A 116,539-nucleotide genomic window follows, 5' to 3' on the forward strand; every position below is an offset into this window, starting at 1 on the left:
ACCCGTTAGACTTGGGGCGAGTCAAGGGGGTAGAACATCGCATCCCCACGGGAGATCATCCTCCCATAAAAGAGAGGTATCGACCCGTACCCCCTGTACATTACCAACACGCCAAGGGGATGCTTAGAGATATGAAGGAGGCTGGGGTAATCCGGGATAGTTGTAGCCCCTGGGCAGCCCCATTAGTTTTAGTCAAAAAGAAAGACAACACCATGAGGATGTGTGTAGATTACCGGAAAATCAACCGTATCACACACAAGGATGCGTACCCCTTACCAAGGATAGAGGAGTCATTGGCTGCTTTAAGATCTGCTAACTTCTTCTCTACCTTGGATCTCACTAGCGGGTACTGGCAGGTTCCTGTAGCAGAGGCGGACCGGGAGAAGACCGCATTCACCACCCCGATGGGACTTAGCGAGTTCACCTGCATGCCGTTCGGACTCTGCAACGCACCAGGAACCTTCCAACGCCTAATGGAGTGTTGTCTGGGCCACAGAAACTTCGAGACGGTCCTGTTGTACCTGGACGATGTCATCGTATATTCCAAGACGTATGAGGACCACCTGAAACACCTGGCGGAAGTGTTCGAGGCTCTGGCGAGTTACGGCCTAAAGGTGAAACCCTCCAAGTGTCACCTCCTGAAACCAAAGGTGCAGTACCTGGGACACGTGGTGAGCGCTGACGGAGTGGCTCCCGACCCCGATAAGATCACCGCAATTAAGGGATGGCCAAGCCCCTCCAGCGTAAAAGAAGTGCGGCAGTTCCTCGGGTTGGTAGGCTACTACCGAAGGTTTATTCCCGGTTTCACCAAAAAGGCAGCACCTATGCAGGACCTCCTGATAGGCCAGTCCCGGAAGGCCAAGAACCAGAAGCCGCCCTTCAAATGGGAAGAGCTGGAAGAAGAGTCCTTCCGCCAGCTGAAGATGGCCCTCACGGGGGACGAAATCCTGGCGTACCCGGATTATAGCCAGCCCTTTATCCTCTACACCGACGCCAGTAACATCGGGCTAGGAGCCGTACTGTCCCAGATCCAGCAGGGGAAGGAACGAGTAATCGCCTACGCCAGCCGAAAACTGCGACCCACCGAAAGGAACCCCGAGAATTACAGCTCATTTAAGTTAGAGTTCCTGGCCGTAGTATGGGCAATCACTGAGCGCTTTAAGCATTACCTCGCTTCTTCCCGGTTCACCGTGTACACGGATAACAACCCGCTGACACACCTGGACACGGCAAGACTCGGTGCCCTGGAGCAGAGGTGGATGGCCCGTCTGTCCAACTACGAGTTCACAATTAAATACCGGGCAGGACGCTCCAATACCAACGCGGACGCCCTGTCCAGGATGCCCAACCTGCCGGACGGAGGAGAAGATCCGGAGGGACTGGAAGAAGTTGAACTCCCTGCGTTCCACCGTCATGGGACTATTCAGTATTCCCACCGGGTAAGGAGTAAGCAGGCTGCTACGTTGAACCCCTTACCCCACTACAACTGGGCGGAAACGCAAGACAGCGACCCTGCCGTCCGACTGGTGAAGGAGATGCTGACTCGGCCGGAGGCTCGCCTTGAACCAGACGCTCCGGAGGAAGCCAAACAACTATGGGCAGAGAAGAGTCGACTGTTCCTTTACAAAGGGAAGTTGTGCCGCAGAATGGTTAACTCCCGGACGCATGAATTACTCTGGCAAGTAGTGGTGCCACGAAGAGACGCAGCCATGGTGATGGAGGCATACCACGACGGAGCTGGACACTTTGGGTGGAAAAAGCTGGAGTTCCTGCTGCGCGAGCGGTTCCACTGGGTAGGCATGAGGGGAACCATCGAGAAGTGGTGCAGAGATTGTGGCCCGTGCAACCTGAGAAGGAAGGACCGAGCCAGCCAGAAGACTCCCCTGCAGTCCATCGTCACCCGGCAACCGTTGGAACTGGTAGCCTTGGATCATGTAAAACTGACCCCAAGCAGAAGTGGCTACGTCTACGCGTTAACCATCGTGGATCATTACTCCCGGTTCTTGGTTGTCGTCCCCGTCAAGGACTTAACGGCTCAAACAGCAGCTAGAGCCTTCCAGCAGCACTTCTGCCGTCCACACGGGTACCCGGACCAAGTGCTGACGGACCAGGGACCTGCCTTTGAAGCGGAGGTCTTTCAGGAATTCTGCAATCTGTATGGCTGCCGGAAGATAAGGACGACACCCTACCATCCGCAGACTAATGGACTTTGTGAAAAAATGAACCAGGTGGTAATGGATCTTCTAAAAACGTTGCCCCTGGAAGAACGCAGTCTATGGCCTGAAAAGTTGCCCGATTTGGTGGACCTATACAACCACATCCCGGTAGGTTCCACCAACTGTACCCCGGCTTACCTAATGAGGGCAAGACCTGGTAAGTTACCTGTTGACCTGGAAATGGGAGTCCTGACCCCCGAGGACACTTCACCAGAAACAGACTGGGACACAGAGAGGCAGCAGCAGTACCGGAGAGTACAGGAGAGCGTGGAGCGAAGTCTCTGTCAGGCTAGGGAAAGACAAGAGAAAATTTACAACCAGTATGCTCCCGCTGTTCCCCTGGTACCCGGAGAGCAGGTCTTGAAGAGGAAGAGACGGCTCCACAAGTTGGACGACCAGTGGGAGAAGGACCCGTACACCGTACTGCCCTCAAGCCACGAGAACCCGAAGGTCTGTACCATCAGTAAAGACGGAGGGGAAACCACAGCCATTGTATCCCGGGACCACCTGAAGAAGTGTCCCGAACAACTGAGGAACCCTGAAGAGGAACAAGAAGACCATCGACCCGTGGAAGAAAGGGGAGATATGGTTAGTACCGTGCTCGGGGACTTTCCTCAGTCTTGGACTCAAGTCAATGGTGCAGTTGTGGTACCCGTACTCACCTTCCTCCAACCATCATCCCAAGAACCTACGGAGCAACGGGTAGAGCTGGAAGAACAGCCGGTCCAGGAGGCAGAAGACTCCACACAAGCAGAACAGGAGAATCAACCCTCTGCTTATAGTGAGCCTGCCGTACCCCTAGTGAGACAAAGAGCCGGTAGACAGCTGCCCAGTTTACCCTTGACAGCTCCTACACCCTGTAGTTCAGGGCCAGACAGTCAGCTCCGTAGGTCCACTCGGGCCACTAGAGGCCAGTTACCCGCACGCTGGAGAATTTAAAGTGTATAAATTGTTTTATTTATGTTTTTTCTGTATCTTGTTGCTTGTGTATAATTTTGTGTTTCTAGTTATTTTTAGGAAACCTTGGTGGATTTACCGGGAATCCTTGTATATAGTTGGAGCGTAACCCAGGATGGACTAGAGACTGTTAAGGACTCGGGGTAGGACAGACCCCTACCTGGTTACGTCTCCCTGTGTTGGTGAAATGGACACCTTTGCTTTTCTTCAAAGACTGCATCCGGTTGCGGACACGCCGTAACCATCTTATGTGTTTTTCTTATAGTATTGTTATTGTTATACTTTGTTATGTTTTTCTAAATGTGTTTAGTCCCGGAGTACTAAATTTCACTAGGGGGGAATGTGACACCCCAGGGGTCTGGTTGCCACAGTGATAGAGATATTATGTCTGAGAGCAGGTGGGAGGTCCTTTGGTCAGGGATCCTGTGCATGCCATACCTCCTGCCCAGTCTTGGGAGGGGAAGAACTTCCCCTGTAAAAACCCGGGGCTGAGGCAGGGGGAGTCAGACAAGGAGAGTGGAGAAGAGAAGCAGCATAGGAAACAGCAGAGTTACAAGGAGTCAGGGGCTGGCAGCTACAGAGCTCGCCCTGACTAAGAAGATTCTTTACCGGACCCGGAGTCCGAGGCTGTGGGGACTAACTCCTACCCAGCAGCAGAATCCGTCGGGCAGGGGATTTCAGGTCCTCTGGCCCAGAAGCCTGAAGGCACGGTCACACGCGTGGGACCAGCACCGCCATCGTGGAGCGGAAGCCATTAGAAGGCCCCGAGTCACCGGCCATACGGGTGAGCACCACACGGTACACTCAGGGACGTGGGCTACTTACATCAGCTTCTAGCAAGGTAGCCAGAAGAGTACAGTCAGTTTGGGAGGCCTACAACTACGCCTGGCCAGGGGAGATCCCATCTGCTCAAAGACTGACCAGGCCCCGTTTGCTAGCAAGTACTCCGGGAGGGTCTGTCGTTTTTACCAGTAAAGACCCTGAACTACACCGTACCGTCTCTGAGTGGTTCCTGCTACCCCCATCATCCACGTCGGCTGCCCTGAGGCCATACCCCTCCCGTTGGGGGTTATACTATCACGCTGCACAATCCTACCACCGGCCTCAGCGGTCTGCCCTGCAGCAGCAGCTTCCTGGCTGCACTCAACGGGTGGCGTAGTCATCAACTATTTACTACTAATAGACTGCCGTCTAGTTTGACTCCCTGGGCACGGACCGGGTCACCGCCACGAGATTACAACCCTCCACGGATCCGGCTCCGGGTAAGCTCCCGCGTGCGCACCGCAGCGCGACACAGGCCCAGGGGCGCGTCACATGTGACATCATTGGGCGGTTTGAGTCAATCTGTGATGTCACATCCTGACTTCTGTCTATAGCAGGTGCTACGTGCAATATTGCTTAATCCATAGTAGATCCTTCTCTATAATCTCCCAGGCTCTTAAAGAAGACTTTTCCTTAGATTTTTTTTTAATTTAAACTCAGCACCTCCTACAATTGTCACTGATCCACTGATTCTGGAACCATTTTTCTTTTAATTCTGTGCCCCTCCATTCCAAAGTTTTGCCTCTCTGTAAAAATGGTCCAAATGTTCCTTTCAAGTAACTGGGCATGTACCTGTAAGGGGCGCAGGGTGGTATTAGTGTCGAGTATTTGCTGTGGTATTATATTCTCACCCTGACCGCCTACAAGTACAAGATAATGTCCGTGTTGTATTGTGCTTTGCATGTTATGTAAAACACTTACAGTTTTCGGTTGCTCCTCCATCTTTTTTAGGAATCCAGCCGTTGGAGGCAAGCAATCATTGTCACACACAGTCTCTCTTTTATATAACATAACTTTACTAAACTCCTTTTGTTGCTCAATTCTGGTCACAGATACCGTTCCTTTGCATATCACAATTACATTAGCCATCCTCTCTTCTTTCCCTTTCGGTCCTATCTTCAGAGTTAGTTTCCCTGGTGTAACAGGCCAGATTAACCCCCCCGCCTAGAATATACCTGGGGTTAAAGTTGCCTAGGCCAGATTATACCCCAGGTATATTCTGGCCGAGGTCAAACTATACCCCAGGGTATAAATTGGCCTAGGCCAGATTATACCCCTCTGGGCCAGAATATACCCCTGGTATATTATGGCCTAGGCCAAACTATACCCCGGGGTATAAATTGGCCTAGGCCAGATTATACCCCTCTAGGTCAGAATATACCCCAGCTGCTGTAGATCATATTTTTCACGCTTTTGTGAACCATTGAGTGATATACTTAATAACGGGGCCCCAGGCAGTGCACAGGGGCCCCAGGCAGCGCAAGGGGGGGAAGAGCCAGTGCACAAGGGGGGACCCCCTGTGCGATGTCTGGGGCCCCATTCTTGAGTATATCACTCAATCCTGTGCGATGTCTGGGGCCCCTGTGCAACATCTGGGGCCCCGTTCTTGAGTATATCACTCAATGGTTCTCATAAGCGTGAAAAATCTGATCTACAGCAGCTGGGGTATATTCTGGCCTGGAGGAGTATAATCTGGCCTAGGCCAATTTATACCCCGGGGTATAGTTTGGCCTAGGCTATAATATACCCATGGTCTATACTCCTCTAGGGCAGAATATTAGTGTGTTTTTGCTGCTGTAGTGCTACAGTATATATAGATGCGCATACACAAACCATAAACCATTTCATGCGGCTTTTGTCAGATTTTGATGAAGATTTCCCTCTTCCGTGTGACAAGGAGAAATCTGCTGTGATTCTGCACAAAAAATCCACATCATTGGGATGCGGATTTTGATGCAGATTGGCTGCTGATTTTTTCCCTGTGGAAAATCAGCAGCAAATCTAGTGCATGGGAACGGGTGGACTAGACTTACAGCATGTGTTGGAGGCGTTACATTGAACTGACAGTAGATGGTGCAGTTCCATCAGTGCATAGTTAATGTTATGTGTTGTAACTTGTTATGTATGTTCCTCCCTGCTCTCTATGATATGCACTTTAAGTTCTCTAGTGTGAGTTCCTATTCTATCCTGATAAGGTATATAAAGTGAACTTGGAACACCTCCAACAAAAAAATAAGTTTTCCAATTTTGACAACAATGGAAGACCAACTGTATGATCAGCTTTTGAGATTCTACACTGCAACAGAACAAAAGTACCCCCAGTGGAGCTACGATCCACCTCCAGAGAAATGTTCAAATGCCAAGTCCCAGTTTAGACAAACATCTAAGCCATATCGAGCAGAGAAAGGGATTATTTGCGATGGAAAAAAGGAGGTTCTCACTAAAAGCCGACTGCCAAATATCCTGAAGGCCTGTCACGACAACCCAACTTCTGGTGGCCATTTTGGCAGAGATAAAACATTTGCCAAAATTTCTAACCGTTATTACTGAAAGGGAATGAAGAACGATGTTCACCAACATGTCAAAGCCTGTCAAAAATTTTTTATCACAAGTCCCAAAATCAGCAAAGAAGCTCCACCACTCAACAGTATACCAGTGCCTGGAAAAGTATAGAGCTTAGTTGGGATTGATATGATCGGTCCTCTTCAGGAAACCTCAAATGGCAACAAATATATAGTTGCTGTCACTGATCATTTCTCCAAGTGGACTGAAGCAACAGCTGTTCCAGACAAGAGTGCCATGTCAGGAGCAAAATTTTTGTACACCATTTTTTGCTGCTTAGGCTGTATGGACACTTTGATTAGCAACCAGGGAAGAGAGTTTGTGAACTCGATCATCGACAACCTGATGGATCATTTTCAAACAGATCACCGCATTTCATCTGCCTACCACCCACAAACAAATGGCCAGTGGGAACGTGACAATCGAACACTCAAAGAATCTCTTAGCAAGCTTGTCAATGACCAAGGAACCAACTGGGACCAGTTCACCCCTGGTGTTTTGTTTTCCTATCACACATCTGTGCATGCTTCAACCAAGTGCACTCCACTTAAGGTCATGTATGGACAAAAGGCTAAGCTTCCTATTGACCTCAATCCATCAGCAAATGACACTGTGGATGTCATGTCTCTTTCAGATGATGCCAACCCTGATGTGCTAAATACACTCACAACCATTCATAACAGCATCCACTCAAATGTAAGTACCAACATCCATTCTGCTCAGGAACACCAAAAGTGTGGCTTTGATCGCAGACACAACAGCAACAAAGAAATCACTGCTGGCACCATTGTTTATATAAAAAATCAATGTCGTATTCATCACATGGGTTCAAAGATGGAACCACGCTGGGTTGGGCCCTACTTAGTTGTGGAATCCTTAACCAAGGGACGAGTAAAACTAGAACAATAAGACCGGCAAGATACTAAGCAACACCTACCATGCCTGCAACCTTAAGATTTACCAGGATGAAGAGACTTCTCTACCACCCCAGTCCCCTGATGACTGTCCCAGTGACTCTGTCACACAGAAACACAAGCAAAGCAAGACTTTCAACCCACTACCAAGTTCAGGAAGGAAGTATCTTACCACCACTCTTGACCTTACGTTTAGTAGGGTTGTGTACTTTGGATGCACAAGTGATCTTGGACAATCACGGCGTACATATAAAACCAAAGGTGATGGGAACTGCTACTTTCCGGCCATCAGCTATATCCTGACAGGAACAGAGGACAACTACTCCCTTCTCAGAGCTAAAGCCATCCACTACATGTAAACTGACTTGTGCAAAAAACTACAGGGCTACTTTAATCAAGATGTGAATGAATATGTGAACACCTCTGGCATCTCTCGTGATGGAGTCTGGGCAACTGATGCACAAATCATGGCCACGGCAAATCTGTTCAGTTGTGACATCGTCATCCACACAAAAGTCGGTGACACCATGGATTGGTTGACCTATCCTGCAAGCTTCAATCTGCAGTCAACAACAGAACATGCACTTTATCTTGAAAACAAGCATGATCATTTTAATGTTGTTATTGTGAAGGTTTCACCAATTTAAGATACATTAGGTAACTGCTCTCCTCCAAATTAAAGATGTCTGAGTGCATGCAGAGAAGCTAATTAACCAAATCTGCTAATCTGGTTGAAAAACTTCACTCAGAAACTGAACCACGCAAAATGGCATACTTTATTGCGTAGACATGGGGTTATATAGTATTCTCCTTCTAGGTGGGATTAGTAAAATTTATTGCTCTTTTCTGATAACTCGGCACGCTGTAATTTGTCCATCTATGTATCTCTTGGTTTGAGTAACGCCTTAAGAATTCCGATGGAGGGGGTGAGTTCGCCCCTCAGCGCCATCTTTGCCAACTCGACATGAATCTCTCTGTTATCAGCCGTGCACGTGCATACGTCATTCCCAGGAAATCATTTAGTTGTTTGTGTCTACAAATTAGAACAGAAGCTGTTAGTTATATATTCATTAACTATTAACATAATCCATGTGCATATACACATTTGCATACATACATACACATAGATTATTCCATCATCGCTATATTGATTCACACTGATTAGGTAATCTATTAAAAGACACTAATTGATTTTCTATAATATATATTTTACCTTGACATTATCAGTGTTTACTAATCATTTTAATGTTGTTATCAGTGTTTACCTTTGAACATTTATATTGTAGTGTCCTGTCACCAGCCATGTGTACGATTATCGGCTGAAAGCCTCTCTGGAACCAATAATCGCCCCATGTAAAGGTACCTTTATAAGTTGAAGTTTCAGAATGTTATGACTTTTATTACATCCTGAACAGTCAAGTTTTTTATGAACCATCAATGTTTTCTGGTTGAAGTAAAAAAAAGTCTGTGTGTTTAGAGTTTTAAACAATAAAATGTTGAAAAATTATGTAATTCTTGAGTATATCACTCAATGGTGCTCATAAACGTGAAAAATCTGATCTTTAATATACTTTTAATCTTTAAATATACTCAAGAACGGTCCCACACAACGCACAGGGGCCCCAGACATCACGCAGGGGCCCCAGACATCACACAGGGGCCCCAGACATCGCGCAGGGACCCCAGACATCGCACAGGATTGAGTGATATACCCAAGAAAGGGGCCCCAGACATCGCACAGAGGGTCCCAAACAGCGTACAGGGGCCCCAGATATGACACATGGGCCCCAGACATCACACAGGGGCCCCAGACATCACACATTGCACAGGGGCCCCAGACATCGCACAGGATTGAGTGATATACCCAAGAAAGGGGCCCCAGACATCGCACAGAGGGTCCCAAACAGCGCACAGGGGCCCCAGATATCACACAGGGGCCCCAGACATCACACAGGGGCCCCAGACATCACACAGGGGCCCCAGACATCACACATCACACAGGGGCCCCAGACATCGCGCAGGGACCCCAGACATCGCACAGGATTGAGTGATATACCCAAGAAAGGGGCCCCAGACATCGCACAGAGGGTCCCAAACAGCGTACACGGGCCCCAAATATCACACAGGGGCCCCAGACATCACACATTGCACAGGGGCCCCAGACATCGCGCAGGGACCCCAGACATCGCACAGGATTGAGTGATATACCCAAGAAAGGGACCCCAGACATCGCACAGAGGGTCCCAAACAGCGCACAGGGGCCCCAGATATCACACAGGGGCCCCAGACATCACACAGGGGCCCCAGACATCACACATTGCACAGGGGCCCCAGACATCGCACAGGATTGAGTGATATACTCAAGAACGGGGCCCCAGACATCGCACAGGGGTCCCAGACAGTGCACAGGGGGGCAGAGACAGCGTCTCTCCCCCCCTTGCGCGCTGTCTCTGCCCCCCGTGCGCTGTCTCTGCCCCCCGTGCGCTGTCAGGGGCCCCGTGCGATACCTGGGGTCCCGTTATTGAGTATATCACTCAATGGTTCTCAAAAGCCTGAAAAATCTGATCTACAGCAGCTGGGGTACATTCTGACCCGGAGGGGTATAATCTAGCCTAGGCCAGTTTATACCCCGGGGTATAGTTTGACCTAGGCCATAATATACCCAGGGTATATTCTGGCCCAGAGGGGTATAATCTGGCCTAGGCCAATTTATACCCCGGGTATATTCTGGGCGGGGGGTTAATCTGGCCTGTTACACCGGTACCACAGCTTTCCAGAACACGGTCCTAATCTCTTCAGGTATGTCCCCGTCCGCTCTCCCCTCTTTGGGAGTAGTGAAGACTGGCTCCATCAGTCCTTCTACAGGCCTCGGACGTTTAGGGAATTTTCCTCAGAGTTTACCACTTCAACGTTCCCCAAGCTGCCTAACTCTTTCTATCATCGATAGGGATGAGCGAGTAGTGAAATAATCGGACTCGCTATACTCGTAACGAGTAGGTCCCAATACTCGGGTACTTGTTACGAGTAGCGAGTCCAATGTAAGTCAATGGGAAAAGCGAGTAAGCCGAGTAAGTGTCTGCTGGAGCCTACAAAGCGGTCTGGGGACTGAGGAAAAGGCTGAAATTGGTGCATGATTGTTTAAAAGCCGGCAGTAAAAAGCCGCCGGCTTTTAAACAATCACTCAGCCTCATACTCGCTTCCCCGCAGCCTCCCATCCCGATCCTCCGCTCCTCCCGCCGCCTCCCATCCCGATCCTAAGTTAGGACCGGGCGGGGAGTGCAGCACCAGGGAACGAGGAGCGAAGGACCCGGGCGGGGAAGCAGGCAGTGAAAAGACTACACCGTCGGCTTTCCCGTTCGGTGCTGCGCTACCCGCTCCCCGATGTATGCTCCCTGATGTATGCTCCCCATTCCCTGGTGAAAAAATTGCCCAAATCGATGGGAACAGTGCTCAATTAAACGTCAGGCAGGCAGAATAAATAGGCAGGCAGGCAGGGTATATAGGAGGGTGCATGAAAAACATAGCAGGGCACTTGGAACACACTAGTGCCCTCCGATTTTCATGCACCCGTCTCTTTAAAAAGCCAGCCGGCAATTCATCAGCGGCATACACCGGTACCCGACAATATAGAACAGAAAGAATAGAGCATCACACATAGATTAGATAAATATAAACATGTCAGTCACATATATAATAAGTACAGTGACAGTGTTGGTTACTGTACTTGTCATTTAGTGTTAAAATAAAGGATTTATTAAAAAAATATTTGGCATGGGATCCCCCGTAATTTTAGTCTCTAGCGGAGGTTAAGCAGATGGCTGGGGCAGATGTTTGAAGCCTGGGAAGGGGGTAATACCCATACAGCTTCCCAGGCTACTAATAGCATCCCCCAGCTGAATACCTAGCCTTTTATAGCTATTAAAATGGGGCATTGCGCTCCACAGTGTCTCTGAAGGATGGCAAACTGGATGGCAGGGTTCTGCTACCATCCAGCCTGCCATCTCAATGCCATCCCAGCGTGGGAGAATTCTCCTGCTCAAGCGGTGACGTCATTTGCCGGCACCACATGCGCAGGAGAATTCTCCCACGCTGTCAGTGACGTGCATGAGGTGAGCTGAGTTCATTGGACATGAACTCGGTTCATCTTGACGATGTCACAAAGAGACACTGAGGAGCTTCACTGAGGAGCTTCTCAGTGTCTGCAGCATGGCAAGCGGGATGGCAGCGTTCTGCTGTGATCCAGCCTGTCATGTCAATGTAGCAGAGCTGAAGCCGTCCTGAGAACCATGGAAAGGTAAGGATGAGGTTGGTTTATTATTTTACTTTTATTGCAGAAGACATTGGCTTCAGCTGGAATAAGCGATACGGTAAGTAGAGTTTAATTTAGAACATTAAAGGAATGTGTGTTTATTTCAATTAAAGGATTTTATTCTGGGTGTTTGTGTTTTTATATTACAGTTGCCTTACACTATGGGGTTAGTAATGGGGGTGTCTTATAGACGCCTCTCCATTACTAACTTGGGCTTGATGTCAGCTGGCATTATAAGCTAACATCAACCCCAGCCCTATTACCCCACTGCCACCGCTACAGGGCAGTGGGAAGAGCGAGGCTAAGTGCCAGAATTGCCACATCCTATGGATGCGCCATTTCTAGGGCGGCTGAGCGCTGGTGTTTCTAGCCTGGGAGGGGGCCAATATTCATGGCACCCTTCCTGGGCTATTAATATCAGCCCCCAGCTGTCTGCCTAGCCTTTGCTAGCTATTAAAATAGGGGGACCCCACGTCATTTTTTTTGGGGTCCCCCATTTTAATAGCTAGTAAAGGCTAGGTATTCAGCTGGGGGCTGATATTAGTAGCCTGAGAAGCTCCGTGGGTAGTACCCCCTTCCCAGCCTTCAAGCATCTGCCCCAGCCGTCTGCTTAACCTCCGCTAGAGACTAAAATTACGGGGGATCCCACGTCAATTTTTTCTTAATAAATCCTTTATTTTAACACTAAATGACAAGTACAGTAACCAACACTGTCAATGTACTTATTATATATGTGACTGACATGTTTCTATCTATCTAATCTATGTGTGATGCTCTATTCTTTCTGTTCTATATTGTCGGGTACCGGTGTATGCCGCTGATGATGAATTGCCGGCCGGCTTTTTTAAATAGACGGGTGCATGAAAATCGGAGGGCACTAGTGTGTTCCATGTGCCCTGCTATGTTTTTCATGCACCCTCCTATATAACCTGCCTGCCTGTCTGTCTATATATTCTGCCTGCCTGAAGTTTAATTGAGCACTGTTCCCATCGATTTGGGCAATTTTTTACACTCCCCGCCGCCTCCCATCCCAATCCTAAGTTAGGACCGGGCGGGGAGCAAAGCACCAGGGAGTGGGGAGCAAAGCATCAGGGAGCGGGGAGCGCAGCACCGAACGGGAAAGCCGGCGGTGAAGTCTTTTCACTGCCGGCTTCCCCGTCCGGGTCCTTCACTCCCCGCTCCCTGGTGCTGCGCTCTCCGCCCGGTCCTAACTTAGGATCGGGATGGGAGGCGGCGGGGGGTGGAGAATCGGGATGGGAGGCGGCGGGGGGTGGAGAATCGGGATGGGAGGCTGCGGGGAAGCGAGTATGGGGCTGAGTGATTGTTTAAAAGCCGGTGGCTTTGAACCGCCGGCTTTTAAACAATCATGCACCCATTTCAGCCTTTTCCTCAGCCCCCAGACCGCTTTATAGGCTCTAGCAGACACTTACTCGGCTTACTCGCTTTTCCCATTGACTTACATTGGACTCGTTACTCCTAGCGAGTAATCAAAAGGAAACTCGGGGAGTAACGAATAGCCAGAGTACCGTACTATTCGACGAGTACCGAATAGTAACGAGTATACTCGCTCATCCCTAATCATCGACCGTCGGTATCCTTATTGACCTTCAGCCCCAAGGGCCCCGAGCTTCTCCTCAGTCTTCCTCCAGCACATACCCTAACGTCACCAACAGCAACAACTGCTCTGACTGAACTGATTCCTGACAGGAATAACCGTTGCTCTCTCTGGCCCAAACTCCTCCCCCTTTTCAACTGGACCAATCATCAACCGTCTCTGTCGGTTGCTGGGCAAACTACTCCGTTACTACCCCGGCTCCTTCTACACTGGAGTTATTACTAAATATATTAACTATTTCTATCCTAAACTCTTGCGCCCCCCACTGCACCGTACCCAATGCCTAATCTAATATACCATCCACTCCTAACATATACTGTCCCTGTAACTAACATTAGACAATAGACATTTACTATATAAACACAGAATAGAACAATACATTCACAAAAGGGAAAGAGGCGAATGAGCGTCCCGGCCACCCTCTTACATACCACAGAAGTCCTCTGTGGGCGATGGCTTTTTCAACTCTGACGCCGGCCAATCAAAACACGGCCTCGCCCACAGAGGAGTTCTGTGGAATACGCCCAGTTCGTTGATGGAAAAATTTGCATCTTTATTTCCGGGGGTCATAACTTTGTAACAGAGGGGCACAGAATATAAAGAAAAACTGTTCCAGAACAAGTGGAGAAGTAGCAGTTAGAGGAAGTACTCAGTTTAAATTAAAAATTAAATCAAAAGACCCCCTTTAAGTGACATGACCCATCATAAGTAAAGTTTACTAGGCACTAGACATCTGTCACCCCCTCTAGTTGTTAAGTAAAGAAGGTATTAAAGTTAGGTAAAGACTGACTAAAGTGGTTGTCCAGTACTAGAGAGACATGGTTGTTTTCTTTCAGGAACAGCGCCACCCCTGACCATTGGGTTGTGCACAACATTGCAGCTCAGATTCATTTTCAACAGGATTTAGTTGCAATACTAGGCACAACCTATGGTCAGGGGTGGTGCTGTTTCTGAAAGAAAACAACCATGTCTCTCTAATACTGGACAACAATAAGCAGACATGTTTCTCTAATCACAGACAATCCCTTTAACAGTACAGTTACCGCCTTTCTTGGTACTGTAATTAATCTTTTAATTTGATGCAATAACACCCAGCAGATTTATTCCGATCTATAGCATTTATTGTTTTAATCACGGGTTCCTCTTCCAGTTCTGCTCAAAAATGAAAAAAATTACAATTTCATTTTCAATTCACAAATATCACCAGAAACCACAAAGGTTATTGCTAAATTTTATGGAATTATTAACCATGTCTTAATTAACAGTTAGGGTCTAAAGAGACATTAATGTTAAAGAGGATCTTTCCCTTGTGATAAATAAGCAATTTTTTTTACCTGGAGTAAATACTGCTGCTCTCCTAAATCTGGTGGCCTCCTCTTACCTGTATATAAATCTAGTCTTTTAAACAAGTGGGTGTGGTCATCAACTCTTCTCTGTTGACATCTTCTTCAGGACCACACCCAGATGGCTAAAATACTAGATTTATATGCAGAGGAGAGGAGTAGGAACAAAGCAAAAATAAAAACTTAGAGGTTGCAAGAGCTGCTCTGAAGCTAGCCGAACCCCTGGACAGTGCACCACCAATGCTGCAGAATCAAAGCTCCCCCTGCTGGCAGCGGAGGTCAGTCGATCAGCCATACTGCTGGCCCAAACTGTCAGTCATCAGGAGCACATGTCCCCAGCAAGAAGGAAACCGGGAGGCAGAGGAGCGGTGCGCTCCTGAAGAACAAACATCAGGCAACCCCTTTAATGCCAGCAATCATCACCTATTCAGACCTTCCAAGACCGAAGACGTTGAATTTTTGAGGGCAGGTATAATATTCCCACCATATCTCACAATTAGTGAGTTATAATGGAACAAAGCTAACAATTGTGTCAAATATGGGACAAGTTATTGATGGCTGGGGGTCTGACAGTAAAGACCCCATTGATCCTGTGGGTGGGGGCCCTCACATTGACTGTGGGATCTGTTTTGGACATCATATTGCATGTTGGGATCCCTCATACTGTGTGTGGGGGCAGTGGGGCCTCCATGCTATATATAGGAGAGCTGTGGGGCCATCATACTGTGTGTGGGGTCAGTGGGGCCTCCATGCTATATATAGGAGAGCTGTGGGGCCATCATACTGTGTGTGGGGGCAGTGTGGCCTCCATGATATATATAGGAGAGCTGTGGGGTCATCATACTGTGTGTGGGGTCAGTGGGGCCCTCATGATATATATATAGGAGAGCTGTGGGGCCATCATACTGTGTGAGGACACTTTAGGGGCATAATGTTGGGGGAGGAATTTTACTGTGTTGGGGTTACTGTGGTGGCATCATTATGTGCGTGAGGGGGCACTGTGGGGGGAATTCTCTGTGGGGGTATCATGCAGTATGGGGCATTTTGTTAGGGCATTATACTTTAAGAACCATAGTAGTGAGAACACTAGGGGGCTTCAGTATTGGCGTGACTACTGTGTACCTTTTAGGGCTTTTGCTATGGGGCCCCATTATTTCTATGTACGTCACTGGTCGGACCTCCAGCAATCAATGGGTTATGCCTTATTCTATCAGTAGGGGATAACTTACATACTTGCACTCATGAACACATCTCCTTTCATTCCACATTTACGGTGGTTTCCTTATCGTCACTTGGCCTGGTGCGGGCTCGTGGGGATTACAATAACTGACCTATTTAACACCATTGAAAGCAGAACTGAAAATGTATAAATTGCATTTATTTATAATCAGGAAGAGGAAACACTACACACAAATGAAGATTAGATCCAAAACAAAGATTATAGAACAACACAATTGTACTATTGGACGGAGGAGGCTCGCTGCAAAACCGAGCAGTGCAAACTAGATACACAGCCTCATTCACACAAACCATCTCCTTATTTACAGGCAACCTACAATAAATCCTTAAAGGGAAGCGGTCAGTATATTATTTACTTGTATAGGCGCTTGTTTCCTAATGAAAACAATATCTTGTTTGTAGAGATACGATGTGCCAGTCATAAGAAATCCAATGTAGAAGTCATATGTAAATCATCCTGAAAGTGCACTGGGTGTGTGATAATGCACTTAAAATTCATTGACACACCCCCAGTGCACTTCCAGTCTGATTTGCATAACGTTTATATGATCGATTTCTCATGACTGGCACATCAGATCTAAAAAAAAAAAAATAGGGATGATCTTTATCTGCAAAACAAGCGCCTATGCAGCCATATTATTACTTTCCTAAGAACGGTGCTGACAAGTTCCCTTCAAAGGGGTATCCAAACAAGACAATGGAGCAGATTTATCAAATCTGTCTAAAAGTAGCCACTCTTTAAGCCTGGACCCGGACGGATCAGCAGTTTGCCGTGTCAGCTTTCTTTTAAAGAGTAAAAAGGACTCATCCTTAAAAGGGGCTGTCCAAGACTGAGCTATTGTTGACCTATACACAACCAGCACCATCGATCAGCTGAAAACTGCTCTAGAAGCAGCAGCAGATAAGAAATATAAGAGGTGGAACACCGCAGCCTCGTACATTGATGAGAGGTCACAGCCAAGTACTGCACTTCATCTCCAATTTAGGAGATCCTCACCAACCTGATTTTGATACCCTATGCTACTCTTAGCTCTTGAATTGTTCAGTCCTAGACAATCCCTTTAACTTTAGATGTATTGGATTCAGGTACTTTGGGGTCCGACCGGAAGAAAAAAATTCAAAAGGGGCAAACGTAGAACTATAGAGAAAATATATGCATGGTGCACTTTTGCAAATGATGTCATTTTAAAAGATGGGACAACACATGTGACATTAGTAAGTCGGGGGTGTGATGTCATAGCCAGAGTGGTATTGAGCCACCAAGCTGGGGCCCTGGGCCACAATTTAAGCACCAACTAATCATTTTTAGCCAGTTTTTCTCATCTTTTCAAAAGAAGTCTATATGAAATAATACAGCCATCAAATATCCAGATACTACTAACACATACTATATTATAATACTTCCATATAATACTCACACAATACATCATTTTCATGTCCAAATAAGATTTTCTTGGAAAGACCAAAAATATTGCCATACAGTGGCTAAAGAATATCCATAAAGTGACCACATAATATCGCCATACATATTAGTGAAAAGCAGGAGAGTGGATTGTGCAGCTGTCCTTGAAAACCCGTACAGTTCTCTCCATTGTCAGACCAAAGCTACACAGTTCTTTCCATCGTCAGGCCAAAGCTACACAGTTCTTTCCATCGTCAGGCCAAAGCTGCACAGTTCTTTCCATCGTCAGGCCAAAGCTGCACAGTTCTCTCCATCGTCAGGCCAAAGCTGCACAGTTCTCTCCATGGTCAGGCCAAAGCTGCACAGTTCTCTCCATGGTCAGGCCAAAGCTGCACAGTTCTCTCCATCGTCAGGCCAAAGCTGCACAGTTCTCTCCATCGTCAGGCCAAAGCTGCACAGTTCTCTCCATCGTCAGGCCAAAGCTGCACAGTTCTCTCCATCGTCAGGCCAAAGCTGTACAGTTCTCTCCATCGTCAGGCCAAAGCTGCACAGTTCTCTCCATCAGCAGGCCAAAGCTGCACAGTTCTCTCCATAGTAAGGCCAGAGCTACACAGTTCTCTTCATCATCGAACCAAAGCAGCACAGTTCTCTCCATCGTCAGGCCAAAGCTGCACAGTTCTCTCCAAAGTTGGGCCAAAGCCGCACAGTTCTCTCCATCGTCAGGCCAAAGCTGCACAGTTCTCGCCATTGTCAGGTCAAAGCTGGACAGCTCTCTCTATCATCAGCCAAAGCTGCACAGTTCTCTCCATCGTCAGGCCAAAGCTGTACAGTTCTCTCCATCGTCAGGCCAAAGCTGTACAGTTCTCTCCATTGTCAGGCCAAAGCTGTACAGTTCTCTCCATCGTCAGGCCAAAGCTGTACAGTTCTCTCCAGCATCAGGCCAAAGCTGTACAGTTCTCTCCATCGTCAGGCCAAAGCTGTACAGTTCTCTCCATCGTCAGGCCAAAGCTGTACAGTTCTCTCCATCGTTGGGCCAAATCTGCACAGTTCTGTCTATCATCATCGAACCAAAGCTGCACAGTTCTCTCCAATGTTGGGCCAAAGCTGCACAGTTCTCTCCAAAGTTGGGCCAAAGCCGCACAGTTCTCTCCATCGTCGGGCCAAAGCCGCACAGTTCTCTCCATCGTCAGGCCAAAGCTGCACAGTTCTCGCCATTGTCAGGTCAAAGCTGGACAGCTCTCTCTATCATCAGCCAAAGCTGCACAGTTCTCTCCATCGTCAGGCCAAAGCTGTACAGTTCTCTCCATCGTCAGGCCAAAGCTGTACAGTTCTCTCCAGCGTCAGGCCAAAGCTGTACAGTTCTCTCCAGCGTCAGGCCAAAGCTGTACAGTTCTCTCCAGCGTCAGGCCAAAGCTGTACAGTTCTCTCCATCGTCAGGCCAAAGCTGTACAGTTCTCTCCATCGTCAGGCCAAAGCTGTACAGTTCTCTCCATCGTTGGGCCAAATCTGCACAGTTCTCTTCATTGTCAGGACAAAGCTGCACAGTTCTCTCTATCCTCAGCCAAAGCTGCACAATTCTCTCTGTCGTAAGGCCAAAGCTGCACAATTCTCTCTGTCGTAAGGCTAAAGCTGCACAATTCTCTCTGTCGTAAGGCCAAAGCTGCACAGCTCTCTCTATCGTCAAGCTACACCGTTCTCTGTCGTCAGGCCAAAGCTGCACAGTTCTCTCTATCGTCAGCCAAAGCTGCACAATTCTCTCTATGGTCAGGACAAAGCTGCACAATTCTCTCTATGGTCAGGACAAAGCTGCACAGTTCTCTCTATGGTCAGGACAAAGCTGCACAGTTCTCTCTATGGTCAGGACAAAGCTGCACAGTTCTCTCTATGGCCAAGACAAAGCTGCACAGATCTCTTTATGGTAAGGACAAAGCTGCACAGTTCTCTCCATCGTCAGGCCAAAGCTGCACAGTTCTCTCTATGGTCAGGACAAAGCTGCACAGTTCTCTCTATGGTCAGGACAAAGCTGCACAGTTCTCGCTATCAAGCCAAGTCACGATAAGGGGCTGTCATCTCACTATATCAGTAGGTATATTTGTCTTAGCATATTCTAACAGGTAGCGGCACAAGGCAAAAGACTAATAAGTGTCAGGCCAAAAAAAAAAATCATACTTATTTGTGAAAGTGCTTCTTTTAAAACATTGCGACTTTTTGACACTAGTGTAAAGGGAATGATAAATCCCCATTCACCTACCTCCTTCCCTCCATATGCCCAGATCAGCGCTGGTACCAAATTTGGGAGCAAAAAAAAACTAATTACTATAATCAATCCTTATGGACTTGTTCACACTTTGTATTCTTGATGAGGTTTTTTTTTTGTTTTTGTTTTTTAAACATGGGAAAAAAAACAGCATTTTACAGTAATGGAAAAACAAATTAGATTTCTAAAATCTCATTCACATGGAGCACTTTTTACTTGCATTTTTTTTATTGCGATCGTTAAGAAAAACAGCATGTCCACTCTTTCAGCGTTTTTACTGAAGTTTTTCCCAATGAGATCAACATGGGTTAGAACAAAAAATATTTGCTTCGAAAACAAGCTAGAAAAAAAAAACTAAAAAGAACCTACTCAAAAATCTCACTTGTCCTCCAGAGATTAAATTGTCTAGCCACCACTAGGGGGCATAGGTTGGCCTTTTATGTGCAGTTTATGTTGTGTTAAAGTTTACTGGTTTTATCTTTTCGTATATTGTCTTGTTTAGTGTGAACGTGATTGATTTTTTGTTAGATTTTTTTTTACAGTAGGTGATTTACATGTATATATGGTAAACTTACAGATAAAATGTACTTGTAAGACATTCCAGGAAGAAAACCTCAAAAAATTATATATTGTGGTTTTGTCTTGATACACAGACGGCAACAAACACCGCAACCTAAATGTACAAAAGAAGAAATGTAAAATTAACCAAAATAAAGTTAAAGGGGATTTTCCAAATAAGTGATAGCATACTACTAGAATATGTTATCATTTACTGATGGATGGGGTTCTGACTGGTTAAACCCTCACCTATCCTTAAAATAAAGTGACTGTAGGGCAAGTTCAGCCCCATGAGTGGACCCTCATTCTACTGACTGGTGAGGGTCCGGGGATCTATCGACCATCATAGACACAAAAATTGTAAGAAAAAAAAATATCTGTCTGTCCTCATCTTTTACAACAAGGTAACTTCCTTCAATCTTTGTTTCTATGATAGTCGATAGATCCCTGGACCCTCAATGATGGAAAGGAAGTTTCAGCAGCTATAATGCTGGCAGAATGGTAAAGGAGAGGAACCGCCCACTCAGAAACAGTGGATAGCAAGTTACCAAGCATGAGAATTGGGGCAATTCCTGAGCATGATCTTTTGGTGCACATACCAGTACAATATGTTCAGGAACTGTCACAATTGTCATGCTCTGTAACTTGTCATCCACTGTTTCTGAGTGGCCGATTCATCTTCTTCAGCATTACTGGTGTTGGTGTAGGGGGCTGGCGGGAGAAGGAGATGTCGAGGCAAGAAGGGGTTGTTGATTTGCGTTGTATTTATATAATGTTATTTATTTTAATAAAAGTTTTTGCTGTGTGAATTCTCTATGGCCGATTATTGTATGCCTGTTCTCCTACAGGCTTTGCCTAAGGCCGTCCCTGGGATGCGGGAGGTCTGCCCAGAAGGGGGAACCATTCAATAGATAGGGATTCAGTACACTACATTGCTTAGACACTAGTGAGTTAATCCAGGGGTTACATCATTAACTGGGAGGGGTAAATCAATTCCGGGTTGCAGACAGTGGGGGAGAGCGAGTAGTAAAAAGTAGTAGTCAGAGAGTGACTTAGGCAGTGAGGCTGCCGTTAGGGGAGGCCTGTGTCAGGCCACCCCAGTCCTGGGTTCAAGACCTGAATGTACAGGCCCGTTGTAGGGTCTGTTCCATATCCAGAGAGAGAGACAGAGTGTGGAAGAAAACTGAGCAGACAGCAAAGCAGACTCCATTAGCAGTGACAGCAGTGAAGAAGTGTTTTAATAGTGCAAGTTGTCAGAACAGAATGAGGACACATTTGAGACGGAATCTGGACGCCGGCACAGTCCTAGGCTCACAGCCTGTCAGAGGTGCTCAAGGCGAGGCCTCTATATCCCTAGAGGGAAGATTCATAGCTGGTTCGCAGAAGAAGTGGATGATGTTGGGTCTCAGAAAAGGAAGAGAACGAACACTGGAAAGGCACATAACCAAGGGTACATCACTAACCAAAGAACTTGTCTTGATCTGTATGCTGCAGCCATGTATGGAAGAATTGCACAGTAAATGTGAGTCTGTTAACCCGGATCTACGATCTCTTGCCTTGCTTGAAGTCAGTGTCGGTCCCAGGGACGGTGTAACAGTGAGTACAGAGATTCCTCCAATGCAGCACACAGTCCGGTTCAGTCCTTAATAGTAGAGGGGGCATTGGGTGAAGAGAATAGAGTTACGGCACACAGCGTGATGGTAACGGCCCTGGGTGCTCCCCTCTACAAGTGGCGCTGCGAGCAGGGTACGAGGCCCTGGAAAGTAAAGAAACGGAAGAAAATGAAGAAAACAAAGAAAGCGGGGGAACCAAGAAAAAAGAAAGGAACAAGTACCGTGCAGGTGAAGAAAAAGATGAAAAGTGCCAGAATGGTGGATGGCGAGAAGTTAAGTTACAGAAAAGAAGTCAGTACCTTAAAAGTGAATAGTGACGTAAGTGCCAAAATGGTGGATGACAAGATGTTTCCCAAGATGGCGGACAGCAATATAGGTCCCAAGATGGCGATTCCTGCGGGTCCAAGGAGGGATGAGGCGAATCTTGGGCGTGGTAAGAGACCAAGAGCACAAAAACTGTGTGCACGGCCCACCAGACGACCATTCTTCACGGGGTTTTCCAGAATCAAGATCCAGCCCAGGAGAGGTGGAGCCGCACACAAGAAGGTGCGTACCAGGAGGAGAGAGGCCTCACCTGGTAAGAGACGACGAGATCAGTGGGCGCGGCAAGAGGCGGAGTCGAGAGGAGTGACTGCAGAGATGTTGTCTGCGTCACTGGTGCGACTGCCGGAAAGGCGGAGCTTATCGAGCGGGAGACGCACCGAAAGGGACTTGCCGACGCCATTCTGCTTTCAGCACAGCACACGAGGAGACGTGGATCCAGAACTGCTACTGAGAAAAATGAGCCGCACCATGAGCTTCACCAGAGAGTCTGAAGATATAGACTGCATCTTGAATGAGGGGGAGATCTACTTGACTACCTCGGGGGCCGCAGCCAGGAAAGTTTTACCGGAGGAGGAGGAAGAGGTCCTCATGTTGGCAACCGCGCGCTCGGAGGCCATACCATGTCCGGTGCTGGGCCTAGTACAACATGAAATCTGTGTGACCTACTGGACTCAAATGGACGGGGAAAGCAAAATGCCTCCGTTGGAGTGGATCAGCGAGACAGGTCGGTGCACTCCCCCTGGGCCGTCTGAATCCCCTCAGGTGGCCGAAGAGGAAGAAGAGCTTCCCATTCCCGCCCTGCTTCCCCTAAGAGCTCCGATCACGTGGCCGGTTCCCGCTCTGTGGCCTGCCCCTGCCCCTCAGCCTGCTCATATACCCCTGCCGGCACCCGAGTCTCCACCACAGTTCACACCCGATGAATTTGACTGGGACAACGGGCACTGGGACCCCCCTATCTTCCAGGGGTCGTCCTCCCTTGGCTTTCGCTGGCCACAGGAACTGCCAGACGTGGTGGAGGAGCGCATGCAGGCTGGTGCGCTTGCAAGGGAATGGTTGTCGGGCACGAGGCGGACTCAGTTCGAGGAGCAGTGCACTGAGGGGAGGGTGGTGGACTTTAATATAGTGAGAGGCTTTGGATTCATCAAAGAACAGGGCACAGGCGATGACGTGTAGATCAACCGAGCGATGGTGAAGAAGGACACTTTGCCATACAGAATGCACAGTCTGTACATTGGCGAGAAGGTGATATTTATGAAAGTCTGGTGTCGGAAGGGCTGGTACACGTGGGTGTCACGCGCCCCTGATTGGCTGAGGAGACTGCACACTGGGAAGAGGAGCCAGCGTCTGAGCGGGCGCAACGGCAACAGTGACGACACTCCACCGTACCCACTCAGCCCAGAGGCCAGCCTTCCGATACCCAGAAACCGTCCAGGACCATGGAGGAGGAAACACAGACCCAGAGTTCTGATTGCTACACTCCGGCTTCTACTCAACCCCATGAGGTCGGAGCCTCAGCACCTGCAGCACCCCCAGCGGCCGCCCCGAGCGTTTACATAAATAACGCCACCAATGTGGTCATGGCCAGGACTGCCGTCCAGGAAGTGGGCAAGGGGAGACAAAAATACCCCGATGCCCCATGAAGGTGGGATCGCCCTCCCTCTCCAAACACCTGTGTCTGGATGCTCCAGGAGGACTATTTTAGGAAACTGATGAAGTGAATCTTGCGGTTTTTTTGTTCTCATGAAGCCGTCCCATGTTGCTGAGGTTGAGGCCAGCCTGAGCCACAAGGCTCTACTTTTACTATCCAGGAGAGTGTTTTCCCTGAGTGGCCGTTGCCACTTGCAGCATTTTTTTACCATCTGAGGGCCTGTTGCCCTGCTGCCAAGGACACTGTTCAGTGGACACTCTGTCGGGCTATTTTGCAATGGCCGACTATGCTTAAGAGACCGGGACATCGTACACGGGAGAAGAAAGGTTAGGTTTAAGTTGATGAGTAAAGATTATTGGTAATATCATATGTATAGAATAGTCGAGGATGACCAAGTTATGAAATGGGGGCATGTAGGGGGCTGGTGGGTGAAGAAGACGTCAAGGCAAGAAGGGGTTGTTGAGTTGTGTTGTATGTATATAATGTTATTTATTTTGCTAAAAGTGTTTGCTGTGTGAATTCTCTATGGCTGATTATTATATGCCGATTCTCCTGCAGGCTTTGCCTAAGGCTGTCCCTGGGATGCAGAAGGTCTGCCCAGAAGGGGGAACCATACAATAGATAGGGATTCAGTACAGTACACCACTGAGACACTAGTTAGTTAATCCAGGGGTTACATCATTAACTGGGAGGGGTAAATCAATTCCGGGTTGCAGACAGTGGGGGAGAGTGAGTAGTAAAAAGTAGTAGTCAGAGAGTGACTTAGGCAGTGAGGCTGCCGTTAGGGGAGGCCTGTGTCAGGCCACCCCAGTCCTGGGTTCAAGACCTGAATGTACAGGCCCGTTGTAGGGTCTGTTCCATATCCAGAGAGAGAGACAGAGTGTGGAGGAAAACTGAGCAGACAGCAAAGCAGACTCCATTAGCAGTGACAGCAGTGAAGAAGTGTTTTAATAGTGCAAGTTGTCAGAACAGAATGAGGACACATTTGAGACGGAATCTGGACGCCGGCACAGTCCTAGGCTCACAGCCTGTCAGAGGTGCTCAAGGCGAGGCCTCTATATCCCTAGAGGGAAGATTTTTAGCTGGGTTGCAGAAGAAGTGGATGATGTTGGGTCTCAGGACAGGAAGAGAACAAACACTGGAAAGGCACATAACCAAGGGTACTTCACTAACCAAAGAACTTGTCTTGATCTGTATACTGCAGCCGTGCATGGAAGAATTGCACAGTAAATGTAAGTCTGTTAACCTGGATCTACGATCTCCTGCCTTGCTTGAAGTCGGTGTCAGTCCCGGGGACGGTGTAACAGTGAGTACAGAGATTCTTCCAATGCAGCACACACTCCGGTCTCAGTCCTTAATAGTAGAGGGGGTGTTGCGCGAATAGAATAGAGTTCCGGCACACAGCGTGATGGTAACGGCCCTGGGTGCTCCCCTCTACACTGTTACTTCCTTTCCCTCATTTTCCATGCCTTTCTGTTTTGCCTGTATGAAGTGTGAAAGACAAGAGATCAGCACGAGAAACAAGGCAGGAGATCAGCACGAGAAACAAGGCAGGAAAGTGGCATCGGAAACAGAGAGGAGAGGAGAATCTGAAAAAGACAGGAGAGCAGCATCAGAAACAGAAGAGAGGAGGATAAGAAACAGACAGGAGAACAGGATCAGAAACACAAAGGAGAGCAGAAACACCAATCTATCCCCAATTCTTGCAATCCTTTTGGATTTTTGGATTGTCTATGTATCACATTATCTATCAAATCATGGTATCAACTAGACTGAGGGACTAGAAAGCTCCTTTACAATTTGACATGCCATAATAATACTTTGTTTTGATCAATTGAATTCTGGATATTGAGACCTCCACTTTCACTGGAATGAAGGGACAGTAGTGCACTGTGCCTCTTCAGCTCCCCGTATTTGGTGCGGGGTTAGTGATATAAGTAAATTGGGCCATATACTTTCCACGAGTCTGTAAACAACTCAGCTCATCAATTCAGTCACTGCAAGTTTTTATAAACTGCGTGTAAAGAAAACAGACATAGAAGGAATTCATAGACAGGCATGTCAGTTCAGCCAACTAGCTGTCTGCTCCCAGTGCGGAGGCGGCAGCTGACCTTTAACACCATGAAAGCACTGGGAGGAAGGACTGGTTTAATCCACTTCATGTCCCCTGATATACACCATTCAAGCATTTCTACTTCTCAATACATTCTCTGTTGTAGTCATGTATCAATCAGAATGGGGAGCAGCAAAAAAGCGCATTTCTCACTATGGAGGACCCAACACGTACATTGAATTTAATGAAATGTATGAGTAATACTTCATTTCTCCTGTGGTGGTGCTGTCACAGATTGCTGGCTCTGGCTCTTATGTTCCCATGTACAGTATGAGAGCAACTGATGCAAAGCTTTTATTGTTATTAATAAGAGCCTGGGCAGGGCTGGTTTTAAACAAAGTGGGGCCCTGGGCAAAATTTTAAAGTGGGGCCCCAAATGCTCACATATTGAATCATTGCACAGAAACATTTACGATGCATGTACATGGGCTGAGTTCAGGCCGTTAAACGAGCGAGATCAACAATACTGAAGTCCTTCAGTGCTTATTTCAAGGGCCTCTTTACGGCTGAGGAAGAATGATGGGGACATGTGACATGCAGAAGTAGAGCTGTTGCTTCAAAAACATCCAGCAACTATTAGAAGTAACACAAGCACAGGAGACAGGAAGTGTTGTGCTCCAGAAGCATCCAGCAACTAGAGGGGTTAACACAGTCACAGGAGACAGGGAGTGTTTTAGCAGAGTCCCAGGGGGATTGTGGGGAAGCTGTTTACTGCCTGACTGGAACAGAAAAGAAAGGTGGTGTGTGATCTGTATCTCACAGAAGGCAAGGGAACAGAATTCAGGTCAGGAGGGAAGTTAAACACAGGTCAGATAAACTCCCTGAGCTAACAGTGTGGAGTATTATCGGGCAGAAAGATAAGAACTGGAAGGAATTATCTCCCTCATCAAACCCTCCCCCCCTCCATCTCCATGCAGGATAAAGAATGCTGTGCACTATTGTGTCCTTGTGAAGGAAAAGCCAGTGGTTGTGTATGCATAGAAGTGTGCTGCTAAGAAATCTAATCTGTGCTGAATTATGCTACTGGAGAGACTGACGTTACTGTGTCTGCTTCATTAAACTGTACTGTAATGAAGATTGCTGCTGAAATATCCCTGAATGGCCATGCTTCAGATTAAATTTCACTGTTAAACTGTTGAAAAAGACTCTTGTCAGATGTGTCTGGTCAGCAACTGAATCTATCGTGTGCCTGAGAGAAGCTGCAGGATATGGTCACCCTGAGTAATGGTTCCCCCAGGATTCCAACGAATTCATGAAACCCGTCTCGCCCTATCTGAACCTAGCGGCGTGCATGTAACAAACAGAACAATCACTAATAGATCAATCTGTCCCCATACAGTATAATGTTATCAGCAGCTCATCCGCAGTTGCACATACATACCGACATATGCATGGACAGAACACATACATACAGAGACGTAGTAAAATGGACCCCATACAACCCTTTAAACAGTATAATTGACCTCTACACAGCCCTAAAAACAGTATAATGGCCCCTACACAGTATGATGGACACCATACAAACCTTCACACTGTATAATTGCTTAAATATAGTATAATGGCCTCCACATAGCCCTCCATAAAGTATAAAGGCTTTCACATAGCCCTCCATATAGTATAATGGGCCCCACATAGCCCTCCAAATATTATAATGTTCCCCACACAGCACTCCAAATAGTATAATGGGCCCCACATTGCCTCCTATATAGTATAATGCACTCCCCATAGTCCTCCATACAGTATAATGCACTCCCCATAGTCCTCCATACAGTATAATGCACTCCGCATAGTCCTCCATACAGTATAATGCACTCCCCGCAGTCCTCCATACAGTATAATGCACTCCCCATAGTCCTCCATACAGTATAATACACATCCCATAGTCCTGCATATTGTATAATGCACTCCTCATAGTCCTTCATATAGTATAATGCACCGCCCCATAGTCGTCCATACAGTATAATGCACCCCATAGTCCTCCATATAGTATAATTCACACTCCATACAGTATAGTACACTCCCCATAGTCCTCCATACAGTATAATGCACCCCATAGTCCTCCATATAGTATAATTCACACTCCATAGTCCTCCATACAGTATAATGCACTCCCTGCAGTCCTCCATACAGTATAATGCACACCCCATAGCCCTCCATACAGTATAATGCACACCCCATAGTCCTGCATATTGTATAATGCACTCCTCATAGTCCTTCATATAGTATAATGCACCGCCCCATAGTCGTCCATACAGTATAATGCACCCCATAGTCCTCCATATAGTATAATTCACACTCCATACAGTATAGTACACTCCCCATAGTCCTCCATACAGTATAATGCACCCCATAGTCCTCCATATAGTATAATTCACACTCCATAGTCCTCCATACAGTATAATGCACTCCCTGCAGTCCTCCATACAGTATAATGCACTCCCCATAGTCCTCCATACAGTATAATGCACTCCGCATAGTCCTCCATACAGTATAATGCACTCCCCGCAGTCCTCCATACAGTATAATGCACTCCCCATAGTCCTCCATACAGTATAATACACATCCCATAGTCCTGCATATTGTATAATGCACTCCTCATAGTCCTTCATATAGTATAATGCACCGCCCCATAGTCATCCATACAGTATAATGCACCCCATAGTCCTCCATATAGTATAATTCACACTCCATACAGTATAGTACACTCCCCATAGTCCTCCATACAGTATAATGCACCCCATAGTCCTCCATATAGTATAATTCACACTCCATAGTCCTCCATACAGTATAATGCACTCCCTGCAGTCCTCCATACAGTATAATGCACACCCCATAGCCCTCCATATTGTATAATGCACTCCCCATAGTCCTTCATATAGTATAATGCACTCCCCATAGTCCTCCATACAGTATAATGCACACACCATAGTCCTCCATACAGTATAATGCACACCCCATAGTCCTCCATACAGTATAATGTACACCCTATAGCCTTCCATATTGTATAATGCACTCCCCATAGTCCTTCATATAGTATAATGCACCTCCCCATAGTCCTCCACACAGTATAATGCACACCCCATAGTCCTCCATACAGTATAATGCACACCCCATAGTCCTCCATACAGTATAATGCACACCCCATAGCATTCCATATTGTATAATGCACTCCCCATAGTCCTTCATATAGTATAATGCACCCCCCCATAGTCCTCCATACAGTATAATGCACACCCCACAGTCCTCCATACAGTATAATGCACACCCCATAGTCCTCCATATAACTTCCCTCCTCCTTCATTGCTGGATACCGATACAGTTGAATGTGCGATGTCGGGTCCCCCCGAATCACGGGCCCCATAGCGGCCGCGTGGTCTGCCGCTACTCCCTACGGGGAGTGGTGGCTCTGGGCAACTACCCAGTTTGCCTCCCCATAACGCTGGCCCTGAGCCTGAGAGACAGATTCTCTCCACAATATACAGAAGTTCCTTACAGAGGACCTGTCATTCCATATAAATACAGTTAGGTCCATATATATTTGGACAGAGACAACATTTTTCTAATTTTGGTTCTAGACATTACCACAATGAATTTTAAACAAAACAATTCAGATGCAGTTGAAGTTCAGACTTTCAGCTTTCATTTGAGGGTATCCACATTAAAATTGGATGAAGGATTTAGGAGTTTCAGCTCCTTAACATGTGCCACCCTGTTTTTAAAGGGACCAAAAGTAATTGGACAAATGACTCCAAGGCTATTTCATGGACAGGTGTGGGCAATCCCTTCGTTATGTCATTCTCAATTAAGCAGATAAGAGGCCTGGAGTTGATTTGAGGTGTGGTGCTTGCATTTGGAAGGTTTTGCTGTGAAGTAAACACGCGGTCAAAGGAGCTCTCCATGCAGGTGAAACAAGCCATCCTTAAGCTGCAAAAACAGAAAAAAACCATCCGAGAAATTGCTACAATATTAGGAGTGGCAAAATCTACAGTTTGATACATCCTGAGAAAGAAAGAAAGCACTGGTGAACTCATCAATGCAAGAAGACCTGGGCGCCCACGGAAGACAACAGTGGTGGATGATCGCAGAATAATCTCCATGGTGAAGAGAAACCCCTTCACAACAGCCAACCAAGTGAAGAACACTCTCCAGGAGGTAGGCGTATCAATATCCAAATCTACCATAAAGAGAAGACTGCATGAAAGTAAATACAGAGGGCTCACTGCACGATGCAAGCCACTCATAAGCATCAAGAAGTAAAAGGCTAGTCTGGACTTTGCTAAAAAAAACATCTAAAAAAGCCAGCACAGTTCTGGAAGAACATTCTTTGGACAGATGAAACCAAGATCAACCTCTACCAGAATGATGGAAAGAGAAAAGTATAGCGAAAGCATGGTACAGCTCATGATCCAAAGCATGCCACATCATCTGTAAAACACGGCGGAGGCAGTGTGATGGCTTGGGCATGCATGGCTGCCAGTGGCACTGGGTCAATAGTGTTTATTGATGATGTGACACAGGACAGACGCAGCCAAATGAATTCTGATGTATTCAGAGCCATACTGTGTGCTCAGATCCAGCCAAATGCAGCCAATCTGATTGGTCGTCGTTTCATACTACAGATGGACAATGACCCAAAACATAAAGCCAAAGAAACCCAGGAGTTTATTAAAGCAAAGAAGTGGAATATTCTTGATTGGCCAAGTCAGTCACCTGATCTCAACCCAATTGAGCATGCATTTCACTTGTTAAAGACTAAACTTCAGACAGAAAGGCCCACAAACAAACAGCAACTGAAAACCACCGCAGTGAAGGCCTGGCAGAGCATCAAAAAGGAGGAAACACAGCGTCTGGTGATGTCCATGAGTTCAAGACTTCAGGCAGTCATTGCCAACAAAGGGTTTCCAACCAAGTACTAGAAATTAACATTTTATTTACAATTATTTAATCTGTCCAATTACTTTTGGTCCCTTTAAAAACAGGGTGGCACATGTTAAGGAGCTTAAACTCCTAAACCCTTCATCCAATTTTAATGTGGATACCCTCAAATGAAAGCTGAAAGTCTGAACTTCAACTGCATCTGAATTGTTTTGTTTAAAATTCATTGTGATAATGTCTAGAACCAAAATTACAAAAATGTTGTCTCTGTCCAAATATATATGGACCTCACTGTATGTATTTTTTTCACTGAATCTGGTGATGTTTTCATTTTGTTCCTGCGCCTCTCCGTTCCTGAGATATGGCCTCCTCTTCCCTGTATATAAATGTACTCATTAGCCAAGTGGGCATGGTCATCAACTCTTCTCTGTGGGATTGGTCTTGAGGACCATGCCCACTTGGCTACAAAATTAAATTTATGTACAGGAAAGAGAGGGCCATATCTCAGGAACGGAGAGGCGCAGGAACAAAAGAAAAACATCACCGGATTCAGGAGAACAGCAGCATTTAAAATGGTGTAAGAAAATTACATATTTATGGCAAGTGACAGGTCCTCTTTAAAGGGTTTATCACGGAGAAATGAAGAATTACACAGCAGACAATGAAGTCAATGAGCTAAGCAGGAAATTAATATATAGCATACACATAAAGGTCCAGTCTAAACCACAAAACATAAAAAGACCACTTGAAAATGGGTCTTATCTCCAGAACCCCTGCAATATGCAGCACACAGTGGCATAACTTGAAACTCGTGGGCCCCAATGCAAAATCTCTATCGGGGTCCCAACTTTCATAGGTCTTTAATAGTAATAGTCTTTTCATGTGGGCCAAAGGGACATTTTGGGCACTCATACAGCAATTGTAGCCCCAGCACCTACTATACTTACGCCCCTGGCAGCACATCTGTTGATGTCCAGTGCCTATAGATAGACCTCAGCTGCTGTTTTCGGGTCATGCTGCTCAGCTATGTCGTGAGTAATGAGACACCTAGTTTACAGACTGTAGCTATGTACCAGCCCCAACCACAGAGAGGTCTGGAGATTCCCATGTGTTGACCCATATTATTAAGCATTCTAGGCTGGGTTATTTAAAGGGAACGGTCACCACAAGAAATGCTATTTACCTGCAGATATAGTGGCAAATGATGAATGGCCGGGTTAATGGAGCAGCAGCTACAGGGAGGAAATGAAGTTATATCCTCCCTGCCGCTGCTCTTTCAGAGATAGGGGCGGTGTAGGGAGTTGTAACTGTCACCACCTATTACACAGTGAGTGCGGCTGTAGTCACTACTCGGGACTTTGATTGACAGCCTGATCCGGCATGCGTGTGTATGCAAAGCAGGCTGTCAATCAAAGTGCTGGGGAGTGATTACAGTGAGCTCACTGTATAGTGAGTGGTGGCTCCTGGTACAACTCCAATAATTGGAAGTGAGCGGCTGCAGGGAGAATATAACTTCAGTTTCTCCCTGTAGCCGCTGCTACATTAAGCCAGCCATGTATGATATAAACAGTATCTGCAGATTAACTCTATATCTGCACGTGAATAACATTTCTGAAGATTTTCTATAAGAGAAACTCCCAGAAGATTGATACAATATTAATCAGCAAAAATCAATATAAAATCTTGAGTAACTTTAAAGTTTAATTAATTATTTTGGGTACGTTCACGTATTTCTCATATACAAGTGCTTCTCACTAAATTAGAATATCATCAAAAAGTTCATTTATTTCAGTTCTTCAACACAAAAAGTGAAACTCCTATATCATATAGAGTCATTACAAACAGAGTGATCTATTTCAAGTGTTTATTTCTGTTAATGTTGATGATTATGGCTTACAGCCAATGAAAACACAAAAGTCATTATCTCAGTAAATTAGAATACTTTATAACAACAGCTTGAAAAATGTTTTTAAAATCCGAAATGTTGGCCTACTGAAATGTATGTTCAGTAAATGCACTCAATACTTGGTCGGGATCCTTCTGCATCAATTACTGCATCAATGCGGCAATGTGGCATGGAGGCGATCAGCCTGTGGCACTGCTGAGGTGTTATGGAAGCCCAGGTTGCTTTAATAGCAGCCTTCAGCTCGTTTGCATTGTTGGGTCTGGTGTCTCTCATCTTCCTCTTGACAATACCCCATAGATTCTCTATAATAGATTCTCTATGGGGTTAAGGTCAGGCGAGTTTGCTGCCACTCAAGCACAGTGATACCGTTGTTTGTAAACCAGGTATTGGTACTTTTGGCCATGTGGACAGGGGCCAAGTCCTGCTGGAGAATGAAATTTCCATCTCCTAAAAGCTTGTCGGCAGAGGGAAGCATGAAGTGCTCTAAAATGTCCTGTTAGACGGCTGCGCTGACTTTGGTCTTGATAAAACACAGTGGACCTACACCAGCAGATGACATGGCTCCCCAAACCATCACTGATTGTGGAAACTTCACACTAGACCTCAAGCAGCTTGGATTGTGGCCTCTTCACTCTTCCTCCAGACTCTGGGACCTTGTGGAGTGTGTCAATGACTGCCTTCTGGACATCTGTCAAGTCAGCAGTCTTCCCAATGATTGTGGAGCCTACTGAAACAGACTAAGGGACCTTTTTCAACGCGTAGGAAGCCTTTGCAGGTGTTTTTTGTTAATTATTTTATTTTACTGAGATAAGGACTTGTGTTTTCATTGGCTGCAAGCCATAATCATCAACATTAACAGAAATAAACACTTGAAATAGATCATTCTGTTTGTAATGACTCTATATAATATATGAGTTTCACTTTTTGTATTGAAGAACTGAAAAAAATTTACTTTTTGATGATATTCTAATTTAGTGAGATGCACCTGTATTCTGTATGAAAACTGCCCACACAACACCCATCATTGTTTGCGCAGACCCGTGGCGGTGTAGTGTTAATGCATAAAGTGAATAAAGTACAGGATAAGTTTAGCAATAACATATGAGATAGGAAATGGTTAATGATAAGACTAGTCCAGTGGGTGGGCACTGGTGGTTATAAAAAGAGGGACATTTCCTGATAAGGTGAGTTCAGAGAGAGTCAGTGAAGTGCTTAGTGAAGGTCAAGTTCAGGTGCGGTGGGCTGCTAGGGACAGCATATGTTGCGTGTTTCAGGCAGTGGAAGGCATTACTGGGATCCCAAGCGGTCGCTCCTGTCATGTCCGGAGCCCTAAATCTGGCATAGCGACTGCCAGACACATCGTGTTCTCTGTCGTACAGTGGAAGATGGTCAAGAACTCGCATAGACGGAAGGTGATGGCCTGTCATGGGTGCATTGCTGAGGTGGAAGAGAAATCCCTGAGACTGACAGAATCAGTGGGCTTGGGGGTAGTCTAGGACGAGCTAGCGACAGGACTGAAGAGGAGTTGTGCTGAGGAAGAAGAAAATGTGAATTGCTGTGCCCTATCCCACGTGTCACCACCTAATGAACTTGGACTGTTTAGTAAAAGTTTACTTGTTGAAAAGAACTTGGTGTCCCATGCATTGTGTGTTGCAGCTCCTGAGGACAGAGGCCTGGAGGCCTGTGGCCTACAAGTGACTGTGATGCACCCCACACCCTACAGCACAGTGGGACTAAGCCAACCTTTGTCTATAAAGTACCAGAGCGAATCCGGACAGCAGCTCGGTCATGACTACTGCTCTGCAGCACTTTACAGTGGTTCAGATGCATGCTATATATTTTCCACAAGAACAATTCCACCAATAGAATGTACTTTTAAAAAGGACCTATCACTTGCTCAAAAAAAATTGAGTTAAATCCCTTGTAAAACTCCCTTAGCTCCCCTGATTATGCCGCTTTTTTCCCATTTTGTGCTGCATCGCTCCATTGCTGAGATATTCACAATTATTGCTTTTGGAGCGCAATATGTGAAATTTCTGCTTGCAGACCAACTGGGTGTTTACTCAGATACTTCTCTGGGGGCGTGAGCTTTTACCTCATTTTGGCAGCTGATCTATCAGTCGATCAGTCTCAGACAATACCTAGCTGTGATTAGCAGCGTCTCGGAGGGAGGTTTGAAAACACATGCCCACAGAGAAGACTGCAGACACGCTGCCAGTTGCACTACAAACATAGATTTCACATACTGCGCACCAAAAGCAACAAATGTGAATATCTCTACAATGGAACGATGCAGGGTAAAACGGAAAAAAGTGGCAGAATCAGCGGAGCTCAGAGATTCTTACAAGATATTTAACTTATTTCCTCTTTAATATTTCAATATCTGTATCAAGAGACCAGTATATTGTAGGAGGTCAGATGTCGTATTTTCTTATCCATATTCCTTCCATAAATACTTATGATGCTGCTCAGATCACAAAACCCAAAGACAGGCCGGGCCGGAAATTGGGGTTGTAGTATGGAGAGAATACATGTGCTATATGGTCCTGTGAATTAGAATTTTATGGCAATAAAAAAGCTGCTTTCCTAAGGCTTCTGTGGGAGATTTGCCAATTCTTAAAAGAGGTCTCCCTTTTATTCTGTATGACAGTGTGCCATGAAGGGGATAGAAAGGGTTTCCAAGAGTTAAGCTGGCCATAGACACGAGTTAGTTGCCTGATAAATGATCAACTGACAGCTATCTCTTCCAACTCCCCCTCCTGTGGCAGCCAATCTATCCTGAAAATGAAAGGATCGGGCAATAAATTTCCAAACTTTTTCATCCTGCACTGGTATCATCTGTCGGGGAAGAGTCAGGAGTTCCCAATATACATCAGATGGTTTGAACACTTTTTTAATCTAATGTGTATGTTGGTCATGAGATTTTCATGACCTACCCCGAGGATAGGTCATCATATCAGATCGGTTGGAGTCTGACACCCTACACCCCCTCCAATTTAATATTGATGACCTATCCTAAGTCCTATCAATGTCTAAGTCCTAAAAGCCCCTTTACACCAAGATGCTTATTATGTTGCGGTGTTTTGCCATTAAGGCCAGAAGGGATGGAGGTTTTTGCCCTTCGATGCTCCAACGGTCAATTCCGCTTGTTTGCCAACAGTACAGCTCCTCTGCTGAGGATTAGGGGTCACCATACACATTAGACTAAGGTTGGAAAGCGTCAATAGGAGTCAACAGTCTAATGTGTTTGCGAGAGAAGGATCCAGACTGTTGGATTTCCAACAGCCGATCTTTTCGCTCTCCAGGAGATAAGCAGTTGATAAAGGAGTCCGGCAGTGGCTCTCTTATGGAGAACACAAGAGCGCTCAGCTGAGCAAGGCGCCCATTTCTATGAGGGACATACTTGTGTATGGGGGGCTTCACTCCTCAATTTATTGCAAAGGACAGAACCAACTAGAGATGGGCTTCCTTAATCTAAAGGGCCTCAAATCAACCACATGGATGGCTTCTATGGCCTTTGGTTTGCTTACGAAGAAGGGATTCATAACGTGCCGCAAATTTTTGGTGCCAACCACTGCCGCTCCCACGGGTGCAGATTGCCTCCGTAAAAAACACAGGACTGCTCGTGATATTTTTATGAGAAGCAAAAACCTAGCCCTGTGACTACAGGAAAATCAACTTAAGGCGGCTTTATAGCAGCGAATTAGTAATTAGATTACCCTAAGCCTTTTATTACATTTACTTTTTATTGGTTAATTACCTTTCAGCCCAGTCTCTGCTATCGCGTGTCTAATCCCAGTCTCCTGTGTGCATTATCCTATCACCTGCTCATACATTAGAGAATCGATTATACAACCGTTCCTAAAGCACTAAGAATAGAAATACTCCCTTAAAGGGGTTGTGCAGGATTAGTGAAACATGGTTGCTATTTTAAAGCAACAGCGCCACACCTCTCCATGGGTTATGTCTGGTACTGCAGCTTAGCTCCATAAATCAGTTTTTTTTCTGTTGGTAAAGCTTTATGTACCAACGATATAAATGGTCTGCATAGAAAATAAAGATGATCTTCCTATAGTCATACAGACCAATATTTGGGTAATTCATTAGGTTTGGTGGTGGTGGCCACTAAACAAGTCTGCATTTCTGGATCCTGAATTTTGCAATGTTATTCTTGGTAAATTTGTACATAATTTATAGCAAGATACAGGGACATAGTACTATCTGTCTCTGCATCATTTACAGGGAAAGAGAAGGACACAGTAGTATCTGTGCTTACATAATCTAGAAATATACGTTATGGTGGGTGTCAAATAACGGTGTTTAAAAAAAAAAAGAAAATTCAGTGGCAGAATTGCTGTTTTTTTGCTCTCCCTGCCTTATAAAAAAACAAAAACAAATAAAAAAGTGATTAATAAGTGAGCGGTAGAGACTCAGCACTGGACCCGGGGAGGGGGAATAAACAACAGTTTTGTATTGTTTTTGTAAAAGAAACTGCAACTGGTGGAGAGGGATTTCCAAATTTGGAAAACACATTAAAATATCCTAAATGATGAGATTTTCAAGCATAAAAAAATGACTTTTTTCCATAAAGCATCTTTTGCGTGTAGTTTTTTGGGTCGAACATTTTTCCCACTTTTTGTTTGAGGGTTTCCCCATGAATTTTTGTGATGTTTTTTTTATTGTTGTTTTTTGGTTGTTGTTTTTTTACTCCATTTAATAATGAAAAAAAAATGCTAGCGGGACAGTGTTAAAATGCTCCAAAAGATGCCCAGGCATCTTTTTAGCTTTCACATTGACTTCTATTGTAAAATGTAAGGGTTTAATCACAGTTTACTGTATTATTGGAGATTTGTGATGTAATATAGGATCTGGTCAGTAGAAGGCAGCGGAGAGGCCAGAGTCGCAGCGCAGGGGAGTTCAAGGACAACGAAGCTACGTCAGGCGTCGTTGGAAAAAGGTCTGGATAAAGCGGTGCGACCCTGGATCTGTTTTTTGTGACTCTGGGACGTGTTGTTCTGCTTTACATGAGCCAACTTGGTGAGGACAACCAAGGACACGGCGTCTTGGGCTAGGCCACGTGAGGCTTTATTTCTAAGGACTTAGAGAAGCCCTACGTTTGAGAGATCAGCATTCTCTAAGAGATTCCAGTCAAGGTTTCTGATTATTCACGACTCAAACCAGCAAGGACACTTCAGTCTCAGGATGTACCACTACCATTTACAACTGAAATATATGTATGTATATATATATATATATATTATATATATATATATATATATATATATATAATATATACAGTCATATGAAAAAGTTTGGGCACCCCTATTAATCTTAAGCTTAATGTTTTATAAAAATTGGTGTTTTTGCAACAGCTGTTTCAGTTTGATATATGTAATAACTGTTGGATACAGTAATGTTTCTGCCTTGAAATGAGGTTTATTGTACTAACAGAAAATGTGCAGTCTGCATTCAAACAAAATTTGACAGGTGCATAAGTATGGGCACCTCACCAGAAAAGTGACATTAATATTTAGTAGATCCTCCTTTTGCAAAAATAACAGCCTCTAGTCACTTCCTGTAGCTTTTAATGAGTTCCTGGATCCTGGATGAAGGTATTTTTGACCATTCCTCTTTACAAAACAATTCCAGTTCAGTTAAGTTTGATGGTCGCCGAGCATGGACAGCCTCTTCAAATGATCCCACAGATGTTCAATGATATTCAGGTCTGGGGACTGGGATGGCCATTCCAGAACATTGTAATTGTTCCTCTGCATGAATGCCTGAGTAGATTTGGAGCAGTGTTTTGGATCATTGTCTTGCTGAAAGATCCATCCACTGCGTAACTTCAACTTTATCACTGATTCTTGAACACTATTGCCAAGAATCTGCTGATACTGAGTGGAATCCATGCGTCTCTCAACTTTAACAAGATTCCCAGTGCCGGCATTGACCACACAGCCCCAAAGCATGATGGAACCTCCACCAAATTTTACTGTGGGTAGCAAGTGTTTTTCTTGGAATGCTGTGTTTTTTTGCCACCATGCATAACGCCTTTTTGTATGACCAAACAACTCAATCTTGGTTTCATCAGTCCACAGGACCTTCTTCCAAAAAGAAATAGGCTTCTTCAAATGTGCTTTTGCATACCTCAGCCGACTCTGTTTGTGCGTACTTGCAGAAACGGCTTCTTTCGCATCACTCTCCCATACAGCTTCTCCTTGTGCAAAGTGCGTTGTATAGTTGACCGATGCACAGTGACACCATCTGCAGAAAGTTGATGCTGCAGCTCTCTGGAGGTGGTCTGAGGATTGTCCTTGACTGATCTCACCATTCTTCTTCTCTGCCTTTCTGATGTTTTTCTTGTCCTGAAACTTCTGGCCTTAACAAGAACTGTCCCTATGTTCTTCCATTTCCTTACTATGTTCCTCACAGTGGAAACTGACAGGTTAAATCTCTGAGACAGCTTTTTGTATCCTTCCCCTGAACAACTATGTTGAATAATCTTTGTTTTCAGATCATTTGACAGTTGTTTTGAGGAGCCCATGATGCCACTCTTCAGAGGAGATTCAAACAGGAGAACAACTTGCAAGTGGCCACTTTAAGTAGCTTTTCTCATGATTGCATACACCTGGCTATAAAGTTCAAAGCTCAATGAGGTTACAAAACCAAAAAAAGTGCTTTAGTAAGTCAGTAAAAAGTAGGCAGGAGTATTTAAAACAAGAAAATGATAAGGGTGCCCATACTTATGCACCGGTCAAATTTTGTTTGAATGCAGATTGCACATTTTCTGTTAGCACAATAAACCTCATTTCAAGGCAGAAACATTACTGTGTCCAACAGTTATTACATATATCAAACTGAAATAGCTGTTGCAAAAACACCAATTTTTATAAAACATTAAGCTTAAGATTAATAGGGGTGCCCAAACTTTTTCATATGACTGTATATACAGTACAGACCAGAAGTTTGGACACACCTTCTCATTTAAAGATTTTTCTGTATTTTCAAGACTATGAAAATTGTACATTCATACTGAAGGCATCAAAACTATGAATTAACACATGTGGAATTATATACTTAAAAAAAAAGTGTGAAACAACTGAAAATATGCCTTATACTCTAGGTTCTTCAAAGTAGCAACCTTTTGCTTTGATGGCTGCTTTGCACACTCTTGGCATTCTCTTGAAGAGCTTCAAGAGGTAGTCACCGGAAATGGTTTTCACTTTACAGATGTGCCCTGTCAGGTTTAATAAGTGGGATTTCTTGCCTTATAAATGGGTTTGGGACCATCAGTTGTGTTGTGCAGAAGTCTGGTGGATACACAGCTGATAGTCCTACTGAATAGACTGTTAGCTGCTTTTTTCTTGCCATAATACAAATTCTAAGTAAAGAAAAACGAGTGGCCATCATTACTTTAAGAAATGAAGGTCAGTCAGTCCGAAAAATTGGGCAAACTTTGAAAGTGTCCCCAAGTGCAGTTGCAAAAACCATCAAGCGCTACAAAGAAACTGGCTCACATGAGGACCACCCCAGGAAAGGAAGACCAAAAGTCACCTCTGCTTCTGAGGATAAGTTTATCCGAGTCACCAGCCTCAGAAATCACAGGTTAACAGCAGCTCAAATTAGAGACCAGGTCAATGCCACACAGAGTTCTAGCAGCAGACACTTCTCTACAACAACTGTTAAGAGGAGACTTTGTGCAGCAGGCCTTCATGGTAAAATAGCTGCTAGGAAACCACTGCTAAGGACAGGCAACAAGCAGAAGAGACTTGTTTGGGCTAAAGAACACAAGGAATGGACATTAGACCAGTGGAAATCTGTGCTTAGGTCTGATGAGTCCAAATTTGAGATCTTTGGTTCCAACCACCGTGTCTTTGTGCGACGCAGAAAAGGTGAACGGATGGACTCTACATGCCTGGTTCCCACCGTGAAGCATGGAGGAGGAGGTGTGATGGTGTGGGGGTGCTTTTCTGTTGACACTGTGGGGGATTTATTCAAAATTGAAGGCATACTGAACCGGCATGGCTACCACATCATCTTGCAGCGGAATGCTATTCCATCCGGTTTGTGTTTAGTTGGACCATCATTTATTTTTCAACAGGACAATGACCCCAAACACACCTCCAGGCTGTGTAAGGGCTATTTGACCAAGATGGAGAGTGATGAGGTGCTACTCCAGATGACCTGGCCTCCACAGTCACCAGACCTGAACCCAATCAAGATGGTTTGGGATGAGCTGGACCGCAGAGTGAAAGCAAAAGGGCCAACAAGTGCTAAGCATCTCTGGGAACTCCTTCAAGATTGTTGGAAGACCATTTCCGGTGACTACCTCTTGAAGCTCCTCAAGAGAATGCCAAGAGTGTGCAAAGCAGTCATCAAAGCAAAAGGGGCCTGCTTTGAAGAACCTAGAATATAAGACATATTTTCAGTTGTTTCACACTTTTTTGTTAAGTATATAATTCCACATGTGTTAATTCATAGTTTTGATCCCTTCAGTGTGAATGTACAATTTTCATAGTCATGAAAATACAGAAAAATCTTTAAATGAGAAGGTGTGTCCAAACTTTTGGTCTGCACTGTATATATATATGCGCATATATATATAACTTTATGGAGGTCTATTTAGTTAGGAGAAAAGGCCTCTTCTGTTACAGACACTTCAAAAAAACTGCTCTGAGTATGCGATTACTAAAGTGCTGGCACAACACAGTAGTTTTATGGATATATGCATAGAAAGGGTTAATAGCATGTATTTTTGCTTGCATATAACTGTTAACTGTACCTGTTTATACTTAGTTGGTGTTATTTAGAGTAATTGCTGTCACTGTATTATTTATATATATATATACAGTATATATATATATATATATATATATATATATATATATATATATATATATATATATATATATATATATATATATATATATATATTCGCTGTTTACCTATCATCCTTTCCTTTGTTTTATAAACTAATCTTTGTGTGTGTGTGCTGATTGCTGCTGTACCTTTCGTCCTGTGGCTGTCTCTCATCCATGTTTCACACCCTTAAGGCTATGTGCCCACGTAGCGTTTTTGCGGCGTTTTTACAGCCACGAAAACGCTTGTAAAACCGTCTGCCATGCAAAGCAATGTGAATACGGATGTGCTGTGCACATGGTGCACCGAATTCGCATTGCGTTGCAAAATGCAGCATGACCATTTCTACTGCGATTACGCCGCAAATTCGAGGCCATTGAGGAACATTGAAACGCAGCAAACCCGCAGGTATATGTGGATTTGCTGCATTTCAAAAAAGAAATAAAAAAGTTAAAAATAAAAAAGCCTGTATACTCACGTCTCCGGTCTGCTCCCGGCTGCGTCCTCTCTCCTCGGCGTCCCGTGGTGTACTTGCAGGGCATATGATGAGAACATTGTTCTTCCTCTGTATAAAGCGCTGGTAAGGCCGCACTTAGAATATTGTGCACAGTTCTGGGCTCCGGTGCTCAGGAAAGACATATTGGAGCTAGAGAGGGTACAAAGGAGGGCGACTAAGGTAATAAAGGGAATGGAGGGACTAGAATACCCAGAGAGGTTGTCCAAATTAGGCCTATTTACGTTGGAAAAGAGAAGGCTTAGGGGAGACCTCATAAACGTATAAATACATCAGGGGGCAGTACAGAGATCTCTCCCATGACCTGTTTATACCAAGGATGGTGACAAAGACGAGGGGGCACACTATGCGTCTGGAGGAAAGGAGGTTCCTGCACCAGCATAGAAGGGGATTCTTTACGGTCAGAGCCGTGAGACTCTGGAACTCTCTGGGAGAGGAAGTGGTGATGTCCAACTCACTTAATGAGTTCAAGAGAGGCCTGGACGCCTTTCTTGAGAACAATAAAATTACATCTTATGCTTAGTTAATTAATCCAGGGATTTAATCTGACTGCCAGATTGGTGTCGGGAAGTGAATTTTTCCTCAATGATGTAAATTGGCCTATACCGCATGGTATAGGAATAGCGGAATAGCTGCAGTGCACAAGAAATAGGCTGAACTGGATGGACGCTTGTCTTTTTTCAGCCTTATAAACTATGTAACTATGTAACTATGATCTGCGGTGACGTCATTTAGTCAGCTGATGGTCACGCGACCGCTGACATCAACTGACTAAATGATGTCACCGCAGGTCCTGCAAGTACACAGCGGGACGCCGAGGAGAGAGGACACCGCCGGGAGGAGACTGGAGAGGTGAGTATACAGGTTTTTTTTATTTTTAACTTTTTCATTTTTTTTTTTTTTTTTTACTATAGATGCAGCATTTAAAGCATCTAAGTGTCACGCTGTCTCTGTATACTGGAGGTAGGGGGCCTAAGCTGACCCTAAGCTGGGGCCCTGACTAATCCCTCAACCTGGAGGTACTGTTAAAGGTACAGAGGTCCAGGCCGCCAGCGTAACCCCTACCTCCTGAGGATCCCTGCACCTAAGTAATCTAGTCCTGAGAAGGACCCCGATCACAACAAAAGAGGACAAGTAATAATATGCCCACACACAGTACTTAGACGAACGAGACAGTACAAGGGAAAAACCAAAACCACCTTGCATACAAAAACTACACAACTACAACAGAGGGAACACGAACGGGAAAGGAGATAAATGATAAAGCGAGGAAGGGAAAATACACTCCAAATACACTTATCTCAGAAACTCCAAATACCACGATCCGCTCTGTAAGTCTGTATGAAATGCTTTCACCGACACTTCCCAAACAGACCAGCAGGCATTTGAAGGAGACTCACTACAGCAGCATTGATTGCAGCTGGGCGAGGCTGGACCTCGTCTAGCACAGAGAGAGAGAGAATTAACTCCCTCACTGCCGAAAACACAAAGCACCAAAAAGTCAGCTGCGAGAAGTCAGGCTGTGTAATCGTGACGATCTTCGTGGCGACACAGCCGTGACACTAAGTTGGTCACACAATATAAATCCATGCCAGTTGCATGGATTTATATTGTGTGACCAACTTGTCAAGCACTTTTCCAAGTGATGCTCAAAATCACTTGGAAAAGTGCTTGAAAATATGCATGCGAAAACGCATGTAAAGACGCTGAAAAAACGCATGTAAATCTGCGTGCGTTTTTTTCTGCCAGAGAGGCGCAAAAACGCACTGCATCAAATCTGCTATGTGAGCACATAGCCTAAAGGGAAACCTGCTAGCAATCCTATCGGCCAACACTGATCTTGTATTTGTACAACCGGCCACACTATGGTTTATAAATGATACACAGTTCAGAAATACCTGCTGATTCATAGAAAGTGATGACTGACTTAGCTACGTAGACGTCAACAAGAAAAACAAGATAGGATCAAGTCCTGTGAAGGCCAAAGACAGTTCACGTATCCTGGAAAAACTTTTTCCAATTCGGTGTATAAACATAACGGCATATACGAGGGGTGATGATAACCACTGCCCAGAACATGAACGCAGAAGAAGACTCCATTGATCTCCAGAAGCAACAGGGACAATAAAGAAACAAGACAGAAGAATTGACACCTTCGAAATGTGGTGCTGGAGAAGGATGTTGTCAATACCATGGATGGCAAGAAGAACAAACAAATCAATATTGGAACGAATCAAGCCAAATAGGTCACTGAAAGCAAGGATCACCAAGCTAAAACTTGCCTACTTTGAACACGTCGACGAAAAGAGCAATCACTGGAGAAGGACATCATGGTCAGAAAATTAGAAGAAACAAGGCGAAGTGGAAGACCAGCAACCCAATGGTTTGATACAATCAAGGTAACAGCAGAGAAGACCCCGGTGGACCTAATTAGTCGTTCATCCATCAAGTCGTCATGGCTTGAGATAATATATAATATTTAGGTTATTGATTGCCATCTCACTGGAAAGATTAGGCTTCCATTTTTTATGCTAGTTCCTTATAGAAAGATAGTTTCTCATTAAATCGTGGTACTTTTAGTACAATGGTATTTGATACTATTTTTACAATGAATATTGGAATTAGATGTTCTTCAATCTATACCCTTTAATTCCTTACTTACCATTTCAAAACATTAAGTCCAATTTTTCTTAAAAAGATCAAAAGGTAAATATAAATATAAACCACCAAGGAAAAGATTGGAAAGAACCAATATGAGACCAACAAAAGAAATAAGATAAATTAATGAAGTTTATTAATTAATATTTAAAATACAACAATTGATGGGGAGACAGAGGCCTAAAGACATATACAGTATAGGAAACAAGAGTAGCTAAGTCCACAGTGGGACTCCCTATACAGAGAGACAAAAAGAGGGGGTCCCCTAGATCCATTATCCTAACCAGCAAAAATAATCATATAAACCATGAGTTCAAGGTAACTATGAAAAGTGCATAAAAGTAATCATTAGTAGCATAATATGCACCAGTAATAGTGTAATGGCACACAATGCATGTATGTACAAAATGGTACACAATTACAGAGGTAGTATAATTAAGAATAAAAAAAATTCCTGAATTTAATGCAGCATGATACATGATTGCAGTAGTATAATCATAGATAGAAAGACTCTCAAGTTCAATAATGGTAAATACACATAAAAAGGACATGTACCAAGAGAGAATAGAATGCAATAATTTAAATGCAGTATATACCTTGAGATATGTTGGATAAATAAGTCAGGAAGGAGAGCAGGAGGGGGTGCACATGCACCTCGACGCGCGTTTTGCCGCACTGGGCTTCGTCAGGAGGCGTTGGTGGAGAACTTTGTAGATAATTATTTACCATTTCCTTCTCTGTTGTATGTACTGTTGAAACCAGAAGTTTACATACTGTTACGCTCGCGCCCGGACAGACTGGCATGAGCTTGGTTAGTGATCCCACTGGACCATGAGCCGAGGAGTGCCTGGAGGGGTGTGACTAAGTATCAACTCGGTCCGACCAAGGTCGCACGGCAGCTCAGTCGACTCCATGAACCAGGGAGGAACCGAGCAGAGGGACCAGGTGCTACTCCAGGTCAGACCCCGGTCACAGCTGTTGACCCACACCGGGGGGATGCAGGAACGGGCAGGCACAGCTGGTATGCAGACAGGCGGGTACTGGCAGGCACAGCTGGTATGCAGACAGGCGGGTACTGGCAGGCATGAATGCAGGCTGGATATGGACCAGTACAGACTGGGATTCAGGAACAGAGCGGTGGATTAGCAGAGCAGAACCGCAGGCGCGGAGGACAAGTGGGGCAGAGAAGAGCGAAACCGCAGGTGCGGTGGACAGCAGAGCAGAGCGAAACCGCAGATGCGGTGAACAAGCAGAGCGAAACCGCCAATGCGGTGAACAAGCAGAGCAGAGCGAAACCGCCGGTGCGGTGAACAAGCAGAGCAGAGTGAAACCGCTGGTGCGGTGAACAAGCAGAGCAGAGCGAAACCGCAGGTGTGGTGAACTAGCAGCGCGGAGCAAAACCGCAGGTGCGGTGAACTAGCAGCACGGAGCAAAACCGCAGGTGCGGTGAACTAGCAGCGCGGAGCAAAACCGCAGGTGCGGTGAACTAGCAGCGTGGAGCAAAACCGCAGGTGCGGTGAACAAGCAGAGCGGAGCAAAACCGCAGGTGCGGTGAACAAGCAGAGCAGAGCGAAACCGCAGGTGCGGTGAACAAGCAGAGCAGAGCGAAACCGCAGGTGCGGTGAACAAGCAGAGCAGAGCGAAACCGCAGGTGCGGTGAACAAGCAGAGCAGAGCGAAACCGCAGGTGCGGTGAACAAGCAGAGCAGAGCGAAACCGCAGGTGCGGTGAACAAGCAGAGCAGAGCGAAACCGCAGGTGCGGTGAACAAGCAGAGCAGAGCGAAACCGCAGGTGCGGTGAACAAGCAGAGCAGAGCGAAACCGCAGGTGCGGTGAACAAGCAGAGCAGAGCGAAACCGCAGGTGCGGTGAACAAGCAGAGCAGAGCGAAACCGCAGGTGCGGTGAACAAGAAGAGCAGAGAGAAACCGCAGGTGCAGTGAACAAGCAGAGCAGAGCAGAACCACAGGTGCGGTGAACAAGCAGAGCAGAGCGGAACCGCAGGTGCAGTGAACAAGCAGAGCAGAGCGGAACCGCAGGTGCAGTGAACAAGCAGAGCAGAGCGGAACCGCAGGTGCAGTGAACAAGCAGAGCAGAGCGGAACCGCAGGTGCAGTGAACAAGCAGAGCAGAGCGGAACCTCAGGTGCGGTGAACTAGCAGAGCAGATACACACAAGGTACTTACAATGAAGTAGCGAGTGGACACTAAACTCACAAACAGAAGTACAGAGACAACGAGTTGGAGTTAGGTGCAGGTTCAGACACTGCAGGAATAGGGAAGATAAGAACATAGAGACAAACAAGTAACGGGCTAAGACACTGTTCAGACAGGAACTGAACCAGGAACAAGGTACGGGAACGAGCCTGGGAACACAGCCCCCAGGGTGGCGGAAACAGACAAGATACAGGACAGGACCTGGCAACTCAGTTGCACAGAACACACTGTAAGAAAGTGTTCCTCAGGCACCTCCTACTGGGTGGAGGGGGTTTAAGTATCCAGTGACTCACAGCAATAGGCTGGGGAGGCATTAGGACTGTGCACACAGTAACTATAAGAATCAGGCAGTAACCACGCCGTCGCCCTAAGCAATCAGACAAGAGACAGCAGGTACTGGAGCCAAGTGTGCAGCCTGGACTGATAGGTAAGATGGCGGTCTTGCATGGTGGGAGGTGGTAAGCCATGCCAGCACGCTGCCAGGGATGTTACACATACACTATATAAAAAGACACATCTGCATGTTTTTCTCCATATCTGACATGAAATCAGAATAAACCTTTCCGTTTTAGGTCAATTAGTATTACCATAATTTTTAATATTAACCAAATGCCAGAATAATGAGAATGTATTAAGGCATTTTGTGAAGATGATGACGGAAGCTAGTAAGATTGTGTCAATATCCAAAGTGGAACAAGTACCGTATTTTTCGGACTATAAGACGCACTTTTTTCCTCCAAAATTTGGGAGGAAAATGGGGGGTGAGTCTAGTCCGAATGTTGCTGGGGGGGGTGTATAATATATATAGGAGAGGGGCACATGAGGCAGCAGCCGCCAACTGTAGCCTACACTGTCCCCGCTGCTAAAGAAAATGAATATTCACTGCTCCCGACGCCCATAGGCGTGGGGAGCACTGAATGTTCATGCTCCTTAATAACGGCACACAGTGTATCAGCAGCGTGGCTCCTGCTGCTGCTGGGCGATTGCGTGTGCCTGCTGGGCGTGGGGAGGGGGTGAATATTCATGCCCTTTAACAGCGGGCACACGTGATCGCCCGGCAGCAGCAGGAGCCGCATTGCGGCTACGCTGTGTGCCGACTATTAAGGAGCATGAAGTCACTGCTCCCCGCGCACACAGTCCTGGCATGGGGAGCAGTGACTTCCGGCAGCTGATCTCTCCTTGTGAGCTGCGCATGGCAGTGACGTCATGCGCTGCTCACATGTAGAGATCAGTGTGGGCAGACAGGACGCAGCGCTGGAGGAGAGAGAAGAAAGGTGAGTAGGAGTGTTTATTTTTTTTATGTGCAGACTGATGGGGATTAGGGGGACCATGCATACTAGGATAAGGATGAGGGGGCCATACATACCAGGATAAGGATGAGGGGGCCATGCATACCAGGATAAGGATAAGGGATGCCATGCATACCAGGATAAGGATAAGGGATGCCATGCATACCAGGATAAGGATGAGGGGTGCCATGCATACCAGGATAAGGATGAGGGGTGCCATGCATACCAGGATAAGGATGAGGGGTGCCATGCATACCAGGATAAGGATGAGGGGTGCCATGCATACCAGGATAAGGATGAGGGGTGCCATGCATACCAGGATAAGGATGAGGGGGCCATGCATACCAGGATAAGGATGAAGGGTGCCATGCATACCAGGATAAGGATGAAGGGTGCCATGCATACCAGGCTAGGGATGAGGGGTGCCAAGCATACCAGGCTAGGGATGAGGGGTGCCATGCATACCAGGCTAGGGATGAGGGGTGCCATGCATACCAGGCTAGGGATGAGGGGTGCCATGCATACCAGGCTAGGGATGAGGGGTGCCATGCATACCAGGCTAGGGATGAGGGGTGCCATGCATACCAGGATAAGGATGAAGGGTGCTATGCATACCAGGATAAAGATGAAGGGTGCCATGCATACCAGGGATAGGGATGAGGGGTGCCATGCATACCAGGATAGGAATGAGGAGTGCCATGCATACCAGGATAAGGATGAGGGGTGCCATGCATACCAGGATAAGGATGAGGGGTGCCATGCATACCAGGATAAGGATGAGGGGTGCCATGCATACCAGGATAAGGATGAGGGGTGCCATGCATACCAGGATAAGGATGAGGGGGCCATGCATACCAGGATAAGGATGAGGGGGCCATGCATACCAGGATAAGGATGAAGGGTGCCATGCATACCAGGATAAGGATGAAGGGTGCCATGCATACCAGGCTAGGGATGAGGGGTGCCAAGCATACCAGGCTAGGGATGAGGGGTGCCATGCATACCAGGCTAGGGATGAGGGGTGCCATGCATACCAGGCTAGGGATGAGGGGTGCCATGCATACCAGGCTAGGGATGAGGGGTGCCATGCATACCAGGCTAGGGATGAGGGGTGCCATGCATACCAGGCTAGGGATGAGGGGTGCCATGCATACCAGGATAAGGATGAAGGGTGCTATGCATACCCGGATAAAGATGAAGGGTGCCATGCATACCAGGATAAGATGAGGGATGCCATGCATACCAGGGATAGGGATGAGGGGTGCCATGCATACCAGGATAGGGATGAGGGGTGCCATGCATACCAGGATAGGGATGAGGAGTGCCATGCATACCAGGATAGGGATGAGGGGTGCCATGCATACCAGGATAGGGATGAGGGGTGCCATGCATACCAGGATAGGGATGAGGGGTGCCATGCATACCAGGATAGGGATGAGGGGTGCCAGGCATACTAGGATAAGGATAAGGGGTGCCATGCATACTAGGATAAGGATGAGGGGATGCCATGCATACTAGGATAAGGATGAAGGGATGCCATGCATACCAGGATAAGGATGAGGGGTGCCATGCATACCAGGATAAGGATGAGGGGTGCCATGCATACCAGGATGGAGGGGTGCCATGCATATCAGGATGGGGATGGGAGCCACGTATAATAGGAAGGGGGGGCATATCTACCAGGATGGGGGATATTATCAGAATTGGGGGACATTACCCCTATTCCAGTGTCAGCAACAGACCCGCTCCCCCTTAACAGTGCATCGTGACCACATTTTTTGCTTACATTTTTTTTCTATTTTCCTCCTCTAAAACCTAGATGGTCTTATGGTCCGGTGCGTCTTATAGTCCGAAAAATACGGTACTGTATCAACATGAGCTGAAAGGCCACTCTGCCAGGATGAAGCCATTACTCCAAAAGAAACATAAAAAAGTCAGATTTATTTTTGCAAATGCACACAGGAGCAAAGACTTTAATTTTTGGAGACATGTCATGTGGTCTGATGAAATTAAATTGAACTTTTTGGGCATAATGACCATCATTATGTTTGGAGAAAAAGGGAGAAGCTTGGGAGCCTAAAAACATCATCCCAACTGTAAAACACGGGGGTTGCAGCATCATGTTGAGGGGTTGTTTTGCTGCACGAGGGACTGGTAAACTTCACAAAATAGATGGCATCATGAGAAAAGAAGATTATGTGGCAATACTGAAGCAATATCTCAAGACATCCAGGAAGTTAAAGCTTGGGTGGAAATGGGTCTTCCAAATGGACAATGACCCGAAGCATACTGCCAAAATGGTAACAAAGTGGCTTCAGGATAACAAAGTCAATGTTTTGGAGTGGCCATCACAAAGCCCTGATCTCAATCCTATTGAAAATTTATGGGCAAAGCTGAAAAGACCGGTGTGAGCAAGGCGACCTACAAACCTGGATCAGTTACACCAGTTTTATCAGGAGGAATGGGCCTAAATTCCAACCAACTATTGTGAGAAGCTTGTGGAAGGATATCCCAAACGATTCACCCAAGTCATTCAGTTTAAGGGCAATGGCACCAAATACTAATGAAATGTATGGAAACTTTTGACTTTGCAGTAAGTAATAAAAATTCCTTAAAACATTCTCTCTCTCTCATTATTCTGGCATTTGGCAAATATTAAAAATTATGGTAATCCTAATGGACCTAAAACAGGAAAGGTTTATTCTGATTTCATGTCAGATATTGAGAAAAACATGCAGATGTGTCTTTTTATATAGTGTATGGAAACTTCTGGTTTCAACAGTATAAACCATGATGGACGGCCTATATATATATATATATATATATATATATATATATATATATATATATATATATATATATAGTTGTTTTTTTTTTATTCCTTATTAGAAAAAGTTGGTTCCATGAAAGTTCCTATTGGATTTTACAGTTATTTCTCTAATTCCTTATCAGGAGTCAGTTCTAGTAATATATACGGTATATACATATATTTTATTTGCTATTAGGCCATTTTTCTGACTGCAATTTATTTGCCTTTATTCTCTCTAGTTCACAGCTATTTCTGTTGCACACACGTCATATTTAGGCATCAATCTACTAACCGATATGATATTTTTTGTGCTCCGATGCCTCCATCTTTTTATGTATTTTTAATGTGTTTTGTGTATGTAAATTATTTTACTTTTAACCAGTTCCTGACCAGGCACATTTTTGAGTTTTTTTCTTTCGTGGATATGGTTTTAAGAGCTATGAAATGTTTTCTTGTTCGGATAGTAATTTTTGCATCTTTTTTATGTCACTGTCACATTCCCTCTTTTTTTCTTGCTGATATTAGGTTATATCGGTAGAAAAATAGGGTAAATAAGTTTCTTTTTTTCCCATATTATTATGACCACACAGGACCAACAAAATAGATTTAAAAATTTGTTCCATTTTCTGGAACAAATATTTGTATATATTGGACACGTTAGTTTTATGGGGATGGGGCTAGTAACTGATTTGAATTGACAGTTGCATTTATTTATTTTGTACCTGTTATTTTTTATTTATTTATTTTTCACATTGTGCCTCTCATTACGTCATGAAAGACCTTTTGGGGCGAATTAGATGTTGCTTGTTTTTTAGTTTGTTTGTTTTTCTTTCATTTTATTTCCCTTTGTAACTGGGGCGGGTATATTAACCCCAGTTACAGGGGAAATGCAGCCTCCTGACTACATAATAGCAGAGCTATCTGGATTTCCTATGACCTAGCAGCTCCTGCTCCCTCCCTATACACAGCGTTCACATGACGGCTGTGTATGGAGGAGCAAAGGCCGTCAGTGCTTCTTTAGCACTGTATATTCAGCGATGGAGAAGGCACATATGGTAAAAACCATCTCTGCCTTCTGTATCGGAACTCCGACTGCCTCTGATCATGTAGCTGAGCCCCTGTGCAGTGATGCAGAGCAGGAGCGGGACCACCTGGATGTTTATGACCTATGGGTGGTCTGGAAGTGGTTAACATGTTGGTGTTGTCATTTGTGTATAAATATTTTTTAATCCAATTTTGTGGTTTATTCATTTGAATACTGATTTTATGGTATTGGTATGTCATTGATTTAAGTTTCTGCATTCAGTTATTAGTGCAACATTGCACGCCAAAAAACAAAGCAACTTTCTCTAGTTTTTAAAGTTGGTTATTTCTTTCGTTTGTGGGTCATTAAACTTGAATTTTCACTTTTTAAAACACAATAGGGTGTAGCTCAATAAAATATGATGATCCTGAAATCTTATCACCAGGATACATTTTCCAAGGGATACTGTCTCTAGAATATGGATTCACTAATTGCACAGGGGGGCACTGCACTCAGCAGAGAGAGGGGGCACTGCACTCAGCAGAGAGAGGGGGCACTGCACTCAGCAGAGAGAGGGGGCACTGCACTCAGCAGAGAGAGGGGGTGTGGCACCCCAGGGGTCTGGTTTCCACAGTAATAGCAATATTATGTCTGAGAGCAGGTGGGAGGTCTCCTGGTCAGGAATCCTATGCATGCCACACCTCCTGCCCAGTCCTGGGAGGGGAAGAACTTCCCCTATATAAAACTGGGGCTGAGGCAGGGTTAGGAGAAAGAGCAGAGAACACAGACAGAGACACAGTCTGGTCTGTAGTGGAGCAGCTTTAGGAACAAGAAAGATCAGGAGCTCTGGGGAAGTCGTGCTAAAAGGAATCAGGGGCTGGCAGCTGTAGAGCTCGCCCTGATTGAAGAGTTATCACCGGACCCAGAGTCCGAGGCTGTGGGGACTAATCCTTACCCAGCAGCAGAAACCGACCGGCAGGGGATTTCAGGTCCTCTGGCCAAGAAACCCGAAGGCACGGTCACACGCGTGGGACCAGCACCGCCATCGTGGAGCGGAAGCCACTAGAAGGCCCCGAGTCACCGGCCATACGGGTGAGCACCACACGGTACACTCAGGGACGTGGGCTACTTTTACCCGCCTCTAGCAAGGTAGCCAGAAGAGTACAATTAGTTGGGGAGGCCTACAACTCCGCCTGGCCAGGGGAAATCCCATCTGCTCAAAGACTGACCAGGCCCCGATCGCTAGCCAGTACTCCGGGAGGGTCTATCTTTATCACCAGTAAAGACCCTGAACTACACCGCATCGTCTCTGAGTGGTTCCTGCTACCCCCATCATCCACGTCGGCTGCCCTGAGGCCATACCCCTCCCGTTGGGGGTTATACCATCTACGCTGCACAATCGTACCACCAGCCTCAGCGGTCTGCCCTGCAGCAGCAGCTCCATAGCTGCATTCAACGGGTGGCGTAGTCGTCCAACATCTACTGCTACTACTCAGCCACACAGTTTGACTCCCTGGGCATGGACCGGGTCACCGCCACGAGACTACTACCCCCAACAGGCCCGGCTCCGGGTAGTCCCCGCGTGCGCAACGCTACACCAAGTAGGCCCAGGGGCGCGTCAACTTTTGGCGTAGTCGGCAGGATTTCGTGCCCGCAACCACCGGGTACTGCGTGCCTGAAAAAGACTGTTCAAACTTACCAGTGGTGAAGATTCCCGCCATCCGGCGCCATCTTCTACCTTCTTCCCGCCATCCGCGAAGTTTTCCCGCCATCCGGCGCCATCTTCTGCCTTCTTCCCGCCATCCGTGGAGTTTTCCCGCCGTTGGACGCCATCTTGAAGACGCCGCGCGGGAAGAAGAGGGGCGTGGACTCCGAAAGCGCGCGAGAACTGAAGCCCCGCCTCACGTCCGGACGTTGCGTAAGGTCCTGGAAGGAGCCCAGCAGACGCCGACGTCACAGGAGCGCGACGGAAGGTCCTCAACCCTGACGATCCACTGCGGAGCCGCGGCCTACGAAAGAGGATCATCGCAAGGTAGGCCACGGTCCACTAGGGGGGGAGAAAGATGTCGGATACGGAGGAGAGCTTCACTGCCTCAACCCCCGCCAGCGCCACCGCTGCTGCAGTCATGCCTTTCACCATGCCCTATATCCCGGGAGCAGCCTGGCTACCCCAGTACTCAGGGGAGTCACATACCCTGAATGACTTTAAAGAAAAGCTGGATAGCCTCTTCCAGGTGTACCCCCTCACAGAAGAGCAAAAAGTGAGCATCCTGGTGGCCCAACTAACCGGGGCAGCCCAAAGGGAGGTAAAGTCCTGGCCACCTGGGAGGAGGACTGTCGCAAGGATACTAACCCGGCTGAGGGACACCTTTGATACCCGCACCTCAGCCGAGATTAAGCTTAGATTCTACGGGTGCAAACAGCGAGCACATGAGAATATAAGGGACTATGCACTAAACCTACAAGAGGCCCTGAGAGCCATTAAGCAGACCGACCCTGACGGCGTGGGAAACGAGGACAGGCTGTTGACCGAACAATTTATAGAGGGACTATATTGCAATGCCCACCGAACCCAGTTGAGGGCAATGGCCTTACAGGATCCTCATCTGGACTTTGCACAGTTCAAGGACAGAGCCATCCGGGTGCTCCGAGAACCGGCACCGGGTGGCGTGGTGACCCACAGGCGCCCTACTACCGCTTACCACCAGGAGGCGGCGCCCTTGTCGGTAGGGCCTGTGGGAGCTGATGCGCAGGCTTTGAACAATGACCCGGCTCCAGACCTGCACCATCAGGTCCAAGAGCTAGCTAAAAGCGTTGCTGCGCTAACCCGAACTGTGCAGTCTTTACAGGTTTCCACTCCAGGGAAGATCCAGCTGGCATCCGGACCGGAGGACATCCCGTGGCGTCGACCAAGGAGGACCCCACCGGCCAGAGGAAGACCCAGCGACCGGTACAACGAGGACGGACAACCTATCTGCCGCCGCTGCAATCAACCCGGACATATGGCAAGGTACTGTCCTTTAAACTGGCACAACCTGGGGTAGAGGGCCAACCCCCAGGAAAAAGATCACCAGGCCCATCGAACTGGCGCGACAAATATGTGGGAGGACGTCCAGTCTTGCCTGTGGTACTGGATGGCATCCCTATGAGTGCCCTACTGGACACCGGGTCACAGGTCACCACCATCCCGTACGTGCTCTTCAAGCAGTACTGGAATGACTCGGATATAACCCGCTATCCAGACGACGACTTGAGTATCATCGCCAGTAATGGTCAGCCCGTGCCACAGATCGGATTTAAAGAAATGACCATTAAAATCGGTAGAGTCGAACTGGCAGCACAGGGACTGATCATTGTAGACATTGACAAGCGCGAGAGTCACCCAAAGATAACTCTAGGAACTAATGTGATTGAAAATTGTCTTGCAGAGGTGATTTTCCTTTTACAGCAGGTTGCCAAGAACGCCAGCTCCGGCCAGCAGCGAGTGCTCCAGAAAGAGATCCGGGCACTGATGCGACGGCAACAGGTGGAACTCTCCGGTGGTGAGATTGGTAGCGTAAGAATGTGTGACCCTTTCCCTATTGCCATGCCCCCGAAAAGTGAAATGATGATTTGGTGCCGGGCAGCTATTGGTCTGAGAGGTAGAGATTACCAGGCCATGGTAGAACCAGTCTACTCAGACAGTAGGCCCACCATTTTGACAGCACGGGGGGTAGTTGATGTATGCCATGGGAGGGTGCCCGTTCGTATAATAAATATCGGGAAAAGGGAAGTATACCTGCCCCGGTATGCTACGCTAGCCAAATTATATACTATCAACCAAAATTCTATACAGTCTGTGGAACCCTTGCCTCCATCTCACCCGGAGGAAGGTAACGGCTCTACGAAAATAATGGAGGATTGGTGTCAGCAACTACATTTGGGTACTGACTCCACTCCCTCCCACCAGAAACAGGGAGTCTACCGGGTGGTTCGAGAGTACGAGAGAGTGTTTAGTAAACACCAGTTAGACTTCGGGCGAGTCAAGGGGGTAGAACACCACATCCCCACGGGAGACCATCCTCCCATAAAAGAGAGGTATCGACCCGTACCCCCTGCACACTACCAACACGCCAAGGGGATGCTTAGAGACATGAAGGAGGCTGGGGTAATCAGGGATAGCTGTAGCCCCTGGGCAGCTCCACTAGTCTTGGTCAAAAAGAAAGACAACACCATGAGAATGTGTGTAGATTACCGGAAAATTAACCGTATCACACACAAAGATGCGTACCCCTTACCAAGAATAGAGGAGTCTTTGGCTGCTTTAAAATCTGCTAACTTCTTCTCCACCTTGGATCTCACTAGCGGGTACTGGCAGGTTCCTGTAGCAGAGGCGGACCGGGAGAAGACCGCATTCACCACCCCGATGGGACTTAGCGAGTTTACCTGCATGCCGTTCGGACTCTGCAACGCACCAGGAACCTTCCAGCGATTGATGGAATGCTGTCTGGGAAACCGAAATTTTGAGACGGTCCTGTTATACCTGGACGATGTCATCGTCTATTCCAAGACCTACGAGGACCACCTGAAACACCTGGCGGAAGTGTTCGAAGCTCTGGCAAGTTACGGCCTAAAGGTGAAACCCTCCAAGTGTCACCTCCTGAAGCCAAAGGTGCAGTACCTGGGACACGTGGTGAGTGCTGACGGAGTGGCCCCCGACCCTGATAAGATCACCGCAATTAAGGAATGGCCAAGCCCCTCCAGCGTAAAGGAAGTGAGGCAGTTCCTCGGGTTGGTAGGCTACTACCGAAGGTTCATTCCCGGTTTCACCAAAAAGGCAGCTCCTATGCAGGACCTCCTGATAGGCCAGTCCAGGAAGGCCAAGAACCAGAAGCCACCCTTCAGATGGGAGAAGCTGGAAGAAGAGTCCTTCCGCCAGCTGAAGATGGCCCTCACGGGGGATGAAATCCTGGCGTACCCTGATTATAGCCAGCCCTTTATCCTCTACACCGACGCCAGTAACATCGGGCTAGGAGCCGTACTGTCCCAGATCCAGCAGGGGAAGGAACGGGTAATTGCTTACGCCAGCCGGAAACTGCGACCCACCGAAAGAAACCCTGAGAATTACAGCTCATTTAAGCTAGAGTTCCTGGCAGTGGTGTGGGCAGTCACCGAACGCTTTAAGCACTACCTCGCTGCTTCCCGGTTCACCGTGTACACGGATAACAACCCGTTGACACACCTGGACACTGCAAGACTCGGTGCCCTAGAGCAGAGATGGATGGCCCGCTTGTCCAACTATGAGTTTACAATCAAATACCGGGCAGGACGCTCCAATACCAACGCGGACGCCCTGTCCAGGATGCTGAACCTACCGGACGTAGGGGAAGATTCAGAGGAACTGGAAGAAGTTGAACTCCCCGCGTTCCACCGTCATGGGACTATCCAGTATTCCCACCGTGTAAGGAGTAAGCAATCCGCTACGTTCAACCCATTACCTCATTACAACTGGGCGGAGACGCAAGACAGTGACCCTGCCGTCCGACTGGTAAAGGAGATGCTGACTCGGCCAGATGCACGCCTTGACCCGGACGCTCCGGAGGAAGCCAAGCAACTGTGGGCTGAGAAGAGTCGACTGTTCCTTTACAAGGGGAAGTTGTGCCGCAGAATGGTTAACTCCCGGACGCATGAACTAATCTGGCAAGTAGTGGTGCCAAGAAGAGACGCAGCTATGGTGATGGAGGCATACCACGACGGAGCTGGGCACTTCGGATGGAAGAAGCTGGAGTTCCTGCTGCGCGGGCGGTTCCATTGGGTAGGCATGAGAGGAACCATCGAGAGGTGGTGCAGAGACTGTGGCCCATGCAACCTAAGAAGGAGGGACCGTGCCAGCCAGAAGACTCCCCTGCAGTCCATCATCACCAGACAGCCGTTGGAACTGGTAGCCTTGGATCATGTAAAACTGACCCCAAGCAGAAGTGGCTACGTCTACGCGTTAACCATCGTGGATCACTACTCCCGGTTCTTGGTTGTCGTCCCCGTCAAGGACTTAACGGCTCAAACAGCAGCTAGAGCCTTCCAGCAGCACTTCTGCCGTCCGCACGGATACCCGGAGCAGGTGCTGACGGACCAGGGGCCTGCCTTTGAAGCGGAAGTCTTCCAGGAGTTCTGCACCCTGTATGGCTGCCGGAAGATTAGAACAACACCCTATCACCCGCAAACTAATGGACTTTGTGAGAAAATGAACCAGGTGGTGATAGATCTTCTGAAAACATTGCCCCTGGAAGAACGTAGTCTGTGGCCTGAAAAGCTGCCCGACCTGGTGGACCTATACAACCACATCCCTGTAGGTTCCACCAACTGTACCCCGGCTTACCTAATGAGGGCAAGACCTGGTAAGCTTCCTGTTGATCTGGAGATGGGAGTCCTGACACCCGAGGACACTTCACCAGAAGCAGACTGGGACACAGAGAGGCAGCAGCAGTACCGGAAAGTACAGGAGAGCGTGGAGCGAAGTCTCTGTCAAGCTAGGGAAAGACAAGAGAAAACTTACAACCAGTATGCTCCCGCTGTTCCCCTGGTGCCCGGAGAGCAGGTCTTGAAGAGGAAAAGACGGCTCCACAAGTTGGACGACCAGTGGGAGAAGGACCCGTACACTGTACTGCCCTCAAGCCACGACAACCCAAAGATCTGTACAATCAGTAAAGACGGAGGGGAAACCACAGCCGTTGTATCCCGGGATCACCTGAAGAAGTGTCCTGAACAGCTACGGAACCCTGAAGAGGAACAAGAAGACCCTCGACCCGTAGAGGAAAGGGAAGATATGGTTAGTACTGTGCTCGGAGACTTCCCTCGGTCTTGGACTCAAGTCAATGGTGCTGTTGTGGTACCCGTCCTCACGTTCCTCCAACCAGCATCCCAAGTGCCTACGGAGACACAGGTAGAGCTGGAAGAACAGCCGGTCCAGGAGGCAGAAGACCCCACACAAGCAGACCAGGAGAATCAACCCTCTGCTTATAGTGAGCCTGCCATACCCCTAGTGAGCCAAAGAGTCCGTAGACGGCTGCCCAGTTTACCCTTGACAGCTCCTATACCCTGTAGCTCAGGACCAGTCAGCCAGCTCCGTAGGTCCACTAGGGTCACTAGAGGCCAGTTGCCCATACGGTGGAGGATCTAAATGTTCAAGCTATTCTATTAATGTTTACCTGTTTATTGTTGCTTGTGTATAATTATGTGTTTCTAGTTATTTGTAGGAGTCTTTGGTGGATTTACCGGGAATCCTTTGTGCATATAGTTGGAGCGTAACCCAGGACGGACTAAGACTGATAAGGACTCGGGGCAGGACAGACCCCTACCTGGTTACGTCTCCCTGTTTTTGGTGAAATGGACACCCTTGTTTTCTCAAAAACTGCACCCGGTTGCGGACACGCCGTGACCATCCTAATGTTTTACTTTATTGCGTTGTTTCTGTTTGTAATTTGTTATGTTACAAAAATATGTTTAGTCCCGGAGTACTAAATTTCACTAGGGGGGAATGTGGCACCCCAGGGGTCTGGTTTCCACAGTAATAGCAATATTATGTCTGAGAGCAGGTGGGAGGTCTCCTGGTCAGGAATCCTATGCATGCCACACCTCCTGCCCAGTCCTGGGAGGGGAAGAACTTCCCCTATATAAAACTGGGGCTGAGGCAGGGTTAGGAGAAAGAGCAGAGAACACAGACAGAGACACAGTCTGGTCTGTAGTGGAGCAGCTTTAGGAACAAGAAAGATCAGGAGCTCTGGGGAAGTCGTGCTAAAAGGAATCAGGGGCTGGCAGCTGTAGAGCTCGCCCTGATTGAAGAGTTATCACCGGACCCGGAGTCCGAGGCTGTGGGGACTAATCCTTACCCAGCAGCAGAAACCGACCGGCAGGGGATTTCAGGTCCTCTGGCCAAGAAACCCGAAGGCACGGTCACACGCGTGGGACCAGCACCGCCATCGTGGAGCGGAAGCCACTAGAAGGCCCCGAGTCACCGGCCATACGGGTGAGCACCACACGGTACACTCAGGGACGTGGGCTACTTTTACCCGCCTCTAGCAAGGTAGCCAGAAGAGTACAATTAGTTTGGGAGGCCTACAACTCCGCCTGGCCAGGGGAAATCCCATCTGCTCAAAGACTGACCAGGCCCCAATCGCTAGCCAGTACTCCGGGAGGGTCTATCTTTATCACCAGTAAAGACCCTGAACTACACCGCATCGTCTCTGAGTGGTTCCTGCTACCCCCATCATCCACGTCGGCTGCCCTGAGGCCATACCCCTCCCGTTGGGGGTTATACCATCTACGCTGCACAATCGTACCACCGGCCTCAGCGGTCTGCCCTGCAGCAGCAGCTCCATAGCTGCATTCAACGGGTGGCGTAGTCGTCCAACATCTACTGCTACTACTCAGCCACACAGTTTGACTCCCTGGGCACGGACTGGGTCACCGCCACGAGACTACTACCCCCAACAGGCCCGGCTCCGGGTAGTCCCCGCGTGCGCAACGCTACACCAAGTAGGCCCAGGGGCGCGTCAGGGGCACTGCACTCAGCAGAGAGAGGGGGCACTGCACATGACTGTTTGGGGCTGTGCAGTGTCAGCAGTGACAGTCAGAGCTGTTTCTGTGCAGCTCCAGCTTGATGATGATGATGATCACTCGGGATCAGCAGGAGTCAGCTGAGGCTGTGCGCTCATACAGGGACACACCTTGGGAGGAGGCTCAGCAACAAGCTGGCACAGCCTACCAATCCCTTGCCAGCCCACCGTTAAGGGAAGCCCCATCGCTTACCAGGGGAAGCCCACCCATTGGAATAAGTCGACAGGGATTTATTTTTGCCAACTCCTGCACATTGCACTCAGCTGATGACTGCACGTCTCCTGCCCAGGGCTCAGTGCTGGATAATCCTGTTTCCTGTTTCCTAGGGTGACTCAAGAGTCATCAACAACAACAAGACTGCAGCTGCAAGTCCCATCCACTGCCGCCCAGCACACACTGCTCCTCCTGATCACACCCAGTGCAGCTCCCTGCACAGCCCACACCGGGAGGAGTCCCCACCACCTGCACACATCCATTCTGTGCTGCACTCACCTGCGCTGCTGACCACTGAGCCAGGAAGGAGGGGGAAGGACCTGCTGCATGGAGGCTCCGGGCTTTACTTGGGCTTCAAGGAGATTCCACTACTTGAAGTGGGCTGCAAGAAATTAATCAACTCTACTTGGGCTAATAGAAAGTGCCCCTTCTCTACCTTAGCTGCCAGGAGCTCCTCTCCTCTTCTACCCTACCTGAGCCACCAGGAGCTCCTCTCCTCCTCTACCCTACCTGAGCCGCCAGGAGCTCCTCTCCTCCTCTACCCCACCTGAACCGCCAGGAGCTCCTCTCCTCTTCTACCCCACCTGAGCCGCCAGGAGCTCCTCTCCTCCTCTACCCCACCTGAGCCGCCAGGAGCTCCTCTCCTCCTCTACCCCACCTGAGCCGCCAGGAGCTCCTCTCCTCCTCTACCCCACCTGAGCCGCCAGGAGCTCCTCTCCTCCTCTACCCCACCTGAGCCGCCAGGAGCTCTTCTCCTCCTCTACCCCACCTGAGCCGCCAGGAGCTCTTCTCCTCCTCTACCCCACCTGAGCCGCCAGGAGCTCTTCTCCTCCTCTACCCCACCTGAGCCGCCAGGAGCTCTTCTCCTCCTCTACCCCACCTGAGCCGCCAGGAGCTTTTCTCCTCCTCTACCCCACCTGAGCCGCCAGGAGCTCTTCTCCTCCTCTACCCCACCTGAGCCGCCAGGAGCTCCTCTCCTCTACCCCACCTGAGCTGCAAGGAGCTCCTCTCCTCTACATTGCCTACTAAAAAGTTCTGCACATGGTCTACAAGGAAGGTTCTTCACCTGAGCTACAAAGTGCCACCTGGGCGACAGGGTCCCATACATCTGGAGTGGACGAAGACCCCTGACCTGTGCTCATGGCTAATGAAGAAGTTCGTTACTGCTCCAGATTCCCGTACCTGTGCCTGAAGTTCACCCTGATTGCATATTGTACTATATTCTGGGTAAGTGGCATTTCTCTGGATGAACTGTATGGGGCGGGTGTAATGACTGATGTGACAGCAGTCTGCACTATGCGTGCACTTACCCATCCAGTGTATAATGTAAGCTGCACACCTATCTGTTGTTTTCTGTTATCAGCCATTCCAGGCCCGGTAGATTGTTAGGTGACAACCCGTTGTAATCTCTGCCAGTGACATATCAAACATTTCCATATCTAGTGGTACTTTAATGGGCAAATTGTAGGAATGCTGGGAGTCTCCAGTACATGGAATATCTCAGATCGTTGTTTTTGCAGCCCGGTCCTTGTCCTGTTCCCTATCCTATTTGTGTGTATATATGGCTGACTATAGGGAGGTATCTTATAGTTTCAGGCGGTTACATATTTCCTCACTGAATAAAGGTAAAAAAGATCAATGAAACTAGCCGGACCAGTTGGAGGGGATCCAATAGCTAAGCAGTTACCTAACAACTAGTTACCTGACTTTCTTAGTCAAGGTGTGTTTCGCCTTGCAAAACTACAGACTAGTACTGAATCTGGACTTGTCTGCTCTCTTCTAGAAACAGCACCACACCTGTCTATGGGTTGTATCTGGTACTGTTATCTCAGCTTCAATTAAGTAAATGCAGTACCAGACACAACCTGTGGACATGGGTAGGTAGCACTGTTTTTGGAACAAAGCAGCCAAATTTTCCAGTTTGGAAAACCCCTTTAATTACCCCTCTGTGCAAGTCTTTCTGAACCTTGTATTCCACCACCTGGGGCAGACACAGATAGGGAACATGAGCAAGAACAGAACATGGGCCCTCTGCAGTCTAATAGCTCATAATGATGCACAATTCCAGCTGCTTTGGTGGTGGAAGTGGCCCTCTTACCTCTAGGGTCAATATGCGACTGCACAGGTTGCAGGTCCTTACCACCACCAATCCACTAAGCATATATCCACCTTTGATCATCAGCTTATTGGTTCCTACTGTCTAAATACACAAAAACTGGACCCCTATGGTTTGGCAGAACTGAGATCTCTGTAGGGTCCGTACACCATACTCAATGGGACCCCCCTTTTTTTTTTTTTTTTTTCCTCGTTGATCCCGTAAAATTGGTGGACTATGGAGGTGCAGAATGGGCCAAGTTGATTTCTATAGCAGCCGCATAACAGATCGGTCAATCACAGAATAGTACATATTATTTCTGTACTTCTGTCTGTAGCTCGAGAAGCAGTTGCATTCACAATTTGACAGGCTACAGAGCTGAAACTTCCCAGCATTCCTTGCTGACACAATGCTTATATATCGCTTTGGCCCTGGTGATTTCTGGAAAGTATGGTTATTTGATAAACAAACTAAGGTTGGCCGTATGCTATTGACTTTGGGCAGCCGTGCGCTGAACCACTCCCTTTAACTCTGTTCCCGTTGACACAGTAGTTCAAGAAAAGGGTGACGTAAATCAATTCTTGTGATATGTGCCATGCCAGAAATCACTTGGTGGTGCCAAAGGGGTTTTGATAATACACAGAATCCATTCATTCTTTGAATTGATGATTGTCCAAGGCCAGAGATTTCACCTGCCGTATACATCAGAGGATCATTGTGACCGAATTGAGATGAATGTTCCCACGCGTTTTATCACCTCAAGCTTCCCTTTACAGCCTGGCGGGCGCCAATCTTGGGATCTTCCACCTAGTTCCAACCATTGCCTTCCTCTTTAGAGAAGTGCAGAATTTAAAGAAGTAGTCACGTGAAAAGAAGCTGTCGCCAGAAAGGTGATATTCTTTAGATTGGTTGGGACCCCAACCGATCTACAGGACAAGGCACCCACATCCCCGTTCAACTGGAGTGGCAGTGAGTATGCCTGACCGCCACTTTATTAATTATCTATGGAAACTGATAGAAAAAGCCAAGCTTGGCCGTCACATTGTGTGATAGGTACTCCTTACATTCCCAAAGTGCCTTGTTCTGGAGATCAGTGTGAGTCCCAGTGATCAGACCCCCATTGATCCATAAGTTAAAGCATATACTGGATAGTGTTATATGCTTTGCAGAGGGACCCAGCAAGACTGGTGCCGAACCAGCAAAGGCACAGCCACAGACGCACTTGGCACAAGCTGCCCAGCTAGGCGAGCCTTTGAGGGCCAGGAGTACTCATCACCCTGCTCCAAGTAAACGGAAGGGGAACTTTGGCAGAGCCCTTCCCAGGCCCACTGTCGCTGGACAGCTGGTGTCTGGTGACGCGGCTGGTGCCTAGTCAAAACCAGGTGAGTACCTCTGCGAGAACCCCAGGAAATGAAACCAGAAGAGAAAAAGAAAACCCCTGAAAATTATAACCTAATGCTAGCACCACTCACCACCAAGCACACAAAACTGCAATAAACAGCAAGGCACTGAGCAGGGAGCAGGATTATATAGCCCGCCTAATGATCAGGTGTTAAATACCTCCTAATCATCCCCAGACAGCCACTCTTTGCTAGCTTCAACAGCAGAATGAACATAATTCCACCATTGCTCAGTACCAGACAAAACAACGTCCTGTGTTGCCTGGAAACTGGGGAAATCGGTGACAGACACGGTGTCCCGTGTCCTCACACATCCTACAACACCAGTAATGCGATGCTCGACAAGATTTGGACAGTGTCCATGCGCGGTGTAGTAGCACTGCCTCCATGGTTGGACAATGGTGGCGCTTGCGACCAGAGTAGTGCAGCACCTTTCCTGCTCTATTCCCAGGTGGGAGCACAGAAAGACGATTCCTAACAGATAGGTGTTGATTTCTTTTCACTGAACAACCCCTTTAACCCTCCGTCACATACAATATCGGTTCTAAAGAGTTCACATACAATGTGACTGTCAGGCGCAGGCTAGAAAAATACCTATAATATCTAATGTTTGCAATTTTCAGTGCTCTAAAAGTGATCAGTGACCTTCATAGGGATGTAATAAAAGAGACTACACATAATCAGGTGCAAAAAAACCCATTTACTTAACATAAAACTAAATAACTCTGAAATACAAACATTTCAAAACTCCCGCCAAATAGTCCCCAGTTCGACTCTGTCAAAAAACTCTACAAAGAAAATTTATGGAAACAAACTTAATTTAAAGGTACCTTAAGTACTATTAAACACATATTCAATCAGAATTAGATCCTGAAGTTTCCCCAGAAAAATTACACTTGCAGAGCAAAGAGCAAGCATTACACATCATTTTTGCATGTGTCAGGCAGATTGCATTATGACATTTGTGACATTCATAATTAGAAAGCCTTCTGATTCCGCTTTCCGTGGTGCAGGTGGTGCCTCTCCTTTTGGGAGGTGGTGCAGGTGGTGCATCTCCTTCTTTTGGGAGGTGGTGCAGGTGGTGAATTTTCACTATCATCTTCTGGGCGGAATCTTTTGAGCTGAACTTGAAGGCGAGAGGGGATACCGATTGTTTTCATACTTCTCCTGCGTAGCTCTCCAAGCACTAGTTCATGGGCCAATTTTTTCAGATAGAATCGTCTACGGAGTGGTTCAAGCTTGTTTTCAAGGTAAATGACTTGTGAATTTATACCACCCAAATTCAACATAGCAAAAAATATGACCATTGGCCAGCGTTTGGTGTTTCTGCTGACGTTGAAAGTTGAGCACATCTGATCAGCTGTATCAACACCCCCTTTGGTTGCATTATAAAATGTAATTATCTCCTTTTTTTTTTTTTTTGTGCCTCAGTCCCAGGATCGATGGCATCATCATCATTAAGTGTTGATAGAAGAAGTACAATTTTTTTTGCTTGTGGTACATAGGAAACCAAAACCTTTCCATTATGGAATGCAAACATACTTCTGTACTGTTGTCTCCCTTTCACACTTACAAACTGTGTAGGCAATTCTTTTTTATTTTTTCTTACAGTTTCGACATATGAAAGCTTCTACATTTTCAGATAATCAATCAGATCACAATTTGAAAACCAATTGTCAGCTGTTATATTGCGACCCGATCCAAATAAGGGCTCAGCCAGTCCTTTTACAACATCACTGGGTTTGTTGCTGACTCAGTAAGGACCTTCTGGTTGTTTTCCTGCATAAACTTCCAGGTTGTAAGTGTAGGTCTTACTGGCATCAACAAGGGCATACATTTTTATTCCATATTTGTTAGGCTTTGATGGAATATATTGACGAAAGGCACATCTACCACGAAAACCAGGGAGCATTTCGTCAATAGTGAGATTCTCCCCAGGGCAATAGCTTTTTTTTCAGTTTTCAACAAATTTTTGGAATATATCACGAATTGGAGCAAGTCGGTCATGTGTTTTACGTTCGGTTCGGGTAGTTCTGTCGTCAAACCGAAGGCAACGAATTAGAAGCTTGAATCTGTTTATGGACATAACAAGGCCAAATTTTTCAACTCCATCCCCATCTTTACTCCAAAGTTCCTCCAAACTTTGTCTGTTTGCCCTATAAGCTCCTGCAAGGTATAATAATCCAAAAAAAGCACGCAGTTCTATTTCATCTGTGGCCTTGATGGTTCTGTTGCAGATGAACTTGTCCTTTATAATGTCTATATATTGGTTGGTATATGTGACAATAGAGTCCAGAATGTCATCTGTGAATAAACTATTCCAGCATTCAACTGCAGTTTTTGCATTACTTGCAGTTCCTATAACTGCAGGAAGGTGAGTAATAATGTTTTGAGGTTCCCTACGTTTTTTCTGGAGTGGCTTCTTGTTCCATTGTTTTTTTTTATCTTTTCCCATATAATAAGATTCTACATCTTCATCCTCATCACTGTCACCATCTTGCTCTGTTTCAGAATCCACTTCACATACTTCCACCTCATCATGAGAATCAATCTCACTTTCCTCTCCTAAATCCTCATTCAGTGTGGGGTCTGCATCATCTAACAGCATGTTTGTTACTTCCTCAACATCAAGGTTTTTTGATAAATTGTACATTTTGCTCTCCATTTCAGCAGATAATCTAAAGCAAGAGAATGAATATGTGTTAGGGAACTAATGTATATGCCTAAGCAGCACACTTTCTTTTTTAATCTGCCTTATTTCTATAAAATATCCTCACACTTTGTGCTATACATTCATAAAACAAGCTAAATAAACAATTGTGATGAATAAAAACATAAAATACCAACCTTATTGAGTGTGACATGTTCACATGCAATGAGCCTGAGAGATTAGCGCAGTTATATCTGTCCTCCTGAAGCTCTGCAATCCAACTGTGGTATGAGGTTTCACAGAGCTGTTAGAGACAGGAGACTACCTGGAGGGAGGGGATTTCCTCACAATCTGGTGAGGAAGGGGAAATGAAAGTAAAAGAGATGTGCCTGTCAGGCCTATTGTATGTGACGGAGGGTTAAGAGAATATGGTGGAGGAATTCTGGCTGCGCTCCTGCACTTAACTAAACGTGTATGACGGGAAAAGCTACTAGCTTATTCTTTAATGTTTCCGCGGGCCACTATTCACCAGACAGAAGCCAAAAGCATGTCCTTCAAGCCTCTCTCTGGCTGTTATGGGTCTGAATACCGCTGATTTGCCTGCATAGGTAAGAAATACAGCTTGCGCTTTCATATATACAAGACCACAAAAAAGTCTGTATACCGTGCAGCATACGTCTTTTTGTAGGCGGATGCCACGTATCCATCCAGACTGTCGGAGCTGTACCTCCATGAACCATTTGTGGACATATAAAGAAAAAGGTCCCTGTGCAAGAAAAGTATCCAATAGCTCATTATAATGCATGCCTTTATGTGTCTGTGACCGAAACTGCTTGCAGCTTTGGAGGTGGAAGTGTGCCCCCTTATCTGGAGGTGGAAGTGTGCCCCCTGTGTCGTTAACGAAAGTGCCCACAGACAAGGTGTGCACTAGGTCTAATGTTTATGGAGTCGAAAGGCTAACATCAGCTGATCCCCCGCCAATATCAGCCGACAGATTGTGTGGCGGACCCCAACAGTTTATGTCCAGAGAAATAAGGATCCTGCATGCCCGACTTTGGACTGCTGATTTCTTTTATTCCTTGTGAGATAAGCCACCTCCAGAAAGGTCTGTCAGCGGCTCACTCATAGAGAACACAGGCACGCACGGACAAGCGCATGCTCCTGTCTTTTGGTGAGTTGGGCGAAATAATTGCCGGTTCACCCATCAGATTAAACCGTTGTTCGGCCAGCAGCTTTCTAAAGGGTCTTTAGGGTCTACCCAAAGATTAGACTGGATAGAGTTGGGTTTACCCTTGCTGCCGTTCGGCATTAAATGACTGCTAATCAGCTATATGGCTTCAGTCATAGCCTGCTCTAGAAAGGTCAACCGCACTTCCATTGCACATAAAACAATTTGTACTAGATGGTTCAGTGTCTATACGCTGTCATTGTTCTTGGTAGCACATTTACAAAGGATCGTGTGCTGCCGAGAACTATGATGTTTAGGGAAGAGTCAGACGGCCGTAGATCGGAATGCAAGGCTCGGACTGGCCAGCGGCTCTCCCGACCAGAGCGTGACAGCTTTATGTATTTTTATGTAGCTGTCACGCTCTAGTCGGGAGAGTCGGTGGCCAGTCCGAGCCTTGCATTCCGATCTATGGCCGATTTATACAGCTGTATGACTGTGATCTTAAGCCAGCTCATTCATTCATTGGGTGAATGTTCATTATAATTGACCACTATAAATACTCCCTTAAGGGAATCTGTCAGCAGTATTTCACCCCCAAACTATTTATATGTGCGTGTAGCTCTTTCAAAGACAAGTCCAGCAATACTGTTTACTTAGACTGTCCGTTCCTCTGTTACGGAAAAATCAGCATTTTAATTGCTGTAGAGAGATTTGTAGATCTGAAGCCTCAGTCACTCCAGCTCTATTCCCCGCCCAGCGCAGTCTCCACCTGCTTTACCGATTGGCAGTCGTTTAGAGCTGCCGGTTGGTCTGCATAAATGCGCCCTTATACTTTAACAATATACATTAGAAGTATCAGGCTGTGTGCCCACTATGCGTTTTTCAAGCGTTTTTGCCCCGGAATTTCCGCAGCAAAAACGCTTGGTAATACGTGCCCCATGGTCCCCAATGATAATCTGCATGTGCTGCGCACATGCTGCGGATTATCATTGCGGAAAAATACGCAGCATGTCCATTAATTTTGCGGACACGCAGCGTAATTGCTGCCATTGACTTGCATTGAATCGCTTAATATCCGCATCACTACATGTGCACTCGCGGATATGAAGCGATTCAATGTGCGGATGGTACCCGGGTCTGGAGAAGAGGAGACTCTCATCCAGACCTGGGTACCATAGAAACTGTAAAAAAAAAAAAAAAAGATATACTTGCCTATCGATGTCCCCCGGTCTCCTCAGCGATGCGTGTGGTGTGAGGACCTGACATGACGTCACTGAGTCACGTGACCGCTGATGTCGGCGGTCGCATGACCTGTCACATGACTCAATGACGTCATCGCAGGTCCTTCACACCACCGCGAGACACCGGGGAGACTGGACGGAGCGGAGAAGGAGACCGGGAGCCATCAGAAGGTGAGTATAATCTTTATTTTTTATTTTTCACCATTCTTATTCTTTTTTTTTAACTATTACTTGGTCACACTATATAAATCCATGCCGGTTGCATGGATTTATATAGTGTGACAAAGTTGTCAAGCACTTTCCAAGTGATGCTAAAATCGCTTGGAAAAGTGCTTGATAACCCGCATGCAGAAATGCTGCAAAAAAGCTTGACAAACGCTTCTACCTGGCGGGAAAAACACATGTAAAATCCGCATGCGTTTTTCCTGCCAGGGAGAAGCGGAAAAAATATGCAGCATTTCTGCATTGTGGGCACTTAGCCTGAGGCTGCGTGCCCACTATGTGTTTTTCAAGCGTTTTTGCCGCAGAATTTCCGCAGCAAAAAACACTTAAAAAACGCTTGGTAATACCTGCCCCATGGTCTCCAATGATAATCCGCATTTGCTGTGCACATGCTGCGGAAATTTCCGCTGCGGATTATCATTGGGGAAAAATGCGCAGCATGTCCATTAATTTTGTGGACACGCAGCGTAATCGCAACCATTGACTTGCATTGGACCGCGTGACATCCGCATCACTACATCGGCACATGCGGATATCACACGGTTCAATGTGCGGATGGTACCCAGGTCTGGAGAAGAGGAGACTCTCAACCAGACCCGGGTACCATAGAACCTGTTAAAAAAAGAATTTAAAATAAAAAATAAAGATTATACTCCCCTTCTGATGACCTCCCGGTGTTTTCTCCCCTCCGTCTGGTCTGCTGTATGGGTCGCGGTGTTGTGAAGGACCTGCCATGACGCCATTGAGTCATGTGACCTGTCACATGACTCAATGACATCACTGCAGGTTCTTCACACCACTGCGAGCCGTCCAAGACACTGGACGCAGCAGAGAAAACACCGGGAGGTCATCAGAAGGGGAGTATAATCTCTTTTTTTTATTTTTTACCATTCTTATTCTTTTTTTTTTTTAACTAACTTGGTCACACTACTATAAATCCATGCCGGTTGCATGGATTTATATAGTGTGACCAAGTTGTCAAGCACTTTTCCAAGTGATGCTAAAATCGCTTGGAAAAGCGCTTGATAACCCGCATGCAGAAATGCTGCAAAAACGCTTCTACCTGGCAGGAAAAACGCATGTAAAATCCGCATGCGTTTTTCCTGCCAGGGAGAAGTGGAAAAAATATGCGGCATTTCTGCATCGTGGGCACATAGCCTCAGGTGAGGATATTGCCAAATTGATAACTGCTTGTCACCTTGTTTTCGTGGGCATGTGCCTTTAATTGCGGTTTATTGTTCTATTTTCTTGTAAGCTCCTTATCAGTTCCTGCTCTGGCAGGGAGTGCCGTGTTATCAGCGACGGCATGTCTAATGGAAAATGGTCAAGAACAGAAAACTTGTGGCGCTGTATGGTACTGTCATACTTATTAAATGTCTGTATATTATAGCAGCATTTTTTATACCTGCCTTATATTGTGGCATATGGTAAATGCTCTCTATAGGAGGATTTATCAAGTGGTACAAATTAAATCTTCAGCAGAGGCCTATAGCAAGGGCTTATGTGCGTAACAGATGAGGGGTAACGCACATTGATGGCAACCACAGAAGCTGCCACTTGGCTTTCTACTGATCCACCTACCTAAATATTGTGTCCTGTGATATCGGCACCAAAACGTTATCAGCAGATCCTATACATCCTCTTTGTTGATCTGTGCGGCTTCCATGGATTGGACTTGAGTTTCCAGCACATTCCACGGATGATCGATCGGACTTGCATCTGGGGAATATGGAGACAAGTCATCTGCTTTATCTCTCTCATGTTCCTCAGATCAACCCTGACCAACCATTCTCTTGCTAAACCATGCATTGTTATTAGGGAATACCTCCACCATGATGGGGGAACTTGGTCTGTACAGTGTCGGGTAGGTGACACATGTCACATTTCCATGATGTCAGGATCTGAGGTTTCCAGCAGAACGTTGCCCCAACACACTGCCCACACCAGCTAATGTTCTTCTCACTCTGGTGCCATATTACTCCCAGCCATCCACATGATGGAAAAGAAAATGTTATTCATCAGAAAAGGCCTCCTGCCTCCATGGTCGAGTTCTGATGTCCACATGCCTATTATAGGCATTTTTGCCAGTGGCCCAGGGTCAGTAGCAGAACAAGTCCTATTTTGCTCCATCTACAAGTCACCGGTGATCCATGAAACATGGCTTCAAATCAATGGGAATCCATGAAACATGGATTCAGACCAGAATGCTTCCATGTCTTACGGATCCACTGCTTAGTGATAAATTTGAATATAATAGGAATGAAATAAAAACAGAAAAACGCTTCAAGGGGTCTTTTTCTTGGCTTGAGAACAAGCATTTCTTCAGTGAACGGGGAAACAAAGGGGTACAACTAGGATGACGCCTTTTTAGAAAAAATATTCTCAGTTTCTCACAAATTGTTAAATTAACATGAATGTGTGAATGTGACCTTAGTGGTAACGTCTTCAGCAATTTGTGCTACAGTCGCTCTTCAGTGAGATGGGACCAGATGCATCAATGGTCCTTGGACACCCATTAGCTTTTTGTAGGTTTACCAGTTGTTCTTCCTTGGATACTAACCACTGTATATCGGGAGCGCCCCACCATACACACCATATTGGGGATGCTTTGTCGTCTAGGCATCATTGTCACTCTCGATCACATCTGTACTCTTGATGATGTTGATTTGTTGGAAGCAGAAAAAAGGTCAACATTTCAGTCTTCATTTGCTGCCCTATATGTCCCAGCCCCAAGAGGAGCCATTCTCACCAAATAAACAGTTCTTCCTCTTCCTCCTCGTGGCCTCGCTCCATACACTTGTATGGAGTGAGGCCGTGCCACGACCCGTGTATTTCCTCCAGGATTGACCAGTATTTAGCTCCATACATCTTCCCATCAACTCTTACCAGCTTCCCTGTCTCTGATGAAGAAAATCCTCCCCACAGCATGATGCTGCCACCACCATGTGTGACGTTGGGGATGGTGTTTTCAGGGTGATGTACAGTGTTTTAGTTTTCCACCACACATAGCGTTTTGCATTTAGCACAAAAAGTTCTTGTTCAGTCTCATCTGACCAGAGCCCCTTTTTCCACATGCTAGCTGTGTTCCCTATATGGCTTTTTGCAAACTGAAAATGGGGCTTTTTATGGCCTCCTTTTGAAAAAATGGCTTACTTCTTGCCACTCTCACCTAAAGGCCAGATTTGTGGCATATATGACTAATAGTTTTCCTGTGTACAAATTCTCCCACCTGAGCTCAGGTGGGAGAATTTGTACACAGGAAAACTATTAGTCATACAGTGGTGGCCAAAAGTATTGGCACCCCTGCAAATCTGTCAGATAATACTCAGTTTCTTCCTGAAAATGATTGCAATCGCAAATTCTTTGGTATTATTATCTTCATTTCATTTGCTTGCAAGGAAAAAACAAAAGAGAATGAAGCAAAAATCAAATCATGGATCATTTCACACAAAACTCCAAAAATGGGCCAGACAAAAGTATTGGCACCCTCAGCCTAATACTTGGTTGCACAAGCTTTAGCCAAAATAACTGCGAACAACTGCTTCCGGTAACCATCAATGAGTTTCTTACAATGCTCTGCTGGAATTGTAGACCATTCTTCTTTGGCAAACTGCTCCAGGTCCCTGATATTTGAAGGGTGCCTTCTCCAAACTGCCATTTTGAGATCTCTCCACAGGTGTTCTATGGGATTCAGGTCTGGACTCATTGCTGGCCACCTTAGAAGTCTCCAGTGCTTTCTCTCAAACCATTTTATAGTGCTTTTGGAAGTGTGTTTTGAGTCATTGTGCTGCTGGAAGACCCATGACTTCTGAGGGAGACCCAGCTTTCTCACACTGGGCCCTACATTATGCTGCAAAATTTGTTGGTAGTCTTCAGACTTCATAATGCCATGCACACGGTCAAGCAGTCCAGTGCCAGAGGCAGCAAAGCAACCCCAAAACATCAGGGAACCTCCACCATGTTTGACTGTAGGGACCGTGTTCTTTTCTTTGAATGCCTCTTTTTTTTTCCTGTACACTCTATGTTGATGCTTTTTCCCAAAAAGCTCTACTTTTGTCTCATCTGACCAGAGAACATTCTTCCAAAACATTTTAGGCTTTCTCAGGTAAGTTTTGGCAAACTCCAGCCTGGCTTTTTTATGTCTCGGGGTAAGTGGGGTCTTCCTGGGTATCCTACCATACAGTCCCTTTTCATTCAGATGCCGACGGATAGTACGGGTTGACACTGTTGTACCCTCGGACTGCAGGGCAGCTTGAACTTGTTTGGATGTTAGTCGAGGTTCTTTATCCACCATCCGCACAATCTTGCGTTGAAATCTCTCGTCAATTTTTCTTTCCCGTCCACATCTAGGGAGGTTAGCCACAGTGCCATGGGCTTTAAACTTGATGACACTGCGCACGGAAGACACAGGAACATTCAGGTCTTTGGAGATGGACTTGTAGCCTTGAGATTGCTCATGCTTCCTCACAATTTGGTTTCTCAAGTCCTCAGACAGTTCTTTGGTCTTCTCTCTTTTCTCCATGCTCAATGTGGTACACACAAGGACACAGGACAGAGGTTGAGTCAACTTTAATCCATGTCAACTGGCTGCAAGTGTGATTTAGTTATTGCCAACACCTGTTAGGGGCCACAGGTAAGTAACAGGTGCTGTTAATTACACCAATTAGAGAAGCATCACATGATTTTTCAAACAGTGCCAATACTTTTGTCCACCCCCTTTTTTAGGTTTGGTGTGGAATTGTATCCAATTTGGCTTTAGGACAATTATTTTTGTGTTTTTTTTCATTGAAGACAAATTAAATGAAGATAATAATACCAAAGAATTTGTGATTGCAATCATTTTCAGGAAGAAACTGAGTATTATCTGACAGAATTGCAGTGGTGCCAATACTTTTGGCCACCACTGTATATGCAGCTCCTTCAGAGTGACCATGAGCCTCTTTGCTGCTTCTCTAATTAGTACTTTCCTTTCTTGAAATGTCAGTTTAGGTGGTCGGCCATATCTTGGTAGGTTTGCAGTTGTGCCATACTCCCATTTTTGGATGATGGATTGAACAGTGCTGTGTCAGATGTTGAGAGCTTGGACTATTATTTTATAACCTAACCTGGCTTTACTCCTCTCCACAACTTTATCTCTGACCTGTCTGATGTGTTCCTTGGTTTTCATGATGCTGTTTGATTCCTAATGTTCTCAGACAAATCTCTGAGGCCTTCACAGAACAGCTGTAGTTATACTGAGAATAAATTACACACAGGTGGACTTGGATTACTAATTATGTGACTTCTGGATGCAATTGGTCACTCAGGATTCTATTTAGGGGTCTCGGACTACAGGGGGCTGAATACAAATGCACGTCACGATTTTCAGACTTATATTTTTAAAATATTTAGAAAACCATGCATTTCCTTTACACTTCACAAATACATGCTACTATGTGTTCATAAATCACATAAAATCCCAATAAACTACATTTATGTTCGTGACTGTAACGTGGAAAAGTTCACGGTGTATAAATACTTTTTCAAGGCTCTGTATAATAAATAATACTTATGGCTCATCTAAATGGACCTTTTACACATTAATTTTATAATTTCTAGTCCTGAAATACATAGACGGGAAGATAATAGTTGGGATGGAGCCCTCCATGGATTCCTAGGGAAGGTGGGTGACAAAAAAAAAAAATGTCCATCTGTGACATGTAGACACTGGATTTCTTACCTATCCGCCTTCCTTCTCTGGCTGTTGATTTCCTTCCCCCTCCTCCTCCAGTTTTCGGAGCAGCTTTGTTGTGATACTATCTGAAGATAATTATGAGAATCTTCTCCTTTTATCAGTTATGGGACATTTTTTTGTTCTTTACGTCAGGTCCAGACATGTGAGGGTATTGGTGACATTCCTACACATAAAGCATGCAGCGTAAGGTAAACTGCGTCTACTCGAGAAATGTGTGTCACGGAGGATAAAGAATCACTGGAAACGTTTCATCTTGCCCCCATTTCTTTTACAGCCTTTGCAACTTCCAGATATTTTGTTTTTTTTTTTTCTTTGCGCTTTTCAGTGCACTTTCTGCATCCATGTGGCACAGCTCTGATTACTGTTCTGGGAAGAGCCATGCTTTCATTGCATGCAGTGTTTGGCTTTTAAGGCTGCAGATTGAGTTACCTGAGAGTCTGTCAGTGAGTTCATTATCACGGGAGTTTAACTGCCTCCCCCCTCCCCACCCCACCAGAGCTTCTCTCTGATTTATGACCACGTAAGGAGAGCTAAACTTTTCATGTGATTGTAAATCAGCTGAAAGAAACTCAGTACAATACAGATAATAGTTGGAAACTCTATTAGACTGAGCTCACATGCAGATTCTCAGTTAACTCGTTCTGCAGGCAGGCGGCAATAGACAGTGTAATATAGAAGGCAAATGGTGGAAAATTTTAAATGAGACCCAATTGCAAAAATGATTTTTTTTAGTCCAAAATAATGCAAAACTGCCTCCTGAAGCTGTCCATATCCTTTTTGTGGCAGCCACCTTTCGCAAGAATAGAGTTAAAGAAACACTCCTCCCATCAAAGTTTTTATTCTCTTAATATATTGCAGTCATCATATTATACAGCACTGTGTACTTACAATTGCTCATTTTGTCTTTCTGTCCAGCTAATTCTCCTCTTTTCTCTGCTCTATGTAGAAATAGGAAGTCTCTTGTCCCTGCATTTACCATTCCCCCAGCCAGGGACTTTTGCAGTGACTCAGGACTCATGCAGGGAAAATTAATCTCCTGTTTCTACATAGAGCTTAGAAGGATTCAGCTAGTCTGTTTTTATTCACGTGATGTCATAGATCTAATGGAAAAGAGAAGCATTATCTGGGTAGAAGGGAAAAATGAGCAATTGTAAGTACACAGTGCTGTATAATATGATGACTGCAATATATTGAGAGGATAAAAACTTTGATGGGAGGAGGAGGAGGAGTGCTTCTTTAACGCTATTCGACTCCATACCTTTTATATTCACTGGTGATTTTGGAATCCTTTTTGTATTCGATGCCTTACCTATTCTTAAATTCTCTCTTCCTCCCCAGCTGATAGGCGCATTCGTCCTGGCTGTTGGGATCTACGCTGAGGTGGAGAGGCAGAAATATAAGACTTTACAAGGCACCTTCCTTGCTCCTGCCATCCTCCTCATCCTCCTGGGAGTGGTCATGTTTGTTGTCTCCTTCATCGGTGTCTTGGCCTCGCTGCGAGATAACCTGTGCCTTCTCCAAGTGGTGCGTATCCTCTGCGCTCAGGCCGGTCTCCATGACCGCGTTGTATCTGTATGTTTTTAACTTTTTACTTTTTTTTCCTTTTGTAGTTCATGTACACTCTGGGGGTCTGCCTCCTGTTGGAGTTGACTGGGGGGATCATGGGCTTAATCTTTAGAAATCAGGTGTGTATTATTTTTCTCCATTGTGCCTTCCTATTCTCTTACTATTGCTGCCTGTAATCCAATCCTCAGATCAGTTAATGATGTCCTTCTTTTACACCAGACCATGGATTTCCTGAATAAAAACATTCGGAAGGGAATCCAGAATTACTACGATGACCTTGACTTCAAAAATATCTTGGACTTTGTGCAAAAACAGGTGACTGTTCCTGAATTCTGTTCCTTCATGAAATACATAAGTATAAAAATATATATATGTATGTATGTATTAGTGGAGTATAAAGGATTAGACAATCTGCTGCTATCCTCCAAAAAACAGTGCCACATATCTTCTCAGGTTGAGTTTGGTATTGCAGCTTTTCATGGGGCAAAAACTCCAAAGTCACATCCAGATAAATACAAGAACTTTTTTTTTTTTTAATATAAACACAAACTATGCAGCGTTTTGTTTTTTTTTTTCCCCCAGAAACGCTGAACATCACAGCGGCATTAACATTTAAGCATGTGTCATCATAGATCCGTGTGCTTGTTAGCGGGAATTAAGATCTTACCTACAAAATATGATATGGAACCTTATTACAATATATACATACTTAGTTCTATGTTCTTTCTTTGTTTTGTGTTTGTGTATTCTATTCCAAGGTTTTTTTTTTGTTTTTTTTTATGTCTTAACTTATTTTTGCTTACATCTCTAAAAGTTGTATATAAGACAGTCTGGGCTTCCAATAAATTACCCCCTGAAGGGGCGATACGATTTGCTGCACTGGGTTCAAATCCCACCAAGGACAACATCTGAAAGGAGTTTGTATGTTCTCCCTGTGTTTGTGTGGGTTTCCCCCGGGTAACTGATAGGGAACTGACGTACTGATAGGGAATGTAGAGTGTGAGCCCCAATGGGGACAGCGACGATAATGTCTGTAATGCGCTGTGGAATTAATGGCGCTATACAAGTGAGTAAAAAAATAAATAAATTGAATAAAATAATAAAAAAATAAATAGATGGATCATATATCTTTCTTAGCCAGCTTAACTCTTACTTTGACTTGGGGAGGGCAGTCCCCAATGTCCATCGCTAATTAACACATTTGTGTAATTTTTTTTTTTTTCTTATTTGTTACGTGGTTTAATGAGATGGCCGGTTCTAGTTTGTGGGGTTTTTTTTTAATAAAGATTTTTCTTCTATTCATCTGGCTGTGCAGTCTTTCAGTCTTTTTCCCATGCATAAAACCCAATAAAAAAAACAAAAACAAAATGAGCAATATACCCTGTAGTAAGTAAATAGTAATTAGCTTTTATGCTTTTTTTTTTTTAAATCAAAATCATGTTAACTATTTACTACAGGGTATAGGCTCATTTTCTTTTTTTTTCTTGGATTTTGTCTGTGACATGGCCGCAGTGTGAACATGCTCTTACACGTTGCACATATGCCAGCCCATGCTCCGGCTCATTGTTTTGGTTTTCCCATGCATGCAGCTTTCAGTTGTTTCATGTGTGGTACTTGTGTTGTACATGCTCTACTAGCGCTCCAGTATTTTAGGCTGTGCCTGCCCCTCTGAGAGTATTGCAGCTTAACTCCATTGAATTGAATAGGCCTGAGCTGTAATACCTGTGGGTAGGTATAGCACTGCTTTTGAAAGAGGGATGAAAAAAGAGAGGGTAGGGGTGGGGTGTATGAATATTTTAGTGACACAAAATCTTTGATTTCTAGTTCAAGTGTTGTGGTGGAGCGGAGTTTACAGACTGGGAAAAGAATGAGTATCACTCTTGCTCAGCTCCCGGGCCTCTTGCATGCGGAGTGCCTTATACATGTTGTATCACCAACAAGGTAATGATATAATAACTGTGACCAGACGTTCCTGGTATGACTGACTAATCTGCGGGGGGGGGTGAATCTGCATGCAAGGTCTCATACCAGTATTTCTCATTTTGGGCTCTTGTGTGTCTCATAATGGCTCTTGCTCAAACAAAGGCTAGTGTGATTGTATGAGATCAGAAAAGCTTGCCTACTCGCTTCCAGAAAAAGCGCCACTCTCGGACCATGGGCTATGACTGGTATTGCACATTTTTATTTTGTACGACTTAATGGTTTTCTCTGTCTGGATTTTTTTTCAATTTACACAAAACAAAAACCTCAAACTGTGCAATCCCGTCTAACAGCATTTCATACTGCAACCAGTTTAACAGCGGTGCATCCCAGTCACTACTTTATTCTTTCTTGCAGACAATAGTAATGAATACATTGTGCGGATACAAGGCCATGGATCTAAACGTATGTACCTGATGAGAGCATTGCTTTACTTGTATGTACTATTGTCTTGCATTTTAAGGGCCTTTTTTTTTTTTTTTTTTACTTTAAATTGGGGTTTAAAATAACTTTTTCCCAATTTTCCAGTTGGGTTTCGTTAAACATTTTGCACCATTTGTCTTCTATAGCCTCTATATTTCGATGGCTGCAGGATGAGTTAACTGAGAATCCGTCATGCAGCCCGGTATAATGGAGAATTTGTAACTCTTTCTACCAGTCTTTTTCTGAGCTCCTCTCTGTTTATTTATGAACATAGACCACATCAAAGATTAATGTGCAGAGAAACAATGAGCCTGGGAAAACCAAATGGTGCAAATTTTTTAATGAAACCCAAATGCATGCATTTACTGTATTTTTCTGACTATAAGATGCACCGGACCATAAGATGCACCTAGGTTTTAGAGGAAGAAAATAGAAAAAAAATTTAAGCAAAAAAATGTGGTCATGATCCCCTGTTAAGGGGGAGGGGGTCTGCTGCTGACACAGTTATAGGGGTAATGTCCCCCAATTCTGTTAATATCCCCCATCCTGGTATGTATGGCACCTTCATCCCTCTTCCTGGTATGTATGGCCCCCTCACGCCTCATCCCTCTATGCATGGCCCCCTTCATCCTGGTATGCTTGGCACCCCCTGATCCCCGTCACTCTGCACAGAAAAAAAAAAAAACTTTCATACTCACCTCCTTTCTCCTCCAGCGCTGTGTTTCGCTCTGTGCCGGAATAGTCACTGCTCCCCACACCGGGACTGCGTGCTTGGGGAGCAGTGACCATTCATTCTCCCTAATAGCGCGCACGCTGTAGCCGCTGTGCGGCTCCTGCTGCGCTTGGCTGTCAGCGTGCCCGCTATTAAAGGCCATGGATATTCACCACACCCATGGGAGTGGTGAATATTCATGGCCTTTAATAGTGGGCATGCTGACAGCCGAGAGCAGCAGGAGCCACACTGCGGCTACAGCGTGTGCACTATTAGGGAGAATGAATGGTCACTGCTCCCCACGCCAGGACTATTCTGGCACAGAGCGGAACACAGCGCTGGAGGAGAGAGGAGGTGAGTATGAAAGTTTTTTTTTTTCTGTGTAGCGTGACCAGGATGAGGGTGCCATACATACCAGGAGCTGCGCTGCAGGCACAGTGTGCCGGTTATTAAGGAAAATCAATATTCACTGCTCCCCACGCCCAGTCCGAAAAATACGGTAAATGAAAAGAAGAATATTGTCCCTGAAGGGTGGGCTTTGCTTTCATCCTCAATATTGATGAAAGATGTGTTTTACCTCTTTAATGCTAACTAGGAACTGGTCTTGCATACTCTGTCCATGCAGGATCAATGTCAGCCATATGGGCCCCACTTATTTCATTTGCGACTTTCTTTTTTTTTTCACTTAATTTTCTGTCTGGGTGTTGTTGTTTTTTGGGGAGGGGGGGGGGGGAGGCAAATGTTTTTGGTATAATAAAAAATGTTTCTTAGATCACGTTGTCAATCTCATGTCTTTACCTCCGGCCTAATGTTTGTTCTTTTTACTATTACTGCTGTCATGTATGTTCCTTTTGACACCATGTCGTCCCTCTCCTGTTCAGAGACAGGCGGCTCAGGAGTTTATCCACGTCAGAGGCTGCACGAATGCTGTCATTATCTGGTTCTTGGATAATTACACAATCATGGCCGGAGCATTACTGGGTATCCTACTCCCACAGGTCAGTGTGCACAGGAGCATGAACAGCTAAGTAGCTGTCTAGTCTTATTTATAGACGGCGGGTCCCAATAGGAGACCCTTCTCTGACATACGCTGAAATAGGGCATATGGTCTGCAATTCTTGTGGCGACATCCATTTATTAATGCTCTTAGGTTAAATGCCTTAACACCAAATCTATATTAAGGACGGTTTTACGCTTAAGGGGGTTCTCTATTACTCTAAGATTGGGTTCACGGTGTTGAGTATTTCGTATGGATATTCCGCACGTAAAATCTGAATCATTTCACAGTGCCAGTATAGAGGATGGGTTTTAACTCTCATCCCAATACTACTGTATTTTGTTGGGTTTTTTGGGGGGATGGGCGGCAAAATCAATCCTGAAACTGGCTTTTGTTGCGGTTTGTTTTTCTTTTAATTTGCAGCATGTTATTTTATTTATTTTACTCACTTTTATATAGCGCCATTATTTCCACAGCGCTTCACAGACATTCTCAGCACTGTCCCCATTTTACCCATTAATTTCATTGGGGATTCTACATCTGTAGGTTAAACTCGCTGACTTGGCATTATTTTGCTGCGTTCTTTTTGTTTGTTTGTGTGTTTCCACAACAACAACAAAAATGCACATAAAAGTGCATGAATAAATGCAGAAAATATGCACAAATTTTGCTGCAGAAATGCTGGGGATCTCAGATTAGAAACCAGGGAATAAAATTTTCACCAAATACACAATTTATCGACCTGGCATAGAAATGAACTTAAATGGGCCCAGGGTAATGTAAGAAATGGAAAAAACCCTACACTTTTACCGGACCAGCGCTGCCTCTCCACACTCGGTACTGTATCGCGGCACTGGTGCAGTAGCTGAATATAGTGTTTTTGTTTTTTAATTCTTACACCACCTTGGGCCCCCATTAAGGTTAACTTTTAAAGTAGTTGACAACCCCTTTAATCACTGTACAATGCAAAGTTTTAAGTTTATTGTGTACTTCAATACTTTTATTGCTTCCAAGCTCTTTATTTGCTGACTGTGAACCAGGCGCACACATCTTTACACTCATAATCCAAAAGATCTTATAGCGCTTGGGATGAATTCAGACCTCAAGGCATCACAGTGTGAGTACGGACCACAATGCATAGACTGCCCACGGGTCTCCTAACCCAAACTCGACAGCCTCATAAGATGGTCGCTTTCGGATCAGGAGACTCGTAGACAGTTCATTTTGCACGAAAGTCTAAATAAGGCTTGATACTCTCAGAGCTGAGTGTTTTCTTGTAGTGATCCGCTATGCCAGTCATGAGCAATGTAGTGTAGAAGCTGTATGCAAATCGGGCTGGAAGTGCACTGGGGGCGTGTCATGGCATTTGGAAGAAGCTGGTCAAGTATATCGATACGCCCTCGGTGCACTTCAGTTTGATTTGCATATGAATCCTAGCCTACATTGCTCATGACTGGCACATCAGATTTTTGCAAAAAAGATGTCCTTTTTACTGGGGGGATAAGTGCTTGTATATCCATACGATGATTGCATATGCAAAAAAAGTGCTGTTTAAAGGAGCGACTAACGTTGCATAAGTCACCTGCTGGGCAGGTATTGTGGATGCACCCTAATAAGACAGGGGGCACGTGATCAGGTGCCATGATTACCCCTTTTAAAGAGTATATTTGACCTTGTAACTTTCCTTTTTCCTCATAGAAAAGATTGTATTCTTGAATCTTTACATTGAGAATTTACTTTTCTTCTAGTTCCTCGGAGTCCTCCTGTCGATTCTTTATGTGACCAGGGTAGAAGATATGATCAGGGAGTGGAACAGTTCTGCTGATGTTCTCTTGGAGGGTGAGACCACAAAACCTGAGATTGAGTTCTCCACTGTGGGTTGTTGCCGGTGCTATCCAGGCCAGGAATCGACAGCCTGAATGTCTTCACCTCGCAGGAATTGCCATGCTAACAGACACTAGACATTAACCCCAAGAGCTCACCGGGAACATTGGAGGTGATGGACTCTGCTACATGTTCCACTATGGCTGACTGGTGACATTCAGGACCATATCGTGCCTGGTAAAGCACATCACTGTATTGCTTCTCAGTGGTAAAGACTTTCTGGAAGTGCCCTCCAAGCAGAACTCATCTCAGTTATGTACGGCAAGTGGAAACTTTGCCGTGAATATACTGCACTCTATGGTTTCCAGGCGAATAACCTAAAATCTGGTGGCAATAACGACATCTACTCATGTGAAGATTGCTCTATAAACTTTCAACATAATCTGCATTTTTATTTCTGGTTTTAAGGAACAAAAAGGGAACATTTTGCCCACGGTGTTCAGAGAGTTTGCAAGTTGGAGTCCCTTTTAATGGAAATAAAAAAGATGAGCAGATCACAGGATGTCCCAGTACTATTAATCCAAGCGATCGGCTGTGATCTGCTGGGAATCACAAGTGTTCATTTATCCAACAGCACTTCTAGAGGTGACACTAAGTACTACATGGTGCACAGTGAAATCAATAGAATATCCATTAATTGCATGGACATATGAAGTCCTCCAGAGACAAAAAGTCCAAACTAGAGATGTCAGAATACGCTGACGGGGTGCCCGACCAGACTATATGGTTATCTGAAATGCGCACATAATCTAAGAAACTACTGTACTAATTTGGGCCCCAAAATCCGGTCCATGAGCACATACAATGTCAATGAAAGCAATTTTCTTAATAGTAGTGACCCCCCTAATACCTCTTCTGGGGGACTAGATGGTGATATGGATTTACTAAAAGGAATGAGTATCTCATATACTTGTTTTAAATAATTTTTAGTTTTATATAAAAGTCTGAACCCCCCTACCCCATCCCTTTTAAGTAAGTGTGTACACTGTGCATTGTAACCCACCAATGTGGTCGGCACATAACCAGATGTACTTTTGCTTTGCCAGAGTGGTGACTTTTTAATCATATTATGATATAAATCTGTATGGTGCTATAATCCTGGAACCTCACAAAAATGCAGGGAATTTGTTGTAGAAGGGACCTTTGTATGTTTTGTCTCCCGTCGTGTTTACATACAGAACTTATAACTTTGCGACTAGACTAACTGGTCTGTGCTCAGGTGTAATGTGCCAATAACCATTATATATATATTTTTTAAGTATTTCTACAATTTACACATTGACTAATATGTACTGTGGCCTATAAAATGGCTGCCGAGCTGCAAATACTAATGTATAGTTATACCGTACTCTTACAACTATTGGTTCATTGCAAAATGGACACATCTACTGCATGTAGGAATGACTTTCTGGAGCAAGGATATTCTCCATATTAATTTCTACTCCTGTTTACCACTAATGTGTAATATAAGGGGGGCCTGTTGCCATGTTGTAGGTTTGCCCGGTCTATTAGCCAGAGCCTCTGCTTTTTAGATGCTCGATATTACAGGGTCTCTGGTGAAGGACATCCTTTTACATAACTATTATGTTACATCAAATCCAGCAAGGGCCATGAGGCAACATGAACTGGTTGCTATGGACAACTGCTCCATTTTCTGTCAGAAGTAGCTGCCATACTTGAGGCCCTCTGGCCCGGCTTAACCATTATTGATAGCCTGTGAATTTAATAGGGATTATATTTTGTGGTCCTGGTTCTAACTAAAATCAAAGGCTTCAATTATCAAAGCAGGCCTCGTTGCCCACAGCAACCAATCACTGCATACCTTTTATTGGTTGCTATGGGCAACTTTTAGTGCACAAAATGGCTGCCATCGGTAATTGTTTATTTAAATGGCAGAAATATATATACCAGGTCTTTAATACTCTCTAAATATTAGGCTTAATGGTGTTTGGGATCTGTTAGACCTCTATGGACATGTATGGAAGAACATGGAGTCTCCCATGTCTGGACTCTGCCATATTTTGGCTAGTTTTTAAGATGTTAAATCCGACAAGTTTCTCGAGTGGAAAGCGTTCCTTTTTTTTTTTTTTTGGGGTGTTCTTTTTTGGTCAGGTGCAGGGACTGCAGATGCAGCTGGGCTTTGGAGCCTGAGGAGTCCTAAAAGATCCCTTTGGCTAATATTCAAAGACCAGCTAAGCGTATTGCTTTGTCATCTGAGAAAATCGCACTCTGATCAGAGTAAGATCCAATTTTCTCAGATGCTAAGAACTTTTTCTTCTATATCGTCTCTATTGTGTTAGTCTGTGAAAATCAAACTGCACTCAGATGTCATCCAAGTGCAGTCCGATGGTTTCCACGGAATCATTTACATTCATGGCCGAGTGCAATCTGATTATCAGACTAAACTCGGGCGTGCAGCAATTTTTTTTTTTCCTTGGACACGTGCACGACCCCATAGAGTATCATTGGTCCGATGCGATCGAAAGTTTTGTCAGATTGCACTTAGATCGAAAATACGGTTGTCTGCACCTGTCCTTAAGACGAGTGATAGTTAAAGGCCCTGTTGGAGATTTTGCATTGGGGCCCGTTGACTGTGTCTAATTCACAAAAAAATAAAATGTTTTTTTTGTTTTTGCAAATCTTTTAATATTTACCCCATCTGGCAACATAAATTGTTGCACCAATATGGTGTAAATGAACAAACAAAACTATTGGGCTGAGATTAAAAGGCAAACACTAATGGAATTTTTAAAAGATTGCAGTTTTTATATCAATAGGTGCAAAAGGCAGCGTGGAAAACCACTTTACAGCAATACATGGAAACTATGCCTTAGACCAGGGGTCTTTAAAGGGGTGGTCCAGGTTTATCATACCGTTAGGATATATTATCAGTATCGTAAGCGTGGACAACCCCTTTAACCTATGGCTGTTGTGAATTACAACTCCCAGCAATGTGGCTCATACTCTTAGGGGGCAGACAGATGGACTCTCGTTGCAATCCTCGGACTGACCGTCGGCTCTTCTGATCTGAGCGTGACAGCTGCAAAGAAATGCATCACGCCGTCATGCTCAGGTCAGGAGAGATGCCGGGCCAGTCTGTGCACTGCGATGCAATCCTAACACAAGAAATATCCTAACACAAGAAATATGGCTGTCTGTCTGTGCCCTTAATCTCACTCTTACTCATCACAACTACTTTTGGGGGTCCCGCTAAGGTTTCCATCATTTTTGCAGCCAAGAATAGTCAAGCATATGGTGAGATTCCTATAGATCCCATTATAACTCAACAAGGGTCAGTCAGATATGTTTTGGGTATATTGACCAACACATTATCATGGCTTCTGTTGCAAACATAGGCTTTGAAGCTGATGGGAACAGAGCCGTAGACACCCTATACTGGTGTGCTGTACTGCAAGTTAATGGTGTGCATTTCAATGGCAGAGTATTGCTTATTATGCCAGTGTTTTTGCATATGGAAAATGTGTATATATAAGATATATATTTTTTGGGTTTAATGAGCTTTAACATTGAAATATTTTTTAATAAATATATGATCTGGATTGTGATTAATAAACTTTATGTATGATTCATGGTGTATTCTAGTTCACTGCTTAAGATTCATTGTAGGGGACACACACCCACACTTCTCAGCATTGAAATTGCAAAGCAAGAAGGAAAAATTATGGAAAACACAGGATGGATAGACCTGTTACTGATCTGCAAATGGTGAAAAATATGGAAACAATATTTTTGAAACCGCTAGATTTATACAGTATGGAGTATGAACACCACACACAGAAATTCCCACACTTACACGGCTCGGCTGCTACTAATGAGGTTATTAATGGTTGTCTGAGGAATGTTGTGCCGCGCTGAATGCACTTGGGCGCATAAATTATCAAGATCCGCTGCTGGCAGCTTCCTTTGCAATTGATAACTAATAATGTCCCAGATGTGCTCGATGGGAGACAAATCCAGAGACGCTGCAAGTCATGGCAGCAGATTTAAGCCACAAAGGCTGCTCACAGTAGCACAAGCAACATGCGGCCTGATGTTGTTGTGCAGAACAGCGGCTCTTGGGGAAACTTTGTAAAAATGGCCTTGGCTAAGGCGACACGCTGGTTGAGCCTGGTATTGTGATCCAAGCATGTACCATATTCTCTTGGATCTGTGAATACAACCTTACTCTGTTCCTAGTTGATTAATCACTCAGATGTTACACACAGTAATGACCATGACGTCTAAGTGCTTAGACTGAGGCATGGTACACCCACTTTCACCCTGCCTGTGTCATCTGTGATGCAATTTGCCCAAGGTCTGCAATGTACACATGTGTTTTCTAGACCCTGACAGAGATTACCCGTCATTTATTTGCCGATGGGCATAATATGCTGCAAATTTCTGTAATGATAGTAATAGAAAAAGACATCAATTTTTGCCTTGACAAAATGCTGTATTAAAAAATACAGATTATTTTATAATCTGGAAAGTTAGATGAAACCAATCATAATTGTTGGGGAAATCAAGAATTAAAAGTTATTGCAAAATATATTTCCAATAGATGTTCTCATGGCAGGGACAAATGAATGTTTGTTTCTAGATTTGTACTTATCAAACACCTGTTTCTGGGATAGAGAGAGAGAGAGACTGCAACCTTGGATTTATACAGGTCTTATGTTATCAACACTTATGGGTTAGATGAACAGGCGTAGTCGGGGAAGACGGTTCAAGTATCTTTTGAATGATTAATATTCTGATAAGGTAATTATTTTACTCACTTATACAGCGCCATTAATTGCACAGCTTTACAGATATTATGGGCGCTGTCCCCATTGGGGATCACAATCTACATTCCCTATCAGTATGTCTTTGGAGTGTGGGAGGAAACCTGAGAACCCGCAGGAAACCCATACAAACTCCTTGCAGATGTTGTTCTTGGTGGGATTTGAAGCCAGGACCCCAGCGCTGCAAGGCTGCAGTGCTAACCACTGATTACTCAAATAGATATTAACCAATAGGAAATAGACAAGTATATCTGAGTGATGCTATTGTATTCTAAGAGTATAAAAAGTCTAACTTCTTGTACGTCATCAGACCACACTTGTGACCAATGCCTCGTCCACTTGCTGCAAATAAGAATGAAAAACTGCCTTGTTCCAGATGATACCGTGCTTCGGGAGATAATTTTTTTCTAACAATTTTTCCAATGTGGTAAACCTTCTAAACGAAGATAGTGGGGTTATTTTGTCTTCATCACCAAGACCATTTTTCCTCCCTGCAAAGAAAAGGGGAATAAAAGTTGATACACTACTTGTACTGCAAATAAACAAGGACTCACACAGAACCATCAATGGGAAAAAAAAGTATGACTCTTGGAATTTAACAACCAATTAATTTTATATAAAATATATATTATACATTATTTTTTAAGGATTATTATGCAAACGTTTCACAAGATAGATAAAAAAAAATATATAAATGTGGTATTATGAAAAACTTGCTTGACTAAAGTAGTTATACACCGCGTGCAGAATTATTAGGCAAATGAGTATTTTGATCATTTTGATACTTTTTATACATGTTGTCCTACTCCAAGGTGCATAGGCTTGAGAGCCAACTACCAATTAAGTAAATCTGGTGATGTGCATCTCTGTAATGAGGAGGGGTGCTGACTAATGACATCAACACCCTATATAAGGTGTGCTTAATTATTAGGCAACTTCCTTTCCTTTGGCAAAATGGGTCAGAAGAGAGATTTGACGGGCTCTGAAAAGTCCAAAATTGTGAGATGTCTTGCAGAGGGATGCAGCAGTCTTGAAATTTCCAAACTTTTGAGGCGCGATCACCGAACAATCAAGCGTTTCATGGCAAATAGCCAACAGGGTCGCAAGAAGCGTGTTGGCCAAAAAAGGCGCAAAATAACTGCCCATGAATTGAGGAAAATCAAGCGTGAAGCTGCCAAGATGCCATTCGCCACCAGTTTTGCCATATTTCAGAGCTGCAACGTTACTGGAGTATCAAAAAGCACAAGGTGTGCGATACTCAGGGACATGGCCAAGGTAAGGGAGGCTGAAAAACGACCACCTCTGAACAAGAAACATAAGATAAAACGTCAAGAATGGGCCAAGAAATATCTTAAGACTGATTTTTCAAAGGTTTTATGGACTGATGAAATGAGAGTGACTCTTGATGGGCCAGATGGATGGGCCAGAGGCTGGATCAGTAAAGGGCAGAGAGCTCCACTCCGACTCAGACGCCAGCAAGGTGGAGGTGGGGTACTGGTATGGGCTGGTATCATCAAAGATGAACTTGTGGGACCTTTTCGGGTTGAGAATGGAGTGAAGCTCAACTCCCAGACCTACTGTCAGTTTCTGGAAGACAACTTCTTCAAGCAGTGGTACAGGAAGAAGTCGGTATCGTTCAAGAAAAACATGATTTTCATGCAGGACAATGCTCCATCACATGCATCCAACTACTCCACAGCGTGGCTGGCCAGTAAAGGTCTAAAAGAAGAAAAAATAGACATGGCCCCCTTGTTCACCTGATCTGAACCCCATAAAGAACCTGTGGTCCATCATAAAATGTGAGATCTACAGGGAGGGAAAACAGTACACCTCTCGGAACAGTGTCTGGGAGGCTGTGGTGGCTGCTGCACGCAATGTTGATCGAAAACAGATCAAGCAACTGAGGTATCTATGGATGGAAGGCTGTTGGGTGTCATCATAAAGAAAGGTGACTATATTGATCACTAATTTTTTTTGTTTTTGCATGTCAGAAATGTTTATTTCTAAATTTTGTGCACTGATATTGGCTTACCTGGTGAAAATAAACAAGTGAGATGGGATTATATTTGGTTTTTATTAAGTTGCCTAATAATTCTGCACAGTAATAGTTACCTGCACAAACAGATACCCGCCTAAGATAGCCAAATCTAAAAAAACCACTCCAACTTCCAAAAATATTAAGCTTGGATATTTATGAGTCTTTTGGGTTGATTGAGAACATAGTTGTTGATCAATAATAAAAATAATCCTCTAAAATACAACTTGCCTAATAATTCTGCACACAGTGTACAATGCTGTAAAAAAATAAATGGAAAAAAAAAACAAGATGGAATTGCTACTTTTCATCATTCCCCTAACAAAAAAAAATATTTGTCTTATCTGCTGCAGTGCATCGCTCCCCTGCCTCCACCAGGTGGGCGGTGCTCTGCTGATGATTGACAGTTTAGACTGCTATCCCAAACTATGTGTTCTCCAATGCTGCTAGCAGAGACAGCTTTGCCTCTGCAGGGGGACTGAAACTGGCTGAATCCAGCAATCCATCCAGCGGTGGTACGAGCACACACATTGCCTAGGACACTGGCCACTTTTTATGGACCACAGAGGTGATCGGTGGCTTAGGCAACAATATGTAAATTATATAATTAAAATACCTGTTTTTGAGAACTAAGGCTGTGTGCCCAAGATGCGTTTTTCAAGCGTTTTTGCTGTGGAATTTTAAAACGCTTGGTAATACGTGCCCCATGGTCCTCAATGACAATCCGCATGTTGTGTGCCCATGCTGCGGAATTTTCCGCAGCGGATTTTATGTGCGGAAAAATCAGCAGCATGTCTATTTGTGCGTTTACGCATGTGGATTTGCCTACTCAATGCATTGGAAAAACGCATGACAAATCCGCATGTAAAAACGCTTCAAAAACGTGTGCTAAAATCCGCATGCGGATTTACTGGCAAGGACATGCAGAAATGAAGCAGAAATTTTCCGCTTCAATTCTGCATCGTGGGCACATAGCCTTAAAGGATTTTTATTGATAGGCAATGTGCACAACATGTATTTTTAAGCTGGTGCTCTCCAAAACCCGCCTGAAAAAAACATTAAGGGGTTGGCCAGCCGTTAAGGGTATGTTTACACCATCAGAAATGGTAGCGCTTTGAATGCAGCATACTTGATGCTGCGTTCAAAGTACTGCACGCAGGTGAAGCCGCATGTGTTCATTGAACACATGCGGCTTCACCGCATCCTATCCATTGCACTGGTAGAATTTCTCTTGCGGAGACTAGCGTCTCCGCAAGAGAAATAGATAATTCTGCGGTCTGTGAAGATGCACCGCATGTCCGTCTCCGCGGGTGAGCCGCAGGAGCACAGGAACGCATAGTGGGCATAGGATTTGTACAAATCCCATCCACTATGCTGTAACATCTAGCCACTGCAGATTGCACGCGGCGCAAGCGTGCTGCGTCCAATCCGCAGCGATTACTGATCGTCTGCACATACCCTAACAATGATGGCCTGTCCTTAGGATAGGTCATCAGTATCTGATTGATGTGGGTGCCACACCTGGCTAAGCAGCTGTTCCCGGTGCTGGCCAGAAGTGCTCAGCTGCGGAGCTGCACAGCACTGTCAACTGTATTGTGGTTGCTGCTGGGAACAGCACATCGATTGCCGCCGGCAATTGGGTGTCACATCTCTACCGACAACCCACGTATTAAATGCTGACAAGAATGGACATAATGCATTTCTATGTGAAAATGACTTGCTGTGCAAATGTTCAGGATTTTGAGTTTCTTTTAACCAGATTTCAGGGCAGCACGGTGGCTCAGTGGTTAGCACTGCAGCCTTGCAGCGCTGAGGTCCTGGGTCAAATCCCACCAAGGACAACATCTGCAAGGAGATTGTATGTTCTCCCCGTGTTCGCGTTGGTTTTCTCCCACACTCCAAAGTGATAGGGAATGTGGATTGTGACCCCCAATGGTGACAGTGATGATACTGTCTGTAAAGCGCTGCGGAATATGTTGGTGCTATATAAAAATAAAGATCATTATTTCCAAAAATACAAAGTGGTTAAAAGAAATGACCTGACGCTCTTCGGGAGGCTTTTGCTTCAATGACGCTCGCTACTCTATATAAGAAAGTTTTTATAAAAAAAAAACAAAACACGGGGCAAAGATGATGCAAAAACCGACAAAAAAGTCAGCAGTTAGCAAGATGTCTAAAAGACGTTGTACCCAAATGTCGCCAAGGTGCACAACATGTCGCCAAGGTGCACAATTTTAACCATTTACGAACATGTTTTCGAGAAAGTTTATAACACTTGTTCTGCAAAAAAATAAAATAAAATAAAGCGCCTCCCTATGACTATGTGGATGGAAGATTTTTAATTTGGTACGGCTTTCAAAAGGCAGAATTGAGGGGGAAAAATGACTTTTTCGTGCCCTAGAAAACTCCTGCTCTCACTTTAGTATGGGTGAGCCCCACTTATCAGAGCACAAGGACGTGAAGACTTTTGCCTGCTGCCACCACCACCTCCTCTACCCTGAAAAAGTGGACACAAGTCAAAGGAATAAGGGTTCTGCGCATGCGTAAACTCTCTGCCAGAACTACACGCTACTCCTCACGTGACTACAGTGAGGGCGGAAGAGTTACACGCTAATAGAACCGGGTGGAAACAGGAAGTGAGAGCCCGGTTCCGCATCCGGTCTTTCTCTTCTCCTCCTCCCTCGCTCTAAAAGGCAACATGGCTTCGTTTGAGCAGATGAGAGCAAATGTGGGGAAATTACTGCGGGGAATAGACAGGTGATTACCGGATTTGGGTGGTATTTTGATGCTGATGCTGGATGCTATTACTCCCAGTTATCTGCCACAGTCTGGAGACTGCTGCCAGCACTGTATATTAGTTATCACTGAGTAATGGCACCTTGTGTGATCAATTCTTGGTTGGCAGTGAATGGAAATGTTTAGTGCTTCCCATTCACTGACTGCAAGCAGAGATCTTGGAAGTGACTGTCTTTTCCTGACATAATATAATAATGCATTAGATCATAAACCCCGGAGAGCGCAGGATCCGTGGAAAGTTACAAAAAAGTGACGTTAAAGGGGACGTTCCCTATGCGCAGGGTATGGGAGGATCGCGGGGGGCTCCACTGATCACTGTAGTGACAAGGGGTCTTCAGCCCCCATTTAGGAGACGTGTGACCACCGCTCCATTCTGTAACAAAGGTTTGAGACCCCCTGTTTGGTGATCAGTAGGGTCCCTGTGATCAGACATGTTTATAGAGGTCCTATAAAGTGTTATAAGCAGCGGCAGGAGGAGGATTATTGGCCTCAGTCACTTTTTGCTGTTTGAAAGGGGGGAAGGGGGCGCTAAATTCAAACAAAAAAAGACTAAAGTTGATGAACTGTCAAGAAGAGGAATATTAACCCGGTCTATTATGTACCCTGTATAGTTTCTCCTGGCAAAAAAGGGAACAAATCACTGTTTACAAGAAGTTTTTTTTTTCCACTTTTTTATTTTTTTTTCTCCAGGTACAATCCTGAAAATTTGGCCACTTTAGAGCGCTACGTGGAGACCCAGGCGAAGGAGAACGCCTACGACCTGGAAGCAAATCTGGCCGTACTAAAACTGTGAGTGTCCTGTGCGCGTCACAAACTCATCACTGCGTAAGGCCACGTTCACATTGTGGAAAAACTGACCAAGGTTATCCATCTGGGGCGTTCAGATGAGCGGTTTTATTTTTATTTAATACCAACTGAATTTGCGCTTGAAAAATTTCGCTACGGGTGAGATTCTCTACTCGTGCACAAAAAAAAAAAAAAATCCGAATCCCATAGGGATCAACAGTATCGCATCTGATTTTTATGGATATATTGCAATTCTTTCACATAGGAAACTATTTTATTTCTTGTCGATTTTTAGTACCTGCTGATGTAAAAACACAAAAAAAAACCAGGAAAATCTCCTGGTTTTTTTTTTCTGAATTTAACCTTTTTCTTTTATACACTTGGCCTATTAATGGGAAGTTGCTCCCTTATTTCCTATACGGCCTTGTTTCACAACACATTTTTCAGGAGCTCATGTGACAGTCAGATTGTGGGGGTCTGACATCAGGACCCCCATTGATCAGCTGTTTGTAGGTCTTGTTGTGTCCGGAAGTAAACAGTGTATAGGACCAGAGAGCGCAGCTCCGGACATTTTGCAGATGCTGTTCTCAGGGACAGCAGCTCGGCTCCTATTGAAGTGAATGTGATCAGTGCTCATGTACAATCAATTCCCCGTACAGTGACTCCCCTCCCCTCTCAAAAATGCTTAAAGGGGTTGTCCACTACTTGGACAACCCCCTTCTCAATTTCTATATACCCCGATTTAAAATAAAAGCCTCCTGTACTCCTCTCCGTGGCCGGCGCCGGGTCTCCCAGGGAGAACTGCTGCTGCTCTCGCTTCCTCCGGATGTCCGATTCGTCCACAGGAACTGATTGGCTGCAGGGCTTGTATGACATAAAAGTGTCACAGGAGTCCCAGGGGCCAGCATCGCTTGAGGGGAGTACAGGCTGTTTACATGGAGGAGTATAGTAATTGAGAAGCAGTTGTCCAAGTTGTGGACCGCCCCCTTAATTGTCAGGTTACTTTACCTCTAAGTGGTCTAATCTTTCTGTTTTTTATTTTTTTCTATATATTTGCAGCTATCAGTTCAATCCAGCTTTCTTCCAGACCACAGTCACGGCTCAGATTCTGCTCAAAGCGCTGACCAACCTCCCGCACACGGACTTCACGCTGTGCAAGTGTATGATCGACCAGACCCACGTATCCTACGCGGCCGTGTGCTCAACACCTTCACTCCGCAGGGGTGGTCAGATATTCTCGGACTGTTACCTATATAAAGGATAGAATAGAGATATTTTTTTTTTTTTACTTTTCATGTAGGAGAAAAACTGATGACGCTTGTATGACGCTCTTACCAAAAATCACTGGTCAGTTTTGCTCGTACATGAAAGAAACGGACATCTAAATGAAACCCTATTCATTGGAGGTCGTGGGCGGGCCAGGTCGCTGTTGGGGCGGGTCGCATAACCCTCTATCAGCGGCCATTTTTCATGACTGGAGCAGCGTACTATCGCTGAATTAGGCCGTACTCCCGTAGAGCGGGTAGCGATTTTGCAAAAGAAGCTGCACAGATCTGGTAATTTCTGTATATTAGTACTTGGCTTAAACACCTGTTCACTTTCTTTTCTGTCTATTGGCATTTGTATTTTTGTGCCCTATTCTTCAAAATGGCTCAAGGGGTGCAAAAACATGCAGGAAAAAAAACGGACAAAAATGCAACCTAAAGTATCTGGATATGCAAAGATGTCAAGGAGAGAGAAAAAAAAGACTTAAAAAGGGACGGATAATCGGTCCCTTTAAATTTACCCGTTGGATGATGTGGGCAGCGGGACCCAAGTCCGACCCAAGGGCCGGTCCATCGTTTACTAGATAGGTAATGAGCGTCTGATCGCTTCATGTCCACCGATCACAAGATCAGGGCTTGCGTTTGCATGAAGCGCTGCGGCTTCGGTCGTTGTCGATCCCTGTAATCCGCTTTCTCCATCAGTCCCATAATCATTGCAGCCGCTACGAGTATCCGTAGCGCCATTCAATCGGGAGGCACCGGATCCCCCGTTCTTGTGATCGGTAGGACCCCGGCGATCAGCAGCTTCTCGCATGTCTTGTGGACAGGTTATGAGTTAGAATTGCCATATGCCGGTTGTACTTTTTCTTTAATATATGGACTCGCAGCAGGAAGAGCGTCCAATCAGACAGATCCTGTATCTGGGGGATCTGCTGGAGACCTGCCACTTCCAGGCGTTTTGGGTAAGTGTTCCCCTTCCTATAAATCATTGATCAGGTGTGAACGTCTTCAGTTCTTCTCTGCTCTGACGCTTTTCTTTTCCTTTCTCCGACGTCTCCGCAGCAAGCGCTGGACGAGAATCTTGATCTTCTCGATGGTATCGCTGGGTTTGAGGACTCGGTTAGAAAATGTAAGTATTGTTAAGTTACCTAAATGGGTACAAAACTCTGTACTGGTCAATATCCTCATATATCATCGGGGGAGAGTTTGAGCTCAGTTTCTGACCTCAAAGCCACAAATTCTCTGCTCCTCTTCAAAAAAAAGAGGTAAATGATAAAATTCTGTCAGCTGCCACCTCCAGGACTACTTATTGAATTCAATGGGGGCTGTAAAAATACTTCAGAGAGCGCCCCTTGTGGTGGTGACAGAATTTTATCATTCACAAACATCTGGTGATTTGGAGCGATGCAGAAGCCTCGTCGCTCCCATTCCCAAAAAATGTAAGATTTTGAAGGTGGTGACAGGGATGCAAAGATTTTCACTCTGGAGGGCATAGACCACCATCAAGAACCTCTTCTGATATTACCGTGACATGTAAGAATATTTTTAACCCCTTTCTGCTTCCTAATGTATCTAGGGCCCTGGATAGTTGAAGCATTTTGCATTACTGTTACATCGAGAGACTGCCTCTATATCAGGTTCCCTTTAAACACATCCCAAAAGGTGTAGAAACTACAACAAGACCCCATGTTTGTTTTTTTGGGGGAGGGGGGGGTGTTGATGCAAAGATTAAAGGGTAAATACATATATGAAAAATAAAATTTTTATGGAATAGCAAGCGCTGTAATAAAAAAAAAAATACCAGAAAATATAAAAAAAATATATAAAAATACCAGACCCGAACTTTATTCTAAAGTTCCCTTTGGGTACCAGAACTGCATCCGAACTTTAACCAGAACCCCTTGGAAACAGTGAGGACCTGGATTTTTGAGCCAAAAATTTCATTTTCTCCATCTCTGTACAAACCATCAAAAAATGTTGTTTATAACAGAATTTTAGAAATAATTTGAGCAAACTAAATGCTAGGCACACTCCAGACACCTCCACCCCCCCCAGTCTGGGGTCGGACCCCTGATAGTGGCTTCTCTTTGCTAAATTCTGAATCCAATCTATTCTAAGCTTCCCATTCTGTTTCCATTAGTTATCTGCCATGTCGTGGGGATCACCTACCAGCACATTGACCGGTGGCTTTTGGCCGAGATGCTCGGGGACTTGTCAGGTACGTGGCAGGAAGATGGATGAAGAATGCAAATGGCGGTCCATGTGATGCCTTATTACAAAGGTTGTATGAGGTTAGGTAAAACATGGCCTGTATCTAGCATTGCAGCTCGGCTCCAGTCACCGTCATGGGGCTGAGCTGTAATACCAGACCTGGCCTGTGGTCAGGGATGGCCGGTGTCTCCCAACAACCCCGTTAAGGTATTACTACGAGGGGTTTCTGTAGATGTATACTCCCCCTTGTCTGTGGGTTACTTAGTCATTATTACTTCTCTCCCAGAACCTCAACTCAGAGTCTGGATGAGCAAATATGGCTGGACAGAAGCTGAAAACGGCAAGATCTTCATCTGTAACCAGGAGGAGAACATCAAACCCAAAAATATTGTGGAGAAGATTGATTTCGACAGTAAGTTATAAGTAACCGGGGAGAACGAAAGCTTAAATCTCATAGATTCTTATGGCCGACTGCTCCCGGGTGTATTGAGCGGGTTCACGCAGCGAGCCTGCCCCATACCCGGCAGGTGATGGCTGTGTATCACAGCCAGGACCTGCCGCTAACAATCGCAGGTGGAGCAGATATTAAAAAAATACACGTGTTATCACCACGATTAGAAAAGTCCGATCTATCAAAATTCTAAAAACAATTAACCCTATCGGTAAACACTGCAAACGAAAAAAAAAAATCAACAACGCCAAAATTATCGTTTTTTGGACCGCCGCAATTCCACTAAACAAGGCCTCGTATGTCTATATGGACAGAAAAATATGGCTCTGGGAACAAGGGGAGGAAAAAACGTAAATTGGCCGTGGCGTGAAGGGGTTAAATGTGCATTTGACTATTCCTAACTCCTTTTTAGAACCAATTTTTGTCTTTTCCAGCTGTAAAATCGTATTAAATTCCCAACCCCACCAGGGTGGAAGACGTCTGTGTGCAATATTTAGATATGTAGACTGGGGGGGGGGGGCGAAGAATGAATTTTAGGCTGTTTTAAGAGATTCTAGTCCCCTGGGTAATAAATTCTAGGAAGCTTATTGTGCGTGAGAGACTTGTAAATTCAATATAACTGTTGGAATTATTCTTTTATTCTTTTTGTTTTTATCCACAGGTGTCTCTGGAATCATGCAGTCTTCTCAGTGATTTTCTAATCGCAGAAAATAAAAGTTTATTTTATGTACAGTCCGAGTGTTACATCCGTTGAATAAATGCGGTGAATTAATCGCTTGTCATAATCGTCTCTGTATCGCAGGATCGCTAAGCTAAAGGCAAGGTTTCACGGTTCAGTTTAAGATATACAGGTAAAACCAGAAGTTTCCATCCACTATATAAAAAGACACATATGATGTTTTTCTCAATATCTGACATGAAATCAGAATAATCCTTTCCTGTTTTAGGTCAATTAGGATTACCATAATTTTTAATATTTGCCAAATGCCAGAATAATGAGAGAGAGAGAATGTTTTAAGGAATTTTTATTACTTACTGCAAAGTCAAAAGTTTCCATACATTTCATTAGTATTTGGTGCCATTGCCCTTAAACTGAATGACTTGGGTGAATCGTTTGGGATCTCCTTCCACAAGCTTCTCACAATAGTTGGTTGGAATTTAGGCCCATTCCTCCTGATAAAACTGGTGTAACTGATCCAGGTTTGTAGGTCGCCTTGCTCAGCGCTCGCAGCCTTTTCAGCTTTGCCCATAAATTTTCAATAGGATTGAGATCAGGGCTTTGTGATGGCCACTCCAAAACATTGACTTTGTTATCCGTAAGCCACTTTGTTACCATTTTGGCAGTATGCTTTGGGTTATTGTCCATTTGGAAGACCCATTTCCACCCAGGCTTTAACTTCCTGGCTGATGTCTTGAGATGTTGCTTCAGTATTGCCACATAATCTTCTTTTCTCATGATGCCATCTATTTTGTGAAGTGCACCAGTCCCTTCTGCAGAAAAAACAACCCCACAACATGATGCTGCAACCCTCATGTTTCACAGTTGGGATGGTGTTTTTAGGCTTCCAAGCTTCTCCCATTTTTCTCCAAACTTCACAATGGTCATTATGCCCAAAAAGTTAAATTTTAGTTTTATCAGACCACAGGACATGTCTCCAAAAATTAAGGTCTTTGTTCCTGTGTGCATTTGCAAACATTAATCTGGCTTGTTTATTTTTCTTTTGGAGTAATGGCTTCTTCCTGGCAGAGTGGCCTTTCAGCCCATGTTGATACAGTACTCGTTTCACTGTGGATATTGACACAATCTTACCAGCTTCCGCCATCATCTTCACAAGGTCTTTTGCTTTTGTCCTTGGGTTGTTATGCACGTCGGACCAAAGCACGTTCATCTCTGGGACACAGAATTCGTCACCTTCTTGAGTGGTATGATGGCTGGACATTCCCATCTTGTTTGTACTTGTGTATAATTGTTTGCACAGATGAACGAGGCACCTTCAGGTATCTTGAAATTGTACTCAAGGATGAGCCAGACTTGTTCAAGTCCACAATTCTCTTCCTGATATCTTGGCTTTCTTTTGACTTTCCCATGATTCTACATAAAGAAGCAGCGTGTTTCAGGTGTGCATTAAAATACATCCACAGGTGTGTCTCTAATTAACTCAGATGCTGCCAAAAACATAAGAAGCTTCCAAACACATGACATCATCATATGGGCAGTCCAGAATTGTTTAACCCCTTAAGCCCCGCGGGTGGTTTGCACGTTAATGACCGGGCCAATTTTTACAATTCTGACCACTGTCACTTTATGAGGTAATTACTCTGGAACGGATCCCCCTGATTCTGAGATTGTTTTTTCGTGACATATTGTACTTCATGATTGTGGAAAAATTTCTTCGATATCACTTGCGTTTATTTGTGAAAAAAACGGAAAATTTTGAAAATTTTGCAATTTTCAAAATTTGTATTTTTAAGCCCTGAAATCAGAGAGATATGTCACACAAAAGAGTTAATAAATAACATTTCCCACATGTCTACTTTACATCAGCACAATTTTGGAACCAAAATTTTTTTTTGTTAGGGAGCTATAAGGGTTAAAAGTTGACCAGCGATTTCTCATTTTTCCAACAAAATTTACAAAAACATTTTTTTAGGGACCACATCACATTTGAAGTCACTTTGAGAGGTCTTTATGACAGAAAATACCCAAAAGTGACACCATTCTAAAAACTGCACCCCTCAAGGTGCTCAAAACCACATTCAATAACTTTATTAACCCTTCAGGTGCTTCACAGGAATTTTTTGAATGTGGAAGAAAAAAATGAACATTTAACTTTTTTCACAAAAATGTTACTTTAGACCAAATTTTTTTTATTTTCACAGGGGTAACAAGAAAAAATGGACCCCAAAATTTGTTGTGCAATTTCCCCTGGGCACGCAGATACCCAATATTTGGGGAAAAAACACTGTTTGGGCGCACGGCAGGGCTCGGAAGGGAAGGAGCGCCATTTGACTTTTTGATTGTAAAATTTGCTTGAATAATTAGCGGACGCCATGTTGCGTTTGGAGAGCCGCTGTGTGCCCAAACATTGGAGCTCCCCCACAAGTGACCCCATTTTGGAAACTAGACCCCCCAAGGCACCTATCTAGATGCATAGTGAGCACTTGGAACCCCCAGGTGCTTCACAAATTGATTCGTAACAATGAAAAAGTGAAAAAAAAAAACACTTTTTCATTTTTATAAATCAATTTGTGAAGCACCTGAGGGTTCCAAGTGCTCACAATGCATCTAGATAGGTGCCTTGGGGGGTCTAGTTTCCAAAATGGGGTCACTTGTGGGGGAGCTCCAATGTTTGGGCACACAGCGGCTCTCCAAACGCAACATGGTGTCGCTAACAATTTGAGCCGATTTTCCGTTAAATTTGTTAGAGGACACCATGTTGCATTTAGAGAGTCCCTGTGTGCCCAAACATTGGAGCTCCCCCACAAGTGACCCCATTTTGGAAACTAGACCCCCCAAGGCACCTATCTAGATGCATTGTGAGCACTTGGAACCCTCAGGTGCTTCACAAATTGATTTATAAAAATGAAAAAGTGTTTTTTTTTTTCACTTTTTCATTGTTACGAATCAATTTGTGAAGCACCTGGGGGTTCCAAGTGCTCACTATGCATCTAGATAGGTGCCTTGGGGGGTCTAGTTTCCAAAATGGGGTCACTTGTGGGGGAGCTCCAATGTTTGGGCACACAGGGTCTCTTCAAATGCAACATGGTATCAGCTAACAATTTGAGCCGACAATTTGTTAGCGGATACCATGTTGCATTTGAAGAGTCCCTGTGTGCCCAAACATTGGAGCTCCCCCACAAGTGACCCCATTTTGGAAACTAGACCCCCCAAGGCACCTATCTAGATGCATAATGAGCACTTGGAACCCCCAGGTGCTTCACAAATTGATTCGTAAAATTGAATAAGTGAAAAAAAAAAACACTTTTTCATTTTTATGGATCAATTTGTGAAGCACCTGGGGGTTCCAAGTGCTCACTATGCATCTAGATAGGTGCCTTGGGGGGTCTAGTTTCCAAAATGGGGTCACTTGTGGGGGAGCTCCAATGTTTAGACACACAGGATCTCTCCAAACGCGACATGGTTCCAATTTGTTAGAGGACACCATGTTGCGTTTCGAGAGCCCCTGTGTGTCTAAACATTGGAGCTCCCCCACAAGTGACCCCATTTTGGAAACTAGACCCCCCAGGGAACTTATATAGATGTGTGGTGAGCCCATTGAACCCCCAGGTGCCTCTCAGAAAATCATAATGTTGACTTGTGAAAATAAAAAAAAAACATTTTTTCCACAAAAATGCAAAAAAAAATATTTTCACAAGGGTACTAGGAGAAATTGCACCCCATAAGTTGTTGTGCAATTTCTCCTGAGTACTCATATACCCCATGTGTTGGAAAAAAACTACTGTTTGGGCGCATGTAAGGGCTCGGAAGGGAAGGAGTGACGCTTTTGAACGCAGACTTTGATGGAATGGTCTGCGGGCGTCATGTCATGTTCTCAGAGCCCTTGATGTGCCTAAACAGTGAAATGCCTAACAAGTGCCCCCTTTTTGGTAGTGTTAGTTGATTTTTGAATTTTGTAATGTAGTGTTATACATCAGTTGTGTAGGACAATCTGACGAACACTACACAACTGATGTATGACAACCTGACGAACACTACGTCAGCTGTGCAGTGTTCGTCAGGTTGTTATACTTCAGAAATTAATTCAATAGTCCATCGAAGTATGGTACCTTTTGAAGCAGTCTTTCATACACAGGCCAGGTTTGTCAGGGCAGGTGTCACATTGATAAATGGTGTCCTTGCGTATTCCACTTTTATAACACACTCGGCACCTCTTTTGTGACTTTCCTTTTTTTCCGCTGTGAGGGATCTGCCCTGGGAAATGCTGGCCTGGTACAATTCTTGGTCCTTCAATTCCAGAAGTACTGGGGCCCTCTCTGTCACCGCTGCCAAATATCAGGGCCTTGATAACTGTTTCCTGAAACTGAAGGTACGACGCAGAAGTCTGGCCTGCACATTGTGACAGAAGGAAAGCATTGTGCATTGCCATCTGTACAATGTGCACGGCCAGCTTCTTGTACCACACTCTGGACTTTCTCAAAGCACTGTATGGCTGGAGGACTTGATCAGAGAGATCAACTCCCCCCATGTACTTGTTGTACCCCACTACACAGTCTGGTTTGACGACCTGTGTAGTGGAACCTCGTACAGTGCTGAGTGTGCTGCCATCACCATGTATGGTGGTCAAGAAAAGGACATCCCTTTTGTCCTTGTACTTGACCATCAACAGGTGGTCGCTACATTGGGCTCTGCTCTCACCCCTCTTGAGCAGCTGCCCAATTAGCGTCTTTGGGAGGCCTTTCTGAATTTTGCGGACAGTACCGCAGGCTGCGGTACGTCGCGCAGAGAGGGACTGGAAGAGCGGGATACTTGTATAAAAGTTATCCACGTAGAGGTGATAACCTTTATCAAGCAGTGGGTGCACCAAGTCCCACACAATTTTCCCACTCACTCCCAGAACAGGGGGGCATTCAGGGGGTTCAATCCGGGAGTCCTTCCCTTCATAAACTCTAAACTTGTGAGTGTATCCTGAGGTACTCTCACAAAGTTTATACAGCTTGATCCCGTACCTTGCCCTCTTACTGGGCAGGTACTGCCGGAATCCAAGCCGCCCCTTAAAAGAAATTAAGGACTCATCCACACAAATGTCCCTTTGGGGCACGTACACTTCACCAAACTTGTTGAAGTGTTCGATGACCGGCCGAACTTTGAAAAGACGATCAAAGTTCGGGTCATCGCGTGCAGGACACCTTGCATTATCTTGGTAATGCAAGAACTTGTAGATGGCCTGAAAACGTGTCCGGGGCATGACCATTCGGAACACTGGAGTGTTATACAAAACGTCAACACTCCAGTATTGCCGAAGCTCGGGCTTCTTCAAGATCCCCATAAGAAGGACCAGGCCCCAAAACTTCATCATTTCTACTGCGTCTACAGGAGACCAGTTAGAAAATGATGAAGAGGGGTTTTGTTCTAAAAATTGATGAGCATATAAATTAGTTTGGCCCACCATGAGGTTTATAAAATCCTCAGAGAAAAAGACTTTGAAAAAGTCTATTTCTGTGAGGCCGGTGGTGTCAAACTTGATTCCTGATTCCGCTACGAAATCAGGAATCAGCGGCTCATAATTTTCGGGGGGCGAAGTCCATATAGGCTCAGTAGTGGGGGGCGCTGGAACATCTCTCCTGCGACGACGGCGGGGCGGGCCAGCAGAACCTGAGGAAGAGGAGGAAGAAGAGAAGGAGGAAGACGACGAGGAGTCGGAAAAACAAAGAAATGTGGGATCCTCACCCTCACTGTCAGTGTCGGAGGCAAGAATAGCGTATGCCTCCTCCGCTGAATAATGAGTTTGGGATGAGCTGGACATTGTTTGTTATGTATGTGCTGCGTGTGTGTCAATTCTTTGAGAGTGTGTGTGTGTGTCAGTACTTTATTTAGAGTGTGTGGAAAAAGGAAATACTGTATGTGGTGCAAACAGCGAGCACGAGTGTGGATTGGTGAACTATGCCACCGATCAATACTCGGCGGCTGCTGGATGTGCGCACAAATGTGTGGGGAGTGGGAAGAGGGGAATTGGGTTGGATGAGGGGAGATCAGATTACTTACCAAAGTCCTCTCTGTTCTTTCAGGACCGGGAGCCCGTAGCAGGAGCCCGGCGCTGGTGACCGGGAGCCCGGAGCAGGAGACCGGGAGCCCGGAGCAGGAGACCGGCGCTGGTGACCGGGAGCCCGGAGCAGGAGACCGGGAGCCCGGAGCAGGAGACTGGGGGCCCGGAGCAGGAGACCAGCGCTGGTGACCGGGAGCCCGGAGCAGGAGACCAGCGCTGGTGACCGGGAGCCCGGAGCAGGAGACCGGGAGCCCGGAGCAGGAGACCGGGGGCCCGGAGCAGGAGACCGGCGCTGGTGACCGGGAGCCCGGAGCAGGAGACCGGGGGCCCGGAGCAGGAGACCGGGGGCCCGGAGCAGGAAGACGGGAGCCCGGAGCAGGAAGACGGGAGCCCGGAGCAGGAAGACGGGAGCTCGGAGCAGGAGACCAGGAGCACGGAGCAGGAGACTGGTACTGGAGCTGGAGATCAGAAGCAAAAGAATTAACAGGGACACTGGGGTGAGGCGGATTGGGATGGGAAGGGGGGTAAAAAGACAGGGGAGTGGGAAGAGGGGTAAAAAGACAGGAGAGTGGGAAGAGGGGGATTGGGGTGGATGAGGGGAGATCAGAGATGGACTTACCAAAGGGTCAGCAGGACTGGAACAGAAGACCCAGAGCAGGAGCCCGGGAGCCCGGTGCAGGAGACCAGGAGCCCGGTGCAGGAGACCAGGAGCCCGGTGCAGGAGACCAGGAGCCCGGTGCAGGAGACCAGGAGCCCGGTGCAGGAGACCAGGAGCCCGGCGCTGGTGACCAGGAGCCCGGCGCTGGTGACCGGGAGTGGAGCTGGAGACTCGGACCAGAGCTGGAGACCGCTGCAGGACGCAGAAAAAAAAGGTAAGGGGGGGTAAAAAGAGGGGGGAGGGGGGATTGGGGTGGATGAGGGGAGAACAGACTTACCAAAGTCTTCTCTGCAGGATCAGCAGCAGGCTCTGGAGCAGGAACCACAGCAGGTCAGGAGCAGAAGATCCAGGAGCTGGAGCAGAAGATCCAGGACGCTGGAACAGAAGATCCAGGAGCAGCGGCAGCAGCAGCAGCGACTGGAACAGTGAGAATATTCTGTGGCACTACAAGGCCCAGCACAGACACATCAGATGTGATCGCTCTGTAGAAATCCTCACCAAATGTGAGGGTCTGCAGGGCGGTCACAGGGTGATGATGGGGTGGTGACAGGTGGAGGTAATCTGATTGGAGCAATCATTGATGACATCGATCGCTCCAATCAGAGTACCTGAATACAGGTGACCAGGCGGTCACAGGGAGGTGTCACCCTTCTGTGACCCCCTGTGGTGCATGTTGTGCCCCAGCCATCTGATTGGTGACACTGATTGCACCAATCAGACATGGCTGGAGCAGAGCACGCACCACAGGGGGTCACAGAGGGGTGACACCTCCCTGTGACCGCCTGGTCACCTGTATTCAGGTACTCTGATTGGAGCGATCGATGTCATCAATGATCGCTCCAATCACAGCAGTCTGGGGGCTTGAGTCACATTACAGGGGGTCATGGGGCGGTGACAGGCAGGTCACAAGCCGGTCACCGCCCCATGACCGCCATGTCACCGCGCGGTCGCGCTACGATTGGTGCGATCGATGTGATCGGCGATCGCACCGATCATAGCAGTCCGGGGCCAGGGCTGGGGTGTCCTAGCAACAGTCTAGGATCGGTGCTCATAGGAGCACCGATACTAGGCTGCAGATCACTGTTTCCAGCAATCACATTGCCGGAAACAGTGAGAAATGCTGTGATTGGCTGTTCAGATTTGAACAGCCAATCACAGCGATCGCTGGTGCGGGGGGGCGGCGACAGCCCCCGGGATGATGACGCCATCTACCAGGAGGTAGGATGGCACCGTAACTTTAATGCTGTCACCGCGACTTAAGTCGCGGTGCCGCATTAAAGATATGACGTACTAATACGGGTCTGGCTCTTAAGTCCCAGGGCACAGACGCGTATTAGTACGTCAGATGTTATTAAGGGGTTAAAGGCATAGTAATCTTAGTGTATGTAAACTTTTGATTTTGTAGTAAGTAATAAAAATGCCTTAAAACATTCTCTCTCTCCCATTATTCTGGTATTTGGCAAATATTAAACATTATGGTAATCCTAATTGACCCAAAACGGGAAAGGTTTATTCTGATTTCATGTCAGATATTGAGAAAAACATGCAGATGTGTCTTTTTATATAGTGTATGGAAACTTCTGGTTTCAACTGTATATGTGTATATATATGTGTGTGTGTGTGTGTGTGTGTGTGTGTGTGTGTGTGTGTGTGTGTGTGTGTACATATGTGCATATACAGTCCCTTGAAAAGGTATTCATACCCTGTGAACTTTTCCACATTTTTTTCACGTTACACCTAAAAAAAAAAGTAAAAAGTATTTGTGAAGTGTAATGGAAATGATATTTTAAAAATATAAATCTGCAGATTGTGACATATATTTGTATTTAGCCCCCCTGAGTGAATACTTTGTAGCACCACCTTTCGCTGCAAGTCTTTTGGGGTCTGTATCCACCAGCTTTGCACATCTAGAGGTGACATTTTTGCCCCATTCTTCTTCTTTGCACACTCGCTCTCGCTCAGTGAGATTGGATGGAGACGTCTGTGCACAGCAATTTTCAAGTCTTGCCACAGATTCTCAATGGGATTTAGTTCTGGACTGTGACTGGGCCGTTCACAAACATGAATATGCTTTGATCGAAGCCATCTATTGTAGCTCAGGCAGGATATTTAGGGTTGTTGACCAGTTGGAAGGTGAACCTACTCCCCAGGCCCAAGTCTTTTGCAGCCTCTATAACAGGTTTTCCCTCTAAGATTGCCCAGTATTTAGCTCCATTCATCTTCCAATCAACTCTGACTAACTTCCCTGTCTCTGCTGAAGAGAAGCTTCCCCACAGCATGATTCTACCACCACCATGTTTGACATTGGGGTGGTGTTTTCAGGGTGATGTGCAGTGTTAGTTTTCTACCACACATAGTGTTTTGCATTTAGCTCAAAAAGTTCTCCTTTGGTCTCATCTGACCAGAGCACCTTCTTCCACATGCTAGCTGTGTCCCCTACATGACTTATAGCAAACTGCAAACGGGACTTCTTATGGCTTGTTTTCAAAAATGTCTTTCTTCTTACCACTCTTCCATAAAGGTCAGATTTGTTGAGTATACGACTAATAGTTTTCCTGTGGACAGATTCTCCCTCCTGAGCTGTGGATCTCTGCATCTCCTCCAGAGTGACCATGGGCCTCTTGGCTGCTTCTCTAATTAGTGCTCTCCTTACTTGAGATGTCAGTTTAGGTGGACGGCCATGTCTTGGTAGGTCTTCAGTTGTGCCATACTCCTTCCATTATTGGATGATGGATTGAAGAGCCCTCCGTCAAATGTTGAGAACTTGTGCTATTTTTTATAGCCTAACCCTGCTTTACTCTTCTCCACAACTTTATCTCTGACCTGTCTAGTGTGTTCCTTGGGTTTCATGATGCTGTTTGATCCCTAATGTTCTCGCACAATCCTGAGGCCTTCACAGATCAGCTGTAGTTATACTGAGAATAAATTACACACAGGTGGATTCTATTTATTAATTATGTGACTTCTGGAGGCAATTGGTCACTAGGGATTTTATTTAGGGGTATCAGCCTACAATGGGCTGAATACAAATGCACCTCACAATTTTCAGATATATATTTTTTAAATAATTTGAAAACCCTGTATTTCCTATATACTTCACAAGGGGCAGGAAGCGGGTTTCTACTGTTGCTGCCCTCTGTCCAAATCCAGGATCCCTTTTTTTTTGGAAATCCATCAGGAGATTCTTCCCACTGGAGACGTCTATCGCTTATGTCCAAGCTGTGGGGGTGCTAACGTTATGGACCCTCACCCATATCTATAACGAGTGTCTGGGCCCTTGTCCTTGGCAAAGTGGCTATGCATGCACAGTCACCGTCCATTACAATAAGTGAGCTACTCAGGCTTCATTCACTTGATAAGTTTAGTTATACTTTCTATTCTGGCAGAAGTCGCTTTTTAAATGTATTTATAGAAGAATGTGATTAATAATGCAGGCTGAATCTCCAGCTAAAGTCACTTTGGCATTGAGCGGAGGGCAGAGATGCAACTTTATGGCACAATGTAAGCGAGCTGGAAATAAAGGTGTAACTTGTTCTCAAGGCCAGATGCAGAATCTATAAGAAGACTACTAATATTATTTGTCATTTATATTACTAATATCCTCCATGGGGCAGAGGACCCACAGCCTCATCTCCACAAGAGGCACCAGTTACCAGCCACAAATTCCTAGACCAGCACCTTGTATACGAATGCCCCAAACCATACACCTGCGGGGTCAATCTATTTATCATGAGCCACTGTGCCATACCACAACACAGTGATGTCACCGTACAGGGATAATAAACACAGTGATGTTACAGTGCAGAGATAATACACATAGTGATGTCACAGTACAGGGATAATACACACAGTGATGTCACAGTAATGGTACAATATACACAGTGATGTCACAGTACAGAGATAATACACAGTGATGTCACAGTACAGAAATAATACACACAGTGATGTCACAGTACAGGGATAATACACACAGTGATGTCAGTACATGGATAATAAACACAGTGATGTTACAGTGCAGAGATAATGCACACAGTGATGTCACAGTGCACAGATAATACACATAGTGATGTCGCAGTACAGGGATAATACACAGTGATGTCACAGTAAAGGGACAATATACACAGTGATGTCACAGTACAGAGATAATACACACAGTGATGTCACAGTACAGAAATAATACACACAGTGATGTCACAGTACAGAGATAATACACACAGTGATGTCGCAGTACAGAGATGATACACACAGTGATGTCGCAGTACAGGGATGATACACACAGTGATGTCACAGTACAGGGATAATAAACAGTGATGTCACAGTACAGGGATAATAAACTCAGTGATGTCACAGTACACAGATAATACACACAGTGATGTCGCAGTACAGAGATGGGATAATAAAAACAGTGATGTCACAGTACAGGGATAATAAACAGTGATGTCACAGTACAGAAATAATACACAGTGATGTCACAGTACAGAAATAATACACACTGATGTCACCGTACAGGGATAATAAACACAGTGATGTTACAGTGCAGAGATAATACACACAGTGATGTCACAGTGCACAGATAATACACATAGTGATGTCACAGTACAGGGATAATACACACAGTGATGTCAGAGTACAGGGATAATAAACACAGTGATGTTACAGTGCAGAGATAATACACATAGTGATGTCACAGTACAGGGATAATACACAGTGATGTCACAGTAATGGTACAATATACACAGTGATGTCACAGTACAGAGATAATACACAGTGATGTCACAGTACAGAAATAATACACACAGTGATGTCACAGTACAGAGATGATACACACAGTGATGTCGCAGTACAGGGATGATACACACAGTGATGTCACAGTACAGGGATAATAAACAGTGATGTCACAGTACAGGGATAATAAACTCAGTGATGTCACAGTACACAGATAATACACACAGTGATGTCACAATACAGAGATAATACACACAGTGATGTCGCAGTACAGAGATGGGATAATAAAAACAGTGATGTCACAGTACAGGGATAATAAACAGTGATGTCACAGTACAGAAATAATACACAGTGATGTCACAGTACAGAAATAATACACACTGATGTCACAGTACAGAGATAATACACACAGTGATTTCACAGTACAGGGATAATAAACAGTGATGTCACAGTACAGAGATAATACACAGTGATGTCACAGTACAGAAATAATACACACAGTGATGTCAAAGTACAGAGATAATACACACAGTGATGTCACAGTACAGGGATAATACACACAGTGATGTCAGTACAGGGATAATACACACAGTGATGTCAGTACAGGGATAATACACACAGTGATGTCACAGTACAGGGATAATACACACAGCGATCTCACAGTACAGGGATAATACACCGTCATGTCACAATAAAGAGATAATACACACAGTAATGTCACAGTACAGAAATATTACAAACAGTGATAATACACAAAGAGATGTCACAGTACAGGGATAATACACACAGTGATTTCACAGTACTGTGATAATACACATAGTGATGTCACAGTACAGGGATAATACACACAGTGATGTCACAGTAAAGGGACAATATACACAGTGATGTCACAGTACAGAAATAATACACACAGTGATGTCACAATACAGGGATAATAAACAGTGATGTGACAGTACAGGGATAAAACACACAGTGATGTTGCAGTACAGAGATGATGCACACAGTGATGTCGCAGTACAGGGATGATACACACAGTGATGTCACAGTACAGGGATAATAAACACAGTGATGTCACAGTACACAGATAATACACACAGTGATGTCACAATACAGAGATAATACACAGTGATGTCACAGTACAGGGATAATAAACACAGTGATGTCACAATGCAGGGATAATAAACAGTGATGTCACAGTACAGAAATAATACACAGCGATGTCACAGTACAGAAATAATGCACACAGTGATGTCACAATGCAGGGATAATACACAGTGATGTCACAGTACAGAAATAATACACACAGTGATGTCACAGTACAGAGATAATACACACAGTGATTTCACAGTACAGGGATAATAAACAGTGATGTCACAGTACAGAGATAATACATAGTGATGTCACAGTACAGAAATAATACACACAGTGATGTCAAAGTACAGAGATAATACACACAGTGATGTCACAATACGGGGATAATACACACAGTGATGTCAGTACAGGGATAATACACAGAGTGAAGTCACAGTATAGGGTAATACACAGTGATGTCACAGTACAGGGATAATAAACAGTGATGTCACAGCACAGAGATAATACACACAGCGATCTCACAGTACAGTGTTAATAAACAGTGATGTCACAGTACAGAAATATTACAAACAGTGATGTCACAGTACAGTGATAATACACAAAGTGAAGTCACAGTACAGGGATAATACACACAGTGATTTCACAGTACAGTGATAATACAAACAGTGATGTCACAGTACAGGGATAATAAATCCAGTGATGTCACCGTACAGAGGTAATAAACACAGTGATGTCACAGTACAGGGATAATACACACAGTGATGTCACAGTACAGTGATAATACACACAGTAATGTCACAGTACTGAGATAATACAGTGATTTCACAGTACAGAGGTAATAAACAGTGTTTTCACAGTACAGGGATAATACACACAGTGATGTCACAGTACAGAGGTCATAAATACAGTAATGTCACAGTACAGAGATAATACACACAATGATGTCACAGTACAGGGATAATACACACAGTGATGTCACAGTACAGAGATAATACATACAGTGATGTTACAGTACAGAAATAATACAATGATATCACAGCACAGGGAAAATACACAGTGATGTCACAGTACAGAGATAATAAACAGTGATGTTAAAGTATAGGGAAAATATACACAGTGATGTCACAGTACAGAGATAATACACACAGTGTGTACTAACAGTGTTGAACCGATGGAGATTGGATCGGTGGCACCTCGCTCTCAAGAAAAAGACCGTCATTTTTCGGAAGGCTTGTGTTTCTATTGCGGAAAATCTGGTCATTTGATTAAAGGCTGTGAGCTTCGTATGAAGAAAGAAAAAAAAATGGTCAGTCACGCCCGTATTGCCTGTTTAAATTCCAAGGGTATATTTTTAGCTGCTTCCACGATTGCTCAGAAAGAATTAATGGAATTTCGGGTGTTTGTTGATTGCGGGTCTACACTGAATGTAATTGATGGGGGATTCGTGGAAAAACTCAATTTAAAACCTGAACCTTTATCATCCCCCATTGCTGTGGTTTCTGTGGATGGCTCCCCTTTGAAGAATATTACTCTCAAGGTCAGTGAATTTCCTCTCACTATTAATGGTGTTCACCATGAGAAATTGGATTTGGTAGTTTTGAATAACTTGCCTTCTCCAGTAATATTGGGTTTGCCCTGGTTAAAATTTCACAATCCTGTACTGGATTGGTCTACCAGTGAAATTAAATCCTGGAGCCATAAATGTTATGACAAGTGTTGTAACGGGCGTATTGCAGCTTTGGATAGGGGAGAATTGCCTGTTCCTATTCAGGATTTTTGGAGAGTTTTTTCTGAGAAGGAATCGCAGGTTTTGCCTCCCCATAGAGACTATGATTGTTCTATTGAATTTGTCCCTGGAGTGACTCTTCCTAAAAGTCGTTTATTTAACCTTACTATTCCTGAGAGGAAGGCTTTGGAGGAATACATACAGACAAGTTTGGCCGCCGGTCACATTAGGCCCTCTAAGTCTCCTGTGGCGGTTGGATTTTTTTTTGTAAAAAAAAAGGACGGCGGTTTACGTCCTTGTCTGGATTTTCGTGAGATTAACAAAATTACGGTACGCAATCCTTACCCACTGCCATTGATTCCTGATCTGTTTAACCAGTTATTGGGGGCCAAGTGGTTCTCTAAAATTGACCTTAAGGGGGCATACAATCTGTTGCGCATGAAGGAGGGTGATGAATGGAAGACTGCTTTTAACACTCCTGTGGGTCATTTTGAGAATCTGGTTATGCCTTTTGGTCTTACTAATGCTCCTGCATTTTTTCAGAATCTGATTAATGACATCCTTAGACCTTTGATAGGTAAAAATGTGGTTGTGTATTTGGATGACATTTTGATTTATTCGCCAGATCTGGAGTCTCATTGGCGGAGCGTGCGTGAGGTATTACAGTTATTAATGGACAATTCACTTTTTGCTAAGCTGGAGAAATGTGAGTTCGCTGTACAGAGAATTAGTTTTTTGGGCTACATTATCTCCAGCAAAGGTTTTGAGATGGATCCGGTTAAGGTTCAGGCTGTGCAGGAATGGCCTAGGCCTATTGGTTTGAAATCGATACAGAGGTTTTTGGGTTTCGCCAATTACTACAGAAAATTCATAAAAAATTTTTCTAGTATTGTCAAACCTCTGACCGATCTCACCAGGAAAGGTGCTGATGCGGTTCAGTGGTCTTCTGAGGCCATTGAAGCTTTTGTGTATCTCAAGGAGAGGTTCACCTCTGCTCCCATCCTTATGCAGCCTGATGTTACTAGGCCGTTTTTGGTTGAGGTTGATGCTTCCTCTGTGGGGGTTGGCGCAGTATTGTCTCAGGATAACGGGGATGGATTACATCCCTGTGCCTTTTTTTCAAAAAAATTTTCGGAGACTGAACTGAATTACGATATTGGTAATCGGGAATTATTGGCTATTAAACTCGCATTTGAACACTGGCGCCACTTCTTGGAAGGTGCGGAATTTCCCGTTCAGGTTCTTACGGATCATAAAAATCTGATATATCTTGATGCTGCCAAGCGCCTGAATGCCCGTCAGGCTAGGTGGGCACTTTTTCTCGCGGTTTAATTTCTCCGTTACTTACATCCCTGGTACTAAGAATGTTAAGGCGGATGCCTTGTCTCGCAGTTTTTCTCCCATAGTCGGTGCTGAGAAAGAGGAAAACATTTTACAAGAAGGTGTTGTGATAGCTGCTTTAGACTCCGTTTTGGAAGATGAGATTCTTAAAGCTCAGGAGAATGCCCCTTCTAACACTCCTCATGGGAGGTTGTTTGTGCCTGAGACCTTTAGGAGAGATTTGTTTGTTGAGTGTCACGAATCTCGGTTGGCAGGTCATCCCGGAATCTCTGAGACCAAGAGACTGGTGGGTCGCAGTTTTTGGTGGCCTGGATGGCAGAAGGAAGTCATTAAGTGGGTGCGCCAATGTACTATATGTGCTAGATCTAAGTCCTCACATACTCCTGCTGCGGGGTTGCTTTGTCGTTTGGAGGTCCCCAGTGCTCCTTGGACACATTTGGCTATGGACTTTATAACTGACCTTCCCCCCTCTGAGGGTTTTACTGTCATCTGGGTGATCGTGGACCATTTTAGCAAGATGTGTCACTTGGTTCCCTTCGTCAAACTGCCCTGCGCTAAAACTCTCGCTAAGGCCTTTGTCAAGGAAATTGTCAGACTTCATGGCGTTCCTACTGACATTGTTTCTGATAGGGGTCCTCAGTTCGTGGCTCGTTTTTGGCGTGCCTTTTGTGACAGGTTGGGAATTCATTTGTCGTTTTCGTCCGGATATCATCCTGAATCTAATGGCCAGACAGAAAGGAAAAACCAGGATGTTGAGCAGTTCTTGCGTTGTTTTGTGGCAGACAATCAAGAGGGGTGGTCTGAGTTTCTGCCACTTGCCGAATTTGCTCTGAACAATCATACATCTTCTTCTGCTGGTTGTTCGCCTTTTTTTTGTTGTTCTGGGAGACATCCGTCGTTTGGGTCGTTCTCCAAGTTGGGATCTGCCGTGCCTGAGGAGGAGAATTTTTCCGGTGATTTGGAAAGAGTTTGGACGGATGTGCGTGGTAATCTTCAGGAGGCCAACAGAAAATCTAAAGACTACTTTGATAGGAAACGACAGGAGGTTTTGTTCGCTGTTGGTGACATGGTTTGGTTGTCCTCTAGGAATCTGCGGTTGAGGATTCCTTCTAAGAAATTGGGTCCCAAGTTTGTAGGGCCCTTTAAGGTGCTTCAGGTTGTCAACCAATTTGCTGTTAGGTTGGAGGTTCCTACCTCCTGGAGAATTAATCCGGTCTTTCATGTCTCTCTGTTAAAAAAAGCTGTTGTGTCGGATGGTGACGCCTCTGCCTCTGTTCCTCCGGTGGTGGAGGACGGGGAATATGAAATTTCTCGCATCCTTGACTCTAGACGGTATAGAGGTAGTTTGCAGTATCTTGTGGCCTGGAAAGGTTTCGGACCCGAGGATAACTCTTGGGTGAGGTCAGATGATGTTTCCGCGTCCAGACTTATCAGAGCGTTTCACAGGAGATTTCCTGATAAGCCTGGTCCTAGGGGATCCGGAGGATCCTCTTAGAAGGGGGGGTACTGTTAGAACCTTGCTGTTAGGTTTTTTTTCCTTTGCTGGTCACATGACCTTGTTGGCCTATTTAATCCTGCTCCGCCCTTCTGGCTTTGCTGGACTTCATTGTATATCTACTTTCTAGCTAGCCTGTGCTCTGTATCTAACTCTGTTAGTTTGCTTGGTCTACGGACCTCTATGTTCTATCTATTTTGTTTGTTCGTCTGTCTGCTACTATTTCTGTTAGGAGGTGTCCCATATTCCTCCCAGTCCTTAGTACTTGTAGGGATTCCCTCCCCACATCTATAGGTCTTCGTACAGACTAGATTAGGACTTTAGCAGGTCTGATCGCAGGATCAGGTTCCCTGTTACATCGTAGGGATTCAGCTGAGTCTTATAGTAGGGACAGATCTCCTCTCTTTCCTTAGCTTTGGTAGCAGAACATAACAATAGGGATAATATACACAGTGATGTCACAGTACAGAGATAATACACACAGTGATGTCACAGTACAGAAATAATACACACAGTGATGTCACAGTACAGGGATAATACACAAAACGATATCACAGTATAGGGATAATATACATAGTGATGTCACAGTACAGGGAGAATAAACAGTGATATCACAGTACAAGGATAATACACAGTGATGTCACAGTACAGAAATAATACACACAGTGATGTCACAGTACAGAGATAATATACATAGTGATGTCACAGTACAGAGATAATACACACAGTGATGTCACAGTAAAGGGATAATAACAAAGTGATGTCACAGTACAGAGATAATACACACAGTGATGTCACAGTACACAGATAATACACACAGTGATGTCACAGTACAGGGAAAATACATACAGTGATGTCACAGTACAGAGATAATACACACAGTGATGTCACAGTACAGAGATAATATACAGTGATGTCACAGTACAGAAATAATACACACAGTGATGTCACAGTACAGAGATAATACACACAATGATGTCACAGTACAGGGATAATACATACAGTGATGTCACAGTACAGAGATAATACACACAATGATGTCACAGTACAGGGATAATACACACAGTGATGTCACAGTACAGAGATAATACACACAGTGATATCACAGTACAGGGATAATACACACAGTGATGTCACAGTACAGGGATAATACACAGTGATGTCACAGTACAGAAATAATACACAGTGATGTCACAGTACAGAAATAATACACACTGATGTCACAGTACAGAGATAATACACACAGTGATTTCACAGTACAGGGATAATAAACAGTGATGTCACAGTACAGAGATAATACACACAGTGATGTCACAGTACAGAAATAATACACACAGTGATGTCAAAGTACAGAGATAATACACACAGTGATGTCACAGTACAGGGATAATACACACAGTGATGTCAGTACAGGGATAATACACACAGTGATATCACAGTACAGGGATAATACACACAGTGATGTCACAGTACAGAGATAATACACACAGCGATCTCACAGTACAGGGATAATACACCGTCATGTCACAGTAAA

General features: G+C 45.2%; 2 protein-coding genes and 1 long non-coding RNA gene across 5 annotated transcripts; 2 read left to right on the forward strand and 1 right to left on the reverse strand.

Annotated features, from left to right (window-relative positions):
• Positions 1-8,151: 8,151 nt before the first annotated feature.
• LOC141155037 (uncharacterized) lies at positions 8,152-62,038 on the reverse strand. 2 transcript variants are annotated; one of them, XR_012247505.1, is made up of 4 exons: positions 60,823-62,038; positions 24,953-25,261; positions 20,212-20,309; positions 8,152-8,504 (listed from the first exon to the last, which is right to left on the reverse strand). It is a non-coding gene; the product is annotated as an uncharacterized lncRNA (long non-coding RNA). The 2 variants fall into 2 exon arrangements; XR_012247506.1 differs by having other exon boundaries at positions 8,153-8,504; positions 61,123-62,038.
• On the forward strand, positions 60,751-86,099 carry TSPAN15 (tetraspanin 15). Its single transcript, XM_073641652.1, has 8 exons — positions 60,751-62,070; positions 76,692-76,877; positions 76,964-77,038; positions 77,139-77,234; positions 78,744-78,860; positions 79,257-79,304; positions 80,916-81,032; positions 82,780-86,099. The coding sequence occupies exons 1-8, from the start codon at positions 61,984-61,986 to the stop codon at positions 82,948-82,950; spliced, it is 897 nt and encodes a 298-aa protein (XP_073497753.1). The 5' UTR covers positions 60,751-61,983; the 3' UTR covers positions 82,951-86,099.
• Positions 86,100-92,335: 6,236 nt separating this feature from the next.
• Positions 92,336-98,015, forward strand: EIF3K (eukaryotic translation initiation factor 3 subunit K). 2 transcript variants are annotated; one of them, XM_073637980.1, is made up of 8 exons: positions 92,336-92,491; positions 93,221-93,319; positions 94,376-94,496; positions 95,469-95,543; positions 95,644-95,710; positions 96,722-96,799; positions 97,079-97,204; positions 97,905-98,015. In XM_073637980.1, exons 1-8 carry the CDS (start codon positions 92,433-92,435, stop codon positions 97,934-97,936), a joined length of 657 nt encoding a protein of 218 aa, XP_073494081.1. In that variant the 5' UTR covers positions 92,336-92,432; the 3' UTR covers positions 97,937-98,015. The 2 variants fall into 2 exon arrangements, with proteins under 2 accessions (XP_073494081.1, XP_073494082.1); XM_073637981.1 differs by having other exon boundaries at positions 95,472-95,543.
• Positions 98,016-116,539: the final 18,524 nt, after the last annotated feature.

This window comes from Phyllobates terribilis, unplaced genomic scaffold, assembly GCF_046119375.1.
Source record: "Phyllobates terribilis strain yellow unplaced genomic scaffold, ASM4611937v1 Scaffold_7__3_contigs__length_470593459, whole genome shotgun sequence".
Taxonomy (NCBI): domain Eukaryota; kingdom Metazoa; phylum Chordata; class Amphibia; order Anura; family Dendrobatidae; genus Phyllobates; species Phyllobates terribilis.

Excerpts from the sequence above, each read along its gene's own strand:
- TSPAN15 (XM_073641652.1), top strand. The coding sequence starts at position 61,984 with ATGGCTAATGAAGAAGTTCGTTACTGCTCCAGATTCCCGTACCTGTGC. Across the intron at positions 62,071-76,691 it reads CATATTGTACTATATTCTGG|CTGATAGGCGCATTCGTCCT; the intron begins GTAAGTGGCATT and ends CTTCCTCCCCAG. Across the intron at positions 78,861-79,256 it reads CATGTTGTATCACCAACAAG|ACAATAGTAATGAATACATT; the intron begins GTAATGATATAA and ends TCTTTCTTGCAG.
- EIF3K (XM_073637980.1), top strand. The coding sequence starts at position 92,433 with ATGGCTTCGTTTGAGCAGATGAGAGCAAATGTGGGGAAATTACTGCGG. Across the intron at positions 94,497-95,468 it reads GTATGATCGACCAGACCCAC|CAGGAAGAGCGTCCAATCAG; the intron begins GTATCCTACGCG and ends ATGGACTCGCAG. Across the intron at positions 96,800-97,078 it reads GATGCTCGGGGACTTGTCAG|AACCTCAACTCAGAGTCTGG; the intron begins GTACGTGGCAGG and ends CTTCTCTCCCAG.